Source organism: Bubalus bubalis, chromosome 5 (genome assembly GCF_019923935.1).
Source record: "Bubalus bubalis isolate 160015118507 breed Murrah chromosome 5, NDDB_SH_1, whole genome shotgun sequence".
NCBI lineage: Eukaryota > Metazoa > Chordata > Mammalia > Artiodactyla > Bovidae > Bubalus > Bubalus bubalis.
In genome coordinates, this window is record NC_059161.1 from 50637002 (window position 1) to 50745831 (window position 108830).

A 108830-nucleotide genomic window follows, 5' to 3' on the forward strand; every position below is an offset into this window, starting at 1 on the left:
ATTGTATCCCATTCAGAATTAATTATTATCAAATAAGCCTTTGTATGTTGTTTCAGCATACTCTTATCCAAATCTTATTTATCTCCTTTATGGCCATTTCAAATTCTTCTAGCTCCAGGAAGTCTTCAAGTTCTGTGCAAGCAGAATGAACTGTACCCAATCTTTCTCTGGGTGCCAAGATGATTCACCCTACCATGGTACATATTGCTATAAACCATTAACATACATAAGACTATACGCTGTTGAGAACGACGACTTTCCTTTGTATCCTCGGTTTCTAGTTCAGTGTTTGATCCTCAACAAATAAGCAAAAGTCCGCTGAATGGATCAACTGTTCACAATTATCTTAAAATTCAACTACTCCGTTGATAATCAAAGACAGACAATTGCTAAAGGTCCCAGAATAAGTATAACTCATATTTTATCCTAAATGTTGTAGCAACAGTTTAATGACTGGTATTTTCGTAAAAAGTTATACAAATACAATTATACATAAAAGCATATAAAATACATAAGAGTTCATTCAGAACTGGAAATTTGTCTGCTTATGATCTGTTGTTTGGGGGGGGGTTGTAAAAACACATAGCACGTGTCTATATTCATCAAACTGCATTGGTTTAAAAAATTATTGACAAAACATTTTTCTTGTCAATTTTTTTTTTTATTGTGCTACTTGTGCAAAGGAATGAAATTGTTTTCTGAATTATGTTTAATTTAGATCTTTAAATTACTCATTTAACAAGTTCATTTAAATAAATTTAATATTCGGTAAAGGACAAGCAGCTTCAATACAAGTTTGATAATTATTATTTAAAAAATTAATAAAATGAAAGTCATAGTCAAACTTTCAACAAGGCAATGTAACATTTAACACTAACCTGACTAAAAGGCCGCACTCGTACTGCTACTTTCACACTCTCAATACTTGGCATAGGCATTTTCATCATTTTCCCATTATCCGTACTGTTATTTGGTAGAAAAATAATGTAGAAGGTACACCGCTTATGCTTCACACTGAAACACTGAAAGCTTAGCCAACAAAAGCAGGCTGTTTCTAGACAATCAATTATTAATGGTCCATTCATTACACACTATCAATTACCTGTTATAATTTTACAATACTTATTTATTGATGAATTGTATAGCCCACATCAAGTATCACCACTTAATTGCACAGTCACATTGCAGAAAACAGTGGTTTTTCTTTTACTTTTTCCACATCTACTCACACCCTTTACCCATCCTCAATACTCTGTGCCTGAGGTCCTATGAGAATTTGTCATTTTAAAACCTGAATGAATGTTAAGGGATTTCTGTGACTCAGTAGCAAGCTCCTTCACAGCGAGAATGTTTATAAAATTTGTTCAGACTTTTCATTCTATTAATATTAGGCACATACAAAGTGCACTGAATAGCCACAAAACAGCTTTTGTTTTTAAAAAAACACATTTCCTTTCTTACTACTCAAACCCCTTTAAGAAGTTGCTAGTGAGCAGTGAACCGGTCAGTCTAACCTGGATAATTAGTCTCTGAATAATTAAGAGACTTTAAAGATAATAGCCTTTAAACTTGCTGAACAAGAAATGCCAACATTATATTTAATCAATGCATTACTTGGAAAATTACTAATTTGAGGTAGAATACACAAAATATGTTAAACTACAAAAAAAGTGGCAAAATTACATGCCCATAATTCAATTTCAACATAGTAACAGCCTTCCTCAATTTAAGATTAGAAGTCTTAATCACAGAAGCAAAGTGCATAAATTATAAAACAGCAACTTAAAAAAAAAACAGTTCAGTCATCTTCAAACTGGTCTAATACTTTTAACTATAGACAAAGAAAATGGAACCAATATCTACTAGCATATAAAATCATTATTAAAACAGAAATCCCGTCTCAAAAATCTAACAGACACAGACTACTGTAAAGTATACTTTATTTAACATTCCAATAAGCCATATTTACATATTATATAAATGTATGAAGTCTTATTATAAAATAGAAAAAACTGCCTGGACTAAAAGAATCACACTCCATATGGAGTTACTTTACTTATTGAAGACATTGTTTACAAAAATTTACAATAATTTATATAAATTATTTTCTTCCAAATTAATGATTTTTAATAATCCACACAATTCTGATGACTTTACAAATAGGTGTACATTAAAAAACTTGAAAAAATTACAGCATTTTTCTGCGTAGAACTTGCTTTGGAAAAGAAGACAACTTCTTCCTGCTCCTTCCAACAGTTTTTCCTGTTACTTCTGCAGTCTTTCTTGGTTTGCTCTTGACTCCATCAACTGGGCTTGCCAAGGGAGAAATCAGCTTAATTTCTACTGGGGGAGGTGACCAACTTTCTTTTTCTGTGTTTCTGAAATAAAGATATAACTCAAGTAAGAACAAACATGTTACAGTAGAAAATGTAGTCCACTTCCCAATATATGAAGAAATCTTAGGTATTACCTTTTTCTAGTGCTTTCATTTTATAAAGGAGAAGTAAAATAAAACTTTAGTCAAATAAACTAAATTGAAGCACTTAAAGATTCACATGATAGAGATTATCATCTATGTTTGGGATCCTCAAAATAATTACTGTTTGAACTTTTGTTTAAATATTTCATATGCATTAATAAATACTACTGGTTTACAAGGAAGGGCCATAAGGAGAGCCCAGCAGGCCCATAAAATATATGAGAAATGGGAATTCTCAAATACCTGCAATTAGAAACTATGTATGTACTTCAAAATATGAAGTAGTTTTCCACATATACACAAAGCCAATTTATATGTAGTGTTATTAATTGTAGTCAAAAGCTCTCATTAAATCAGTTTTTAAAGTAAGATAAAATGAATTACTTTGTACTTTTATGAAATTCAACCATATCTAAGCAAAATATATCCAAAATGGGAGTAATTTTGTGATGGATGAAGTTTTAATTGCTAATAATGACATAATCACAGGACTTTTATGTTTTTAATGACTTATATTGATAGTTTTATCCCTCTTCACTAAAGAAAAGGTGAAACATTGCAGTCCCCTCCCCAAATTCATTGTGAAAAAACAAAGCTTTGTTGAGTATTCAACTATCCCCACCCTACTGTGCTTAGTCACGCAGTCGTGTCCAACTCTTTGTAACCCCACGGACTGTAGCCCCCCCAGGCTCCTCTGTCCATGGTGATTCTCCAGGCAAGGATACTGGAGTGGGTTGCATGCCCTCCTCCAGGGGATCTTCCCAACCCAGGAATCAAACCCAGGTCTCCCGCATTGCAGGTGGATGTTTTACCATCTGAGTCACCAGGGAAGCCCTTCACTCATCCTTTTTAAAGAAGGGGTTTTCATGCTATGTTAAAACGCATATTAAAAAGCAGAGACATTACTTTACTGACAAAGGTCTATCTAGTCAAAACTGTGGTTTTTCCAGTAGTCATGTATGGATGTGAGAGCTGGACTATAAAGAAAGCTGAGCACTGAAGAATTGATGCTTTTGAACTGTGGTGTTGGAGAAGACTCTTGAGGGTCCCTTGGACTGCAAGGAGATCCAACTAGTCCATCCTAAAGGAGATCAGTCCTGAATATTCACTGGAAGGACTGATGCTGGAACTGAAGCTCCAATACTTTGGCCACCTGATGCAAAGAACTGATTTATTTGAAAAGACCCTGATGTTGGGCAAGATTGAAGGCGGGAGGAGAAGGGGAAAACAGAGGATGAGATGGCTGGATGGCATCACCGACTCAATGGACATGAGTTTGGGTAAATTCCAGGAGTTGATGCTGGACAGGGAGGCCTGGTGTGCTGGAGTCCAGCACATAGTTGCAAATAGTCAGACATGACCAAGTAACTGAACTGACTTTCATGCTATGTAAGACAGTCACCTTCTGCAGTGAAATCTAGATGGTGATTGCAGCCATGAAATTAAAAGACGCTTACTCCTTGGAAGGAAAGTTATGACCAACCTAGATAGCATATTCAGAAGCAGAGATATTACTTTGCCAACAAAGTTCCATCTAGTCAAGGCTATGGTTTTTCCTGTGGTCATGTATGGATGTGAGAGTTGGACTGTGAAGAAGGCTGAGTGCCGAAGAATTGATGCTTTGGAACTGTGGTGTTGGAGAAGACTCTTGAGAGTCCCTTGGACTGCAAGGAGATCCAACCAGTCCATTCTGAAGGAGATCAGCCCTGGGATTTCTTTGGAAGGAATGATGCTAAAGCTGAAACTCCAGTAGGCCACCTCATGGGAAGAGCTGACTCACTGGAAAAGACTCTGATGCTGGGAGGGATTGGGGGCGGGAGGAGAAGGGGACAATGGAGGATGAGATGGCTGGATGGCTGGATGGCATCACCGACTCAATGGATGTGAGTTTGAGTGAACTCCGAGAGTTGGTGATGGACAGGGAGGCCTGGGGTGCTGCAATTCATGGGGTTGCAAAGAGTTGGACACGACTGAGCAACTGAACCTAACTGAACACCTAAAACTAATACAACATGCTGTAAATAAACTATATTTTAATAAAAAAGTTCGGTCACTCAGCTACATTAGTGAGATTTTAAGTGCTCATTAGCACTGACATATTGTGGTGTTGGAGAAGACTCTTGAGAGTCTCTTGGACTGCAAGGAGATCCAACCAGTCCTTTCAGAAGGAGATCAGTCCTGGGTGTTGGTCATTGGAAGGACTGATGTTGAAGCTGAAACTCCAATACTTTGGCCACCTCATGCAAAGAGTTGACTCATTGGAAAAAGACTCTGATGCTGGGAAGGACTGGGGGCAGGAGGAGAATGGGACGACAGAGGATGAGATGGCTGGATGGCATTACTGACTGAATGGATGTGAGTCTGGGTGAACTCCAGGAGTTGGTGATGGACAGGGAGGCCTGGCATGCTGCGATTCATGGGGTCGCAAAGAGTTGGACACGACTGAGCGACTGAACTGAACTGAGTGCATATAAATGCCCCAAAGAATGACCTTTTTCTGATGAGCTTCATTTCTCTTTTTTAAGTTGAGTCTTCACCAATATAATTTTATGAAACAAAACTGAAAACAAAAATTACATCCTAGAAAAAGTCTTACTTGCTTGCTTGTTTTGTTTTTGCAGTCCTGATTCTTTTCACTTGTTGCTTTCCCACAGTTTCAGTTGTTTGACCATCATCTTCCTATGGGTTAAAATTTTTGAAAGATCAACATTAGCTAATTAAATATTCAAAATTTAAACTGGAAAAGTTCTATCCTGAGTCAAGGACTATAGCCAGACAGTGCTAAATGAATTTAACCTCAATAAATAATCAAATGGACTCTGTGTATTTTTTTGGTAGAAAGTATTTTTTTGGTAGAAACCTTGGTCATCTAGGACAGCTCATTATCCCTCAACCCCACACATTCAATTCATCTCCAAATCTTATCAGTCTTATTCTGGAGTCTTTCCATTGTCCACTGCAGTGTTCCATTGCCTCTGTCCAAATCCAGGCTCTGACTGCTGCATACGGATTAGACCACCATCAAATATTTTTTCCTCCCTAGAACTCATTTGTCAATGAAATTACTTAAAACATGCACATGGTTATTTGCTGGCTTGTAAACAGCCCCACCCCCATCCTCATGCACTGCAGGCCTCTGTGCTTTTGCATCTGCTGTCCTCTCTTCTAGCAGTGCCTGTCTCCTTTACCTTCTGTCTGCAGCGTTATCTGAGTATAAATGATTATCATGCTGTCAAATAATTATTTGTATTTTTGCCTCCTCAATTAAACTGAACTCCTGAAAAACAAGGAGTCTGCCTGAATTATTTTTGCATCTTTGTCACTGCATAGTAATGGCTCATAGCAGATAATTCAAGAAATGCTCATGAATTAAGATTGGTAAATATAAAGGTCTCATGCTCATACTTAATCCATAAACTATTTTAAATGTAGAGTTACATGCAACTAGTCAACTGTGACACACTCTCTCCAAGTGTAGTCTGTGGATGACACTCCAGGGGGCTGGGGACCTGCATTTTAAATAAATACATTCAAATAATTCTTATGGGACAGTACAGTTTTAAAACCTTTCCCCTAGGCAATTTCAACTTCAGCTGCCAATAATACACCAAGAGTAATATACCAATCTATCTTAAAGCTAGGATCCCCAAAAGATAATTTTGGTCTTGAAGTATAAACACCTGCTGTTTTTAAAGAAGTTCACCTAGGAAGCACTGCTTAAAAAATAAAAAGCATGCATACAAATAAAATCATGCATTTCTTACCAGTCCATCTGTATGTTTGGATGTATTCAATGGGTTTTTCCGCCTGGTCCTTAAAGCAGGAGGTGAGGAGACAAATTGAGAAGGTAAGTCTGAAACTAATTCTTGCAGCTGTGCAGGAGCCTCTATTTTTTTAGCTAAAGAAAGGCAGAAACAAAAAACAAAACACCATATATATATATGTGCATTTTATATATATATATATATACACACACACACATATAAATTCAACTTACAAAAAAAGTTAACACCTGTGAAGCACGATTAAGGGAAATAAAGCAAGGCACAATAAAAGAGGTGAGGTACAGCATATTTGAAGGTTTGAAATAAGGTGAAGAAAGTTTGTGGCAAGTATACTATCAGAGCCATTTTTCCAACAGCACTTGCTAACTTCATGTATGTCTGGCATATTGTGGTAATTCTTGCAATATTTCAAACTTTTCCACTATTATCTATATTTGCTATGGTAATCAGTGATCTCTGACTGTTGCAAAAAGATGAGACTCACTTAAAACTCAGATGATGATCAGCATTATTTTTCCAATGAGCTATTTTAATACTACCACACAAGACTGTAGTATTGTGTGAACATGATTTTTATATGCACTGGGAAACCAAAAAAATCTGCGTGATATGTTTTGCTGTGATATTCACTTTATTATGATAGTAAGGAACCTAATCTGCAAATATTTCCATGGTGTAACCTGAACTACTTCGTTCCTTAATTCCTACTTCTCCAGCTGCAAGGGTTTTATTTTAAAAAGTGATTTTCTTTACAAAGTAGAGACTCAAACTCTTTCCTTTCAGCTCATTCTGAGCCAGTTGTTCCAGGCAAGAGGAACATAAGTCCACAGCATAAAAGGAAAAAAGCAAGCAGACAAAGTAATAATATAGAAAAAGATTGATAGGAAGATATTCCACAGAAAAACAGAAACAGTTTAAGAATTAGTTGAAAATATGTCATTAAAAATATTTATCACATTCTTGTCTCCATATTAATGGTGATTAGCAATGCAATTATGGAAGTGGCAGGGTACAGCTGAACCAGTCTGCCAGAAGTTAAATCCTAGCTTCTGGATTTATAAGCTGTGGTACCAAAACCAAGTCACCTAAACCTCTCTGTGCCTCAGTTTCTATAATATTCATAATAGTGCTTTAATATTACTGTGAAGATTAAAGATTAGAATAATGTTAGTATATGGTAAGTGCTTTATAGATGCTTGCATGTTATATTATTAAAGAATATAAAGAATGTAATTTACCAATCTCTGAAAGAAAATTTCCAAATTATAGAGTTCAATATTATTTCATCTACTGGGACAATCAAGAGTTCTATGAAATGCCAAATTCTGCTCTTAAAGCATGTGATTCTTAATAAAAGAAAAAAGAGGAGTGAGGTCAGAAATAAAAGTCCTCTCTGCTCCCAGCATAAATAGCATTGGTAGTAATTCTCCTCTTTTGTAGGTAAAAAAACAGACAAACAAACCTATACTCTTTCTATAAAAATGATACATTCTATTTTTCTCCTTCCAGGCTATCTGGAGCAACAGCTTCTTTGGCTTTTCAAAGACAAACTCATATTCCTCACTGAGTTTCCCTCTGCACCCAAAGGAACAAAAATGTATTATCACATGCAAAAATGTTTAGCTCCACATTCCTTCCATATGCTTCTAACAGCCAGACAAGAGTTGATTATATTTCTTTGTATGTCAATTTCTTGCCCACTTCTGTAAGCTTCCTGGGGAAAAGTTCTGATGGCGAGACTTAAGGGCTAGGAAGTTCAAAAGTCCTATAGATTCAGTCCTATAGTAATGTACTGGTAAACAGCTTTCTGGGAAAGAAAACAACAACAACAACAACAAAAACACAGCTCTGACTTACAGCATTTGCCTATTTCGGTGCTACAAATGTTCCATGGTTGGCTCAAAAAATATTCCTGAGTATTTAGCAATTGGCTCTCATCAGCCAGCGGGAATAGGCTCCAAGACACCACTATTTACTCATTATCTGGGTGTCATGGGTGCTCAGTTTCACTGAACTTCACTTTCTTCACTGTGGAAAAAAAAAAATAATGGTACCTAAACTACACTGGGTTATACTGAGAATCAAATGAACTGATAAATGTATACCTTACTATAGACTCAGGCATATAAGCAAACCCTTCTTAAATATCTGCTGCTGAATAATGGAATTACAGAAAATCTACTGAAATGTCAAACTGTACATTCTTTTAGCTAGTGATTCTAAGATACGTGTTTGACATGTTACAATTAAATAGAGGATGGCCTCCAGCTTTCTAATCATGTAATATTTGTGTATCCACTCTTCTCTGTATCTCCTGTTGCTGCTGCTGCTAAGTCGCTTCAGTTGTGTCCGACTCTGTGCGACCCCACAGATGGTAGCCCACCAGGCTCCCCTGTCCCTGGGATCCTCCAGGAAAGAACACTGGAGCTCCTATCCCTCCCTAAAAAAGTTAGTAGGCACAAGGGACAAGAAGGAATTCTAAGAGTGTAGAACCTATAATCTAAGGGCAAAGTAAGAAAGCAAACGAATCTTGGCAGCAATTGCTTTGTTAAAGTAGTGAATACACACAAGAACCCTACAGAGTAGGCATTATTACCTTCACTATAAAGATGAGAAAACAAGATTCAGAAAGCTAGTTAAGAGGCAGAAATGAGAGATGTAAGTCCCAAACTTCTTACCTCTAACTCATCTTAGAAGGTGCTTATTTTTAATACTAGAAAATCTGAAAATGATTCAAACACCTACCAGGAGAATGTTTGAGCTATCTGTGGCACATAAGTGAGTTGAAATGCTACACACGTGAACTTTTACACATTATCAATATGTAAAAAACAAAACACAAAACCATGAACACTCAGGGTTTTGAGGATATTTTCCAGTATCTGAAAAATGCTCATGAAATAAGTAGGAGGTGGGAGGAGTAATATGTATACATACACACATACTATTGTGCATTGGGTTTTATAAAAAAACAATCTATATATCCAGCTAGAAGGATATACAAGCAGATGTAAACAGTGGTTACTAGTCCTCTAGATGGCTAAATTAAATATTTTTAATTTCTAATTTTCTGTGGCAGGCATCTATTATTTTTATTATAGAAAAAAGTTACAGTTAAATGTATATGGATGAAGAATGTAAAGATAACAAAAATCAGAATTATTGAGGTGTTTGGCTATGATAGTCATGAAAAAAGTATAAGAGTTGTTAATGACATTCTTCTACCATTCATTGCTCTTTTTCATGTTAACTTTTATCTAACATAGTAGCTTAATAAAGTTAGCTAAAATCTCACATATTTGGTCATTTCACTTTCCTCCATGGAAAGACAGGCATAACCACACTTTCCTAACAGCATGAATAAACCAAAATAAAAATCAAAATGTACTCAAAAATGGCAGATGGGATGGGGAAAAGGAATTCCTAATAACTACAGATTCATTTTTAGAACAAATGATCAAATCTATGGCAAAGCATCCTTTTCGAGGCTCTTATGTAATATAACAACTTACACGAATACAATATATTTAAAGAGGTTTTGCACAGCGAATGCTAAAGACAGAAAATTTTAGTTTGTGGATTTTTAAATGACTCATCTTTCTCTTGGCCTTCCTCAAGTCAGGAGGCAACTATACAGGATGCTCACCAATGCATTAAAAAATACATGCAAGAGTTCAGCACAACAACAGTCACCCACTTTACTTACACGTCCCTAATCTGCTTTATCAGCACCTTTTTAGATCTTTTTTCTTAACTGTCTCCCTCACTGAATTCTGCCCAACAAGAAATCTTAAAAGCACAAATATACTGTATATCTGTTTATGTACTTTATCTCTGCTTTATACATGGGCTTCCCTGGTGGCTCAGACAGTAAAGAATCTGCCTGCAAGACAGGAGACCTGGGGTTCAATCCCTGGATTGGGAAGATCCCCTGAAGGAGGGCATGGCAACCCACTCTAGTATTCTTGCCTGGAGAATTCCACGGACAGAGGAGCCTGGCGGGCTACAGTCCACGGGATGGCAAGGCCTAAGACATGCCTGAGCGACTAACAGACACACTATACATAAAGAGTGAGAGACTTCACTTCTGTTGAGATGGTATGAACTATACCTATCAAATACAATTAAAAGCTCGTATCATCAGTGAGGGAGGTTGGGCATGTAGCCTTGCCAGTTCATGGACAACAAGAAATATGGATTTAAATAATTTTTGTATCATAATCAAGATAATTCTACTGCTACTTCCCTTCAAAACAATTTGAAGTTTTGGACATCATCTGGAATACGAGACAAAAATGAAGGTTCTATCTGGGGAAAAACCAAAATCAAGTCACTTATGATATAAGGACAGAATGAAAAGAAATGATCCTATTCTAAAAAAAAATTAAACCTATGTCAAGTTAATTATAAGATTTAAAAAGTCACAATGAAGCAGAAAATTCTTGAATCTAAAAATAAACTTTAAAATTAAGATATTAATATTTTACTATTAAAAGATCAAAAAAGTTTTTTTGGGGAAGGGAATTCCCTATAACTATAAATCATTTTTAGGAGATATGATCCAAAAGTGCCTTAACAAAATCTAATCATGTTTGAACTGATTTAAGTTTAAGCTGAAGACTTTAAATGAGATAGAAATTATTCTTAAAAAAAAAAAAAAAAAAAAAGTACCTTTCTCTTTCCTTGGAATCTTTGACATAGGAGGAGAAAATAAAAGAGACTCATTTTTTGGTTCAGAAAGGTCCGGCAACAAGATGGCCTTGGTAGATCTAGTCCGTGTGCTACGGGAAGATTTAGTCAAAGCAACTGTAGCAAGCAATTTTTCTTCTTGGTCATCTGGCTCTTTGTGTGCCATTTCTTCATCTACGCACTTTTCTGGTATTGAACGTAATGAACGTTTTTGGCTTTGGTTTTCAGTCCTTTTTGTAAGCTTCTTCTTAGAGCTCATCACCGCAGCAACTTCCTCATTTGGCATGAAAACTGACTCTTCTAAAGTTGGTTTTCCGACATCAGTATTTTCACTTTTAGCTGGGGTGTTTCTTGTGGATCTCCTTTGGATGCTGAGACCTTCTCTCTTTTTGAGACTTCCTGCTTCTGTAACAGCCTTAGATTCTACATCTTCAGATGGACTGATTTTTCTTGGTCTACCACGTTTCCTAGGTGTAGCAGGCGTACCAAAATCTGCTTGAATAGTCAACTGGGAGGAATCAAGTTTGGAATCTTCTGTAACATCCAACGCACTAACTTCTTTCTTTTTAACCCTTTTACCACGTTGAATAGGCAGCTGTTGTTCAGTGGACTCCCCCTCTTGTTTATATCCTACACTTTCAGAAGCTTCCAAATGAGTACTTCTCAATTTTCTGGTACTTCTGATAGGACCTGCTACTTTGCTGACTTTCAGATCATTTATAACTTCAACACTTTCCCGATTTTCTACAGATTTAGTTCTTCTAGGAGTCCTTTTTGTAGCAGATGAAAGCTTAACTTCTTTTCTAAAAGAACTTTCTTCAGTTGCTGCTTCCAACAGCTGAGATGATTTTAACCTTCTTAATCCCCTACCTGGAGTAACTTTTAATTCTTGTTCTACAGAATTAGCATTTTCTAATGTGTCTTGATTAACATCTTTTTTTCTCCTTCCTCTCCTAGGAGTAATAGAATTTTGAGGTATTTGCTGGTTATGAGATTCTCCCTTGTCATCAGAACAGGCACTTTCCAGAGCCCCTGCAATTTCTTTTGTTTTCCTAGTTTTCTTTGTAACTGAAAGCCCCAGCATCTCAGGAGTAGCAACAGCTGCTGGCTCTTCCTGCTGTGCTGATTTGACATTCAGGTTTTGGACACGTCCTCTCTTGCGAGTTCTGGAGGAAATCATGTCATTAACCTCGCCGACATTTATAGTCACTGTACTTGTTTCCTGAACAGTTTTAGTTGTAGAGTTGGCCAACTTGGTGGAACACTTTACCTTTTGGCTTATTAAAGGTATGTTTTCTTGAATGGACTGTTCCATTGTATCTGAAGTAATTTCTTTACTTCTTGTGTCTTTAATTACATCTAATAAATTTTCTGCAATTGCTACTTTAATTGGTTCAGGCACATATGGTAATGTCTCTACCCTCTGGGACTCCTGATCACTCGTTATGACAGATGGCAAATCTGCAACATGCCTGTGATTCTCACTTTCCTCACTGCATACATGTTTTTCCTCAGTGGCTGCATTAGCTGCTTTAGCTAACACATCAGATGCTGCAGAATCATCTGTCTCTACTTCTCCTTCTTCACCTTCCAAAATCAAGGTAAAGTTGCTCTGTGCCACAAAATGTTCTCCATCCACCTCAGCAATGTCACACTCAGCAGAATCTTTATTATCAGGTAAGTCACAAAACTGTTGCTCAATGGTATCAAAATTGTATTGAAGCTTAAGAGTTCCTGAGGGATACAACTCATTAAATGAAAGATTCCTAGCCTCTTGTCCTGAATCTTGACCTTCAAGCTTTTCATGTTCAATTACCTAAAATGAATGAAAAATAAGAGACTATTAATGTATATATTTTAACCTAAAGTATAAATTTTTTTAAAGACCATCTCACCCTTGGTGTATGAATTGTTAAACATAAACTACATCAAAATGGCATATACTTATGGGTTTACTTTATTAAAATAGCCATTTAAACAATCAGACTTTCTCAGTCAAAATAACTAGATAGAAAAAGATTGAAACTCTGAATGGAATTAAAGTAGAAGTCTACATTTCCCTGGCTAAAAAAGACAGTCTTAACAAAAATGTTAAAAATTATTATGATGCTAACAGTTGCAATAATTAAGGATTTATTCTATTCTCACCCAAGGAAAAAAAAATGAACCGGAGAAAAAGAAACAACCCCCACACTATGTTCTAATGATAATCCCCAAATTACCTAACTAACCACACTTTTCCTAAATAGCATGATCCCCGTAAGGTTGAAGAAGAGTTCACCTACATAAGCTCCCTTGGGCTAGACTCAATCCTCTTCCCTTTGCTGGGGCTGCATAAACCATGAAATTCCTAAGGCTTTCAAGTTCAGTACCTCTCTTGCAAGGGTTTGGTGGAAGAAGGAATGGTCCTTGCATTTACCTTTTGGTAAGGGAAGGGGAGAAAAAGGAGGAGGCAGAAAGTAACAGAGAGATCTCCTGACCAAGAAGGTAGAACATTACCACCCACCTAAACAATGACATTTTCCCACTACCCACACATTCACTGAAAGACTGGAAATACCCAGAAATGAGGATTCCCATTTACACTATGCCCACAAATTTTATTAGCTTCCTGGATGAAGGAAAAGGGACTTTATCCATCTAATTCACAGTGAGAATACTCATGAAATTGAATATGGATAACCAAGACATTTTTATGAGTTAAACTTCCCAACTACTATACAATCATAAATAACTAGAAGAGATTATTTTTCTTCACCTTAAATTCACTTATCATGCAAAACTTACTTGTTGATAATAAAATAGATTTGGTGGGATTTTTAGGACACGTAAGTCATATTAAATAGCAAAAAAAATCCCACCTTTCTGGAGTATATAAGAATTTAAACCCCAGGGAGCAGAATATCATTTTCCCAAAAGTATGAAGGGAGGGGAGATGGTAGGGAATTCTATTTAACTGTACTCAACTATTTTCAGATATATGCTCTGGATAGTTGTGATGTCATGCATGTTTCAAGAGTAGCTAATATCTGTTTTCTTATGGCCAAAAGACCTTTCATTTGAACTGGATACTGAGTGAAAATTATTAAAACTGTGACTTCTTTAACACAGTCTTTTGGTTTTCATGAAACCAATTTCTTAAAGGATGATCTCTATAATTCCACAACGTATTTTATATACCTTTTCAAACACAGATTTTTATAAAGGGATTTCTACATAGTAGTGAAATGCATGAATACATTACATTAGAGCTATGGTCTGAAACCTAACTAAACCAACACTGAGAGACTGACAAGGAAATAAAAAATTATTTTTTTTACATGAATTTCTTGAGTATCAGGAGGATCATCAGAAATTGGAGCCTTTTCTTCTGGTAAGTCAACACTTGCTTTTAGTACATCAACTTCTATTTCATGATCTTCTTTTAAGTTCAATTCTACTTCCTGGTCAAGCCTATGTTCAGAGACCACAGGGCTTTCAGAGGTAACAGGCCCAGATCTTCCACTATCACCAGGGACTTCGGGCATGGCTGAAAAAAAAATGAGAGCTAATCGTCCATGTTTTAAACTAATAAAAAAAAAGATATATACACAACTGGGGAAGCAAACAGAAGAGGAAAGGCTGCACTGCACTTAATATTTCCTTGAACAACTGACAAGAGTGTCAAAAGGAAAGACTTTACAAAGAGGAAAAGCCTACGAGGGTCTATACAGTACTCCTCCTTCATCAGTACCCACTCACTCAGTTTAGACAATACGCATTTGCTTTTCAAAAAGATAAAATATAAACAATAAAACATTAAAAACCTGTGTACACCTGTTTACCTAGCAAGGCCATGTTTGGGAATCTATGTGAAAGAAATACTGACACAGAACACGCAACAATGTATACACAGAATATTCACTGCAGAAATGAAATAGCAAAATAAACTCATCTCTGAATAGCCAGTGTCTAACTGAGAGGAGACACTCAAAAAAAAAAAAAGGAAGGAAGAAGAAAGAAAATTCACTGGGGAAAAAAAAGTCAAATGAAGTCCACATATCTGTTTATCTTCCCTGGAGCAAATTCAGATGTTTGTGATTATTTTCTAATAACAATAAGCCAATCTTGGCTGTAAGTTATCACAAACACAGAATATATATGGAAGTAACCCTGTGTAGATACCTGAAACCCAGAAGGTCAAAAAACGGGTATACAGTCTTGGGTGGGGACTGGTAATTTACTTTTTTCCTCTTTAAATATGTCCACAAAAACCATTCTAAGACTTCTACTGTTAGAACTACAGAGTGTTTTATAAGCAACCAACTGCTCTGATAGCTGACACGCTTCCTCAGAATTCTATTTTTAGCTAGGGAAACAACTGGAGAGGCGTAACATATAACAGTCTGGACTGTGATCCAGATTCTTTTGCCCTAAGAATAGAACACTCTTTAGACAAAACACTGAAGTGAAATGATTCTGAAGTAAAAAACAATACATACATTTATTGCTACCTGCTGTAACTGCAGAGGTACAGGCTTCAACAGAGACCAGTCCTTCGTCTAAGACAGGTACTGTGGACTTCAGGGTGAGGAGTTCCCTTCAGGAAAAGAAACATATACTTCAGTGTGTAAGAAGATCCCATCTGTCCTGGCCTGCTTTAATCCTACCCCAACTCCTACTTTTAAAACCAATGTTCAGAGAATATACAATGCAAGTAACATTCTGAATAATACAACTATGTAATTTACAAGTGAATTTAGAAACAAGTAATGTTGTATTTGTTTTTCTTATTTTCTAATATTTCACTTTGTTGAAAATAATGGCATAACCTTAAACTACAAATAAAATGATTTTAAAATGCTGGTCAGTATAAATTACATGGATGTCAATTTTCAATTATCGGTGGCAACATTCTTCAAATAAACCCATCAAATAGTATGGACATTTTCCCTATATACTCAGTAGATTCAATATTTTAAGGCCAACTGGAAAAAGTATGATAAATGACTCAGAATGGGAGACCAATGTAACCTCTATTAATCTACTTGACCAAAGTTCTAGGAAGAGTTGACAGTGGTCCCTTTATATTCTGAGGTGGCCTTCCCCTGAAGCCAACTAAAGCATGCTGATTTTTAAAATGGGACAAATAAATTATAAAGTTCAAGAAAAAGTATGCATTTGGAATATGTACACATTTATTTATAGGTATATTTGTAAGACTTATCTCAATCACAATGTTTACAGTAAGGATAACCAAGAACCAACAACAAAATAAGTTTACATTTAAAAAGGAACTAGCTTGCCAAGATGTTGACTATTCGCCTAGATTGACACTGATGAATGCCAAATTTCTGATCAAGTGACTGCTTTTTGATTTGTTGCTGCTGTAATCCACTGAACCCATTATAATTTATACTAATTTTCATTAAAAATTTTAAAACCTTAGAATTAAATAACAATCTTGATGATCCTTTTGTACTATTTTCTCCCTCCTTTTCCATGAAGGACTGGCAAAGTTGCAGTTTCCACGATTTCTCTCTCAGAAGTGAAGAATATGACTGAGTTAAACGTATGAGAGGTGACGATTATAATACTGTTTGATGGATGGTCCGTGAAATCACTCTCAGCACTTACAGTGAAGCATTTACAGTCTCTTAAATTCTCATGTTTTATGTGGGTTAATCTTAGTAAATTATACCCTTACAACTTCCTGATAATTGAAGCTGCAATTTTTTATCGTATTCCCTACAATAGCATTACTCCCAAGTGCTGATATACAATGCGTCCAGTCTTGCAATGAGATAAGGAGTTTATGCCAGAAGGTCAATCAATTACCTCAATGATTAGTTCATCTAACTTCCAAAAAGGCTACTGATAAGTATTTTAATAGAAGCTGCTATCTTGTTGCAGACCAGAAAGTCTTCAGTAACTAGCATCAACTTTATTAGTCCACACCTTAAGTAGCATTGTTCTACATCACCTAGTATACTGGCTGGATGTGTTAAGTGCTAAATGAAAGTGAAGAACTAAGAGCATAATAGTTCAAGCTGTCACTGAAAAACAATAACTTTTAACTTGAGTCCTGTAGCAACCAAATGGCAAAGATCAATACTGCCTCTGAACCATCTCCCTTATGATCTGCCTTGGTGCTATAGGATACATACCAGATTACTCTGAGACCACTGAAAGCAGGAGAGCATGGAAGAATGTGTGGCCGTAAGTGAAACTTTTGTTTTTCAACAAAAATAATATTCTTTGGTGATTCTTAAGAGTTCTGCCTCAATTTATCATGTCTCTGTATGTTTAGGAAACATTTGGTATCGTTTCATAATAACTACTAAATAACACTGAGTTGTGCAAATGAATTTCTTACATAACAGATACAGTACTAAAATGGAAATGACAGAGACAAAGATCTAAATAAGAGCTAATCTATGCATGGAACAAATACCAATATTTACTACTGTTTCACAGCTTCATTAAACTTTATCAATATTTGAAATTTTCTCTATAAACTTACTCTTCCCGGACTGATGGTACACAAAGAGAAGCTTCAACTCCTTGAATGGGGCTTAAGTGATTTAATTCTGAAAGCACACCCTCCACAACTAAGCCATCCTTTGCTTCTGCATCTTCTAAAGTGCCTGTAAATAATACAGTTGAGAACATTTATATTTACTAAATGTTTAGCAATTACTTACAGTCTTGGCTTATTACCTTTTAGTAAGTTGTTGGGTCTGCTTTTTTGTATACTTTTAGTTTATTCCTTTGGCATCAGACTACCAGTTCCTTCTAATTCTCTGAGCCTAGGCCAAACCCCACCCCAATCCCCACCCCAATCCCCTCTTTCATCTTTAACTAATACTTTTGGCTTAACGAGTTATCAACTAGCTGAGCTAGCAAGATTCAAATCTAGCTGATTTCACTCTAAAGTCTGTGCTATATAATACTCCCCACAAAACAATAAAAATGTCTATTCGAGACCACCTCATCATTTCAGGACTAGTCAATGAAAACACTATATTCATTGGAAGGACTGATGCTGAAGTTGAAGCTCCAATACTTTGGGCACCTGATGTGAAGAACTGACTCATTTGAAAAGACCCTGAAGCTGGGAAAGATTGAAGGTAAGAGAAGGGGATGACAGAGGATGAGATGGATGGATGGCATTACTGACTCGATGAGTCTGAGTACTGAGTAGCCCCTGGGAGTTGGTGATGGACAGGGAAGATTGGCATGCTGAGGTCCATGGGGTCGCAAAGAGTCAGACATGACTGGCAACTGAACTGAGTCAAAATACTACTAATAACATCCTCATCAAACAGTTACCATTCAAATATTTTAGTGGAACACAGCGCATCAAACGAGTATTTGAACTTCTAAAGATACACTATTTATAAAGACAGTCCTAAATTCTTAGATTACGATTATACAGTGGAAGTGACAAATAGATTCAAGGAATTAGATCTGATAGAGTGCCTGAAGAACTATGGACGGAATTTCGTGACACTGTTTAGGAGGCAGGGATCAAGACCATCCCCAAGGAAAAGAAATGCAAAAAGGCAAAATGGCTGTCTGAGGAGGCCTTACAAATAGCTGTGAATAGAAGAGAATTGAAGGGCAAAGGAGAAAAGGAAAGATATACCTATTTGAATGCAGAGTTCCAAAGAATAGCAAGGAGATAAGAAAACCTTCCTCAATGGTCAATGCAAAGAAATAGAGGAAAACAATAGAATGGGAAACACTAGAGATCTCTTTAAGAAAATTAGAGATACCAAGGGAACATTTCATGCAAAGATCGGCTCAATAAAGGACAGAAATGGTAAGGACCTAACAGAAGCAGAAGATATTAAAAAGAGGTGGCAAGAATACACAGAACTACACAAAAAAGATCTTCACGACCCAGAAAATCATGATGGTGTGATCACCAACCTAGAGCCAGACATCCTGGAATGTGATGTCAAGTGGGCCTTAGGAAGCATCACTACAAACAAAGCTAGTGGAGGTGATGGAATTCCAGTTGAGCTACTTCAAATCCTAAAAGATGATGCTGTGAAAGTGCTTTCAATATACCAGCAAATTTGGAAAACTCAGCAGTGGCCGCAGGACTGGAAAAGGTCAGTTTGCATTCCAATCCCAAAGAAAGGAAATGCCAAAGAATGCTCAAACTACCACACAACTGCACTCATCTCACACACTAGTAAAGTAATGCTCAAAATTCTTCAAGCCAACTTCAACAGTACGTGAACTGTGAATTCCAGATGTTCAAACTGGATTTAGAAAAGGCAGAGGACCCAGAGATCAAATTGCCAACATCTGCTGGAACATCGAAAAAGCAAGAGAGTTCCAGAAAAATATCGATTTCTGCTGTATTGACTATGCCAAAGCCTTTGACTGTGTGGATCACAACAAACTCTGGAAAATTCTTAGAGATGAGAATACCAGACCATCTGACCTGCCTCTTGAGAAATCTATATGTAGGTCAGGAAGCATCAGTTAGAAGTGGACATGGAACAACAGACTGGTTCCAAATAGGAAAAGGAGTATGTCAAGGCTGTATATCGTCACCCTGCTTATTTAACTTATATGCAGAGTACATCATGAGAAATGCTGGGCTGGATGAAGCACAAGCTGGAATCAAGATTGCCGGGAGAAATATCAGTAACCTCAGATATGCAGATGACACCACCCTTATGGCAGAAAGTGAAGAGGAACTAAGAAGCCTCTTGATGAAAGTGAAAGAGGAGAGAGAAAAAGTTGGCTTACAGTTCAACATTCAGAAAACTAAGATCATGGCATCTGGTCCCATCACTTCATGGCAAATAGATGGGGAAATAGTGGAAACAGTGTCAGACTTTATTTTTTTGGGTTCCAAAATGACTGCAGATGGTGACTGCAGCCATGAAATAAACAGACGCTTGCTCCTTGGAAGAAAAGTTATTACCAACCTAGATAGCATATTGAAAAGCAAACATTACTTTGCCAACAAAGGTCCGTCTAGTCAAAGCTATGGTTTTTCCAGTGGTCATCTATGGATATGAAAGTTGGACTATAAATAAAGCTGAGCGCCAAAAAATTGATGCTCTTGAACTATGGTGTTGGCGAAGACTCTTTCGAGTCCCTTCAACTGCAAGGAGATCCAACCAGTCCATCCTAAAGGAAATCAGTCCTCAATATTCATTGGAAGGACTGATGCTGAAGCTGAAACTCCAATACTCTAGCCACCTGATGCGAAGAATTGACTCATTTGAAAAGATCCTGATGCTGGGAAAGTTTGAAGGCAGGAGGAGAAGGGGATGGCAGAGGATGAAATGGCTGGAAGGCAACACAGACTCAATGGACATGAGTGTGAGCAGGTTCCGGGAGTTGGTGATGGACAGGGAGGCCTGGCGCGCCACAGTCCCTGTGATCACAAAGAGTCGGACACGACTGAGCAACTGAACTGAAATTCTTAGAGCAATTAATAATGTGTTCAGTTAGTTCAGTCGCTCAGTCGTGTCCGACTCTTTGAGACCCCATGAATCACAGCACGCCAGGCCTCCCTGTCCATCACCAACTCCCGGAGTTCATTCAAACCCATGTCCATCGAGTCAGTGATGCCATCCAGCCATCTCTTCTTCTGTTGTCCCCTTCTCCTCCTGCCCTCAATCCCTCCCAGCATCAGGGTCTTTTCCAATGAGTCAACTCTTCCCATGAGGTGGCCAAAGTACTGGAGTTTCAGCTTCAACATCAGTCCTTCCAAAGAACACCCAGGACTGATCTCCTTTAGGATGGACTGGTTGGATCTCCTTGCAATCCAAGGGACTCTCAAGAGTCTTCTCCAACACCACAGTTCAAAAGCATCAATTCTTCGGTGCTCAGCCTTCCTCACAGTCCAACTCTGACATTCATACATGACTACTGGAAAAACCATAGCCTTGACTAGACGGACCTTTGTTGGCAAGGTAATATCTCTGCTTTTTAATATGCTATCTAGGTTGGTCATAACTTTCCTTCCAAGGAGTAAGCGTCTTTTAATTTCATGGCTGCAATCACCATCTGCAGTGATTTTGGAGCCCAGAAAAATAAAGTCTGACACTGTTCCCACTGTTTCCCCATCTATTTCCCAAGAAGTGATGGGACCAGATGCCATGATCTTCGTTTTCTGAATGTTGAGCTTTAAGCCAACTTTTTCACTTTCCTCTTTCATCAAGAGGCTTCTTAGTTCCTCTTCACTTTCTGCCATAAGGGTGGTGTCATCTGCATATCTGAGGTCATTGATATTTCTCCCGGCAATCTTGATTCCAGCTTGTGCTTCTTCTAGCCCAGTACTCTGCCTATAAGTTAAATAAGCAGGGTGACAATATACAGCCTTGACATACTCCTTTTCCTATTTGGAACCAGTCTGTTGTTCCATGTCCAGTTAATAATGTGTACGTTTATCAAATAAAGACAATATTAGCCCCAACTTTACTGGATTCACATTTTAAGACACCTTAGTTCAGCTTAGGCAGAAAATATTTTCCCCAAGAAACCACTATGACACACATTTTTACACTGGTTTTACAGATTTAAAGATAGGAATTATCTTTAAATAAGCTTGTTAACTCTGTGCAGAAGTAAGAAAGATAAACATAGACTAAGTTTTCTGATCCACCAATTCTAAGCAAAGTTTTTCCCTTCTTGTGTTCCACTCGTTCCTACTGTGTCTCCCACCATAACATTTATCAAACTGCATAGTACACACTTGTTTGATTTAATCCACAATCCACTCCAGTAATCTTGCCTGGGTAATTCCATGGACAGAGGAGCCTGGCAGGCTACAGTCCATGGGGTTGCAAAGTGTCAGGCATGACTGAGCAACTATCACTCACTCACTAGACTTTACATTACATGCAAGCAAGTGCCATGTCTACTTAGTTTATCCTTAACATCTAGCACATTTTTATTCTTTATCCTCTACTTTATTTATCCTTAATACCTAACACACACACAAAACAGGACCCTGTCCATTGCACAAGATTAGGGGCTCAAACATTTTTTGATAAATGAATATAAAGACAATAGATTCATGGGTCTTTGGACATTTATTTTCACTTTCTAGTGATTATTTTGGAGGTAGGGATGGACAGCAGAATGAGCTTCCTGTTTTCTAAGCAGCTTTCTAGGAAGTTGAGGCTGCTGGATGGGTAAGTTAACGTAGTCTTTAAAGGTAGTATTATTATTTCTCATAACTATAGGAAGACCTTAAATCACACTGATATTTGACATTGCTTCCTTAATCATTACTGTTCTTTTCTAAATTTCATTTCCAAATGAAAACAGAACACACATTAAGTTCTCCTCTTCTCAAACCTCATACATACTTATAATCAAAGTTTGTAAGTGGAAAGAATAAGATATGGGTACTCTGGCTAGAACCTACTGTGCTATGATCATGTAATTATTTAACCCTGTTGCTTTTCTTATGGTAGAGAAACTTCTACTCCAAATTTTACTGAAGGATATCAATGGCCATTTTGAATATCTGGGATGAGTCCTTACCCATTTGTTTCTCTGGCTCTGGAGGAGTCACTCCTGGTTCAAATGTATCTTTATCACTGTTCTTCTCAGTCTGTTCAGTTAAATTAGCAATCAGTTCAGTGGAAGAGCTCACTGACTTAGAGGCTATCAAAATATCTTCAAAGTCTTCTGGTAATGGAGCATCCTGATACTCTAAGGTAGTCTGGTCTGATCTGGTGGAAGTATTGCTATTTTCTACGCTCACATCCAGTTTCTCCAAACTTTGTGAAGTTGTATCCTGTGATCTGACATCCATTTCTTGATGCTCCTCTTCAGGGCTATCCAGGGGAAAAGATGTTGTCTTATCTTTGTTCTTCAGCCATTCAGTTTCTGCTGGAGCCCCACATTTATGTAAAGATGCAGTAATAAATGTTTTTGCTTTGCTGTCATCTACAGTCTATCAAGTAAAGATTTGGAGAAAAAAAATTTTACTAGTAAAAATCAGTTAAGTCTAACTTATCCATCCCAATCACACCCACCCTTTCCATGCTCTGTTTATCTCCAAATTCTTTCTCCATCAAAATTTACTTACTCTAAATTCATTCTCCTCAGACTGATGATTAAAAGTTAATGACTGTTAATGATTCTCTAATTGGTAATAGATCAGTACTTCCAAAAGACTAAAATACAGAATAGGCAAGATGCCCAATAACCACCAATGGGTTCCTATTAACCTACAGTGAAGCTCTAAAGACATACCCTCCCAAACAGACAACAAACTAGGAACTTACTAACAGCAGCAGTACAATACAGGTTAAAAAACAAAGACATTCCAAAACAAACAAACAAAACCAACCATGGATCTTAATTCCAGTCCCATTTCTTCCATCAAGTAACTATGTGGTTATAGACAACTTAACTTGGGAAGTTAATAGTGCTTCTAGCCCTATTTCCTTCACCTGTAAATGATAGGTTTGGTTTAGCCAAGGCCCTAAAGTTTCTCTCTGAATTAATGTTTTCTGATTTTATGACTATCTGCAAGACTGTATATAAAAATCTATAGCGGTATCATTTATACTGATAGGAGCTTAATATATTATTAAGAAGTCCTTTTGTTCCAACTATTATCAAACTTACAGCAGCAGTCCATTTCGTGGTTATGCCTTCTTCCATGAACGAAATTCTAGTTTCTTTGAGTCGTAAAGGAGGACTAAGAGATCTTCCAGGTGACAGAGAGGGAGATGCTAAAGGTGTTGTTCGAAGACCAGACCTTAGGATGGATTGAGGAGTGAACTCGGCAAATCCAGAGGAAGTAACTGACATAGCCAAAGTCTTAGCTTTCTATGACACAGAGTAAATGGAATTCGCCATTAGTGTTTGTAAAAGACACTTACGTAAGAACAGACAGAGCCAAATGAGTGGCAACGGTGACTATATTCTCATCTCCAATAAAAACATTAATAAGTATTATTATAGATTACTGGAAAGAAAACATAAAATTCTATTCAGAGCTTTCTATTTATAAGGCTACAAAACATAAAATTGCATCCATAATCATTCTAAACCTTGATTATTCCTAGGTTTAAGTTCAACTTAAAAAATAAAGTGCTGATATAAGATAAATTATTTAACTATTGCTTAGAAAACTTTAGTAGGTGAAAGAGATGGTACTGTGTGAAGAACAGATTCTAGTTTAATTATAGCAAGCTAATCTAAATTAATAAGACTGACTTTAAGAATGTTTTAGAAAAAATATAATTCCATTACATGAATTCAATAGTAACTGACTTACTTATGAGAATTCTTATGGTTTACTACAATGATTACAAATAATCAGATGAACTAGTTAGCAAAAACAATTTCCTCACTTAACCTCTCCTCTAAAGGACTCGTAAACAAATTACTGGATCCTATTAGATTATTAAATTCCATTAGATCCATTTTAAGATTATATTGATTTTTTTCCTAGATTCTTTTTGGTAGCAAGTACAAAATTACTCCCTCATTTAATTTCATTTGAACTTAACAGCAGATTATATAAAATATGAGTGTTTTTCTATAGAAGAAAAAAGTTAGAAATACTATACTGGATATTAAATATTAGGAACTTAATCTTAGCAACCACCTTTTCAATTTCTTTTAATAACTATTTTAGGAATAGCATTTATTGAAGTATTTTTTATCCAGTTTGAAAAGTAAGAATTTCTTGGCTTCACTTTAAATGCTGGATATCCAGAAACAATTAAGGAAAAAATAAATAAGTTCTGGGACTCAATCCAGAATACCGGACAAGAAACTTGCAGAGAACATATGTGAAGATGGCTTTCCAACAGGAAGGTAAAAATCCACTGTTACCAGTCATCACAAGTTTAGCTGTGGTTTCTCTGCTAGTAATTTATCAGAAAGGGTGAAGGAAAAAGCAATTTCCTACTGATAGTAGGAAAGAGTAACACTTTATAATTTTACTGAAGGAGCTAGAATTTTAATATAAAACTTAAAAAAATGTTAAGAATGAGAAAGTATTTGATGAAATAGCAAAATGGTATCAGAAAAAAAAAAACACACACACACAACAAGAACATGAAAGCATTTTTCAAAGAAAAAAGGCTAATTTATAATACAGTAAGCATTTTGGAAACATATCCACAGAAAAAGGGAAAATAAAGGCTTAAACCCCCTATTACCCAGAGATGTCGATTATAAATAGTTTTATTTCTCTCTGCTACTTGTAAGGAACTTCCTAGCTTCACTATGAATACTAGATGCTAGATATGTAATATAATACTTACCTTAACAACAAGAGGAGTTTCAAGTAAATGTAATTCTGAAGCCCTGGAGGCATTCTGACGTGATCCTTTTAATTGTGAACTTACTGGCAATGAACTAGATGCCACGGACCAAGGAGACCTTGTGGGGCTTTGCTGAATCAACTCCAAACACTGAGAGGGCTGGGGGACAGGATGAACAACCAAATCCAGCAGTCTGTAATCACAGTATACATATAAATAGAAAAATCCTGGTAACATATTTGAGTTATACTGAAGAAACAAAAAGAATCAGTATCCCATTTAATTATGCAAACTTCTATATTCACTGGTAAATATGATAACCATATGAAAATATAAACTCAGACAAGTATATTACTGTCTGTAATGCCACCCTTAGTTTCAAAAATCAGAATTAATAAATTCAGTAGTGAAAAAAGAGAATTATGAAACCTAGATAGCAATTTGATCATGCTTCCACTGCTGCTGTTGCTGCTAAGTCGCTTTAGCCATGTCCAACTCTCTGCGACCCCATAGACGGCAGCCCACCAGGCTCCTCTGTCCCTGAGATTCTCCAGGCAAGAATACTGGAGTGGGTTGCCATTTCCTTCTCCAATGGAAAAGTGAAAGTGAAGTCGCTCAGTCGTGTCCGACTCTTCGTGACCCCATGGACTGTAGCCTACCAGGCTCCTCCATCCATGGGATTTTCCAGGCAAGTGTACCGGAGTGGGTTGCCATTTCCTTCTCCGATCATGTTCCCCACCCCCTCAAAAAGAGTTATAGCCCTCCTCCCTCCCTTAACCAATATTTACTGAGCCCCTCTACGTGCCAAGCATTTATTTTCAAATGAAGACAAACTGTTAATGATTCAAGCACTCAAGAAAACAATGTAACGCTTCCCTAGCAAGCCATTCACTGCAATTCACTTTCATCAACCTAGAAATTCCTTTCACCTACATGAAATTTACATAATGAATACTGGTTTATTTACCTTTATGGTTCTGATCACTACACTTAGCAACCAAAGGAAATGTTAATTTTTTCAAATTAATGAGGTTAGTAGCAAAAGAGAATCCTAGGACTATACTCAATGGTTTTTTTTTTCTACAGTGTCCTGGACATTCTTATCATATCAGATGATAGAAATGATCTCATTGGTGACTTGTATTAAGTATGCATAGTCCAAACAGCTTAAAAACCTAATTTACAAATAAATAAACTTGAAGGTGAAATTTTCAGATTACAATTTTTGTGGACCATTTATAAACATACAGTCACTCCTTTCCCAATTTCCTTATAGTTTATTTTATGGCTACATTCCTAGCAACAAAAACACTACCCCAAGATGCCTATGTGATTCAGCTGAGAATAACCAGAAAATTAACTTTGGTGCCCAGAAATAATAATTTCTTGCTGCTATGCCTTCTTTGCCATTCTATCCTTTAAGTTCAAGATTTTTGCTGCAAAAGATGGCAGACCAACAGAAATCATAGGTGCTTCAAAACAACTTATTATGTGGTGGGAAAATATTTACAGGAAGTATTTTCTTCCTCTAAATACAGCATCTTTGCATTTGTTATTCTGTACTAAGCACAACTCTGAGATTTCTACCAAACCAAGAATATTCAGTCAGATTGCTAGACATTTCTTTCTCTGTTGTCTTCTGATTCTTCTTTCCTTCTCTACTTCATTTGCATTCAAAGTATATATTTGTAAACTTTTGCTCACTTTTTTATTGAGCTATCCCAAATAGGTATTTTGTTAAATGCCTTGCATTGGGCTTAAATTTATGTTTAAGGTGTCTATTTAGGAAAGATTATTTCTCAAAAGCAAGGTCTGTGCAACAAGTGGTATCCTACTGAGTAAAAGCAAAATTCTTATACTAACAAGACTTGATGTGTTTAAGTACATTTAAAAAAAATATCAAGAAAAAATTTTTGATTGTTTTCTGAAGAAAGTGTTAAATATCACATTAGGTCTTATATTTCCTCAACAACTTTTTGACCATGATCCAAGTAGGTGATGCATTTTAGATTATACACATATACAAAACATGAATTACATAAAACAGCATTTAGCCTTACTATATTCAGTGCCCATGGATACTATACACATATACAAAACATGAATTACATAAAACGGCATTTAGCCTTACTATATTCAGTGCCCATTGATACTATCTATGCTAAGCCACAATCCATTAAATTTTACTTACACTAACGCACACCCAATTTGAAAAATATAGAAGCAAGAAGTGGAATGATTTTTATAAAAGGTAAATATTCACAACTCAATCAGCTCTATTCCATATGCATTAACACTGGTTTTAAAGGATTCTCATAATAGTCCTTAGGCCATTAGTAGGCCTGAACACTTATTCTCTCTCCCTTCTTGAATTGCAGACCTATTCAATGGTAAAGCAGCTGCCTACAATGAGGGAGACCAGGCTTCAATCCCTGGGTTGGGAAGATCTCCTGGAGAAAGGAAATGGAAACCCACTCCAGTACTCTTGCCTGGAAAATCCCATGGATGGAGGAGTCTGGTGGGCTACAGTCCCATGGGGTCGCAAAAAGTCGGACACGACTGAGCGACTTCACTTTCACTTTCAAGTACAAAGGAACTGAGAAAAAGTGATTTGTGGGAAAAAAACCAAAACTATTGGTAAAAATACCATGTCAGTGATAATGACTTCTATTTGAAGCAACCTTCTCACCATCTCCTCATGGTAATAAAGGAAAAGAACCTCAATTTAATAAAATCTAACCCAAAAAAGGGAAAATCCTTTCATGATTTGAAAAGATGTCCATTATATACACTACAAATGGGTTGAGCCCAATTGTTTTTAAGTTATTAATTTATTCTGAGTACCTTTATTCTTAGTATCAAAACTATTTCAACAAAATTATGTCATTTTGTCACGGATAAATTGTAAAATGTCAAAAATTTTCAACAATTATGGTCATATTATTAAAGAGAAAGAATCATTACATTAAGAGATACTTTTTGTACTCTGCTATTGATGATTATGAACACTTCTCCACTCTCCAATGCCTTAAATAAAATAAACCACCACAGTTCTATCTTGGATACAAAATTTCAATTTAACTATTTACTTTTCTAATAACCACAGGTTTAAGAAATAAAAGTATTATTGTACTAAAGCCACTTAAGACATTTTAGTAGGCTCAGTTAAACAGGAGCAAGTTTTTAGAAGCCAACCAAGATCAGCTGGGATTTACAAAAAATAACCTTCATTCATGGGTCTGAATCAGAGAGATTAAAGAAAACAAATTAATAATTTATTTTGCTTATGATTTTAATACAACAAAGTTTGCTTTTTTTTAAGCAGTCTGAAATCATTAGGCAAAATTCTAAGTAGATTATCAGCTGATGTAAAATTCCTTAAAATTACTATAAAACTGCCCAAATTATTTTTTTTAAAGGAAGCATTAAAAACTCATTCAATAATTTAAAACAGTATTTATGAAGACTTCAAAGATAATTTTAAAATTATAGTGTAATTATTAAGTATCATCTCACACTGGTCAGAGTGACTATCATCAAGAAGTCTTCAAATAATAAAAGCTAAAGAGGGTATGGAGAACAGAGAACCCTCTTAACACTGCTGGTGGGAATATCAATTGGTATAGTCACCATGGAAAACAGAATGGAGCTTCATTAAAAAATATATAATGGACATATATATAATATACATATATATAATGGAATTAGTCAAAAAAAAGAATGAAATATTGCCATTTGTAAGCAACATGGATCAACCTAGAGAATACCATTACTAAGTAAAGTAAGTGAAATTAAGACAAATATCGTATCAGTGTAATTCTTGTCTAATACTGTCTTTTAGAAGTGATTAAATAAATTCTTACCTAGAAATTCTTTGTGATGCCTTTGTAATTGGTGTCCCAACAAATGCCTCAGGCAGCTCTGGATCTGGGAGAGAATATGCTACAGGAGAGGGTTCTTCTACTTTAGGACTACAGAGAAAATAAAAATTTAACTTTTGATTATGTATCACAAAGAAGACTAAATTATCAATACAAACACTGTAAGAAGGTGAGGTTAGATGGGAGGGGGGCTATCTTTTTTTTACCATGTATATTCTGCTTATTTACAAATAACAATGAACATAACTGGTTTCAAATTTAAGAACAAAGAATGTTCTTCTTGCAAGAAAAGTAGACAACACAAAACATTTTTCCTACATACACTAATAAGCTCTAAGGCTGGATTGTTTATGAATGCAGCTGATAACCCAGGGAAGATTAGCAAGTGGCATGAGTGTAAAAGGTGTAAGAAAAACATACCTATTGTAGACAGAGATGCTATTTTCGGGTTCATTACTTGCCCAGACCTCTCCAATTTTAGATAACACATTATTGATGAAAGTAGATCTTGTTAACACAGTCCCAGTTACAGCCTGCTTTGGAACTGCTGATAATGGTTTTGGTCTAGAAACTGTGAAACAAAAAAGGTAGTATTTAATTTCATCTCTAACACCAGGATTTTAAAGTAGACAAACAAATACGGCAAAGTGATTGGAGAAAACAAAACATGAGTAGTTCAAATTATATTTGGTTTAGCAATATATGTGCAGAAATTTAACAATTTTGGCTTTTAGGAGACAGTGAAATAATTTTTCTACATGTTTTCTAAAAGTCAGCAGTCTTCAAATGAAATCAAAAGAGTTCTGTCACTCTGTACTAAATAAACTAGAAAGTTTACAAGTTCCAAGGAAGCTTTCGATTTCTTGGGGTAGAACCACCAATAAACAAACAAACAAAACCACAAAGCATCACTGTGATGAATCAAAGCAAAATTGAGCTAAACAGAAGATAACAAAGGTTTCAGAAGATAATCATTCAATATCTTTTCTAGTGCAATATTTTAGGACATTTTTCAATGAAATCTTACCTTCTCGAAAAACTGATGACGCTGACAGATGGTAAGGCTTTGCTCGCTCAATGGCTAATTTTCGCTGGACTCTAGGAAGAATTTTCCCATATTGGTCTATTATAGAATTTCGAGTCACTGATCTCTCTCGCAAACGAGGATCACGATCATTCTATAGAACATAACATAACTGGTAAAAATTTAATCTTCAAAAATGTTAGCTGCTATGTCGATTATTTACTATTAAAATATAATTATGAATACACAAGAACACCTTCCACCTTTCTACATACCCATTCTTCCAAACCAAAGACATCATACACACAACCTAACTGCTTCATCAATTCTTACCCATCGATAAATTCCAAGTCTCTCCTTCCCAGCCTTGATTATTTACAACTAATAAAAGCAATGATTTTCATTTACTAAGCAACATGTTCCATCACACACATGTCTGTGCATCCTCACAAAAGATACTGTCCTTTTACAATTAAGGAAACCAAGGTTCAGAGTGTGTCCAAGCACACAGAGCCAATGAACAATTAGTCCAACCCCTAAAGTCCATGCTTTTTGCACTATTTATTTCCTACTGTTGTCCTCTACCAGTTGCTATTTTTCCTGAGTGAGTAAAGTAGTTAGTCTGGCAAGACTGTGGGCAGATACCTAAACAGAAATAGCACATATAAAAGAACTGGATAAGTAACCACACCCTGTTTGTCAATTCTGCTTCAGAAAGTGAGGATTTTCAACATTCAAGATTATACAAAGCTCTTATATAATGAAGTCATCTGTTTTCCCTATTCTCTTGTCCCCCCATAGTAAAACAAGTTCAACTGTACCATAAGATTAATCTTCAGAGTCTGGTTCAGCTTCAAGGCAGGAATATAATTGGCACGCTGCAAATGGTGAACTAAAAGGAATTCATGATTCTGAACACTCGCACTGGACTGTAAAAATCTCACCAAACACTCCTAGAAAGAACAAAATAGATTTGTAAGCTATTAACTTATCCTGAATTTCCAGATATAAGTTTACACTGACAAATCATTACCTGCTCAGTGTCTGTGAATGGTAGCTTCAGTAAATCCTCCATTAAGCCCATCTCCTGACAGACTTCATATGTATGTTTGAGCAGCTCCTCTATATTCAACCTATTAGAATGTTGTCGCAGTAAAGTCCAGGCCTCCACCATGCACCTGAAATCAATATTTATCAAAGTTTAGTTTTAGAAAAGCTATTTGAAATGTTCAAAACAAGACATCCACCTGAAGAATCCCAAAGATACTTTGTGCATGCATCTTAGTCGTGTCTGACTCTTTGCGACCAACATGGACTGTAGCCTGCAAGGCTCCTCCGTCCATGGAATTTCCAAGGCAAGAACATTGGAGTGAGCAGCCACTTTCTCCTCCAGGGGATCTTCCTGACCCAAGGATCAAACTCCTATCTCCTGCACTGGCAGGTGGATTCTTTACCAATGAGCCATCTGGGAAGCCCCAAAAGATACTATGTACATATTATTTAAAAGTACTTTAAAATTTTATTGAATATTAATCACTGTGAAGTAGTAAAGAAAATAAGGCATCTTTAAATACTTGATCATAAAATGTTGACTATTCCATGTAATTTATCGAATATTCCACCGAAAATAAAAAACAGAATTGTTGCATGGACAGAGAATGGTTTTGAGTGTATGAGTTGTCTGCTCTCATGATCATGTGGGTTAATGCGAGCAGCAACTCACTGTCGATGCCCAGCGTCGTTAAGAGAAAATCGCACTGCATATAGTTAGCTTAGGAAAAGACCAAAACTCAAACTATGGCTACTACTTCATATATGCATACTGCTTTGCACCATTTTAAAGTTGAAAAAATTATAAGTTGAAGCACTGTTAAGTCAGGGGCCATCTGAACCCAAGAGTTCAAGAAGACAAAAATCTAATGTGATCTGGACAGAACTCACAGAAATATTCAAGTGAGGTTCTTAAGAAAGTGACACTGAGCATGAGAACAGTAGAAAAGAAAATGAGCAAAGATCTAGAGACACAAACAGCATACTGTGTTTATGGGAAAGTAGAGGACTTAGCTTAGCAAATCTTCTTAGTAAGATTCTGGCTTATCTACAGCAAGATCTGATTGGAGAACTTAGGTCAAATCAGACAGTTTTAGAAATAAGTGGGGCTGCTGAAACATCCTTCTGTGAGCAATAGGTCATTAAATGAAGCTATGTGTCTCATGATACACTGACAAGTAAAAATAGGCTTAAAACAACATGAATAATAAGATTTTCTAAAAATTAACCAATAAACAAAGCCTATAAGTCTTTATGTATTTATATAAACAAAAAAATGTCTTGAAAGACACATACTAAGATTAACAATGATTAGTCTCACATGTAGAATTTTTGGAAGGGCTGATAAGTGTCAAGGCAGAAGCAGGAGTAGAATAAAAAATGGCAAGTAGATAGGAATAATTTTCTAAAAAAAAGTCATCATTCCTAATTTTAAGTGAATAGGTAATTTTGATTTTAATAGTTCAGTGGCTAAGACTCTGTGTTTCCTGTGCAAGAGGCCCAGGTTCCATTCCTGGTAAGGGAAGTAGATCCCACATGCCACAACTAAGACCAGGCACAGCACCCCCTACCAAAGGCTTTAACTATAGTTTTTATTGAAATAATTACAAAAATTGAAATAACGACTTGTAAATAAATAACTGACATGCATAAAAAACACAGAATACATGAACCAAGTTACAGCAATTAGTATTCATAATGAAAATGCATCTGAGGAAATTTTAGCAGCACTGTCCCAGACTTTCTGTAGATACAAAGTTTCTTGGGGAAGCAAATCCCACTGCTGGCAGTTCAGGACCCTAAAATTTTTATTGTTTGACTAGAATAGTGCAAATAAGTAAAACATTTAGGTGTATCACCTAAGAATCTGCATCTGAAATTGCCTTGCACTCCTTCTTCTACCAGGACAGGGATAACAGTGTGGTTGTTATAACCTGAGTATTTAAGAGAAATAGTTTTTTTCCCCTAAATCAGAAATCTGGGAGTGTTAAAAATAAGCACACCATTTCTACAGAAAGAAAAATAGATAGTGAAGATGAATGAACATCTAATCATTAATTTTAATATAAAGAAATAGATGAAGTGGGTATAATAAAATCTTGTATCTGTTAAATCTGATGTAGGATGGGTATACGTAATTTTCATAGTACTACAGTACTATTCTACTTTTGTGTATTCTGTAATCTTCTTACAAAATGCTTGAACCAAAATAAATTTCAGCTGCATCAAAAATTTAAATGATAAAACAAAAATCACAAAGTAGTAACAGAAACAGTGAGAGGATTAAATAATATTGAAATAGAAGAGACAAAGAATCATAAAACACTGGCAATTCTAACTTTATAAAATAGCTCTTCATGAAAAGATGCATTCTATATTATAGTGAGACTAATCAGATTAATATTACCATTTTCACCAATCAACTGGATAAATGCCTAACTAAAGGGTATAACACAAAGTGAGACATACATGGAAGGCAATATGCCTTATCAAAATTAAAATTGCAAATATCCTTTTACCCAGTTGGAGAAGGAAATGGCAACCCACTCCAGTATTCCTGCCTGGAGAATTCCCTGGATGGAGGAGCCTGGTGGGCTACAGTCCATTGGGTCACAAAGAGTCCGACATGACTGAGTGACAAACGCTTACACTTTTCACCCAGAAATTCTACTCCCAGGACTTTACAAAATAAATCTGCACTTGTGTAAAATGGGTGGATACTCATACACAGCAGTGTTTGAAATGCCATAAGATTAAAACCACCCAAATGTTCACTAAGCAAAGGCAGTTAAACAAATACTGGTACATCCACATAATGAACTATCAGGCAATGATTAAAATAAGGAAGCTCTTTATGTACTATCAGGAAATGAATTCCAAACTAAATTACTTTTAAAAATATACTGCAGATGGATGACAGCATGTATTTTTTAAAAGGGGGGAGGGAGAGCAATGACGTACATGTGCATTTGCTCAGAATGTCCCAGAATGTCTTAGGAAAGATACACTAGTACTGTGAGGAAGCTTAGGAGGCTGGGAATTTACTGTGTATCCTTTTGTAATTTTAGAAAAAAACACGTAAATATCTTATTATTCAAAAAACAAAAAGAACTGTATTCTTGCCCCTCTTCTCCCAGCCTATATACACATAGGCTTCCCTGGTGACTCAGATGGTAAAGAATCCACCTAGAATGCGGGAGACCTAGGTTCAATCCCTGGATTGGGAAGATCACCTGGAGAACCGAACACACACCCACTCCAGTATTCTGGCCTGGAGAATTCCATGCACAGAGAAGCCTGACAGGCTATAGTCCATGGGGTTGCACATATATAAAATATTATATATATGCTATATATGTGTGTGTGTGTGTATATATATATATAAACCGCACACACATACATATACTTATTTCGCTGCAGTAGGTCTTAGTTAAAGCACACAGGATCTTCATTGTGTCATGAGAGATCCTCACAGCTCAGATTCTCTAGTTGCTGCCCAAGGGGTTAGTTGCTTTGATGCATGTGGGATCTTTACTCCCCTTCCAAGGATCAAACCCATGTCCCCTGCACTACAAGGCAGATTTTTTAACCACTGGACCATCAGAGAAGTCCCTGGATATGTTTCAAGTTTTCCACTTTAAAGTATGATATCCACGCCCAGTGAGCAGATACACGAGGTAAGAGTAAGATTAATTTATTTATGATTTATCAAAAACTAATCTAATAACAGTAAGCATACCTGAAAGCAAAAGACAAATGATAGTATATTTTTCTCAGTTTCTCCCACAGCAGAAGGCATAGTTACCTCCAACTTCAAGAAATTGATGCTCCATTTTGGGCCAATACTTAAACATAAATTTTAAAATAAGTAACTCTCATATACCCATTACTCTCCTGCTCCTCATGGCAGGAAGGCACGATGCCAATAAAAGCAGTAAGAAAATCACTTCAATTGATGAAAGGCTAAAACTAGCAGGCTAACAGTAAAGTTAAGAAATGTATGTTTTGATATTTGGCAAAACTAATACAATTATGTAAAGTTTAAAAATAAAATTGAAGAACCAAAAAAAAAAAAAAAAAAAGAAATGTATGGGGGTTCTTGGCAACACAGTAAGAAGACAGCCTTAGAAACACTCCTGTGACAGGCTCTAAAAATGACAGATCAAATATGAACAGTCTTTTGAAATGAATCATAGAGATCACAATGAAAAAAAAATTCAGAAATGTAAACAAGCAACTATTGATTTCCAGTGATTAGTGTAAAAGTTAAAATATTAGGAAAAGATGAATCATAAATAACAGAAAGTTGTTGTAGCTATGTTAACAATTACTCATGATGAAGGTTATTCTACAATAAGAGGTTAAAGTCATTAAAAAATAACAATTTAAAACTTTTATGTACCTAATACTGTATTCAAAATACAAAAAGTTAGCAGTATTACAAGGAATAGACACATACATATTAGAGGAGGCAACATGCAAACGTTTCATTCTTATTCATTTTTTTAAAGTTTATTTTCTGGTTGCACTGCAAGGCATGCAGGATCTTTGTTTCCCAACCAGGGATCGAAGCTCACTCCCTGTCCTGGAAGTGAGGAATCTTAACCACTAAACCACCAAGAAGTCCAGCAAACCTTCCTTCAGTCAGTTCAGTTCAGTCGCTCAGTCACGTCTGACTTTTTGCGACACCATGGACAGCAACACACCAGGCTTCCCTGTCCATCAACAACTCCCAGAGCTTGCTCAAACTCACGTCCATTGAGCAAGTAATGCCATCTAACCATCTCATCCTCTGTCGTCCACTTCTCCTGCCTTCAATCATTCCCAGCATCAAGGTCTTTTACAATGAGTCAGTTCTTTCCATTAGGTGGCCAAAGTACTGGAGTTTCAGTTTCAGCATCAGTCCTTCCAAAGAGTATTCAGAAGTGATTTCCTTTTAGAATAAACTGGTTGGATCTCCTTGCAGTCCAAGGGACTCTCAAGAGTCTTCTCCAACACCACAGTTCAAAAGCATCAATTCTTTGGCGCTCAGCCTTCTTTATAGTCCAACACTCACATTCATACATGAATACTGGAAAAACCATAGCTTTGACTAGACAGACCTTTGTCAGCAAAGTAATGTCTCTGCTTTTTAATATGCTGTCTGGGTTGGTGATAACTTTTCTTCCAAGGAGCAAGGGTCTTTTTATTTCATGGCTCCAGTCACCATCTGTAGTGACTTTGGAGCCCAAGAAAATAAAGTCTGTCACTGTTTCCATTGTTTCCCCATCTATTTGCCATGAAGTGATGGGACTGGATGCCATGATCTTAGTTTTCTGAAATGTTGAGCTTTAAGCCAACTTTTTCACTCTCCTCTTTCACTTTCATCAAGAGGCTTTTAGTTCTCCTTCACTTTGTGACATAAGGGTGGTGTCATCTGCATATCTGAGGTTATTGATATTTCTTCCAGCAATCTTGATTCCAGCTTGTGCTTCTTCCAGCCCAGTGTTTCTCATGATGTACTCTGCATATAAGTTAAATAAGCAGGATGACAATATACAGCCTTGACGTACTCCTTTTCCTATTTGGAACCAGTCTGTTGTTCCATGCCCACTTCTAACTGTTGCTTCCTGACCTGCATACAGGTTTCTCAAGAGGCAGGTCAGGTGGTCTGGTATTCCCATCTCTTGAAGAATTTTCCACAGTTTATTGTGACCCACACAGTCAAAGGGTTTGGCATAGTCAATAAAGCAGAGACAGATGTTTTTCTGGAACTCTCTTGTTTTTTCGATGATCCAGAGGATGCTGGCAATTTGATCTCTGAATCCTCTGCCTTTTCGAAAACCACCTTGAACATCTGGTTCATGGTTTACATATTGATGAGCCTGGCTTGGAGAATTTTGAGCATTACTTTACTAGCGTGTGAGATGAGTGCAATTTTGCAGTAGTTTGAGCCTTCTTTGGCATGGCCTTTCTTTGGGATTGGAATGAAAACTGACCTTTTCCAGTCCTGTGGCCACTGCTGAGTTTTCTAAATTTGCTGGCATATTGAGTAAAGGACTTTCACAGCATCATCTTCCAGGATTTGAAATAGCTCAACTGAAATTCTATCACCTCCACTAGCTTTGTTTATAGTGATGCTTCCTAAGGCCCACTTGACTTCACATTCCAGGATGTCTGGCTCTAGGTCAGTGATCACACCATCGTGATCATCTGGGTCGTGAAGATCTTTTTTGTACAGTTCTTCTGTATATTCTTGTCACCTCTTCTTAATATCTTCTGCCTATGTTAGGTCCATACCATTTCTGTCCTTTATCAAGCCCATCTTTGCATGAAATGTTCCCTTGGTATCTCTAATTTTCTTGAAGAGATCTCTGTCTTTCCCATTCTGTTGTTTTCCTCTATTTCTTTGCATTGTTCACTGAGGAAAGGAAGGCTTTCTTATCTCTCCTTGCTATTCTTTGGAACTCTGCATTCAAATGGGTATATCTTTCCTTTTCTCCCTTTGCTTTTTCACTTCTCTTCTTTTCACAGCTATTTGTAAGGCCTCCTCAGACAGCCATTCTGCTTTTTTGCATTTCTTTTTCTTGGGGATGGTCTTGTTCCCTGTCTCCTGTACAATGTCACAAACCTCCGTCCATAGTTCACCAGGCACTCTGTCTATCAGATCTAGTCCCTTAAATCTATTTCTCACTTCCACTGTATAATCATAAGGGATTTGATTTAGGTCATACCTGAATGGTCTAGTGGTTCTCCCCCCTTTCTTCAATTTAAGTCTGAATTTGGCAATAAAGATTTCATGATCTGAGCCACAGGCAGCTCCTGGTCTTGTTTTTGCTGACTATATAGAGCTTCTCCATCTTTGGCTGCAAAGAATATAATCAATCTGATTTTGGTGTTGGCCATCTGATCCATGTGTAGATCACATTATGGAGTCACAATGCAATTAAGAGAGAAAAGAATTTTTTTTAACCGTATTTGTACATTAAAGCTTCTAAATAATTAATAGGGAAAGAAAAAAATCATAATGAAAATTAAAAATACTTAGGAAAAAAAATAACCATAAAAATTGTGGGATGATCCAAAGTAATATACAGAACATTCAGATTTACATTTTTATGTTAGTAAAGATAAAAGGTTGAAAATGAGAAACCAACTTGAGTTAAAAAGCACAGCAGAATGAAACCCACAGAAAGTGGAAAGAATAAAGATAATGATTACACCTATACAAAAAGGTTTTCCAGCTCTATTGTACTTCTATTTTACTAAGACTGAGTACGTAATGTTTAAGAGCTAAAAATCTAAAACTGTTACTTTGAGGCTATCGTGTACTGTGCATCATGATTACTTTTAGGTAAATCTATTTGCCGTAACTGTGATGGTATGTCCATAAAGTAAGCTCATGTAACTGAAAAGCTACCAGCATACAGGTTTCACAGAAAGAGAAAGATGATCTTAATAAAGAAGAGGTGGTAGAGGAAACAGGCAGGCATTAGGCTGAAAAGTTAAATAAATGATGCAATGATGATTAACTCAAGAAGGTTCAATCTACCACCCTTTACTGGGCTTCCCTGGTGGCTCAGACCATAAAGAATCCCCCTGCAATGTGGGAGACCTAGGTTCAATCCCTGGGTTGGGAAGATCCCCTGGAGAAGGGAACGGCTACCCACTCCAGTACTCCTGCCTGGAGAATTCCACAGACAGAGGAGCCTGCCAAGCTACAGTCCATGGGGTCGCAAAGAGTCAGACATAACTGAGCAACTTTTACTTTCACCACCATTTACTAATGATTTACTACTTGCAACTGTAATAGTGCTTATGCCATTTAACTAACCTCAAAATGTTGCAAAGCAGTCATTATTAACCCAGGAGGAAACCTGGGCTCAGAAAGGATAATTTAACTGCTTCTGATCATATTTCAGAATGTAGCAGAATTCAGGTATAAATTCAGATCTATCTGAGTCCAAAGACTGTCAACTGTTACAATCAGTAACTATTCCAATATTGTCATTTTAAAATGTAGATTAATTAACATAAATTCACACAACAGCTAGAAAACCAAACAACACCTCAGTAATTATTTTAAACATTTACTGAATTTGAAAACATGTTATCTCACAAATGGCATTCTGAGTGGCCCTTTGTTTTAACTTATGCACTTACTGTAAAGGACACTTAATGATGCTATGTTTTTGGAGACTAGATAACCAAGGCTTTACTGTACTTGAGAAATACAGTTTTGAAATTACATTATATAAAGGTTGCATTATTGTAAACATTATCAAGTACTAGAACTCTTTAACCCATTTATTAAACATTTATGTTCTTTAGCTTCTTTAACTTTTTGTTCTTATATTTATTCTTGATTTATTCAGCTGAGCCAAATACTTTTACTAACCAAAATTATTTCAACAAGTACTTTAGCAGTTCATTACTTTTGAGGACATTGTAAGTTTCAATGTCTAACAAGTCTATTACTAAATTGCAGATCTGTCTGAAATGTAAAGATCCAATCCTCTCTCCTCAAAGCTGTAATGTATGGTTCATAAATGACAATTTGAGGTGAGTAAAGTGGCCAATTTTTAAATATATAAAGAAAATATAAAATGACTCAACCAATAAGACTCAACAAAAAACCAGTATGAATTAAATAAAAATAGTCACAATCTAAGAAATTCCAGTCCCAAAAAAGTTTCCCAACTATTTAGGTATTAAGAAAACCCAATAACCAGACCACTGTATTTCCAATCATGCCACTTAATTGTCAGTTAGTATATACATGACAAATATAATTATTATAGCAACTGAGTATTGCTATAATGCAACAACAAAATTAAAGAACTGCAACACCCAAGCAATCAAGACTAACAAAAATATCAGAGTACCATCACTGGAATATACCGTCAAAGAATATAATTTATCAACTTAGCATAACTTCATTCTTTCTCTATTTCTGGCTGCTTCTTGGTATAAGCAAACCTCAACTCTCCAAGGAGAAAACTGTCAACATTGCCAGGTAGAAACCAACATAATTTTTAAACCTCAGTCTGATTTCCCCTTTTACTCATTACTTCTTTTATTCATCTTATTCTAGGTAAAAGGTGCTTTACATTCTTCTCAATGATGAAAGATGAAGAACATAAGAATATTGTGCAATGCAACCAAGTCGAAATATATTGTTCTATTTCATCAGTTCCATTTTATTAATACATGGCCAAGAGTTCGATTGTACTTGCAAAACAGGTACTTACCTATTAAAAAGCAAAACAGTGAGGTGAAGGATAACATCTCTACCACTGGACACTGTTGGCTTCATTGTCTGAATGTATCTGAGGGCTTGTCTGTGCTCACCCTGACTCATGAAGGCTTCAATAATCTTTGAATGTTGCCATGACACAGGTTTTGCAGTAGCCGGGTGAAACAGAAGATCCAAACCGCTCTGCAAAAATGACAATGAAAACTGGTAAATTAAATACAATGCTTTGCACTTTTAAAAAAAAAAAAAAAAAAAGGCAATATACTAAACCTATGCAAATTAAAATAAAACCCGTTTAAATATATCTGAAAATATCTACTTTACTGTATATTTTATTTTAAATAAAAGCCTTATCAAAAGCCTCATACTTTGGAGATCTTGTCAAGTGAGTATATAAAATCTTTCCATCACCAATTTCATACATCAATGTCAAATTCTGGCTTCTCTGGTTCACCCAACACACCAAATATGTCTGTAACATAAAAATGACTATATTTGCACTACTGGTAATTGTTTGTATGTTTCTTTAGACAATAAGACTCTTGGGGTTCTAAACTATTTTATCGTTGTATATTCTTGTTGCCGGAAATGGTGCTTGGTGAAGGTACTGATTAAACTGAATCCTTAAAATACCTCCGGAAGTAGACTGTGTCATATCTTTAATATTAAATGTATTTTTCCTAAAATTCTAATAGTTTACAAAAGTTTAACATTCTAAATGAACTATACAGACTTACCTCATAGTCATTATGATCTATCAGCCAAAATCCTTGAATAAGTTTAACCTGGCCCCAAGAAATGGCAAAGGCAGTTGGAAATGATTCAATTGAAGTATCCGTTTTGTTTGGAAAGGAATACATAATATCAAGTAGCAAATAAATAGTCTTTAAAAAAAGAGGATTAAGGACAATAAAAAGAAAAACTCCTACATATATATCTGCAATAGGTAACAATAGAAAATATGAGAAAAAAGGCTTAAGACAGTTTTATTAAATGTCGGTACAGCCAACCCCACAACCAACTTCATTCATTCTGTATTAAGTACCACCACAAAGGCACTTTGTCCCCTGGAGGCAGAAATGGCAACCCACTCCAGTATTCTTGCCTAGAGAATCCCACAGACAGAGGAGCCTGGTGGGCTACAGTTCATAGGGTCACACGTGACCGAAGCGACTTAGCACACACGCACCACAAGGAGATGAACTAAAGCATACTTTCTTCACCGAAGTTAGCAGATTAACAAATTTAAGAAACAAAGCCATAGATGAAATTCCAGTTATCCAACAAACCTTGGCAGTTTAAACAAATACATTATTTATTTTATAAATTATGAATAAAACTATGCATTTTGACTAAGAAATAGACTTTAGTACAGAAATCTTACTTAAAAGACCACAAGGCCTACCTAGGTAATTTAAGCTAATGCATTAATTAATGCATTCCCATCCAGCACATAAAATCTCATGGAGAATGACCACATGCTAGCAATGTTCTAGAGCTGTCTTTAACTTCAGGAATGTCTTGGACACATTTGAGTCTGATGAAAGCCAAGAACTGTAATCTCTAGAAAAATAAACATAAACATTTTGCATAGTTTCAAGGTTAACGAAAGACCATCTGAATCCAACCAACAGGTCCTGGATTAAGAATCTTTCCTTTAAAACAAATTCAAATGTGAAATTGAGATTGGATTAGATGCATAAGGGTCCTACTACTCTGACATTGTATGATTTTGGTAATATGTGAATTACTTGATAAAATTTTAAAGGATACAACAGAATGCTTGCTTGCTTCAGTAATGTTGTCTAGTAGGTATATGTCAAGTAACGCCTATTAAAAAAAAATTTAGTGCATTTTACATATTCATTCATTTATGTTCCTTGTTTTTCCCAAGCCCATGCCAGGTATGAAAAAACCAATTAAGCATTCCTCCCTCTCCCAGCCCAGCTTTTGAGACTAAATGATATTGTGTTACCGCAAACCTACATGTAGACTTGTAGGAGGATATTTTCCTGTGCCTCCTTCGTCCCGTTTCCACAACTTCTCTACTCGATCTCCTAACTGAGAAACCATTCCATCAATCATTAAGCAATCAGGGTTCCACTTCCCTCTGCAATAAGAGCAATATTAAGGATATTGAGCATTAGTGCTAATTATTATTATCAAAACAACCAGCAGCCAACTCTTAAAAGTAACGATCTCAACTATCAAAGGCAGAAGAAATTTGAGGACAGGATCCCATCATAAGAAATCTGGACACCAAATAAAGTTAGTCAGATAAACCCTGAAGAAGCCTCAAGTTTGGTTATTAGCCAAGTCAGTTAGTGAAGGTCAGGTTCCAGGGGAGAAAGTGGTCTAGTCAGCAAAATGCTGTTTACTTTTTACCACCTTGAGCAAGTTACCAAAGAGCATGATATCTCCGTATAGATAAAGTAAATACTGTAGTTCAAAGTCAAAAAGTTTTACTTTCAGTTTTATCACCTGGACTAGTTTTTAAACCTCATTGCTAATTGCTAAGTCACTTCAGTCGTGTCCGGCTCTGTGCGACCCCATAGACGGCAGACCACCAGGCTCCCCCATCCCTGGGATTCTCCAGGCAAGAACACTGGAGTGGGTTCCCTCCTAATATTTATTATTGAGCACATACAGGTGATAAGCAGATACTGACCTCGTCTGTTTCCTCATCTAATATTAATAACAACAACAGCAGTTACTACTTATTGGATGAAATTTTCTTGAATAAGGCATTGAAAGAAAGATATTTTATTTCATCGTTATATTTACTTTATATTGACTTTCTAATTTGTGATAAATAGGATTAGAAAGTTTATCCAATCTGCTCAAGGACATACACTTAGGAAATAACAGATCTAGAAATTTTAAATACACCTTATAATTTTCCCAAGTCCATGCTCACTATCCTAGATTAGTTATTAGTTATTCTAATCTAATCCTTGATTAGATTCTGGATCCTCTAACTATGCACAACTTTGTACAGGTTTCCAAGTGATTCAGACAACAAACCTGGAATCAAGGTTTGGGAATAATTGCTCTAAATATTATAATCCACTCCACAATTCTGTCATTCCAACTTGAGGAAGAAGGCTATTTATAATTCCAAGGTAGAGTCAGGCTGTAAAACATTACTCTTTTTTTCTTTTATTACTTTTATATGTTTATTTCAAAGGACCCAACCACATAAGTATTTAAGGGGAAGGGGGAGTTCATATTTAAAGAAAAGAGAGAAAAAGGCAACAAAGAAAAAAGTGGATAAAGTGCTGAAATGCAAATGTTAATGCAAAGAATGTAAAGTAACTAACATGATATATTTTCAGCTTTAGTAACAGTTGTTTCAAGTCGTCTTCTGAATAAGAATTCTCAGGAAAAATGTATACTTAAATTATAGAATCTCCTCCAATAAATCAATCATGTGGTAAATAGATTTAGGAAATAATAAATAGCTGTATTCAAATTCTAAAATAAAGATGTAAACAGTAGGTCAAGGCAAACACTACAACTAAAATAGTAACACTGGGGACAAATTCATATACTTTACTGAGATTTCCGCCCCTTTAATCTTTTTTTTATAACATAATGAATTCTATTCTGAGAAAGCTTTGATTTCTTATACAAGTAACTTCTAAAATGGTTTTTGAAGGCTCTGGATGTACTATACCTTGATGAACGCTCACACTTCTGTCGACGGCTGGTGTAGTAATTCTGAATTACGGGGTAGTTGTAGCATAACCTTGACAACTGCACAGCATCATCTAGATGTTTCATAAGAGTTGGAAGAAAAGCTAGTAATATTTCCAAAACACTCCCCATAAACTTAAGGTTACATAATTGATATTTTACTACAATTTTATGATATTCTTTAAATTGCAGGCTTCTTAAAGTAATAAAAGAACACTTTATTAACAGACACATAAATGAGAAAACTGAGTGTCTCAAGAAAGTCTTGTAACAACAGGATGCCAGTTAAAGACCCTGGAAAAACTATTTCAGAAAATTATTTTACTCCCTTAGGCACAAATGATAATCTAAAAGTAAGCAAATTCACTATGTGTTCAAGTAAAAATCTAAGAGAATTATGAAAGAATAAGATCAACAGTAATTATGCACAGTGGCAGATACACTTCTAAGTCTGTGAATCCTGGAAATACAAGAAGTTGGAGGCTTTTGTTCTACACAAATGTAGTAAAAGTCAAATTCTCTAATTCCTGGTATTAGCATGAATTATTAGATAAAACGGGGTAAGTAATTGATGGCAAAAAGTATTGGTTAATAACCATATTAAAAGAACCTTGAAGAGAAAAAGATGGACAAATTAGATTTTAAACTCATACTTCTATGGATCTAAATTATAGCTGGTGATATCACTGAATCCATCTTCAGAAACCATGTTTTGTCAAAATTTTTTTTTTAACCCAACAAACATGCGTGCAACACCTGCATATCAGGCATGGGGTGAAGCACTGAAGGCACAAAGAGAATACAAGAAAAGAAGGTAAGAATAAAAGAAAAGACAAGAGAGTGGTAGAAGGAAGGAAACCCCAACAATAGAACAACAAAATTATAAAGATTTAAGAATGTTTCATTAATATTTATAGATTAAGGAAATATTTTACCTAAGCCCTCTGGTAAAAGGCCAGAATGAGAGAACCAAAGAACCACTTGTGCATACTGACAGATGAGCTGGGTAACCATATACTTATTGCTTAAATCTGTAAGACCTGTAAAGAGTTGAAATCAGTTGTTTAGTTTTCAATTTATCAACCACAAATGAAAAATCAAGACACTCTATAGTTTTCAAAAACAGTAACTACTTGGTGATTTTTATATGCATGTATTTTTAAACAAATTTAGCTTGAACAAATAATCTCCAAAATGCTAAACTAACTCACTGACTAAAATAGACATTTTAAGTAAATATGCTTCCATATTAGCTACACTCCCATTTAGCTATTTTCAATAATCAGATTTATACATTAAAACAAACTAGTACAGTATCATTAATACAGGCTGTTCAAACCAGGCCTTTATATGAAACTGGCTATTTTGTTTCAATGGAAAACCAGAGGAGAAAAATTATGAAGACCAACTCTATGCACAAAAACTTAAATATAATTTAAAAATCTGAAGTTCTACCACTAATACACTGCCTTAACAATCTTTAAATCCCCAATTTCCCAACCTTATTTAATCATGAACTCATGGTTCATCTAATAACATTTGTAGCTTTTCATTTGAAAAAAAAAAAAAAAAAAATCTAGCATTTGAGAAATAATGGCCTCTTTGCCCAATAATCCATCTAATGCATAGGAAATGTATTCCGTCCGGAGGTCAAGAAGCAAAAGTCAATGAAACATTCATTTACATAAGACAGGAGCACACCTCTCTCAGTGATGTCGTGGGCCTCAGCTGCAAAACAGCTTAAGACTGTACTAAGATTGCTAAGAAGTAAATGGCACTGCTGGAGAGACTGTATAGTTTGTGGGTCGATGAAACGACATGAACCATCAAATAACGGTGTACCTTCCAAGAAAAAAAGACAAGATTAGTTTTGACACACTAAATCTTGACTTAATTAAAATAATAAATGCAAAATATCCCAAATTCCTTTAATCACAGAATTATTCTATACATTGTGAGATTTAAAAAGACAAGCTTCAAATGACAAACATCCTCAAGGAATATAGAAAGGACAGCTACAAATTCTATCTTTAAAAAATGCAGAATGAGGTGAGCACAGACAAAAGTGATATAGATTCAACTTCAGATTCACTAGAAATCAGTACTATGTTGCTGTGTGATTATTATTTTATAAGAACTCTTTCTTCCACCTCTAGTCTTTGGAAAAGTGAGACAATGAAATTAAGATTCAGAGACTTAATACAATATAACTGCATGCTTGCTATAATGTAGACTTGGCTGTCCTCTCATTTCAAGCTTAAGGCTGAGTTCACAAATGCATTTTTGGACACAACTTAGCGACTAAACAACAACAAAAACGCTATACAGAACCCTATATCCTCCTATCAAATTTTGTAGGTTTAAAAAATCCTCTGCTAAGAAAAACTTTTTTAAAAGTCCAATTTGTTCACTCATCAAGACATAACAGTAATAACAAATGCACATATACTTCTAAATAAACTTAAAATGTACTTTCATGCACAAGGCAATCATATATTACCTTCAATATTATTTTTGCACTAGTTGGACATAATGGGTTTTAATATTCACAGCATATTTTAAAACTCAAGGTGTACAATAGACTAATAAATAACCTGATATGACTAATGACATGTTAGTAGAAGACAAGAGGTGATTTGAGTTTTTGCCCTACTATTCCGCTTCTTTACACTCCTAAGTATTTTAAATAGAAAATGAATAAAGCTCAGAGGTTAACTGGCATATTCTCTTTATTCTATCATCAGCATATCTTATAAATTAAATGCCTAAGATTAAAAGATATGATATAATTCTGAAACTTGCTACTGGAAACATGCCTAACATGTTGCCAATCTAAACAATCTGCTACAAAATCTTGATCAAAAAAATAATTTTTTCACTCTAATATAAAATGAAATAGTTTCTTTCTGGGACTTTTTCAAAGAGTTTGTAACTTCAAAATAATTAAAAATTTATTGTTATGTACTCAAAACATAAACCAAGATTATTTTTTTATATATATAATACTTACATAGTCTGTCAAATTCCTCTTTTGTGAAAACCACTTTATTCCATGTCCATTCAAGAACAAAGCGTAAATTAGCAGCAGAATTTGGTTGTTCTTATTTGTAAATATGGAAGGGAAAAATGAAGAATGGTTACTAATTACAAAAAAAAAAAAATAGAAACTTTTCAGTGAAGAAACCTGACAAAAACCACCCTAAACAAGTGAGCGATGTTAACATCAATATTGATGGAGACAGACTGGCTGCATCTGTGCTCAGGATATCACATGAGGGAGCACATCCATTTACGTGATGCTGCTATGAAAAACGTAAAATCTAAATCTAATCATGACGAAATATCAACAAACACAACCTGAGAGGCAGGCTACAAAATAATAGGCCCATATTCTTTAAAAATGTCAATTTCTTCAAAGACAAATGCTTAAGATTTACACAATATTATGAGCGAGTAAAACAACATGAAAACTAAATATAAAATATATTCTGGACGGGATTCTGAATTCCCTCTCCCTAAAAATGTTACAAAGGACATTATTGGGGCAATTAGTGCTATTCCAATAGAATCTACAGATTAGGTAATAGCATGTATCAATATTAATTTTCCTGATTTTTCTAACTCCAAAGTGTTTTGTTAAGTGAATATCCTTGTTCTTAGAAGGAAACATATTGAAATATTTTGAAAGAAGCATGATGCCTTCAACTTATCAAATGGTCAGAATAAAAACAACACGTGTGTGTGAAATGTTTGTTTGCAAAGAGAGTAAAACATACAACTTGAATGGCAGAGAATTTTTCTGAGTGAAAAAGAGTCAACCCTAAAAGGTTACATACTGTCGGATTCCATTTATGAACACTTTTGAAATGACAAAATTATAGAAATAGACAATAAATGAATGGGTGCTGGGCATTAGGAATGGGGTGGGGGCTATCGGTAGTAAGCATGGCTATCAAAGAGTAAGAAGAGAAGTCCTGTATGTGATATAATACTAGAGACATGCCACATCTTATCATTCATGGGGGATAAGGGTACACTGTAAATGTCTTACAATTGCATGTGAACACAATTATCTCAAAATAAAGTTAACTTACCACCCCCCACAGTAAATTGATAATTTTTAAACTACAAAGCATTTTTTAATTGTTAAAAATCATAATCTTACCTTCTGTTATCCATCTTTTGATACACCCTGTCAAAAGTCCCAGAGAACTTGTCTGGATTGCTGCTGACAATATAGCTTCTAACTGTTCTTCCTAAACCATGTTTTAAAAAAAGAAAAGAAAGGATATGTGATCAGAGACAGAGGTATCAAGTTCTAGCTCACAACCCAAAATTTTAAAGGATTAAAAATCATTATGATTCCCCAGGATGGCTATCCACAAAAAAACAACAAGCACTGGTGATGGTGTAGAAACTCCTCATACACTGCTGCTGCTAAGTCACTTCAGTCGTGTCCGACTCTGTGGGACCCCATAGACCTAGGCAGCCCATCAGGCTCCCCTGTCCTCCAGGCAAGAACACTGGAGTGGGTTGCCATTTCCTTCTCCAATGCATGAAAGTGAAAAGTGAAAGCGAAGTCACTCAGTTGTGTCCGACCTTTAGCATGGACTGCAGCCTACCAAGCTCCTCCGTCCATGGGATTTAATGAGACAGCCACTTTGGAAAACAGTCTGGTAGCTTCTCAAAATCTTAACTATAAAGTTACCATATGACCCAGTGGTTTCACACTTGGGTATACACCCAAGAGAACTGAAAAACAAACATCCACACAAAAACTATTATGTGAAGCATTATTTCTAACGGCCAAAAATGGAAACAACCAAAATGCCCTGAAACTGAAGAATAGATAAATAAAATGTGGTATATCATACAGTGGAATATTACACAGCCATGAAACGGGGTGAAGTTCTGATATGTGCTCCACCATGGATAAATCTTGAAAATATTGCTCTAAGTCAAAGAAGTAAGTCACAAAAGGCCACATATTATTTGATTATATTTATATAAAATGTCAATGGCAACCCACTCTAGTATTCTTGCCTGGAGAATCCCATGGAGAGAGGAGCCTGACAGGCTACAGTCCATGGGATTGCAAAGAGTCGGACACAACTGAAGCAACTAACACACACACACACAATATATCTAGAGCAAATAAATCTACAAAGACAGTAGATTAGTGGTCACCAAAGACTGGAAGAGAGGAGGAAAAGGAATTGACTGGTTATGGGGTTTGGAGGGAGGTGATAAAAATATTCTGAAATTGAATGTTGTGATAGTTGCACAACTCTATACTAAAAACCACTGAATTATAGGAATTAAATCTCAACAAAGTTGTTCATTTATACTTTACTGACACTTTATTTTACACTTTAAGAATCTATGAATTTCATTCACTACAACAAATATTTTTTTAAAAAGGAATCATAGGAATAAATAGATGAATTAAACAGGAATAGAGAGAGCTACAATATGATAAAGATACCCCAAAACTACAGCATGAATCTAAATGGAGATTCAATAGAACAATTTACATTAAAATCAAGGACAAAACAAGGATGTCTGGTAGTACCATTATTTTTCTATAATCTGTAGAGGTTCCACTAAATGGCATAAGAAAATAAAGTAATAAACTGGGGGGAGGGGTGCAGAAAGCCTATATTTGCTGATGATTGCATGCCTTGAAAATCTAAGAGATTCTAATCTAGCCAAGTATTAATAGCATCGAATGAATATACAAAACCCAACTCTATTTCTGAATGAATATGGGGAAAATGGTCTATTCATAAAAAATACTATAAAACATTTAGGGATAAAAATAGAAACTCACTGGAAAATAACCATTAACTCTTATGACAGATGTAAAAATAAACCCTAAATAAATGGAAAGATACAAATGTCAACTCTCCCTCAAATTAACATGTGAATATAATAAAATGCTCAAAAGAATTCCAACAGGAATACTGGATAAAACCATCTTATAATTAATAAAAAGAGTAAGTGCCTATGAATTCCCCAAAATTATAGATTAAAAAACCAGGCTGCATTTCCAAATATCAAAGCAATATATTAAAATGGTATAGAAATAGATAACTAGATTTATGAGACAAGATAAAAGCCCAGAAATAGAACCCAGTTGATATGGACATATAGTATCAAATAAAGGCAATATTTCAGTAGCATGAGAAAAAGATATTTTGGGTCCTGTTTCACAAATGATATAACACAGCTAGACTAATCATCTGGGAGAAAAATAACTGAATCTTTATTTTATCTGACACACAGAAAATGAGTTAGAGCCTTAAAGAAACATTTAGGTGTTAAAATTTTAAGCCAGAGTCAGAGCTATAAAATGCATTTGACTATAAAAACATTATTTTGAATGTGATACGAGATATCATGAAACAGTGAAGAGCAAACAAAAGGGGAACAAAAGGGGTACTATCTGTAAGATTTATGACAAGATAAATATCTACATATTTTATAAAGAGTTTCCATAAACAACCCAATTAGAGAAAAAGTATATCAATATGTCATTCACAGAAAAAAACCCTGATAACAAATATATGTATATATGCTATCATTTTTTTATTGTATATGGTGGGATAAAGAGATACAGGAAAGTATACACATCAAAAAGTCCATATACCATACATACAACTAACAACTAATTACCAACTGGACACTGACGAAACTGGTCCAAGTCTAGATTAAGAATATTTGCCAGAAGCCCTGTCTCCTCCTACCTAATCAAAAGAAATTTCCATTCACTCCTCCCATCCTCCATGGTAACCACTCTAACATTTTGAAGGAATCTCTTCCTCGCTTTTTTTGCTTCATCTCAACATATCCATTACTAACCAATTCAGCTCAATTTGGTCTATTTTAGGAATAAAGTTTTTAAAAAGATACATAAAAAGTCAACAAAATGCCAATATTTGCATGCCTCTACATACTTTAGCCTATTTTCTAAATTGAAATTATTCATGTTTTATCTATGTAAGTGGAAAGAAACCTAGGGTTGAATTACCAGATTCAAAAGAATCACAAAAAGATACTAAATGCTATTTGACTAACATGGCTGAATGGCTGAATTATAGCTAATTTTTTCTCACTTTTTCTTATTTAAAAAAACTTATTTATTTATATTTGGCTACGGGGTTCTTTGTTGCCGCATGGGTTTTTTCCTCTAACTGCCACGAGTGGGGACTACTCTCCAGTTGCGGTACTTGGGCTTCTCGTTGCAGTGGCTTCTCTGGTGCAGAGCACGGGCTCCAGGGTGTGCAGACCCCGGGAGCTGTGGCATGTGGGCTCCGCAGTTGCAGCTCCTGGGCTCTAGAGCACAGGCTTCAGTAGTTGTGGAGCACAGATTTAGTTGCTCCATGGCATGTGGGACCTTCCTGGACCAGGGATCAAACACATGTCTCCTGCACTGGCAGGTGGATTCTTATCCACTGCACCACCAAAGTAACCTTTCACTTTACTTTTCTTTTTAAAACTATATATCATTGCTTGTAACTAAGTTTCATAATACAGAATAGGGGGGATCAGTATTAATTCTCTAAAATAAAAAAAAAATTAAATGGAGCACTTAAAGTGCTCCTTAAGGATGATGAACACTAATACTAATTTGGAGCCTGTGGCAGGGAAAGATAATTTCCTGACCAAAGGGTCCTATGAGCAAGGGCCACCAAGACAAAATTTACCTAAGGTTTTTTAATGAACCCAATTCAGAGCTCGGTTTATGTAGAAGACAGTTTATTATCTGTTACTGACTCACTTAACATATGAAAAGAAAAGAACCATCAAACATTTAAGTATAGCCACCAAATCAAAAGGCTTCCCTGGCAGCTCAGATGGTAAACAATCTGCCTGCAATGCAAGAGACATATGTTCAGACCCTGGGTTAGGAAGATCCCCTGGAGTAGGAAATGGCAACCCACTCCAATACCCTTGCCTGGAGAATCCCATGGACAGAGGAGCCTGGCAGGCTATAGTCCATAGGGTCGCAAAGAATCAAATATGACTGCGCAACTAAATAACAACCAGATCAAAAAGACTAAAATAATAAAAAATAACTCCAGATAAAACAGGCATAATACAGGGAACTAAATAAAACCTGAAACACAGAGCTAGAAGATATTTCATCCATAAAATAGAACAGAATACTACCAAAAAAGAATGATCAAAGAGTAAGAGCGTGTAGAAATTTTAAATTGGGGCTAAATTTTTTAAATCTAAAAAAAAGAAAATTAGATGAAAACATCTCCCAGAAATCAAAATCAAGAGGCAAACAAGACACAGTTGGAAAGCAAAGATAAGCTAACATGAGACCAACCAAGGATAGTCAATATTTGTCTAAAGGGGTTCTACAAAGAGCAAAACCAAACTGAAATGTTGATATCCAGTCAGTTCCTCATCAACTGCAGATAGGAAACGTTTGGGGGTGGGGGAGATTACAGAAAGTTCCAAAAAACCCCCAAAACTTGAATTTGAGGTGTGCCAGCAACTATTGAGGAGAAGGCAATGGCACCCCACTCCAGTACTTCGCCTGGAAAATCCCATGGATGGAGGAGCTTGGTAGGCTGCAGTCCATGGGGTCGCTAAGAGTTGGGACACGACTGAGCGACTTCCCTTTCACTTTTCACTTTCATGCATTGGAGAAGGAAATGGCAACCCACTCCAGTGTTCTTGCCTGGAGAATCCCAGGGACGGGGGAGCCTGGTGGCTGCCGTCTGTGGGATCACACAGAGTCGGACACAACTGAAGTGACTTAGCAGCAGCAGCAACTATTGACATGCATGTATGTTGTATTAAGTACTTTAATCTAGAGATGATTTAAAGTACATAGGTGGGTGTGCACAGGTTATATGCAAATACCATGCCTTATTATATAAGTTAATCGCTGCTGCTGCTAAGTCACTTCAGTTGTGTCCGACTGTGCGACCCCATAGATGGCAGCCCACAAGGCTCCCCCATCCCTGGGATTCTCCAGGCAAGAACACTGGAGTGGGTTGCCATTTCCTTCTCCAATGCATGAAAGTGAAAAGTGAAAGTGAAGTTGCTCAGTCGTGTCCGACCCTCAGCGACCCCTGGACTGCAGCCTTCCAGGCTCCTCCATCCATGGCATTTTCCAGGCAAGAGTACTGGAGTGGGGTGCCATTGCCTTCTCCGATAAGTTAATTGAGCATCCTTCAATTTTGGTATCTATGGGCGTCCAGGAAACCAATCCCTCATGGGTACCGAGGGTTGACTGAACATAACTACATGGTCAATATTTGCTCAGTACAGTGATACAAAAGGGAGGAGGGGAGAAAGGGAAAAAAAAATCCTGATAATAGATTGACCATTTCTCTTATTTTCATGACATTAGGTATTAGAGTCCAACTGCAGGTGTTAAACCGTCAGCAACAATATTCACAATTCATCTGGTATTTAAAAGGCCCCTTCCCTAATAATTCATTACGCTACATATCTACAATTATTTAAATAAGTTAATTCAAACAATATTTTAGGGAAAAGAGTTATTAAAACATTTTCTCTTTCTCCAAGGAAAAACGACCTGGGGTTTGTTTACTTTCAGCAAATACCAAGTTAAAATGTTGAATTATAAGCTGTCACTAGACAACACTGTTTAAAAATGTCTCCTGACTGGTAAAATGTATTGTGACTCTAAAAACTGTGTGGATTTTACAATATTTTTATTTATGTATCCATTGGGAAATTAAGCCTGGCTTCCATTACTAAGTCTGACTCCCGTACCTCTCTTGTGTTTTGCAGAATCCTGGAATCTTCACTAATAGCCTTTCATAAGAGCAGTTTTTATAGAGCAGTGGTTCTCAAACCATCAGAAACCACATCAAGGGCTTATTAAAACAACTATGACTTCTACTCATGACATGCCTGATGCATCCATGATGTTTCCTAGCCTATAGTTCAGTTCAGTCTCGCTCAGTCCTGTCCAACTCTTTGTGACGCCATGGACTCACAGTACATACACCAGGCTTCCCTGTCCATCACCACCTCCCGGGGTTTACTCAAACTCATGTCCGTCGAGTCGATGATGCCATCCAACCATCTCATCCTCTGTCATCCCTTCTCCTCCCACCTTCAATCTTTCCCAGCATCAGGATCTTTTCTAATGAGTCAGTTCTTCCCATCAGGTGGCCAAAGTATTGGAGCTTCAGCTTCAGCATTAGTTCTTCTAATGAATATTCAGGACTGATTTCCTTTAGGATGGACTGGTTGGATCTCCTTGCAGTCCAAGGGACTCTCAAGAGTCTTTTCCAACACCACAGTTCAAAAGCATCAATTCTTCAGCTCTCAGCTTTCTTTATGGTCCAACTCTCACATCCATACATGACTACTGGAAAAACCATAGCTTTGACTAGATGGACCTTTGTCAGTAAAATAATGTCTTTGCTTTTTAATATGCTGTCTACACTGGTCATAGCTTTCCTTCCAAGGAGCAAGAGTCTTTTAAATTCATGGATGCAGTCAACATCTGCAGTGATTTTGGAGCACAAGGAAATAAAAGCTCTCACTGCTTTGTTTCCCCATCTATTTGCCATGAAGTTATGTGACCAGATGCCATGATCTTTTGTTTTTTGAAAGTTGAGTTTCCAGTCAGCTTTTTTTTTCACTAGCCTATAGACCTGGTGTCAAGTTATACCTATGGGATCCTGCAGGTATGAATTTTAAGCCAAATCCAAGAACCACAGCTACTGACGTGCAAAGCTGGCATTACACTACTTAACTTACTTTTTAAGAAATTAATAGATTTTTGTTGTAATAGAAAGCTAATGACATGATCCAAAAGAAACAAAAAGAGTTAAAAATCTCTCACCTGACTTAAACTGGAAGGTTGAATATCAATAAGTCTTGGTGAGAGAAGGCCAGCCACAAGACATCGATTATAACCATCAGGAATGACTTCATTGAGAGATGGTCCTGATTTCTTTAAAAAAGTCAAAGTCTATAAGAGAATGATTAATAAGGAATCAGTCAATAATCAATTCAAATAATCAAATTTAAGAATAACTAATAAACCCATTACCCTACTTTACACTTAACAGTATGAATGAAAACTGTGGAAGACTACTTTCTGTGCTTCTTGCAAGGAAAAGAGCTCATAGGTTCTTGAGGTAACCAATGCTTGTCAGTCACAAATACTACTACTGATAATGCAATTATCAGTACTACTGAAAAAGCAATTTTAAATTGCTTATATATGAGGTAACCCTGTTATCTTCTATAAAGCTGAAAGACTTGGTAACAGATCTTAACAAACTTAATACACACAAAAGAAAAAGCTTCAGTTTATTCTTCTTGGTCTAATGTGAAAGAGATCTGATATGAAGTATAAATATGACATTCATCCATATCTAGCTGATTATCAGTTTAAGGATATGCCACTTAATGTTTTCCTGGAAAAGTATTTTCAACATAATCCACTCTGAGCTGGTCTCTGTGCCACTGTGCCAGGTACCTTTTTTGCATTACTTCATTTACGCATATGCTTTTTAAGAAAGAAGAGAATTAAGAAGATGGAGTAAAGTAAGGTACTGACTTACTTTTGCTTAGGGTTCAGGAGCTAACATCCATATAAAGCTGCTATAAACACCCTAATAGCTCTTCCTAGAAGGTTGCCGTCAGTAATTGATGCTACTAGCTGCTATCTCATATGCCTAGCAGAAGCTACCTTTTAAGATGAAAGAGTAGTTTATATAAATAACACTAAAGTTTAAATCCATGATCTGACTTCAGCTCAAGAAGAAACACTCTGTCCAAATTGTTATTTCTTACTCACCTCCTTCTGAAAGCCAGTACAAGTTATATGAACAACTCCTGAGTTTAACAAACAAGTGGCATCTAAAATAAAAAGAAAAAAAGATTTTAAAAATCCACTTACATGTTATATTTGGGATGGTATTAGTACAACAAAATTTATCCTAAGAACAGATTACTAGGCAAGGCATGGTATTACTACATACAATAAATTTTAAAATAATTTGTCCCTATATTTCTATCCTAACAAGACACCAAACCTTATCACAAGTTCAGTTAATATGAAATAGTTAATGTTTTACAGCAAATTCAAATATTGATAATTTTTCTATAAAACATATAATCATTAAATTTGTGTACATATATCAAGTTAACATCGTAACTTATCCATACATGTTAACTAATCATAATGAGAAATGAACGATAATACACTACACACAGCACACATATACATACTCTTACATGTTATTTTTCTCAAAAAGTAATGTTAAATAAATACGTACCAAAATTGTAAGTACTTGGGTTAAAAAACTGCTCAGGAGGTGGGTATGAGGGAGGAACTCCTCGACTTAAACTTCTCTCGTGTACTAATATATCCAAGATGTAATGTGGAGAAGTCCTACTTACAACAGCATCCAGTGACCACAATGCAAAATATGAGCAGTTATGCAGATATTCTCCTGATCTAAAAGAAATTTTATACAATTAAGTCAATAAATTACTACACATAAAAATTCCTAGAGAATTTTACATACATAGAGAAATCATACCTTAATGAATCTGGCATTTGTGCATGGTACCAACGATTTATGTCGAAAAGCCCCAAATATATAGAAGGCTTTCCCTGTCCATATATATTCACCTGCCAGGTAAAGACTGAAACACTGGTGTCAGGAGACAGAGCTAAAAGAAGAGATAATTTTTAAAAACAGAATAAATAATCTCAAAATAAATACAACAAATATAAGTAGGAAGATTTTCCCATAAATTAAGAGGTTTAACTCATATCTGATTTGTTAAAACACATTTCTATCATTTATTCTGTAACAAGAGGTTCATTCACTTCTATCTTGACTGTTTTTCTATTTCAATAAGACCTTATTAAAATGCATTCATCAGAAAAACAGTAACTTTGGCTTGTCTTCAGTTAACAGTTTGGCAACTTCAAGATGCTGTAAGGAGAAAGTAGAAAATGATTTGAATGAAAGTTCTCCCACAAATAAATCACTGCTAGTACCAGAGACTATGTGTGTGTGTGCGCCTGTAGCCTGCCAGGCTCCTCTGTCCATGGGATTTCCCAGGCAAGAATACTGGAGTGAGTTGCCATTTCCTCCTCCAGGGGATCGTCCTGACCCAGGAATTGAACCCACATCTCCTGCTTTGGCAGGAGGATTCTTTACCTCTGAGTCACCTGGGAAGCCCAGAGAATATCAATACTTAAAATGGATATCTTTGGGCTTTAGGGCTTAACTCTGTAGAAGAATTCTAGCTGAGAAGGATTGATCCAGCTATATGCTAAGGCAGTGGTGGTAGGGGAGAGAGACAAGTACCCAAATGGTACGTGGAATGGAAAGATAGGAACAAAGATGAGAGACCAATAGAAGGAAAAAGGAAAGTAAAAGTCCAAGACATAACTAATAGGAAATATAAAAAAGATATGAGTCGGGAGTAAGAGACAGAGTTCCATAAATTCTGTTTTGACATGTTTAGTTGGATATGAAAAATGGGGACCAGGACAGAGGAAATCTCTAGGATGAATAAGCTATACATGAGAATAAATCCCAATAGGAACAAGCTAAACCAGGGCCCCACTAAGCATTCCCAGAACTGAATAAACCTATCATGTTGTCCCATTCAATTCTTAACAACCACCCTTTGCAGAAGGTATAAATGTATTATTCCACTCACAGATAAGGAAACAAAAGCTTAGTCACAAATGTTAAATAATTTGTGAAAGGACTTCCCTGGTGGCTCAAATGGCAAAGCGTCTGCCTACAATGCAGGAGACCCGGGTTTGATCCCTGTGTTGGGAAGATTCCCTGGAGAGGGCAATGGCAACCCACTCCAGTACTCCTGCCTGGAAAATCTCCTGGATGGAGGAGCCTGGTAGGCTCCTCCGTGGTGGGCTGCAGTCCATGGGGTCGCTAAGAGTTGGACACGACTGAGCAACTTCACTTTCACAACTAGTGACAGAGCTGGGATTTGAATCCATGTTGGATTCTAAAATCTATGCCACTTTCATTCTGTCACAATATTTACCAGGAAGAACAACTAGAGGAAACAAAAAATTCAAGACAACAAAGCATGTTTGTTGTGTATGTCTCAAAAAATACAGAAGTAAACATTATTCAGAGACTACTCATACTAGTCACAACTAGAGACCTTTTTGTGTGTGTCTGTTTTGAGAGCCAGATAAAAATAAAGAGGTTGCTCATTTCCTTAATCTATTCAATTCTTGAGTTCTACACATCACGATCTGGAGAACAAGAAATACCTCGGATCTCACACAGTCCTAAATAAATCCCACAATTAGTATTCCAACTTCTTAACTGCCAGGAGTACAAACTCTAGAAACCAATATCTGTCATATATCTTAAATCAAGACAAATCTTAAGCATTCACATGATATATAATAAAAGTGCTTTAAACCAACCTTCATTCATGCTTTCCTCCCTGTCACCGTGAGATCGAAATTTCTCTATACTCTGGCATCCCAAAAGTTTGGTATTACCAGTCTGTCCCCTCAAAGGAAACATGCCACCGGTGAGGTCCAGTGTGTATCTTTCTTCACAGTACTCCAACCCCTGAAATATAACATGTACACCAATCTATGTCTTAATAGGATTCTAAGAAAAAGTTATTCTAAAATTAAATGTTCAAGAATTTCCACACAATATAAAGAAAACAAAAAAGTTAAAAGACCGAAGAGAACAAATTATTCAAGAAAGCTCTAAAATTTACACATGGGATAAAACACAAATAGAAAGGCTAATTTTGTTTCTCAAAAATAATTATCAATAAATCTTCTAAAGCTGTTATCAAACACAGGAACCTTCATGCATTACTGGTTGGGGTATAAATTGGACCTAAGCAATGAAATTACAAATACATATTCTCTAAACCAGCAAACCTACTTCTTTGTTTTCACTGAAGTTCTTGCTCTAGTTCTTAAATTTTTATTCACTGATCCCTTTAAGAATCTGACAAAAGCTATAAAGAATAGCTTCTATTTTCTCTAGAAGAATGCATAGTTTTCCCTTGTTCTCCATGAAGAACTGGTTCCGGGACCTTCTTCTAATATCAAAATCTGTGGATGCTCAAGTCTCTTACATAAAATGCACATAACCTATGCACATCCTCCTATAGACTTTGAATCATTTCTAGATCACTTATTAATACCTAATACAACGTGAATGCCATAGAAATAGTTGCTGTGGCACAGCAAATTCAAGTTTTGTGTTCTGAAACCTTCTGGAATTCCTCCCCCCCATATTTCTGATCCAAGATTGACTGAATCCACAGATGTGGAACTGGAGAGCTGGAGGAGGGGGGTTCGGGGACGACATGGACACTGTGATCATAAAAATACCACACAAAATTGAAGGGCTTCATGAATTCCCTAAAACCCAATCACACACCCTCAAATACAAGGTTAAAAAGCCTGTTCTAGAGAAAGTATTGTGACAGCTAACCAAATATGGTTATTTGGTTATTAGCAGCACTTCACTACTTCCTCAAGGATTCAGCCAGAACAACAGTCACTTAAAATGCTAGATGCATTTATCTTCTCTTACAACTATAAGCAACCAGACTATAAAGTCTACCCCATGGCTTACTGCTTGTTATATTAGAGCAACAAAGTGGGGTTATTTTTCCTGGCTACCAACTAGGCCATAAGCTTGAGTCTTGTCTAATCTCATCATTCTAGAGAAAAATTATACCTGAAGATTTTAAGATTGCCACCTTGGTAAAATACCAGTGTCCTGATCCCTAAATCTAATACTTTTTACATTATATTATGAATACAGTATTAACTTGAATAGAAGAAAAGATTGTAATATCTCAATAGCTTAAAACCAAGACTTCAAATAGGCAAACAATAAACAAAACTGATACTATCAACCTGTATCACCATTTACCTCATATAAGATTTGTCCTGACGCCAAACACTTTCTGTCACCAAAGGCCAGCTGAAGCAGATGTAAACTCAAAACATCCCCTTCACTGAAAGGAACAGAAATTAGCTGAGGAGAAATACTAAATACCATATTAATGCATTAAGCACCTCTTATTGCTCAAATAAATTTAATTTGCATACAATATTGAGTGCATGTGACAAAACTGAAGTTGCTATAAAGAATTTAGTTTTACTTGGTTGTTTTCACAAAATGTAGTCCTTTGAAATAACAGCCGATTTAATTTTTACTGATTCTAATTAACTTAAGCTTATGTTGCTTGCATATTTTAGGTGACATCTTACATGGAAGACTATAAAGCTACTCAAAATTCATTCTTTCTCCCTGTCTTCCATAGGTGTGCTTTAGTTAGACAGTATTGGAAGAAAAAATAAATGGGATACAAAAATTGTTGAGATAAATGTCTTCTTATTCACCACACGGAGTCTTCACAAGGCACATTACTCAAGCTGCTGCCAGCCCACATCACACTTGGATGGAAATATGGACCTAATGAGGACTATTCCAATAGCTGTCTCCATATTTTTATTTCGATTTTCCTCCAGGATTGACAGAAGTGAATCTGTCAATCCCTTAATTAATGAATTCTTTAAATCAGAATTAATTTTTTAACTAAGTGAATTAATTCTTAAATCAATTAATTCTTCCCTCACTGATGTACTAAAGCTTAAGACAAAACCTCAAAGTGAGGAAATCTAACACAAAAACCTAAGTTGACCACAATTCAGGTATTTAGAATTTAAAGTAGAACAGGTTTGGGAAGAGAACGTATTGGGAACACCAAAGAAAGCACTAAACATCAATGAAAAATAAGAGAAAATCAATACTTACACTGTTCCAGCACTGGAAATGAATGAGCTAACCAGTTGGAAATTAAACTGAAAGGAAAGATTTCTCAAAAGCTACACTGAGATAAAATTAAAGCTTATGAAAGAGAAGGGAAAATTAACCAAATTAACCTTAGGAATATACTGCAAAAGGCAAGTACAACAGAAGAACTAGAGAACAAAGTAGGGATACATAAAAATGAGAGGCATATACAATCAAGAGAAAAAAGGAATGAGATTATAAAAGAGGAAAAATGTTCTTATGAGAGAACACAGAAGGCCATAAAAATTGTCTGAGGAATAAGAAGTTGCCTACTAATGTGTTATCAGCTTACTCTCTGAAATATATCCAAACAAGTCAAGCACGCACAATTTCTTCTTACTGATATCTCAAACTTACTCAAACATATAGGAACAATTATTTACCTTTTAAAGTCATTTCAATGGCTACTTACTAATTCACCGAATTATGTGGCTCTCATTAAAAAGAGGAAATACAGCACAAAGCTTTGCAAAAGAAATTAACTGCCATGCCATTCTTGACAAATATTATTAAAAACCAGATATATCACATTTACCTATCTTGTGTAGACTGAACAGCCCAGAGGTAACAGCAATTACGAGGATCATTCTCAGGTTCTTGAAAAGTGACAGCATATACAGGAACTCTTCCACCTTCCAACTGTGTGTAGTATCTGTAACAGGCACAAAAATCAGTACACTTCGTACTTCTAAGTTACAATTTCATGAAAAAGGAAGAAGATGCCTCATGTAAGCATTTGGGTTACTGCTCTTACAATCATCTTATCTTCAAAAACACACAGGGCACAAGACATCAAGAAAATGAGCATGGCACCCCATTTCCCAGGTAGAACTGGGAAGGGTTAGAATCACTAAAGCACGAACTATTCCTTCCAGTCATATAAATGTATGCCACTATGTACTGTTCCCCAGTAACAGGTACTCTAGAAAGAGATGAAATACCACCACAACACTCCACTTCAGTTGCTGCAGCTGGGTCAGTCTCCCATTACTGCAACAGAATGAGTTAGAATCTGAAGACGCCTCACAAATCCCTTGAAAAAGCGTAATTAGTGACGAGAACATAGTGTTCAAGAAAATCCTCTAGAAGCCAGGTTCTCCAGGCATTCCTTTGTGAGCAATTCAAAGACAAGAGCTGATAAAAGGTATAAACAAAGACAGGGGAGACGGAATTCCCACAGGGAGCCACTAGGCAACAGCACTGCCACTGCATCACTGGCGCTGTGCAGAAAAACTGAGTGTGAGGACGTGCAAGGACAGTCGATGTTTACTTTGGGGGCTACTGACACCTCAGTATCATCAAAGAACCAACGGTTAAAAAAAAAAACAGGTCTGGCATATATAAGTTGTTATTTTCCATCTCTCTCTTTCTCCCTCACTTCAAACTTGGCAAACATTTATAATCAACCAAACACTGCCAAGTAGGTACCAATTTGTTGGTGAGACAAACTGAGCAGAAAGTTTGGAAAGGTGACTATTTTGTTGACTCATCTGAAAGACAAGTTACTCAAGAAAATATTCTAATATTACTTGGAAGAAAAAGGAAGAAATATTAAACTGACAACTTAAAGGACAAATAGGTATCTATTTAACTCAATAGAGATATGACTTAAAACCTATAGTGTCTTACCTCCCTCAATAAAGGGGGGTAATTCAATAATTCAATAAATAAAGGTAAATTAATAAAATGGATTCCTCAATAATTTTAATAAAGATTTAATTAAAAAGTATCAATACAATTATATTTGGGGGAAGTTTTTGACAGCATAAAAATTTTAAACACAGTATTTTGCAATTTTCTTAAAAAGTCTTTATTTTTTTCTGTCAACTGAGAACTACTAAACTACCTTACACATATGGTTATGCAGAAAAGTACTTCAGAAAGAATTCATACCAGATATCTTAGTAGAGTCAAAGTTTACTAACAAACTGAATTCCACAATGACTAAAATGCCAGGTTTGGGTTTTTTGGGTTTTTTTTTGCTATGCTGTGCAGCTTACAGGATCTTGGTTCCCTGATCAGGGATTCAATCTGTGCTACGGCAGTTAAAGTATAGAGTCCAGACCACTGGACTAGCAGGAAATTCAGCAAAATTCCCTTTAAATACATTGACTCAACTTAAATTGATGTGCAAGAAGGAAATGGCAACCCACTCCAGTATTCTTGCCTGGAGAATCCCATGGACAGAGGAACCTTGCGGGCTGCAGTCATGGGGTCACAAGAGTCGGACACGACTGAGTGACTTTGACTAAGTCACTCCTTTTTATACTAAGTCACTCCTTTTTATACCAAGTCATGATTTCATGTAATGGAAACTTATGCATTCAATCCTTAGTCTACCCTATCTTTTCCTGTTTATGCTAATCTTTAAATATTAGTAATTGAGTATATTCAGAAAGAAATTACTAATAAATAATTAAAAAGTTGTCCTTACTCTTTTTTCATGCTTTTCATGTTCCAAAGTGCTAGATAGCCATCAGAAAAACCTATAGCAAGCTGATTTGTCCGGTTTATGTAACTAAGGGTTGAAACGGCTGTTCCTGATGGGCTGACTAACTGAAAACACAGATGGCGTCCTTCTCGCATCACATTTTCTCTGATGTGCGGTACTTCAACTGGGATGCCAGTTATAACTTCAAGGTCTAAAAAATAAATAGGACAAGTAAGATTAACAAACTCTAAACGGCATAAAACCAAGTATGTCACCCATTATTCAAATCAGCAACTGAGAACTACTGGGGTCAATTAAAATAAGATTAGTGATAACAAAGCGTACTGACTATATGAACTAGCCACCTTTATTTTAAATGTTACAATTTTCAAAACACATTTAATTGTGTAATATCTTTAAAATCTCACAGTACATATCAAATGTTACCCATTTTAACAGAATTAATTTTCTTGAGGTTTCCCTGGTGGCTCAGTGGTAAAGAATCCATCTGTCAGTGCAGGAGAGAGAAACTGGTTCAATCCCTGATCTGGGAGGATTCCCTCATGCTGTGGGGTGACTATGCGCCACAGCTACTGAGCCTGTGCTCCAGAGCCTGGGTACCACAGTTACTGAAGCCTGAGAGCCCTCGAGTCCATGCTCAGCAACAAGAGAAGCCACTGCAGTGAGAAGCCTGTGCTTCCCAACTAGAGAATAGCCCCTGCTCACTGCAACTAGAGAAAGCCTGCACCCAGCAACAAAGACCCAGCACAGCCAAAAACTAGTAAGTAAGAATTAATTTCCTTAACAATCATAAATAAAGCTGATGGTTTCTTGATTCAAATTTAGGAGTAACAACCTAAATATTCCCCTTGGAGAATGGCTCGTTCTCCAATGAGCCTGGTATATCCTGTGCCAGAAATCTAGGAAGCTATCAAAATCTAAGGTGATGTGTCAGATTCCATGAAGGTGCCTTCGTTAGCAAAAACAGGACACTTTTGAGAACAACAACAACAAATAATGAAAATAAACAAATAAAGCATATTAAGTATTATGTAAAACCCCATGAGTTTCTACCTTCTTTACTTATAAGAGACCTTACTGAACCACTGGTACTCAGCTTCTTACTTGGAAAATCAGTACTTAAAGAAACAGTAACATATGCATTTATTCTGCCTTTTCTGTACAAATTGTATTTCAAGATAAACAAATACACCTAGTTAATAAAAAAATTCTTTTTAGATTAACAGAACTTTAAAAGCATTTTTGCAGCCCTATTGAAATAAGAGATCTAGGCAACAATGTCAATGGAGAAACAACTAATTTCAAGTATGATTTTTTAACCTTGGCCCTATTAACATTTTGTGTCAGATAATTCTCTGTTGTGGGGGCTGTCTTGCGCTTTATAGGATGTCAACAGCATCTCTGGCCTCTATCTACTAGATGCCACTAGCACCTTCTCCCTCCAGTATTAACAGCCAAAATTATCTCTAAACATGACCAAAAATCTAGAGAGCAAAAAACCCACCCCCAGTTGAGAACCACTGGTACAAAGGTTGATGGCTCATGCTGTCATCACCTAAACCCACTGATCACTAAATATAAAACAAGACACCATGTGCCTCTTGCTGTGAACCATTATGAAATACCCAGCACTTCTGAAAGATACCTGTCAAATGTTAAATCTGAATCTAATCTGAGCTAACTTACATTTACAGAAAATATAAAATGTAAATGACACCACGTGAAGATACATAGATCATTCCAAAATAATATCTTCAGCAAGACAGTGGAACTAAAAATAAATAAATGTATAAGGAGAGGATAGAGGAAAGACTGCTCTACATTTAAATAGACATGAGATGCAAACTGTCAAATGTAATGTGTTTGGATCCTGGTTCAAACAATTCAAATGCAAAAAGATGCTTTAGAGAAAATCATAGCAATTTCATTATGGACTAGTAATTAACACTATACCAAGTAATCATTAATGCTTTTAACAGTGGTAAATGGCATCATGATTAGTAGTAAAATAATCATTATTTGCTTTCTCAAAGAGAGAAGGGAGGAAAGGGAAATAGAACAGATGCACATATGGTAAATTTTGAAAACTAAGTTGAACTTAGGTAACAGGTTTGTGGGAATTCTTTTATTATTCTGCTTGAGAATGTCTCAAATGTTTACATAAAAAAATTCAGGCTCGTTTATTGCTGTAACTGTTGTGCAAGAGCAGATTCCCTCAATGCTGTTAATGAAGAGGGAAAAAATCCTATCACATTATACTTGTTTGAGTAGCCCCCTAATCCATCCTGCTTCTGATTTTTTTCTCCTCAGAAAATAGCAAGTGATAAAACTTTGCCAAAATAACTAATCCATTCAATGGAATACTGCAAAGTTATTCAAGAAAATAAAGCAGACTCTTTATGTAGTGATGTGTGTAAAGATGTATAAGAAACACTGTTAAGTTTGGAAAAGTTACAAACAGTACTTATAGTATGATAAATCTTAGGAACTTCATTTCCTATGTTATGTGTGTTTCAGTGAAGTCTATATAATTGTAATCATAAATTATTTATGTAAACAAAAATATACATTTTGCTTAAACTCCAAAACTTTTTGTATGCTATAAAATTCACCAGCTTCCTAATTCTCATAATTGAGAAAAAATTCACTATAAAATTAAAATTATAAAATTTCACTAAAAAATTACTCTTGTGTGGAAAGGAACTACTGACTACTGAAATAAAACATGTTTTCAACTCTACTATTTTGATCTGATGAGTTTTAATTATGAATACAGGTATTTTAATTAGCCTTATAACTATAATGATATCATGCACAAAACACACTCTGGAGCAAAACTCCATTAAGCTTATTTAATTCTATCATCAATTTTCTACAAAGAGTAGCTAAATCATTTCTAATAGTCCACAAATTCATTTTTAGTTACTGTCATTCTTACTAATCAATTCTTTTCATTTACCCAAGATTTTATTAAGATCAATCAGACCTCAATACATATCAAATTTCAAGGTGTAGTTTCCATCACTATGAGAACTTTTTTCCCTTAAGTGCATGTGGGGCCATTATTTCTACCAAATCAAACTCTTCCACATAATATTTTGCAGATCTAAATTTTGATCAGATAATCTGGTTCTTCAATTTCTTGTCAAACATAATTTTTACCAAAATATTGTAGTTTTAATCAGTTTTAAGTTGGAGAAGACTCTTGAGAGTCCCCTGGACTGCAAGGAGATCCAACCAGTCCATTCTAAAGGAGATCAGTTCTGGGTGTTATTTGGAAGGAATGATGCTAAAGCTGAAACTCCAGTACTTTGGACACCTCATGCGAAGAGTTGACTCATTGGAAAAGACTCTGATGCTGGGAGGGATTAGGGGCAGTAGGAGAAGGGGACGACACAGGATGAGATGGCTGGATGGCATCACCGACTCGATGGACTGAGTCTGAGTGAACTCCAGGAGTTGGTGATGGACAGGGAGGCCAGGCGTGCTGCAATTCATGGGGTCGAAAAGAGTCGGACACGACTGAACTGAACTGACTGAATCAGTTTTATTACATACCAACAGTTCTTAATAATTATACTCATTATTATATATTGGGACAAAATATTGATTATTTGCATCTGTTTCTTAGCTGATCCAAAAATTAAAAGATCTGCACTAATATTACAGGACTATTTTAAAAATCAAGAAGGTCCTCAAGGTTAAATAGTCCTTTCCTAAAACTTTATAGATAATACACACATTTTTTTAAAGTTTTTAGGTTAGCTTTGCTTCCTACATAAACCAATCAAGAGTAACATAAATCATAAAAACAAACTACTACTGAAGAGAAGACTTATAATATATATGCATAATACTAAAAAAAAAAAAGGGCTTCCCTCTAGCTCAATGAGTTATGAGCCTGCCTGCAATGCAGAAGATCTGGGTTCGATTCCTGGGTTGGAAAGATCCCCTGGAGTAGGAAATGGCAACCCACTCCAGTCTTCTTGCCTGGAGAATTCCAACGACAGAAGAGCCTGTCAGGCTACAGTCCAGCGGGTTCCAAGAGTCAGACATGACTGAGCGACTAAGCACAATAGTACTAAAAGGGGAAATTGTCTCTCTACATTTTATAAAAAAATTTGTATTTATTTATTCAGTTTTGGCTGTGCTGCATCTTCGCTGCTGGGCGGGCTTTTGTCTAGCAGTGAGCACCGGCCACTCTGGTTGGATGTGGTGGCTTCTCAATGTGGGTAGCTTCTCTTGTTGCAGAGCACAGGTTCTAGGCCCAGAAGGCTTCAGTAGCTGCGGCACGTGGGATCAGCAGTTGCGGCTCCCAGGCTCTCGAGCACAGGCTCAGTAGCTGCAGCACATGAGCTTAGTTGCTCTGCAGCATGTGGGATCTTGTTGGGTCAGAGATGGAAGCCTTGTCTCCAGCACCGGCAGGCGGATTCTCTACCACTGAGTCACCACCCTCTCTTTACTTACTAATTAATTAAGCTTTAGTTCTATTTCAAGATGCTATTTTGTGAGGGAAGACTTTTAAATTACTGTTGTTTTCTATCAAACTACTTTATTTCTATCTTGGGCTTACCACAGAAACATAAACAGTATGCCAAAAACAGTGTTAGATCCTACATAGTTGGATAATTTTATATTGTCTGATAAGGATCAAGATTTTATACCTTTCAGCCCTTCTTCTGGTTTACTTAATAACCTGAATGATGTTATTCAGTTGTGTATCTGGGAACACGTCTCTCTTTCAAGAACTACTTTAGTCTATAAACACTTCATCAATAAAACATAGTAACTCATGCCAAAAATATCCACGGTGCACAAAATCAAACAATACAAGCAAGCAATTTTTAAAAAGACATATAAACAAGTTTTTGACTCCCCCCTTTTTTTTTGATTATTAAAAAAAAAAAAAACCAATCCATATAGACATGCCTGAACCGGCTAAGTCTGCTCCTGACCCTAAAAAGGGCTCTAAAAAAGCTGTGACCAAGACCCAGAAGAAGGACGGCAAGAAGCACAAGCGCAGCTGCAAGGAGAGCTACTCCGTGTACGTGTACAAGGTGCTGAAGCAAGTCCATCCGGACACCGGCATCTCGTCCAAGGCCATGGGCATCATGAACTCAACGACATTTTCGAGCGCATCGCTGGCAAGGCATCGCACCTAGCGCATTACAACAAGCGCTCGACTATCACATTCAGGGAGATCCAGACTGCCGTGCACTTGCTGCTACCTGGGGAGCTGGCCAAGCACGCCATGTCTGAGGGCACTAAGGCTGTCACCAAGTATACCAGCTCCAAGTAAATATAATATGCCTAGCCGCTGTTAACGGAGAAGGCAATGGCACCCCACTCCAGTACTCTTGCCTGGAAAATCCCATGGACAGAGGGCCTGGTGGGCTGTAGTCCATGGGGTCGAGAAGAGTCGGACACGACTGATCGACTTCACTTTCACTTTTCACTTTCATGCATTGGAGAAGGAAATGGCAACCCACTCCAGTGTTCTTGCCTGAAGAATCCCAGGGACGGGGGAGCCTGGTGGGCTGCCGTCTATGGGGTCGCACAGAGTCAGACATGACTGAAGCGACTTAGCAGCAGCAATGCATCAGAATATTCAGGTGCTCAATTTTGGGTTTTAAGCCAAGAATGACTAATTAATTACCTGATGCCTCTACTTCATTCTGACTGCATGACAAGTCATCCAAACATAGATCAATAAGAAGGATCTGTCCAACATCAGTTACCACAGCTGCCACACCAAAAAGCCATCGCAGACTTGGGTGTAAATGCTGAGTGCTTGCGCTGGCTCCTCCATGATTAATTATAGGTTCAATAGCTGTTACCTAGAAAGCAGAATGTATCATTTGTTTTCCTCAAAGTGAGAAAACACAATTAAATGCATAAGCAACAAATTCTGAAGTTAAAGCAGGTTACTAGTTATACAGATATTAACATTTCTAATACAGAAGCACAAATCTACATTTGATACTTGTGAATCTGAGTAACATTATGAAATCTTCAGATGTAAGAATTACAACATGCAGTTGGAAAAACAATTGATGTTTACCTAGAGTTTACCATATTCCAGACATTATGCTAATCAATGCACGATAACCCTTTGATATTGGACTATATATAGTTACACCCATTTAAAGATGATAACACTCTGAGGCTTAGAAAGTTTAGCTGAGTTATTCAAGTAACACAGTCATTAAGCCATTAAAATTCAAACCTAGATCCTTCTCACTTTAAAACTCTAAACCAGCTACTGTAAAAGTATATATAGCCTCTTCTCCAAAGAAGACTAAAAATAAATCATTCCAGAAAAATTTACTGTTTGCGGGTTTTTTTTTTTTTAAGTCCTTTTTATGCTGTAAACCCTGAAGAGGTCTAGCCTTTAAAAGGACTACATTATAATGGACTTCACACCAAGCTTTCACACTAATTGGATTACTGAATTTAACAAGGACTGAAATTACTTAAAGAAAATCATACTGTAGTTACACTATGGAGTTCTATTTTCCCTTTTCACTTCATGAGTCAAATTTTCAATGTCTATACCTAATAGTCTGGTTTTAGTTTACACTTAACTTTCCTTCTGTTTCCTATTGATTCACAGAAATTAATTTGGTACGATACTTGATAAATAAGTATTTGGTGATTTCTACTATAATACTGATGAACATCCTAGAAAGAAAAGAGAAAATTTACTATCAGTGGTTTACATGTTAATGTAAGGTTAAAGTCTGTTTCAGGCTATAATCTATTATTACAGACAAAACACTGGCTTTCTCAGTATTTCATTAGTACACAAAACATTCTTTAGTGTTTCTAATTCTGAAAGCTATAATTTCATGGATTATCTTCCTTTTCTAAATTATGGTAATAATGTCTATAAAACTGAAGTATGTTTTCTGTAATTCCTTCAGTGAAGGCTAAGTAATCTGCCTTCCTCATATAAATACTACATATGAAGCTATTGATAATGCTACCTTAAGTAATTTTAAACGCAGTTAAAAAAGCAAATTTAAGAGGGGATACTGTGCCTTTGTTTAAAAAAAAAAAAAAAGTCAGTTGACTGAACTCCTTTTGAAGATATCTATCACTCCTCTCCCAATCTTTTCCTTCCCCTATATTTCATCTGGTATCAACCACTCATCCAATTAAAAGTCAACAAGTTCTGTCCATGTCACCTCTGGAATATACTTCTGCAATCTGTTTCATAGTCTTCACTTCTTATGTCATTTCCTCAGTTCAGTCCATCATCCTTATTTACCTAAACTACCCAACCAAAGGGCTTTTTACACTACAATTCTGCTTTCAATTAAAAATTTCACCTACAGACTTTAGAAGGAGGCCTCTAACTGCACAACAGGCCATTCACAATCTCAATCCTCACCATCTCTGGCTCCCACTTCCTCCTCCTACTCTTCCCTGCCATTCTAAATAAGTCTAGTTTCCCAAATGTTCCATATACTGTGACTTTTTACATGGTGGGTCTCTTAGCCTGAAATGTCCAATCTTTTTGAGTAGAAGTCATCCAGGTGTTCTACATGTTCCGAGTGCTAAAATGTATCAAAATACTTATTTATACTATAATCCTATAATCTGTCTTCTCCTACTAGACTACAAGCCTTTTTGGACAGCACGGACTAGGTTCAATTTATCTACTTATTTGTAAAACCTAGTATCTACTTATTTGTAAAATCTAGCACATAGCTTGATTTACAATAAGCACTCAATAAACTGCCAAATAATTTGGTCTTTAAAATCATTATCACTGGCAAGTACATATAAGGTATCAGGCTATAAATTATTTTAGACTTTACATTAGCCCACTGGGTCTGTTTCTTCACTATAAAAACAGTATCTTTTGTCATTAAGCTCCCTTTTAAGTTTAAAAATTCTGTTTTATGACTATATACATAACATATATATATATGCATACAAACCTACATATACTTTTGTGTGTATCTAAGTGCATACTTCTTTCACACAGGCATCTACTCCTCCATGATTTTTGACTGTGTATTTGTGAGTGTATAGATTTTCTCACCATGGAGAAAGAGGAGTAATAAATTTGAAGAAACAACTCGATTTCTATAATTACTACCAGATAAGATATCTGGCCTATAGAAGCCATGTGTATGTTAGAATTAACAAATGTGAATATAAAGAAACCCACTATTTAAATGTATTAGTCAAATCATAAATGGTAATAAAGACATACTTCCTATATTACTCCAAGGCTCAAATTAAAAGAGAAAAAATAAAAAAGGCAAGGAAAAAATGTCATAGTAATGAATACAGTATTTTTATAAATTTTCAGTGTCTTCGTAAAACAAAACTGGAAGTAAGAATAAGACTTAGATGATACTTGTCATATGAAAGATTAGAACACAACATGTCATTATTTTTACTTTGTAATTTTCTAACCAAAAATAAGTTATAATTTAAATTTTACTTAAGTATGGTTGATTTACAGTGGTGTATCAATTTCTTCTGTACAGCAAAGTGATTGTTATACATATATATATATATTCCTTCTATATATTCTTTTCTATTACAGTTTATCACAGAATATTGAATATAGTTTCCTGTGCTACACAGCAGTACCTCGTTGTTTATCCATCCTATACATAGTTTGCCTATGGTAATCCCAAGCTCCCAATCCTTCCCTCCTCTATTCTCCCCTCAGCCCCTCGGGCAACCACAAATCCGTTCTCTATATCTGTGAGTCTGCTTTTGTTTCATAGATATGTTGATCTGTATATTTTAGATTTCACATACAGTATTTATCTTTCTCTTTCTGACAATCTGCTTAGTATTAAAATCTCAAGGTCCACCCATGTTGCTGCAAATGGCATTATTTCATTCTTTTTGATGGCTGAGAAATATTCCACTATGTATGTATATATACATATATCTTCTTTATCCAAGGAAAGTTTTACTTTAAATGTTATGTTGTTTTGATAATATTTTTAACCTCTTTAAACTTTTTAATGAAAAATAACTGATTTCCAAAAAGTAATCTAAAAATAGATGTATACAGCTCAATGAATTTCCACAAAGTGAACACACCCATGTAACCAGCAGGGGTTTAGCTTTGAAAACAGAATACCATATATCTTAAGCGGTACCTACCCGTCCAGGAAGAACAACTGCTTTAACCACTCTTGATAAACCAAGGTCATAAAGACAGAGAACACTCCCTTCTGCTTCTTCCAATCCAATTAACAATCCAGTTCTCTTCTGCCAAGAGAATTCTTTCACAGCGAGGATTATAGGAGGCTGTTCATTTACTCCACTGAATCTATATGCAGACAACCGCTCTCCTGTTAGAGAATTCACTACCTCAAGTTGTGGACCACAGGCCAAGCAAGCAAGTCCATTTTTCCCTGAAAGGAAAAAGAAATTAAAAATTTTGCTTATTTTAATACTGTATACAACAAAACTAAATAGCAGTAAGCTCTGTTACATATATAATCTATAACTCATTATCTTCAAATTGAAATCTAAGCATTTATAGAACAGCTACTGCTGCTGTTAAGTCGCCTCAGTCGTGTCCAACTCTGTGCGACCCCATAGACGGCAGCCCACCAGGCTCCCCCGTCCCTGGGATTCTCCAGGCAAGAACACTGGAGTGGGTTGCCATTTCCTTCTCCAATGCATGAAAGTGAAAAGTGAAAGTGAAGTCGCTCAGCCGCGTCCAACTCCTAGCGACCCCATGGACTGCAGCCCTACCAGGCCCCTCCGTCCATGGGATTTTCCAGGCAAGAGTACCAACACAGTGGTCCTCAAAACAGTAAAATAAATTGAACTACTACTGCAATAAGAATAAAACAACCATTCAGTAAAGGTACCATGCTATATGCTTAAATATGCTTATATATATGCTTAAATTATCTCATTACTCCTTGTTACACTTTAATACAGAAATAAGGCAACTAAACTTTCATACAACTGTATGAATGAATAACTTGCCCAAAACCCATGGAGCTATGAATACCAGAGCCAAAAGTGGATACCAAGTTTCCTTAACTCCCAAACTCATATTTTAACTACATTATACATTAAGAGTTAAACTACATGTTACAGGAGTTAAAAAATATAACACATATTCTGTCACTTTAAAGTTCAAAATCTAGGAGACAAGACGTAAGTAGTATAATAATAAGAAATACCAAAAGCCCTTTATGGCCCCTGGCTAGTCTAGTCTGGATTTTATTCCTCATGCAATGTAAAGTAACTGGATTTTAAGCAGGGCAGTAACAATCTGATTTATGTTTTTAAATGTCAGTCTAGCTGCTAAACAGCAAATGGATAAAAAGCTGGGGCCAAAGCAGAAGTAGGGAGATGACAACCTATGTGTGGTTGGTGGCCATGAATAAAAGAAAGTGAACTGACTAGAGATTCATCTCAGAGGCAAAACTAAAAGGATCTGCTTGCTGACGAGTAATATACAGGAAGTGAAGAATCAAGAACTAGACCCTGGGATTTCTCCTTCAACAGTCAGATGAACAATGTAACTTTTACTACTAAACTGAGGCCTGGGTGCTGAAGTCCATGGGGTCACAAAGAGTCGGGACATGACAGCGACTGAACTGAACTGAACCACGCATCTAAATAGGTAGCTGTATATACTAGACTACAGCTGATAGTTTTAAAAAATAGCATGGCACAGTGGGGTCCAGAAAACATGGGTTCAAAGCTCATTTTTACAACTTGCTTTCTGTGTACTGGGACCAAATTACTTAGCCTATTTGATTTTCAGTTACAAAGACAAGTGCCTAATTAGAAAAACCTAGTACTCCCTCAATGAAAACTTGTTATGGTCCCTAGTATGTAACAGAAGTAGTGTTATTACCTTTAAGAGTCAAGAGAACAGCTCTATAAATACCTAAATTACTACTCTATATGTTTTATTGTCTTTGTGCTAGGAAGGGTGGCTATCACATTCATTTTTAGATAAGTCTTCTGCAATATATTTCACCAGACTGAAATCCATAATTTAATGGTTTCTTTGGTATAATTCTCTGCTATATTACATAGTTTAAAACATGATCATTATTAAGATATTGTTCAGATTAATGGAATTAAGAAATGAGACTTCCTGAATATATTTTATCACCTAGGGCACTACAGGCCTCCCAGGTGGCTCAGTGGTAAAGAATCCACCTATCAGTGCAGGTTTGATCTCTGGGTGGCAAAATACCCTGGGGAAGGGCATGGCACTCCACTCCAGTATTTCTGCTGGGAAAATCCATGGACAGAGGAGCTTGATGGGCCGCAGTCACAGAGAGTCGGCCGTGACTGAGCATGCACACACAGGGCACTACAATCAGGTTTTTCTACCCATACGATTATTCAGGTAATAATCTAAACTTATCACCAATAAAACTGCCTAATTATAAAGAGAAATCAGCCATGCATTATTTCTACTTTTTAAATGCAGATACTCAATACTAAAAGGTGTAAACGCTTAGCTGCGACCGGCGCACTAAGCGCGGGTGAGAGGACCTACCCCACGTTAGAGGTCAGGGGCAGAAGCTGGGAGGACCCCATGCCCGAAGGGCGGCGGACAAGAGTTACCCCACGTCCGAGGTCAGGGGCAGCAGCCTAGAGTGCCAGACTGCGGCAGCGCAGGAACGGCCAAGAGGAGCTACCCAGCGTCCGAGGTCAGCGGGGGCGGCCAAGAGGAGATACCCAGCGTCCGAGGTCAGGGGCGGCAACGAGAGGAGTTACGCCGCATCCGAGTTCAGGGGCAGCAGCCAGGAGGAGATACCCCATGCCCCTAAGCCCGAGGGCAGAGGCGGCAGGCGGGAGGAGCAACCTCATGCGGGAGGCCAGGAGGACCAACCCCACGTCCAAGGAGCCCTGGCTGCCCGGGCGCAGGAGGACCTAGAGGAGCTATCCCACGTTGAAGGTCAGGAAGGGCAGCAGTGAGGAGATATCCCTCGTCCAAGGTAAGGAGCAATGGCTGCGCTTTGCTGGAGCAGCCGTGAAGAGATACCCCACGCCCAAGGTAAGAGAAACCCAAGTAAGATGGTAGGTGTTGCAAGAGGGCATCAGAGGGCAGACACACTGAAACTATACTCACAGAAAACTAGTCAATCTAATCACACTAGGACCACAGCCTTGTCTAACTCAATGAAACTAAGCCATGCCCGTGGGGCAACCCAAGATGGGTGGGTCATGGTGGAGAGATCTGACAGAATGTGGTTCACTGGAGAAGGGAATGGCAAAACACTTCAGTATTCTTGCCTTGAGAACCCCATGAACAGTATGAAAAGGCAAAATGATAGGATACTGAAAGAGGAACTCCCCAGGTCAGTAGGTGCCCAATATGCTACTGGAGATGAGTGGAGAAATAACTCCAGAAAGAATGAAGGGATAGAGCCAAAGCAAAAAGAATACCCAGCTGTGGATGTGACTGGTGATAGAAGCAAGGTCCGATGCTGTAAAGAGCAATATTGCATAGGAACCTGGAATGTCAGGTCCATGAATCAAGGCAAATTGGAAGTGGTCAAACAGGAGATGGCAACAGTGAATATCGACATTCTAGGAATCAGCGAACTAAAATGGACTGGAATGGGTGAATTTAACTCAGATGACCATTATATCTACTACTGCGGGCAGGAATCCCTCAGAAGAAATGGAGTGGCCATCATGGTCAACAAGAGTCTGAAATGCAGTACTTGGATGCAATCTCAAAAATGACAGATTGATCTCTGTTCGTTTCCAAGGTAAACCATTCAATATCACAGTAATCCAAATCTATGCCCCAACCAGTAACACTGAAGAAGCTGAAGTTGAACAGTTCTATGAAGACCTACAAGACCTTTTAGAACTAACACCCAAAAAAGATGTCCTTTTCATTATAGGGGACTGGAATACAAAAGTAGGAAGTCAAGAAACACCTGGGGTAACAAGCAAATTTGGAATACGAAATGAAGCAGGGCAAAAACTAATAGAGTTTTGCCAAGAAAATGCACTGGTCATAGCAAACACCCTCTTCCAACAACACAAGAGAAGACTCTACACATGGACATCACTAGATGGTCAACACCGAAATCAGACTGATTATATTCTTTGCAGCCAAAGATGGAGAAGCTCTATACAGTCAGCAAAAACAAGACCAGGAGCTGACTGTGGCTCAGACCATGAACTCCTTATTGCCAAATTCAGACTGAAATTGAAAAAGGTAGGGAAAACCACTAGATCATTCAGGTATGACCTAAACCAAATCCCTTATGAATATACAGTGGAAGTGAGAAATAGAATTAAGGGCCTAGATCTGACAGACAGAGTGCCTGATGAACTATGGACAGAGGTTCGTGACGTTGTACAGGAGACAGGGATCAAGACCATCCCCATGGAAAAGAAATGCAAAAAAGCAAAATGGCTGTCTGGGGAGGCCTTACACATAGCTGTGAAAAGAAGAGAAGCGAAAAGCAAAGGAGAAAAGGAAAGATATAAGCATCTCAATGCAGAGTTCCAAAGAATAGCAAGAGATAAGAAAGCCTTCTTCAGCGATCAATGCAAAGAAATAGAGGAAAACAACATAATGGGAAAGACTAGAGATCTCTTCAAGAAAATCAGAGACACCAAAGGAACATTTCATGCAAAGATGGGCTCGATAAAGGACAGAAATGGTATGGACCTAACAGAAGCAGAAGATATTAAGAAGAGGTGGCAAGAATACACAGAAGAACTGTACAAAAAAAGATCTTCACGACCCAGATAATCACGATGGTGTGATCACTCACCTAGAGCCAGACATCCTGGAAGTCAAGTGGGCCTTAGAAAGCATCACTACGAACAAAGCTAGTGGAGGTGATGGAATCCTGAAAGATGATGCTGTGAAAGTGCTTCACTCAATATGCCAGCAAATTTGGAAAACACAGGACTGGAAAAGGTCAGTTTTCATTCCAATCCCAAAGAAAGGCAATGAAAAAGAATGCTCCAACTACCGCACAATTGCACTCATCTCACACGCTAGTAAAGTAATGCTCAAAATTCTCCAAGCCAGGCTTCAATAATATGTGAACCGTGAACCTCCTGATGTTCAAGCTGGTCTTAGAAAAGGCAGAGGAACCAGAGATCAAATTGCCAACATCCGCTGGATCATGGAAAAAGGAAGAGAGTTCCAGAAAAACATCTATTTCTGCTTTATTGACTATGCCAAAGCCTTTGACTGTGTGGATCACAATAAACTGTGGAAAATTCTGAAAGAGATGGGAATACCAGAACACCTGATCTGCCTCTTGAGAAATTTGTATGCAGGTCAGGAAGCAATAGTTAGAACTGGACATGGAACAACAGACTGGTTCCAAATAGGAAAAGGAGTATCTCAAGGCTGTATATTGTCACCCTGTTTATTTAACTTATATGCAGAGTACATCATGAGAAACGCTGGGCTGGAAGAAACACAAGCTGGAATCAAGAATGCTGGGAGAAATATCAATAACCTCAGATATGCAGATGACACCACCCTTGTGGCAGAAAGTGAAGAGGAACTCAAAAGCCTCTTGATGAAAGTGAAAGTGTAGAGTGAAAAACTTGGCTTAAAGCTCAACATTCAGAAAATGAAGATCATGGCATCCGGTCCCATCACTTTATGGGAAATAGATGGGGAAAGAGTGGAAACAGTGTCAGACTTTATTTTTCTGGGCTCCAAAATCACTGCAGATGCTGACTGCAGCCATGAAATTAAAAGACACTTACTCCTTGGAAGGAAAGTTATGACCAACCTAGATAGCATATTCAAAAGCAGAGACATTCCTTTGCCAACAAAGGTTCGTCTAGTCAAGGCTATGGTTTTTCCAGTGGTCATGTATGGATGTGAGAGTTGGACTGTGAGGAAGGCTGAGCGCCGAAGAATTGATGCTTTGGAACTGTGGTGTTGGAGAAGACTCGAGAGTCCCTTGGACTGCAAGGAGATCCAACCAGTCCATTCTGAAGGAGATCAGCCCTGGGATTTCTTTGGAAGGAATGATGCTAAAGCTGAAACTCCAGTAGTTTGGCCACCTCATGCGAAGAGTTGACTCATTGGAAAAGACTCTGATGCTGGGAGGGATTGGGGGCAGGAGGAGAAGGGGACGACACAGGATGAGATGGCTGGATGGCATCACTGATTCGATGGACGTTGAGTCTGAGTGAACTCCGGAAGTTGGTGATGGACAGGGAGGCCTGGCGTGCTGTGATTCATGGGGTTGCAAATAGTCAGACACGACTGAGGGACTGATCTGATTGTAATAAATAAAAATGAACTATAATATCCCAGGATATTCAATGAAAATATGCTCAAGCAGGTAGAAATTATTACATATGTAGTTGTAGATGTAATATACTTACATATAAGACCACTCTAAGCGGGTTCTGCTTTTTTTTTCTTCTACATTAAAGGAATCACAATATATGTTTATTATTATTTATCTTACAAATCAAATAAATAAATTTTCAGCAATATTATTTTACCTGCAGCAAACTTTCCACGAAGCACAGATTCTAATGTTATTTCGTCTTCTCCAAGGGCTTGGATAGTCACTTCCGGGAACTGCAGAAGACCACTAGTCACCTGTGCCGTTAGGTCTCGCATACTTCCACTGCAAATAATTTTTAAAGTAAAATTATTATATATTTGTACCATAAGACATTTCATTATCTCGATCCAGAAGAAGAAAAAGAAAAGAAAAAGAAAATGATACCATACAAAAGTAAATAAACGGAAACTAAAATCTGATTATGAAATACATATTATGTGCTCCAAGTCTGGGATATTCTCTAAGAAAGTATTTCCCAAACAGCCTGCGGAGAGCAAGATTCATTAAGCCAGATGTCCTAAGGATATACATGAATGCTACACAGGTTCTTTGAAGACTGGGTTCAATGCAATTAGTCCTATTGCTACATTCACTCTCAATAAGCACTTCACACACAAAACAGGAAAAAAATGATACTGTTTTAGAAAAGTTACCACCACAGTAAAAGAGGAGAAAGTCCAGGAAAAATGCCAAACTCACAGTAACCTCAGGAATTGAGTGTGGTATATGTCTTTAACTGGAAAAAAAAAAAAAATTGTCTTTCATTTCCAGTATATAGAAGACTAGAAAGTCCTAAATGACTTTCCCACTGTAAACAAGAAAAAATGATGGCTGAACTATAAAAGTATCTTTTTGAATGATTACTGGCAAGTCCAAATGTAGAAACAGTAGGAATTTTGTAAGATATATAAGCTGGCTTGGATCTTGAAGATTAGCTACTAAATACAGCCCTGGTGACCCTAATCTTGTTTTGAGCATCCTGAGGTCCACAGAAAAAAAAACCTTAGGGCCAACAAAGCCAATGGAAGCTAAGGGCCTCCTGCGCCCCTCCCTGCAACCCCATTAAACTCCATAGGGCTGTATCATCAGTATATAGGTGAGTGATAGAAACACTCTCTGTGCAGGAGAGAGAGCAGTTCATTTTGACCACAACTGAAAGTTTCTACACACAAAAAAGAAAAATTCCCTTCATACAAATTAGTAGCCAGAATTCAAGGCATGGTACCAGAAAATACGCTGGTGAAAAATATCATATAAAGCAGTCTAAGGTTGGTAATGCTCCAAGCAACCCACAGAAACTACCAAATATTTTCTGGAATCTCAAGAGTTCTCAAAGATGAAGTTTCACAGAAAATGAACTTACAGTCAAAATAACAAAACAAGGATATCGTGATCAATAGCAAGCAGAATTAACCTATCAAAGACTTCATTCAGATACTGAAATAAGAGAATAAAAAATAGGTATGTTTAATAGGTTTAGAGAAACCAAAGATTTAGCTTGCTAATGAGGAATAAACTAAAAATTACAATGAAAACTGGTCAAACAATTTGGGGAACAGGGGAAGAACTGCTGGAATGAAAAATGAAATAAGTAAAATTTAGAACTCAAGGGGGGAAAAACCTCAATGGAGCAGTGAGAATGTAGCAGCTACAAAGCAACAATATGGACCAACATCAACATATATTAAAAGTAGAGGAAACACATGCAGAATTACACTTACAACTGAGCTATTAGGGAAGCCCTACATAAAGTTTAAAAGACTGCAAAACTAAACAAAATATTGCGTAAGAATACAAACTCATGTAGCAAAACTGAATAAAACAAAAGATATCATAAACACAAAGTGAGAGGAAAGAAAGGGGATTGGAATGGAGAGGAATACATAAGGGACTTCAAGTAATTAACTTTCTTTTTCCAAAACGTGGTAGTGAGCACATAGGTATTCTTTGTACCATGCTTCTTTGTTATTTACAAAAATATTTGTGCCCACTCAACAAATAATTATTTTGTAACTACTTAAGTCAACACTGGGCTGGCAGAAGCACAAGCTGGAATCAAGATTGCTGGGAGAAATATCAATAACCTCAGATATGCAGATGACACCACCCTTATGGCAGAAAGTGAAGAGGAACTCAAAAGCCTCTTGATGAAAGTGAAAGAGGAGAGAGAAAAAGTTGGCTTAAAATTCAACATTCAGAAAACTAAGATCATGGCATCTGGTCCCATCACTTCATGGGAAATAGATGGGGAAACAGTGGAAACAGTGTCAGACTTTATTTTTCTGGGCTCCAAAATCACTGCAGATGGTGACTGCAGCCATGAATTAAAAGATGCTTACTCCTTGGAAGGAAAGTTATGACCAACCTAGATAGCATATTCAAAAGCAGAGACATTCCTTTGCCAACAAAGGTTCGTCTAGTCAAGGCTATGGTTTTTCCAGTGGTCATGTATGGATTTGAGAGTTGGACTGTGAAGAAGGCTGAGCGCCGAAGAACTGATGCCTTTGAACTGTGGTGTTGGAGAAGACTCTTGAGAGTCCCTTGGACTGCAAGGAGATCCAACCAGTCCATTCTAAAGGAGATCCGTCCTGGGTGTTCTTTGGAAGGAATGATGCTAAGCTGAAACTCCAGTACTTTGGCCACCTCATGCGAAGAGTTGACTCATTGGAAAGGACTCTGATGCTGGGAGGGATTGGGGGCAGGAGGAGAAGGGGACGACAGAGGATGAGATGGCTGGATGGCATCACCGACTTGATGGACGTGAGTTTGAGTGAACTCCGGGAGTTGGTGATGGACAGGGAGGCCTGGTGTGCTGCAATTCATGGGGTCGCAAAGAGTCAGACACAACTGAGCGACTGAACTGAACTGAACTGAAGTCAAAAAAAACAAACTCAAAAGATAAGAAAAGCTGTAGAGAGAAAGCTGTAGCACAAGAGACAAAGATGAGTACTTAAAAGTTATAGACAATACAGGGGAAAAGAATCTAATGTATGTTTTTTTCAGAATTCCCCAAAATATAATACTAACAGCAAGGAAGAGACAATATTCTAAAAGATGTTTCCCAGATTTGGAGAGACAAATTCTCTGAAATCAGGAAGAGGAGTAAATTCTAGATCAAATAAAAAGAAATGACTTTTCAACAACAGTGGAAGTAGAAGTCTGGAATATCTTTAAAATTCTAAGCAAAAATGGTTGTCAACATATAATTTATATCACTGAAATGATCCCCCAAACAAATATGAAAACACATTTTTTGACAAAAACTTTAAGTTTTGCACAAACAGATCCTCCTTAAAGAGAATTCTAAAGGAAGGTTTAAGATAGAATAATGATCAAACACAACTCCTAAGATACAAAAAGAATGGTTTGTCAAAGTACTGGTAAATAGATGAACTGTAATAATTATAATATGCTAGTAATGGACAAATAGGTCACTGAAATAGGTAATTTAGACACATAACCACAAAAATATAGATGATATTTGGATATTTCAAACCAGAACATAAGTATGGACTATTCGATTAAAGTTACTGGGACAATCTGCTACTCATTTCCAGCAAAGAAGCTACACATTGGCAGACCAAATTTATACAAGTCATCCACACACATACTACTAAATACTCCTCTAATATCTACAAAATGAATAAAATTATATGTGTATGTGTACAGAATGAAACAATATAGAAGAAAAAAGATTAGTTAAAAAATCCATAGAATTTGAATATTCTTCAGTTTGGAAAGAAGTAAATTAAAAGGGTGAATATAGATAACCCGAGGAAAACACCAGATCAAAAAGCCTCTCATTACATACTACCTACACTGGACCTCCTATCTCTTCTCCAGCAGATATTCCCAACCTAGGAATCGAATGGGGGTCTCCTGCATTGCAGGCAGATTCTTTACCAACTGAACAATCAGGAAAGCCCTGGACCTCATTAGAGTGCCATTTTCCAGGGCACTGTGCTACTTTCTTGGGAGAAAGGCATTAATGTCCAAAGGAGAGTCTCTAGCTGGACAATGATATCAACCAGGTACGAGTCATTTTATGAGGTACAAGGTTCCCCAGTAGGGACTACACACAATTCTAACACTCAGCCCAAGCAGTTCTCAGAAAATAAAATCAGTACTACCAAACTGAAATCTATGGCAAAACAATAGTTAACAAACATCATTAAAAGATAGGGATTCCCAGGTGGCTCAGTGGTAAAGAATCCACCCGCTAATGCAGGAGATGCAGATTCAATTCCTTGTTGGGAAGATCCCCTGGAGAAAGAAATGGCGACCCACTCCAGTATTCTTGCTTGGATAATCCCATGGACAGAGGAGCCTGGAGGGCTAGAATCCATGAGGTCACAAAGAATCACAACTCAGAGACGCACAAAGAGACTGAGAGGTCACAGAGACACAACTGAAAAACTGAGCATGCACGCATGCTTACAATATCTTTCTTAAAAACCAAACCAAAAACTATCACCTTTAGAAAGAAATGATTGATGTGTTCAAGGACTTATCATAAATTACTACATACAGGAATTACTAAATTCCTGTCCTTTCAGTTTTTTCTTGTAAAATTAATTTTCTAAAAAATAAATTTTAATTTTATTCATTTCATAAAACTATTCTGTATGTGAAATCTTTCTAAGTGACATTTACAGTCTATTTCATTTCATGAAACTAATCTCTATGAAATCTTCTACTGGTATATCTGGCTACAGCGATGTCTGAAATACAACATATTAGCACAATGACACCCCACTCCAGTACTCTTGCTTGGAAAATCCCATGGACGGAGGAGCCTGGAAGGCTGCATGCAGTCCATGGGGTCACGAAGAGTCGGACACGACTGAGCGACTTCCCTTTCACTTTTCACTTTCATGCACTGGAGAAGGAAATGGCAACCCACTCCAGTGTTCTTGCCTGGAGAATCCCAGGGACAGGGGAGCCTGGTAGGCTGCCGTCTATGGGGTCACACAGAGTCGGACACGACTGAAGCAACTTAGCAGCAGCAGCAGCACATTTACTTTGAGGTGATTTGTTCTTCTCTTTATAAGTTTTGATATGGCTTCAATTTTTTTTAATGTCTTTCATTTTTATAAAATCAATAATTAAAGAATTAAAAAAATCTAAAATAAAAACAAAACTTTGAAAATACAGGCAATATTTATATAACCTAAGATGGGAAGAAGGTGCCAATCAAACTAATATTAATATTCACTTAACAATCAAGAAAATGCCATTTTGGGACTTCCCTGGTGGTCCAGTGGCAGAGAGACCCCGAGCTCCCAATGCAGAGGGCCCAAGTTAAAGATTCCTGGTCTGGGAACTATATTCCACAAGCTGCAACCAAAGACTGAAGATCCCGAGTGCCATCACTAAGACTGAGCAGAGAACAATAAAAATTAATAAAATATCACTCTTCTTAAAAAAAGAAAATGCCATGCTATATATCCTCTATCTCATCATCAGATCATCACAAGAAAGAAATCCAGGCTTCAAATATTGTAAGATAGCAACACCACATTCCTTCCAAAGTGACAGACATGACTAACCATTCCCTATGTCGCTGCTACCATGATACCTCAAAGCCAACATTTCCAAAATGAAACAATCTTTTTCCGTCCTCTCTACAGATTTGTTTCTATTCTTCTGTTTCTTCTCTGGGTTAATGATTCCATCACTACGCAGAAATTTTGAGGACTTAGTTAAAACAATGATTCTTCAAAAAAACAAAGAAAACTTTCCTTGTCCAGGTTAAGTTACAATTCTGTTTGTTCCTGATGAACCTGGTACTTGCCCTATCAGGGACAGCACTTATCGCACTCTGTAACTGACTCTTTGTATCCCCAACTAGAAAGTTCTTTAGGGGACAGCTCCAATCTTCCTTACTTTAACCCTACTAGTTTCACTAGAGGGGGCAAAGAATACTGACTAACTACATAGTAAGTGGTTTATTTTTCCGCCCTTTACCATGCAATACAAACTGTCAATGAAACCCACTCATTTTACAAATAAATAAATTTCTGCATCCCAGTGATTCAGTCTTTGTCAAAGACTAGACTATTGGTCTTTTGATCTCCAGTCTCCTGTTCTTTCTGGTCATTCTATAATTGGCAAGTACTTAGCCCCACTACCAAATTATGTGAAAAGAAAAAACAGATTTGAAAAGGTTACTCAGAAAGTTCATAAAACATGAGCTACAATTTTCTATTCAGGCTATAAATGATATTTCATAGACAAAAGTCTAATCAACTACCTCAAAAAACATATTTGTTAGCATTAACTCAAAAAACTAAAAATAAGTTATGTTCGAGATTTCTCAGTCATTAAACGTGTAATTTTTTTTATCCAAAACACATCCAAAGTATAATCAAACATAAATTAAACTATTATTACTATAACATATAGTCAGTGAAAAGTACTGTCCATTCATTAGCCTCTTATATTAACATCTTATATTTACATGACATCCTAGGCTCAAGTTTAGATGCTGAAAGGATTATGTTTTCAGAAATTGATTACATCCCTGTTCTAAACATTTTAGTGCCAAAGAAAATTTTACACAAATTTAGGTATCACCGACTCAATGGACGTGAGTTTGAGTGAACTCCGGGAGTTGGTGATGGACAGGGAGGCCTGGCATGCTGTGATTCATGGGGTTGCAAAGAGTAGGACACGACTGAGCGACTGAACTGAACCGAGGTAGGAAAGGCTACAATCTCTGTTATGAGATTTCACCTCTGATGGCCTTTTATAGCCTTGATTTAAAAGAATTCAATGGTAAACTGAAGTGAATACATTTTTCCTATTAAACTTGAAACCAAAATCATTTCTCTAGAGCTAAAACCTTCAAAATTCCAAACACTTTGGGTAGCTTTACCCAAAGTATAATCAGTGACGTGTTCATGGCCATTAAGCAAAAAAGTTCCATGATCACTGCAATTCAATCAACATTACCCTAAAAGAATTTTTAGAAGACTTTCACAAAGTGATTCTAAAACTCATCTTACAGGTGCAAAATAATCAATTTTTTGAAAATGAAATATAATAAATGTTCATTTCTCAGGCTAGATGTATTTTCTGTTATGCTCTTTCGAATTAAAAAAAAAAAGTATTATGATGTAGAAGAAACGGCTCAGTCATAATATTCAAGAATAGAATTGTCATTTCCATTCCCAATATATTCTCCCACCTTAAAAAAACAAAGAAACAAAATATATGAAAACAAGTTGTTCAGAAACAGGACAATAGGTAGCACAGAGAAGAAAAACAAGATGACCTCTAGGACTGTCCTACGTCCTGAGCTGAGAGGGAACCCAAATGAGGCCCAAGGGTCTCCCTGAATTGAAACAGGGTTGAGAACTCCAAAGCTGGCTAGAATTCACAGGGTAGAGGAACTGTAGTACAAAGGGCCACACAAAGAACTCCAGGGGTCTGCAGTGGGTTCCCCTGAATCTTCATATGACTAGCGTAAGCGTAGAAGGAAAGTACCAGAGACCAAGGAAATGATCCAGAGACACTGGAAATGATCCACAAAATGTCCACAGGCCCAGGTATAACTCCAGAGTGGGGAAAAAAAAATTAACACATGGGCACTGAGTAGAGTACTCAGAAAGGTATTGACTGCTTCAGTAGCGGGGAGAAATATTAGGCCCTGTTTAAAGGCTGTTTTGGTTTAAAACAAGCAAGCCTCAAAAGAATAAAACTGTTTCCGAGAAACTCAGCTGCATCCCCAAAGCTCAAGAATATATCAATGACTGCAAAAATATCCAGTACTCAGGAAAATACAATTCTCAGTGTCTGCCAATTGAAAAATGGCAGACATCCAAAGAAACAGCAAAATACGACCCTTTCCCCCTTTAGTGGGGGGGGGCGGGGGGGGGCGGGGGGGGGGTCGAAACAGACCTAGAAATCACACAGAAGTTAGAATTACTGGATAAGAAACGTAAATCAGTTAGTTATTCTAGCTAGAGTCCCTACATCCAACAAGATAGAGCAAAGCATGAACACATTAAGAAAAGATGTGGAAGATATCAAAAGTCTAAATCAAATTTCTAGCAATGAGAAAATACACTGGATAGGATTAACAGATTAGACACAGAAAGTATTAGTTAACTTAAACACCCATAGTGGAAACTAAAATGAAGCACAGTAAGGAAAAAAGACTGGGGTGAGGAGAGAAAGGAGAGAGCATCAGTAAGCTATGAGACAATCTGAGTGACCTAATACATGTATTAGGAATCTCCAAAGGGAGAAGACAGAAATACCTGGAAAACTAATGGCCAAACTCTTCCTCAATTTGATCAAACCCATGACCTACAAAACCATCTAGAACTAGCAAGAAAAAAAGATGCCCTTTATATCATAGGAGACTGGAATGCAAAAGCATTAAGTCAAGAGATACCTGGAGTAACAGGCAGGTTTGGCCTTGGAGTACAAAATGGAGCAGGGCAAAGGCTAACAGAGTTTTGCCAAGAGAACTCACTGGTCATAGCAAACACCCTCTCCGAACAACACAAGAGACAACTCTACACACAGACATCACCAAATGGTCAATACTGAAATCAGATTGATCATATTATTTGCAGCCGAAGATGGACAAGCTATATAGTGTCAGCAGAAACAAGACTGTGGCTCAGATCATGAACTTCTTATTGCAAAATTCAGACTTAAATTGAAGAAAGTAAGGAAAACCACTAGAACATTCAGGTATGACCTAAATCAAATCCCTTATACAGTGGAAGTGACAAATACATTCAAGGGACTAGATCTGATAGACAGAGTGCCTGAAGAACTACGGACGGAGGTTCATGACACCATATAGGAGGTGGTGATCAAGACCATCCCCAAGGAAAAAAAATGCAAAAAGGCAAAATGTTTGTCTGAGGAGGCTTTACAGATAGCTAAGAAAAGAAGAGATGCAAAAGGCAAAGGAGAAAAGGAAAGATATACCCATCTGAATGAAGAGTTCCAAAGAATAGCAAGGAGAGATAAGAAAGCCTTCCTTGGTGATCAATGCAAAGAAAGAGAGGAAAACAAAAGAATGGGAAAGACTAGAGCTCTTTTCACAGAGAAGTCACTGGCAACCCACTCCAGTACTCTTGCCTGGAAACTCCCATGGATGGAGGAGCCTAGTAGGCTGCAGTCCATGGGATCGCTGGGAGTTGGACAAGACTGAGCAACTTTACTTTCATGCATTGGAGAAGGAAATGGCAACCTACTCCAGTGTTCTTGCCTGGAGAATCCCAGGGACGGAGGAGCCTGGTGGGCTGCCGTCTATGGGGATCGCACAGAGTCGGACACAACTGACGTGACTTAGCAGCAGCAGCAGAATTCTCTTCAAGAAAATCAGAGATACCAACAGAATATTTCATGCAAAGATGCGCACAATAAAGGACAGAAACAGTATGGACCTAACAGAAGCAGAAGATATTAAGAGGTGGCAAGAATACACAGAAGAACTATCCAAAACAGATCTTAATGATCAAGATAACCACAATGGTATGCTCACCTAGAGCCAGACATCCTGGAATGCAAAGTCAAGTGGGCTTTAGGAAGCATCACTACAAACAAAGCTCGTGGAGGTGATGGAATTCCAATTGAGCTATTTCAAATCCTAAAAGATGGTGAAAGTGCTTCACTCAATATGACAACAAATTTGAAAAACTCATCAGTGGCCACAGGACTGGAAAAGGTCAGTTTTCATTCCAATCCCAAAGAAAGGCAATGCCAAAGAATGCTCAAACTACCACACAGTTGCGCCAATCTCACACGCTAACCAAGTGATGCTCAAAATTCTCCAAGCCAGGCTTCAACGGTACATGATCCATGAACTTCCAGATGTTCAAGCTGGATTTAGAAAAGCCAGAGGACCCAGAGATCAAATTGCCAACATCCACTGGATCATGGAAAAAGCAAGAGAGTTTCAGAAAAACATCTACTTCTGCTTTATTGACTACACCAAAGCCTTTGACTGTGTGGATCACAATAAACTGTGGATAATTCTTAAAGAGATGAGAATTATCTGCCTTACCTTACCTGCCTCCTGAGAAATCTGTATGCAGGTCAAGATGCAAAAGTTAGAACCAGACATGGAATAACAGACTGGTTCCAAATTGGAAAAGGAGTACATCAAGGTTGTATACTGTCACCCTGATTATTTAACTCACATACAGGGTACATCATGTGAACTGCCGGGCTGGATGAAGCACAAGCTGGAAACAAAATTGCAGGGAGAAATAGCAACAACCTCAGATATGGAAATGACACCACTCTTATGGCAGAAAGCAAAAAGGAACTAAAGAGCCTCTTGATGAAAATTAAAGAGGACACTGAAAAAGCTGGCTTAAAACTCAACATTCAGAAAACTAAGATTATGGCATCCGGTCCCATCACTTCATGGCAAGCAGATAGGGAAACAATGGAAACAGTGACAGACTTCATTTTCTTGGGCTCCAAAATCACTGCAGAAGGAAAGCTTGCTCCTTGAAAGAAAAGCTATGACAAACCTACACAGCATATTAAAAAGCAAAGACATTACTTTGCCAACAAAGTCCATCTAGTTAAAGCTATGCTTTTTTCCAGTAGTCATGTATGGATGTGAGCGTTGGACCATACAGAAAGCTGAGCGCCAAAGAATTGATGCTTTTGAACTGTGGTGTTGGAAAAGACTCTTGAGAGTCCTGTGGACTGCAAGATCAAACCAGTCAATCCTAAAGGAAATCAGTCCTGAATATTCATTGGAAGGCTGATGCTGAAGCTGAAGCTGCAATATTCTGGCCACCTGATGCAAACAACTGACTCATTAGAAAAGACCCTGATGCTGGGAAAGATTGAAGGCAGGAGAAGGGGACGACAGAGGACTAGATGTTTGGATGGAATTCATTGACTCGATGGACATGAGTTTGAGCAAACTCCGGGAGTTGGTGATGGACAGGAAAGCCTGGCATGCTGCAGTCCATGGGGTTCACAAAGAGTCGGACATGACTGAGAAACTGAACAAAGCAACAAATTAAAAAGGTCAGTAAACCTCCAGCATGTGAAACATGAGGAAACTCCACCAAGATACTTCCTAATCAGGGGACAAAGAAAAAAATCTTAAAGTAGCACACTGCAGAGGAACAAAGATAATTCAAAGAAGTCTCACTGAAAACATCGCAAGGAAGGACAGTGGAGTAATGTATTTTAAGTTGTGAAAAAAGCAAGTTGTGAACCTAGAATTCTATATCCAGTGAAACTATCTTTTAAAAATGAAGGCAAAATAAAGACCTTTCGGACATAGGAGCATTGAGGAGATCATCACCAGCAGATCTGCACCACAAGGAATGTTAAAAGAATTCTTTCAGGCAGAAGCAAAATGCTGCCAGACAGAAACCTGTATCTACGTAAAAAAATACAGACCGCCAAAAACGGTCAAAACACTTTTCTTCCTTATTTTTAAATCTCTTTAAAAGACAATCATCAAAAAAGAAAACAAAAGACAATCATCCAAAAGGCAATCGTCAAAAAAAAAGACAATCATCTATTTAAAGCAGGAGTTCATAACATATTTATAATACAAGGGAGACAAACGACAAAACAGCAGAAAGGCCTAGAGAGGAACATGTTGCTACAAGGTTCTTATACTATAAATACTATGTTGATTAAAGACAGACTATAATCATTTAAAGATGTACACTAGAAACCTTAAAATAACCACTACACACACACACACACACACACACGGAAATAAGTATAAGCCAATGAAAGACAAAATATCATTATAAAAGTAAAATCCAAAAGATAACATAAAAAGAGAAAGAACAAATGGCTAAGTGGGAAAAGAATCTGAAATAGACACATGTGTAACTGAATCACTGTGCTACACACCTGAAACTAACACAACACTGTTAATCAACTATGAGTGAGTGAAAGTCGCTCAGTCCTGTCCGACTCTTTGCGACCCCATGGACTCGTCTGCCAGGCTCCTCTGTCCATGGAATTCTCCATGCCAGAATACTGGAGTGGTAAGCCATTCCCTTCTCCAGGTGATTTTCCCTACCCAGGGATCGAACTCAGGTCTCCTGCATAACAGGCAGATTCTTTACCGTCTGAGCCACCAGGGAAGCAATCAACTATATGCCAATGTATTAAAAAAAGAAAAGAAAAATGAGACAAAAAAAAAAAAGGAAGATGGTAGACTGAAACCTAACCATATTACATCACTAGTTACATTAACAAAATGACATTAATATTCTAGTTAAAAAGCAAAGATCAGTCAGATTGGATTAAAAAAAATAAGACCAAGTTTAAATAAAAAGCCTAGATAGGTTAAAAGTAAATAACGGAAGATGTATCATGCTAACATTAATGAAAAAAAACAGAAGCAACTTATTAACACCAAAGTAGAATTCAGAGCAAAAAATATTATCAGGAATAAAGAGGGTCATTTCCTGACAACAAAGTGGCCAATTGTGACACAAAAGGAGTTCAAATAAACGTTCACTGAAAGAAAAAGTTTTCCAAATTTAGAAGTTAGCCTTTGAATCGGTGATAGGTTTCTACAATGGCTCAGTGGTAAAGAATCAACCTGTAACACAGGAGATACAGGAGACTTGGGTTCAATCCCTGGGTTGGGAAGATTCCCTGGAAAAGTGAATGACAACCCACTCCAGCATTCTTGCCTGGAAAATTCCATGGACAGAGGAGCCTGGCAGGCTACAGTCCCCGGAGTTGAAAGAGTCGGACACAACGGAGCACACAAGCATTTTGAAAATACAGGGAAAAAACTGATTTTGGCTTCAGGACCTTTCAGATACTGAATTTACAGTGTGAATTTTTAACATTTTAAGCACACTAAAGAGAACTTCTAAAAAGTATATTAGAAAGAACATCTTATACAAAGACATCTATGTCTATATGTATATCTATCTATCTATATATATATCTTCACAAAAACACATCAAGCAGCTATGTTTAGTACTGTACAAAATTAGGTAGAGTCCTAGCCTTGATGACATAATATTGCCAACCTCTAAAGAGTACTTTACAAACTTTCAACTTCCAAGTTCTAGACAAGCAGAGCAGGAACACTGTACCTAATGTCAATGAAAATTTTGTTTATTTTCTTGATAAAGCACAGATGGATTGTCATTCCCTTCTCAAAAACCTCCAATGACTCCTCTACTGCATATAAAGACTGACATCTTCAGCCACAGGTAATCAAAGTCCTCCACAATCTGGCAGTGTCAGCCTGTCTTCACAGGTTTGTCTCCCCAAGGCCCTTCCTTCACTAGCATATTTATTCTTCTGTTTATGCGGGTCCTTCCTCCATCTCCATCTTCCAAAGCCCCACACATCATTTAAGGACTACATTCCCAGTGTGGTCTGGGTAAATCAATCCTTTCCTATTTAATCTTATTTCTGAGCTCATTCCTTTCCACATTTATGTTAACAATCTTAAAAATGATTTTTGAAATCCACTATTTGTATTTGTCAGTCTTCCCCAGAACACTATAAATTCCCAAAAAGCAAAAATCGTATCTTATTCCTGTGAATTCCAGAGGGTCACAATGCCTTACAACAGGTCCTAAACATGTCATAAATTACTATGTTAAGATACTAGCAAGGCAAGAATTGACATGTTGAATAACAAAATCAATTAAAAAAACTCAATATTCTTGAAACCCAACGAGAAAACAACCCAATTTAAAAATGGCCAAAGATATTAACAGACACTTCATTAATGAAGATATACAGATGGCAAATAGGCACATGAAAAGATGTTCCACATCTTATGTCATCAGGAAAATGCATATTCAAACAATGATGTACCACTACATACTTAGTAGAATGACCAAAATCACTGACAACAACCCAACACTGGTGGGAATGTGGAGTAACAGGAATTCTCATTCACTGATGCTGGGAGTGCAGACTGGTCCAATGCCATTTTGGAAGACAACTGGGCAGTTTCTTACGAAACTAAACATATTTTTACCCTAAGATCCAGCAATCATGCTCCCTGGTATTTACCCAAAGGAGTTAGATAAAACTTATATAAAACACAAAAACCTGCACACAGATATTTTTATTAATAATTGCCAAAACCTGGAAATAATCAAAATGTACTTTAGTAGGTGAATGGATAAATAGTGGTACATCCAAACAATGGAATATTATGCAGTGCTGAAAAGAAAATGAGTTATCAAGCAAAGAAAAAGACTTGGAAAAAGCTTAAATTCTAATTATAAAGTGAAGAAAGTCAATCTGAAGCCTGATTCCAATTATAGGACAATTCTGAAAAAGGTAAAACTATGAGACAAAAAGATCAGTGGTTGCCAGGGGTTAACAGAGAGTGAGGGAAATACAGGGGAGCACAGAGGATTTCTAGGGTGGTGAAAACTACCCTGAATGATACTATAATGGTAGATACATGCCATTATACATTTCCAAACCCAGACAATTTACACCAACAAGGGTGAAGAGTAAGGTAAACTAGGGACTTTGGGTGATGATGTGTTAATACAGGTTCATCAATTGTAACCAATGTTCCAGTCTCCCAAGGGATCCTGATAATGGGGAAATTTATGCATGAATTGGAGCAGGGAAAGCAAATACTGGAAATCTCTGTGCCTTCCACTTAAAACTGCTTTAAAAAACAAAGTGTATTAAAAAGAAGAAACTCAATATTGGATCTAACTTACTTTTAAGTAAATATACATTGTTTCAATATTAAGAAGCAAAGCAAACTCTGCAAAGGTACTGGGAAAGATACTGACACAATACCAAAAATCAGCTGTGTGAAATACACTCATCCTAGAAAGCTCCTGAACTCCACCACAGAAAATAAAACTCTAAACTAGTTGTTCAATAACTGTATTGCAGCATATACTGAGCAAACATTTCTACAAAACATTCTGCATGCATTTTTACTTTTTAAAAAAGACTAAAAATTACGATATAAATGTAAACTATCCATGGACCCAGAAACTTCCAGTCTTTTAGTAGTTGTTCTTTCAAACTTAAACAATTATCAGACATCAACTACTTTTAAAACACTGCGTTAGGGAGGCAATACAAAGGCACAAAGATGACCTACTTCCTGACCTCAAGGAGTTTACATTCTAGGCGATACATAATAAACCAAGAAAATAAATGCTGCAATAAAGGTATATACTCGGTGAGATCCCAGGAAAGAAGTGGGATACACAGAAATGAAAGTATATAGAAAAGATGGCATTTAAGCTAAGGAGGATTTGAAAGCTGAAAATGGCCCTAGTGCCAATGCAGGAGACATAAGACATAACTCCTGGTTCGATGCCTGGGTTAGGAAGAGCCCCTGGAGGAGGAAATGATAATCCACTCCAGTATTCTGGCCTGGAGAGTCCCATGGACAGAGGAACCTGGCAGGTCCCAGTCTATGGGGGTCACAAAGAGTCGGACACGGGCTGAAGTGACTGAGCACACAACTTTGAAAAGGCAGAGATGGCACTCCAGGCTGAAGGACAGGGGCAAAGGCACATCAAAGCACATCTTCAAGAAAACGGGCCCAGGGCTGGGGATGATTCTGGAATAGCTGAAGCATACATCTGTGAAGAGTTGAGGGTGGACAGTAGACAAGATTTATTGTTGAGACCGATGACCTCAGCAAGGGAAATGAAACTCTATTCTGAAGAAAAAAGTGAAAAATCTCCGGAAATTTTTTAAAGTTAGGAAAGAAACAAGTCTTTATTCCTTAAAATTAAAAATAAATATATGTCCATCCCAAAACTGCTGTATAACAATCTTTGAAATTTAAAAAAATAATTATTATTCCTGTTTGCGTTTGGTGACATTTTGGAACCAGGTTATTGAAAAATCAGAATCAAAAACTACAGCACGGCGAGAATGCAGGCTTCCCATTGAGATATTTAACACACGAGCATCCCTCAAGACATTAACTTGAGCTGGGCTTGTCATCCATAGTCAAATCCTCCAAAATCAGTAAATCGATCCTAATTTCTTCTCTCCTCCCAGACTCAATCAATGAAAGAGCACTAAAAGAAAGTTCTTAAAATCTACTGTCTCTTTAATTTTAAGGATAAACTGAAGTAATATTTCCAAGAGACCTGTATTTTATTCTAAAGGACCCAGGTTCTTATCAATTACGTTCTCAAACTGCCTATCTGAAAAAACATAATGACGTCTAGTTTGAACCTCGCTGGCTTATGAGAACAAATTAACTTCCCCACGTCCCCCGAAAAAACAAGTCAACGAGTAACAAAAGTCATCGTCCTCAAGTTTCCAGGTGGCACAAGGCAAGGCAAATTAATAGCCACTCCAAGATGTACAGTTATTTTGAATCCCCTTTATCGGACCAATTCACTGCACTTTTCAAATCACCGGTCAAACTTCTCCGCCCGAGACTCATCATAGCCATGCCCGGCAGCATGCGGAGCACCCATCAACGGAACAGAGATCCAAAGTACCAGCAGGATGCCCAGGGGAGAAGCTCGCCAAGGTCTCAACCGCATCGGAAGACCGTGGGGAAGAGGCGCCGCGGTCCAGGCCCGCCCGGACAGAGTGAGGACCGAGCTGCCGGCGCGTTAGGCGCGGGGGTTGGACCCCGAGGCGCCTCTCCGCCGCCATGTGCCGCCGCTCGGCAGAGAAGGAGGTTATATAACAAACTCCCGGAGCCCTAGAGCGTGCCGCACCCGCCAACGCCCGCCTTCGTTCCCTCGCGCCGGCTCCGCGAGCCCGGCCGCAGCAGCGCGCTGAACGGCCATAAGCATGGCCTAGGCCCGGCGCGAGGAGGGCCCGACGGGCCAGGCGCGGAGGGAGAAGCCGGGCCGCGGCTCCGGGCCCAGGCCGCGCCGACCCACCCTCTGCCACCCCGGCCCAACCCCCTGCTTCCCTTCCCCCTACCAGAGAAGGGCGGGTGACCGAGCCGCCGCGGCCGCAGAGTCCAGTGGGGCGCGCGAGGCGAGGCGCGAGCTCCTCCCGCGCGAGTCCGTCACAGCATCTCCCGGGAGACACGGCCGCCACCGGCAGGGCGCGCTCACCTCCGCCCCGCGGAAGCCGCTTGCCTCTTCGCGGGCCTCCGCCTGCGACCGCCCGGGCCAGCTCAGATCCACACACCCCCCACCCCGCGAGCGCCTTCGCTGGCTGCAGACCGGCCGACCGCTCAGCGCGTAAAACGCAGCCACTGCCTGCGCCGCGGTTCCGGGTCCTTCCCCACGCGACTCTGCCTCTGACTCCTCTGCTCCGGCAGCGCAGGCCCGGCTTTGCGCATTACCCCCGGCAGACACACGGAGTCCCACTCACCGGGGAGGGAAGGGGAGGGACGGGGAAGAGGGGGGTGGAGGTGGGAGACAGGAGATCGCGGCGCGGAGACCTGAGTTCTCGCGAGGGTTCCGGCCTCGGGCGCCTGCTCTGCGGGAATTTCAAACTCTCGGCGAAAGAACGTAGAGGGAGGGAAAGGGAGGAAAGGGAGCAGGGTCTGGAAGGACCGGGTATTTACATAAAACAGGAGCTCCCCGCCTCCAAAGAACTAAAGGTAACAAAGACTACGAGTCCCATAATGCCTTGCGCGTTAAGCCTCTTTGGCCGCCCAGCCCTTGAGCCCAGGGCGGACTTGGGAGTGGTAGTCTGTACCCGAGGTAGGGACCGCCTCACGATCCCTCCCAGAGTCTTCTGTGGCGGGCGAGTCGCCACATTATCTTCTGGCTCCGCTTGCTGGCGGCCGAGTGATAATCTTTGCCCTCGGTGTTTTTCATAATCCCTGCTCCGACTTTCTGTGCCGAAAGCGGGCACCTGACTTTGGGGGAAAGCTTCTTTCCCCCTCTTCTATATTTTTTAATATGCCAGCGTGCTTTCGTGGCCAAAGGTGCTCACGAGATCTAGTGTAATCTTCTAAATCAAAATTTTACCCCAAATCAGTGTTGCATATTTGGTCACCCTGGGGTTTCATTGTGGAATTTCTTTTATTTATGGTTAATATCTTTGAAGTTGACGGGCTTCCCTGGTGTCTCAGTGGCAAAGAATCCGCCTGCAATGCAGGAGGGACGGGTTGGATCCCTGAGTTGGGAAGATCCCCTGGAGAAGGAAACGACAACCTCCTCCAGTATTCTTGCCTGGGAAATCCCATGGACAGGAACTACATGGTGGGCTACAGTCTATGGGGGTTGCAGAAGAGTTGGACACGACTTAGTGACTAAGCACACAGGATCTTTGACGTTAATCCCAGCACCACACACTTTTCAAACAAACATGTGGAATATAACCATAATGAAAGTGAAAATAATAAATAAGAAAAATAATAAAACGGGAGATAGGGGTAGGATTCTAGCAAGCCACTTTTGTTTTAATCAGGAAAGTTTATCCTTTTCTGTTATCCTTTCCCATATGATTTTTGTCAAAGTTTGTCTTTTAAAAATGTAATATTCTTTTTTCCGCATATTTTTGTCTCTTTATTGACAGCGATCTCTAAAAGTAACGGGCGTGTGTGCTAAGTAAGTCGCTTCAGTCGTGTCCGACTCTGCGACCCTATAAACTGCACCCGGCCAGGCAGGAGTGGGTTGCTGTGCCCTCCTGCAGGGGATCTTCCCCACCCAGGAATGGAACCCAGGTCTCCAGCATTACAGGCAGATTCTTTACCCACTGGACCCTCAGAAACATAGTGGTTTACAAAAGGTACTGGCTAAGTTGTGGCAGAGAAAAAGTTAAAGAGGTTTTTAATTGTTTGTCTTAACTATTTTAAATAGACTTCTTCAAACAGAAACTGCTCTGCAGTCAGATGTGCGAATTCATGACCTTGCCTTGCTCTCCATTTTATTCTTCCTTTCCGTGGCACCATTCTATCCTCAATTCATAGATGTTGTACTTCTCTGTAATCTGAAGAGGAAGATTCTCAACTCCAGAATGCTGGTAGAGCAAGGATGACTTAGAGGTTCAATGGATTCCTTAGACAAGCATTTGTTACCAGTTGTAAAATTCAAAATCATCGTAACTTATCCAAACTGAGTTTCTAAAACTATCCTTCAGATTTTAATCTTTCTTTCCATAATTACTGACAGAATGCTGGTATGGTTTCTGTACAGTTGTCTGTCATCTGGACCAATCCTACCTGTCCTGTTTTATTTCCCTGCATAGTTCCTGAGAATCTTTTCTTCACTTTGCTGCAAACATGTTTCTGCTTCTCAGTATCTTCCACTGAAAATGGTCCAGCTAAGACTCTTTCCTCACAAAATCTTCCCAACTTCAGCCCATATTAATCACTAAAAACTTGTGCTGAAAATATGCTGTGTGTATTATTTTATATCTGTTTCCCCTTTTGTCTCTGACTCCATCCATCCACCCAATGCCCCCATCTCTCAGCTACACTGAAAACAGACTGGATCTTATACTTTTTTCAAATGCTTCCCTCATAACTATTAGCTTTTTTATTTCAATTGCTTTGTAAACTGAATTTCTACTTTAAAGGTCTCATTCATTCATCTTTTCTCTTTTCGGTCATTTAACCATATGCCAAGGACTTCCCTGGACTCCCCTTAAAGTGTGATTAAGACTTCACACTTTCAATGCAGGGGGCAGGGGTTCAATCCCTGGTCACGGAACTAAAATCCCACACGCCCTGAGCCTCAACCAAAAAGTTAAAGGAAAAAGCACATGCCAAATTGTTTTAGTTTCAAGAGATGCTAATAAGTATTAAAATGTAACAAAAACCTGGGTTTGGTAGTCAGATGAGTTTGAGGAAAAGATAAAATAAAATTAAACATTTCTTTTACATAATACCTCACTGTCTTTAATATGTTCAGCATTTCCCAAAGTTACTTGACTGTGGCATGAGTTCATCTATGCTTATGGAACATTTTGTCTCATCAGTGTTCCACAGAATGGACTGGTAAACACGGCTTCCAAGCTTCCTCTTACTGGAGGAAGCACTGTGTAGTGGAAAGAACATGGTTATTTGAAACCGGACAAACTCAAGTTTTAATCCATTTCACTACTTTCTTGAAACATGACTTTAATGGAATTTCTTCACTCTCTCGGCCTGTTTTCTCACCTGAAAAGAAAGGCTGTTACTTATTTTCCTTTCAGAGCTGTTGCAAAGATTAGAGGGAAGTATATGCCCCACTCAAAACTTCATTCCCTTTCTATCTATATGATCAGTTGTTAGTTATTTTGGTAAAAGTCTTAGAAAATGGTAATAACTAGTGTGGACGCTTCCATTTGGAATGTTTTATTCAAGAGCTATTTCACTACCAATCCAGCACCCTGGTAGGAACAGACAGCCATGTGATCTCAGAGAACTTAGAACCTCTTTGAAGTGCTCGGAATTAGAACTCGTTTGTTTTGCAAAGTAATAGGGAAAAAAAAACCATGATATTTTAGCAGCAACAACAAAATGGAGCTTGTCTGTCTCAGACAGTGGCAATGCCTCTGTCCTGATAGCTATGTTTTCATCATTTTTGTGGAGATTGTTGGTTATAGCAAGCAGTACTGGTTCCAAATAGGAAAGGGGGTACGTCAAGGCTGTATATTGTCACCCTGCTTATTTAACTTACATGCAGAGTACATCATGAGAAACACTGGACTGGAAGAAACACAAGCTGGAATCAAGATTGCCAGGGGAAATATCAGTAACCTCAGATATGCAGATGACACCACCCTTATGGCAGAAAGTGAAGAGGAACTCAAAAGCCTCTTGATGAAAGTGAAAGTGGAGAGTGAAAAAGTTGGCTTAAAGCTCAACATTCAGAAAACTAAGATCATGGCATCTGGTCCCATTACTTCATGGGAAATAGATGGGGAAAGAGTGGAAACAGTGTCAGACTTTATTTTGGGGGGCTCCAAAATCACTGCAGATGGTGACTGCAGCCTTGAAATTAAAAGATGCTTACTCCTTGGAAGGAAAGTTATGACCAACCTAGATAGCATATTCAAAAGCAGAGACATTCCTTTGTGAACAAAGGTTCGTCTAGTCAAGACTATGGTTTTTCCTGTGGACACGTATGGACTTGAGAGTTGGACTGTGAGGAAGGCTGAGCGCCGAAGAATTGATGCTTTGGAACTGTGGTGTTAGAGAAGACTCTTGAGAGTCCCTTGGACTGCAAGGAGATCCAACCAGTCCATTCTGAAGGAGATGAGCCCTGGGATTTCTTTGGAAGGAATGATGCTAAAGTTGAAACTCCAGAAGTTTGGCCACCTCATGCGAAGAGTTGACTCATTGGAAAAGACTCTGATGCTGGGAGGGATTGGGGGCAGGAGGAGAAAGGGACCACAGAGGATGAGATGGCTGGATGGCATCACCGACTCGATGGACGTGAGTCTGAGTGAACTCCAGGAGTTGGTGATGGACAGGGAGGCCTGGCGTGCTGCGATTCATGGGGTCGCAAAGAGTCGGACACGACTAAGCAACTGAACTGAACTGAACCCCAACCTTGATTTTTCCAATTGACAATAAGATTGGTGATGAAGAGTCACATTTTCCCTGTTTCCTACTATATTTCCAGTGATGGAATAGTGACCAGCATCTAAATAAATGCAAAAATAATTATTTAGTGAATGACTATATATTTATTGATTTCACCATTCCAAAAGCAAAATATATACAATATTTTGATCAAAAAGGACCCTACAGATTTTCTAGGTTAAACATCTTGTTCTAAGGAAGGGGGAAACAGATTTGTCAAATGATTTTGGGATGGATTTTCTTTTGTTTAAAAAAGTAGACATCAAATCAAATCTATAGTTGTAAAGAAAAGCAATGTAAATATTTTCTTTCTTTAAAATATAGTCTTTGTGCACTTGAAAAAAATTGTTTTTCATGAATGGTACCCCCCAAAAGTCATAGATTTTCTTCCAATGAACACTAGTAATATTTGCATAAACATGGTACTGAAATTTAATTTCTTCTTAAAAATTGTTTCCCTTTCTACCTCTCCCTTTCTTTCACATCTTCCTCTTTTAAAGCTATTTTAAATTCTGTATGTTTTAATTAAAGCTATCATGGTTATGGTTTCTCTGTTCCTTAACCCCAAAGACCACTATTAGTGATGGATCCTGAAATTCTGCTGGATGAGCTACAGGTTATGTGCTTACAAATCACTGCATTTTTCATTTTCAATCTTTGATTCCTCAAGACTCATGCTTGCCTTAGAGCATTGTTATACCAAATTATAGGGGGCACATAGTAATTTTTATGCTTCTTTTAGTCAACGGTGTTGTAAGTATTGCTCATGAGTCACAAATCTTCCACTTGCCTGAAGCTTCCTGCCTCTAAGGAAGCCGTGTTAAAAGTTGACTCTGCGGTGTTGGAAAAGTGATGGAAATGCGAACAGTCAAGTCTGATACCCTACTGAGGGAATAGGTCACCCATTTTAATAAATGCTTTGTGCCTCTTTTTTAGGTGGATTCTCAGCCATATTTTTTCTTGTAAGTTTATTTTAATCCCATTGAATTTGCATGTGCTATGTTAACTGTGATGTTTACATGGTGCTGGGTAAGTTTTCAAGGCATTTTAAATTTTTAGTTGAAACAATATCTCTACATGGTTTAAATGATAAACTATGGGGATTTTTTTTCCCCTTTTTCCTTTTCTATCTTTACTCCTTCTTGGGTCCTCTGTATGGCATTTTAATAAATTTTAGTAGACTTGTTGGATTTGATTAAAGAAAAGCATAGGTGGCATGGTATTCATTTTTCACCGTGAAATGCCTGAAAACTAAAACAAGATGTCAACTGGGGTGCCCTAAGTGGAAAATCAGCAGTGGAATGCCCGGAATAAAGTTCAGCATGCCCAAGAGCATTCTTCTCCAAATAAGTTTGCAAATAAGTTTAGCGACTAAGTTTGACTGTCAAAGATCTTTAGGATTTAGGAGTGAATTATTTATTAGCAGACCGCATAATTCTTATTTAGCGAAGAAAACAATATAGAACTTTAATGAAACCAAAATTGCATCTTTAAGAATCCAAATTGTATTTCTCAAGTGGTATTTTTCAGAATAGTTTTATTTTATTTCAGTTCCCCATCATTTCTTCATGTATTTGTTCATCCATCAAACACTTATCGAATGCTTTTGATGGGCTAGTCTTTACTTAAGGCACTGGGAATAGAGATCTTGGTAAGACCATTATCTGTGTCTCAGCAATGAAATTAGGACAACATATTTAAATGGCAAATTACTCTTTGTTTGAAGTATTTTTTATTAAAAATCCTTTAAAATCAAAGAGAACTACAATCCTTTCTTTTTTTTTGGCCGACCATGCAGTGCAGCATACAGGATCTTAGTTCACCAACCAGGGATCTAACCCTCACCCCCTACAATGGAAGCAGAGATTCTTAACACTGGATCCCCAAGGAAGTCCCTAACTCTTTTTGATGCATCTTATTGATAATTATGATGAACGCTCAGTTCAGCATACTAGTCTGTCATAGGAATATTCTAGTTTCATATTCTGGTTTTGGTCAAGCAGATATTCACTAGAATTGGTTGGGTCACAGACTTATTTCCTGGAGTTGGATGAAAGACACTTTGAAAGAAGGCCTGGTTAAAAAAAAAAAAATCCTCCTGTCAATGCAGGAAATGTAGGTTCAACCCGCATTTCTTCTGGGTCCAGAAGATCCCCTGGAGGAGGAAATGGCAACCCACTCCAGTATTCTTCCCTGGAAAATTCCATGGACAGAGGAGCCCGGAAGGCTATAGTCCATAGGGTCTCAAAGATTTGGACATGACTAAGCAGCCTGCATGACATGGGTTACATTTGGAGTGTTTTTGAATGACCCCTCTGTAATCTCTCAGATTTCTTTTGTTCTTCTGATTCTGCATTCTCTTATTTTAAAGAGTCTAAATGTAAAGTTAGGTAACTACTCTTCATTACCTTTGTCACAGATTATGGACATGAAAGTTTAGTACGGTCGGTAAATTTCAGATATTAATTATAATACAGTGAGTGCTTTGCTTAAGAGTGAATGACTAGGCACAACCTCATTACCTATGTTCCCCCAGCACTTATGCTTCTGTATTGTAAGGAGGTTCTTAGAGTCTTTTCCGTGATTAGTGCAGCAATCAATTATGTAATCTTTTAATTCTATCTCAGACACACATACATCACCTCATCAATGGAGCAGCTTTTGGAAAAATAGACACTTGGTAAATCTTTAATAAATAAGTCTGAGGAGCTGTCCCTTCAGCAGGGTAGACTGTGGAAATCAGGTAGGGATGGACACACCAGAACTACTGTGTAAGAATTCTTGTCTTATTGAATTACTGTGTTCAGAGATTAGAAAAGAAGACCAAGTGTCTTTCAGTTTGAAGGTCATGAAGATTTCAAACAGCAAAACACAGTCCTACTAATACTGTAAGACTTAGATGGAGTCATGTTGCAGGAACATTAAAGCACAAAATGATGTGTGAAAAACAACTTTGGCCGACTTGGGTATAATTCCAGCTGATTTGGAAACCATTTGTTATGTAGACGAAATTTCAGTAAGTCGTTTGACAGTTGGAGTTCCTTAAAAACCCAGTGCCTTTGTTCAAAATCATTTCCTTCCTTTGCTACTTTTGCTAGCACATTCCAAACCGGCATGATATCAACCTCCTAGAGAAGAGGAGATCTGAGACAGTAGCTCCAAGCTTCATGTCAGCCCTCAACTCCCTGCAGACCATCAGGGGCTCACAGGCCATTAACACCCTGAATGAGACACATCCCATTCTAGACCAGCCTCAACACAAATGCAGTGGGGTCAGTCCCACCGACATGTGGTTTAAGGCAGCATTCTCCTGAGAATTTCTTTGAATATGTGAAGCAGTATGTTAAAAAGTACTGAATTCAGAGGGAGAAGATGTAAATGAATCCTGATTTCTAAAGTGACGCTTTGCTGTCTGTGCATCCATGACAAAGACCTTAAACTATCCAAGCGTGTATTTCCTCACCTGTTGTGAAGATTATGTGTAAAAATATGTAGTAAACCTTTAACTTCTACTAAATATTTGCTATTGCTAACACTTTGCTGGCCATCAGATGATTGGTTGAAGCTGTGTAAATAAGAAGACTATGTGACAGTATAGAACAGATTTCTTCATCGTTTTGGATGAGCTGTTCACAAATATCAGCTACATTCCATCATTGTATTAAGATTTTTTTTTAAGTTGCCGGTCCTTGATTTTTTTTTAATGTTAGTCTGCCTAATATATAATTTCATATGCATGTGTGCGTGCTCCATTGCTTCAGTCGTCCCAACTCTGGAGAACCCATAGGGATTCTCTAGGCAAGAATACTGAATTGGGTTGCGATTTTCTCCTCCAGGGAATTTTCCCAACCCAATGACTGAACTCTCACCTCCAGCAGCTCCTGCATTGCAGGCAGATGCTTTATTGCTGAGCCACAGATGAAGCCCAATAGATAACCATCTATTTTTCTCATTTTTTTCAACTGTTTCTCATTTTTTTCAACTGAAGAAAAGAAATTATCCTTTATGACACAACTGCAAGCCATGTAAATAAAATCTATTCTCCAGCCCACTTTAAAATGTTAACATGGATAATTAGATGGCAAATAAAACATAATTGAGATCTGAAAGAGAAACAAAACATTTCCAGCTTAATGAACCAGAAGAAAAAAAATTTTTTTACACCATAATTGCGGCTATTATCTGAAATGTTGGCAGCAAGTTAATAGAAAGGGCACTCCAGACAAAGGAGGTTAATGAATGATGTTACTATTTGCACAGAGTTGAGAAGCCTGCGGCCTTGAAATAGGAAAGGGTTCAAGGATCCATTACAGCATCTATTACCCTGTATTCTGATTACTCTTTATAAGTTATCTTCCTGACTACACTGTGAGCTTTATTAAGGCAGGGAAAATGTCTTTGTCATTTTTTTTTTCCCCACAAAACTTGGCAAGGTACCTAGCATCCAGTAGATATTTACTTTTTTTGAATGGATGAATTAATGAGTGAATATACTTTTTCTTTTGCCCATGGAGTTAGGATAACAAGACAAAAAAGGGTAAAGAGATATCTATTAATAAAAACAAACATGGGACTCTTCCATTAATAACAGTTAGATTCTGTGAGAGATGGGTTTTATTAATAATTTACAACTCATATTGATGCAGCTGGATCAGACCTGGAGGAGACCTACCTCCTAACGGACAGTGCAGACGCTATCAGAGCAGTGGCAGGCCCTCTGCAGAACCCTCTTCAAAGTGACTCACAGTTCTCCCCGAGGAACTCCTTGGGTGTGGTCTGTGCTGAGGAACTTGATGATTTCTAACCAAAGACTTGGTTCAATTAGAGAAGTCCTCCTATCTATTGCCATTTTAAATCTGCAGTGCCCTGCGAAGTTTTAGACAACAAAAAGATGGCAGAAATCTAAAGCTTGCAATGATTCCATAAACATGGGTATTTTAGCTTTTTTTGTGGGGCGTGGGGGATGGAGGCAGCTGATTGTCTTTCCTGAGAGTGAGCAATGAAAATGCTAAACCCTTCCCACCTATTGACAGGTTATCATCCTCATGTAACCGACTTTTGACTCTCCTGATCCCCTACTCCCTAACCTAGGGGTTTTTTTTCACATGGACCAGTCTGATCACTTTCTGAGTTTTTCTGAACCCACCTTGTCTTAACATGATAGAGTCCTCCATCCAAGCTGCAAAATTTTCCTCTGGTCTCCCTACAACATGGTTTCACTTTCATTCCCTTCCAAAGCTTGTTCTTGCCTGTTGTCACTTTTTTAAATTACGCAATTCTTTTTTTTTTTTCTTAACATGGTTCCTATCATTTTCATCCCACCTGATTCATTACTGACTTTTAGTCTTCTGAGAAGTTTGCTTACTCTCTTGGACATTGACATATTTGCTGGCATTTACACAGCCAACTATTGAGCTTGTTTTTGAAGTTGAAAAGAAGGGTGATGAGAGAGATGGCACCTGGCTGACAACCGCTGCATACCCTCCCAGGGTAACAGCAGTATGAGCCTGGCTCTATTCTTGCCCTTGGAAGTTCAGAAACATGGCCATGTCAATTCTTCTTCAGTTTCTCAAGGAAACTGACTTGTAGAAACCACACTCGTACGAAATTAATGTTGTTGTCGTTCAGTCACCTAGTCATGTCAAACTCTTTGTGATCCTACGGACTGAAGCACGCCAGGCCTCCCTGTCCCTCACCATCTCCTGAAGTTTGCTCAAGTTCATGTCCACTGCATTGGTGATGCCTTCTGTCTATCTCATCCTCCGACACCCTTTTCTCCTTCTGCCCTCAATATTTCCCACCATCAGGGACATTTCCAAGAGTTGGCTGTTCGCATCAGATAACCAAAATACTGGAGCTTTAGCTTCAGCATCAGTCCTTCTAAGAAGTATTCAGGGTTGATTTCCATTAAGATTGACTAGTTTGATCTCCTGGCTGTCCAAGGGACCCTCAAGAGTGTTCGAAAGCATCAATTCTTCGGCACTCAGCCTTCTTTGTGATCCAACTCTCAAATTCATGCATGACTACTGGAAAAACCATAGCTTTGACTCTACAAACCTTTGTAAGCAGAGTGATACCTCTGCTTTTCAACACACTGCCTAGGTTTGTCATAGCTTTCCTACCAAGAAGCGATTATCTTCGGATTTCGTGGCTACAGTCACCATCCACAGTGATTTTAGAGCCAAGAAGAGGAAATCTGTCCCCACTTCCACATTTTCCCCTTCCATTTGCCATGGAGTAATGGGGCTGGATGCCTTGATCTTAGTTTTTTTTAATATTTAGTTGATCTTAGTTTTTTTAATATTTAGTTTTAAGCTGGCTCTTTCACTCTCCCCCTTCATCCTCATCAAGAGGCTCATTAGTTCCTATTCACTTCTGCCATTAGAGTAGTATCATCCGCAACAACCTCAGGGTTGTTGATGTTTCTCCCACCTATCTTGATTCCAGCTTGTAACTCATCCAGCCCTGCATCTCATGATGTGCTCAATGTATAGGTTAAACAAACAGGGTGACAGCAGACATTTATAAACCCAAATTCTTATGTCTTCATTTACAATACATTGCGCTGGTGGATACGTTCTTGGATCCCTATAACTCGTATCCAGAGCATTGTCTTTTCTGATAGTGAGGTACCTGGGAAATAGAATAATCAAAAGATTACTTGGTGAACATGAAATAAAAGTTTAGAAAGGGGTGTTGTTTTGGGAGAGATCTCATCCAGGCCTGGGAAGCATGACGACTCATAATTGCATCACAACAGAAGAGTCGTGTTGGATAAACATGCCCAACTCAAGTCCTTGACTTCCTTTCCCACCCTGGGTTCACCATCACCAGTCTGAGTACAAGGTCAGTCCAGACAAAGCCCAGTAGAACAGATCAGGATTTTGCTGATGAAACCATCAGTCTGGTCTCCTTGAGATTGTTTCCAGGTCACTGTGAGTAGTATATTAGGTGTTTCTGCACCTCTCAACCAAACGTTTATTCTTACAGCCTCTTAATTAATTTCCAATGGTGGTCATGTCTATTCAGGATGTGTATGAATCTCATTTGTTTAATTTTTTGGAGAGCAATCTTGTTTCCCTTATTTATATTTTTTAATTGAAACATAGTTGATTTACAATATTATATTAGTTTCAGGTATTTGGCATAATGATTCAATATCTTTATAGGTTATACTCCCTTTAAAGATATAAAAGAATGACTATATTTCCCTGTGCTACATAATATATCCTTGTTTCTTATCTCTTTTATATATAGTAGCTTGTACCTCTTAATCCCACACCCCTATCTTGCCCCTCCCCACTTCTCTCGTCCCGCTGGTATCCATTAGTTTGTTTTCTATATTTGTGAGTCTGTTTTTGTTTTGTTGTATATATTTACTTGTTTTAAATTTTTATATTCCATGTATAAGTGGTATGTATAAAATAACATGATATTTATCTCTCTCTAACTTATTTCATAAGGATAATACTCTCTAGGTCCATCCATGTTGCTGCAAATGGCAGAACTTCATTCCTTTTTAGGATTGAGTAGTATTCCACTGTGCATGTGTATGTGTATATATCACATCTCCTTTATCCATTCATCTGTTCTGTCGATGGACACCTGGTTGCTGCCATATACTGGATATTATAAATAATACTGGTATAAACTTCTATATATTGACTGTTGTAAATAATACTGCTACTAGGGTGCATGCATATTTTCAAGTTGATTTTTTTTTGTGTGTCTTCTTCAGATATATATCCAGCAGTGGAATTGCTGGATCATCTAGTAGTTCTATTTTTAGTTTTTTTGAGGAAATCCCATGCTGTTTTTCCCAGTGGGAATTTCAAACCCAGGTCTCCTGCATTACAGGCAAATTCTTTACCATCTGAGCTACCAGGGAAGCCCCACTTTCCACAGTGACTGTGCCAATTTACATTCCCACCAACAGTGTACAAGGGTTCCCATTTCTCCACATCCTCCCCAACATTTGCTATTCACAGACTTTTTGATGTTAGCCATTCTGACAGATGTGAGGTAATATATCATTGTGATTTTGATTTCCTTTTCTCTAATAATTAGTGATGCTGAGCATCTTTCCAAGTGCCTATTAGCCATCTGTATGTCTTCTTTGGAAAAATGTTTACTCAGGTCTTCTGCTCATTTTTTAATGGGATTGCTTGTTTATTATTTCCCTTATTTTAATTTCTTGGACAATATCTTGTTCTCACCTCCATGAATTACTATGTACCAATTTCACTCTTCTGTAATTCTAACAGAACATTCATAATAGCCATTGTTTTCCTCATATAACATATGCACTGTGAAATGATGGCAAGGAATGGGAGAGGGAAAGCACAATGAAGAAGAACATTCTGAAGAGCTGTTTGCTGAGGCCAGCAGCTCATTCCTTGAACACTGGGAAGATGGTGTGGTATTGGGGAAGAGCAGGGTGACCTGCGTTGGAATCCTGTCTCTAACACTCATGACCTATGAGACTGTGAGCGTTACTTGATCTTTCTAAACCTGTGCTATTATAAGTGTGATTTCAAGGAAATATGGAGCTAGTGCCAGAAGATAGAATCATCTCTGTCACGAAGCACACTGACTTTTTCTTTCAAAGGGAAACTTTCTCAGTGGAGGAAGCTGTGCATTAATTTACATTCTGGTCCAGGCTCCTTATCAATAAAAATGGAAAA

General features: G+C 37.5%; 1 protein-coding gene and 1 pseudogene across 4 annotated transcripts; one reads left to right on the forward strand and one right to left on the reverse strand.

The window, feature by feature from the left end:
- Positions 1-1923: 1923 nt before the first annotated feature.
- Positions 1924-95990, reverse strand: AHCTF1 (AT-hook containing transcription factor 1). Of its 4 annotated transcripts, none has more exons than XM_006062425.4 (36): positions 95598-95990; positions 78871-78998; positions 72535-72788; positions 69053-69233; positions 63379-63586; positions 61480-61596; positions 60018-60102; positions 58532-58682; positions 56649-56781; positions 56382-56563; positions 55901-55962; positions 54938-55066; positions 48257-48347; positions 47102-47191; positions 45793-45933; positions 45027-45131; positions 44072-44165; positions 42382-42505; positions 42169-42225; positions 41133-41279; positions 40391-40578; positions 31144-31288; positions 30932-31063; positions 30114-30264; positions 29507-29657; positions 29069-29176; positions 25206-25398; positions 23554-23757; positions 22459-22873; positions 17456-17579; positions 15435-15532; positions 14274-14482; positions 10936-12769; positions 6244-6377; positions 5076-5158; positions 1924-2378 (listed from the first exon to the last, which is right to left on the reverse strand). In XM_006062425.4, exons 2-36 carry the CDS (start codon positions 78989-78991, stop codon positions 2189-2191), a joined length of 6831 nt encoding a protein of 2276 aa, XP_006062487.4. In that variant the 5' UTR covers positions 78992-78998; positions 95598-95990; the 3' UTR covers positions 1924-2188. The 4 variants fall into 4 exon arrangements, 3 of the variants coding, with proteins under 3 accessions (XP_006062487.4, XP_044799019.2, XP_044799018.2); XM_044943084.2 differs by having other exon boundaries at positions 15447-15532; positions 95598-95731; XM_044943083.2 differs by lacking the exon at positions 95598-95990 and adding an exon at positions 95162-95308.
- On the forward strand, positions 68322-68735 carry LOC123333713 (annotated as a pseudogene).
- Positions 95991-108830: the final 12840 nt, after the last annotated feature.

Coding starts and splice junctions, on each gene's coding strand:
- AHCTF1 (XM_006062425.4), bottom strand. CDS start 78,991: ATGCGAGACCTAACGGCACAGGTGACTAGTGGTCTTCTGCAGTTCCCG. Junction 29,177..29,506: donor AGCATCTCTGTCTACAATAG/GTATGTTTTTCT, acceptor TTTTCTCTGTAG/TCCTAAAGTAGAAGAACCCT. Junction 5,159..6,243: donor CCAAACATACAGATGGACTG/GTAAGAAATGCA, acceptor TTTAACCCATAG/GAAGATGATGGTCAAACAAC.